This window comes from Sebastes fasciatus, chromosome 19 (assembly GCF_043250625.1).
Source record: "Sebastes fasciatus isolate fSebFas1 chromosome 19, fSebFas1.pri, whole genome shotgun sequence".
Classification (NCBI taxonomy): Eukaryota; Metazoa; Chordata; class Actinopteri; order Perciformes; family Sebastidae; genus Sebastes; species Sebastes fasciatus.
In genome coordinates, this window is record NC_133813.1 from 4,321,872 (window position 1) to 4,443,767 (window position 121,896).

General features: G+C 40.3%; 2 protein-coding genes and 3 long non-coding RNA genes across 9 annotated transcripts; 2 read left to right on the forward strand and 3 right to left on the reverse strand.

The window, feature by feature from the left end:
* The first annotated feature begins 3,674 nt into the window (after window positions 1–3,674).
* LOC141757512 (uncharacterized) lies at window positions 3,675–4,918 on the forward strand. Its single transcript, XR_012591660.1, has 2 exons — window positions 3,675–3,910; window positions 4,197–4,918. It is a non-coding gene; the product is annotated as an uncharacterized LOC141757512 (long non-coding RNA).
* A 4,429-nt stretch (window positions 4,919–9,347) lies between these two features.
* LOC141757108 (uncharacterized) lies at window positions 9,348–10,523 on the forward strand. Its single transcript, XR_012591585.1, has 2 exons — window positions 9,348–10,132; window positions 10,419–10,523. It is a non-coding gene; the product is annotated as an uncharacterized LOC141757108 (long non-coding RNA).
* A 6,587-nt stretch (window positions 10,524–17,110) lies between these two features.
* Window positions 17,111–94,876, reverse strand: lhx5 (LIM homeobox 5). 2 transcript variants are annotated; one of them, XM_074617171.1, is made up of 8 exons: window positions 94,668–94,876; window positions 76,876–77,078; window positions 40,109–40,177; window positions 35,951–36,592; window positions 32,364–32,587; window positions 31,114–31,391; window positions 27,715–27,880; window positions 17,111–18,951 (listed from the first exon to the last, which is right to left on the reverse strand). In XM_074617171.1, exons 4-8 carry the CDS (start codon window positions 36,121–36,123, stop codon window positions 18,602–18,604), a joined length of 1,191 nt encoding a protein of 396 aa, XP_074473272.1. In that variant the 5' UTR covers window positions 36,124–36,592; window positions 40,109–40,177; window positions 76,876–77,078; window positions 94,668–94,876; the 3' UTR covers window positions 17,111–18,601. The 2 variants fall into 2 exon arrangements, with proteins under 2 accessions (XP_074473272.1, XP_074473273.1); XM_074617172.1 differs by lacking the exons at window positions 40,109–40,177; window positions 76,876–77,078; window positions 94,668–94,876 and adding an exon at window positions 38,443–38,678 and having other exon boundaries at window positions 35,951–36,781.
* A 7,941-nt stretch (window positions 94,877–102,817) lies between these two features.
* LOC141757394 (uncharacterized) lies at window positions 102,818–103,513 on the reverse strand. Its single transcript, XR_012591635.1, has 2 exons — window positions 103,407–103,513; window positions 102,818–103,264 (listed from the first exon to the last, which is right to left on the reverse strand). It is a non-coding gene; the product is annotated as an uncharacterized LOC141757394 (long non-coding RNA).
* Window positions 103,514–114,447: 10,934 nt separating this feature from the next.
* On the reverse strand, window positions 114,448–121,473 carry mzt2b (mitotic spindle organizing protein 2B). Of its 4 annotated transcripts, none has more exons than XM_074617182.1 (5): window positions 121,316–121,473; window positions 120,932–121,122; window positions 119,937–120,103; window positions 117,208–117,345; window positions 114,448–116,025 (listed from the first exon to the last, which is right to left on the reverse strand). In XM_074617182.1, the coding sequence occupies exons 2-5, from the start codon at window positions 121,105–121,107 to the stop codon at window positions 115,880–115,882; spliced, it is 627 nt and encodes a 208-aa protein (XP_074473283.1). In that variant the 5' UTR covers window positions 121,108–121,122; window positions 121,316–121,473; the 3' UTR covers window positions 114,448–115,879. The 4 variants fall into 4 exon arrangements, with proteins under 4 accessions (XP_074473283.1, XP_074473282.1, XP_074473281.1 ...); XM_074617181.1 differs by having other exon boundaries at window positions 114,448–116,028; XM_074617180.1 differs by having other exon boundaries at window positions 114,448–116,028; window positions 117,142–117,345.
* Between the last annotated feature and the right edge of the window lie 423 nt (window positions 121,474–121,896).

Genomic DNA, 121,896 nt, shown 5'->3' on the forward strand with positions numbered 1-121,896 from the left:
TATTAACATTATATTCAGCTACAGACAGGTAAATGTCATTATTAACATTATATTCAGCTACAGACAGGTAAATGTCATTATTAACATTATATTCAGCTACAGACAGGTAAATGTCATTATTAACATTACGTAACAGTGATATTGGGTTCTCTTAGACAATACGGATTAAACGTGTTTTAGCTTTCTGGCGTTTTTTAATGTGGGCTGATTAAGAGTCGCTGTGAAATCAATGAATAGGTTTGTAATGTTACTCTGTCTAAGCTAGCCTGGCTTTAATTATGTTAGCTAGACTTGGTGAATAAGTTACCAATCACTTTATCATCTGTTCAGAGCTCTGATCATTATGCTGAGGCTACGTTACAGTTACAGTTACATAGAGGTAACGTTACTCCTTCTGTATGAGCTCCTCAGCGTTGTTAAACTACCACAGTCCCTTCTTTTAGCTCAGACAGGTAACTGTAAGATAACTGTGGTGTTATATTAATGATTATATGATCATAAACGTTATGTTAATACTAAAGCTATATATACATATACAGTATGACTGCTGCTGTATTAGCTTCTTAACGTTGTGAAACAAAGTTTACTATCACAGTCACTGTTTTTAGCTCAGACAGGTAACTGTCAGATAACTGCTGTGTTATATTAATGTTCATGATTAATGATTATATGATCATAAACGTTATATTAAACGTTCATACTTAAGTTATATAAACATGACTGTAGTTTGCAAGGTTTTTCAAGGTAAAAGAAACATAATTATCATATGTGTGAAATTGTTTCTACATATAAGTTTTATTTCAATGTCTGTTTAGACTTCTCCAGGCTGTCAGTCATCCTGTATCCTCTGCCCCAGAAGCTCAGCCTGCAGTCCAGTCTGAATCCTCACCTGGTGAGGTCTCAGGTGGCAGAAATACAGTTGGTAAGTAATGTTTACATAAACCTCACAATAAAGCAATAGTAACAGTTGGGTCGAATCTATTTAACATACAACAGACAGCATACGGACATTAAGACACTATATGTTACATGTAGTGTAATTTCACAGCAGTTTATCCTGTTTATTTGCTTACTGATGACAAATTGTATGTTTAGGGGACGGGCATGGTGTGCCAGGTATGGATCGGGTTGACAGCCTTGCAGAGCACCTGGTAGAACTGAGGACACAGACCTCCATGACTCTCAGCAACCAGCAGGTTAGTAATATCTGTAATTTGGAATACCATGCTTAGTCCAAAAAGAATAAGACAATGTTGTTGTTTTCATTTCATTAATTACTCACATAAGCCTGTTGTGTGAATAAATATTCAGTCTCTGTTGTTCTTTTCATGTTTCTTTATAAGGGAAGCACAATTGTGGCCCTGTAGCAAAACCTGCTGGACGTTGACAGAGGGCCCAGCAATCTACAGTGGGCTGGTCACTGCCGGAGGCCCCGCTGGAGTCTGAGCTGAAGGAGTTTCTGGTGAATCTGTGTGCTGTAAATCATTCTGTCTGATGTTGCAGGGAATCAGACCCAATGACAAACATTAAGAATAGTATTATCTTCTTCAAATTATTTGTTCTTGTTGTTTCACGTGTTCCAGGCCCAAAGACAATAAAGTTAAAGCTTTAATATCATTACTGTCTCAATTCATGTGTATTCCTATGGTTATTTTTTTAATTAATTACACACAGCAAGTCCATCCCAATATTGCTCAACTATTCTCCAGTACATTATGATTTATTCTACTAACATTTTGACCTATCTTGCCTAACAGTTCATTAATCAGTCATAAGGAGGATGTATGCAATAATATTAAGCGTCTTTGAGATTACTAAAAAGCGCTATATAAATCTAATATATTATTATTATTATTATTATTATAATAATGCAAAACATCATCATGGATGATAATGTTTTGTATATTTGTTATCTGTAGTAATCTACCAGTTATATGACTGTATAAGGAAACCTCAACGATTTTCAATATTAACGTATTAGTTGCAGTGCACAAGTCTTGCATTAAAATTATATCTTGAGTCAATTCAAGTTTACACGAGCAACACAAACTATTTTTTACTGCATATTATAAACTTCGACCCTGCCGGAGACGAGATTCGAACTGCCTCTCAAGTGGACATGTATTGTTCCCCCCGAAAAGCACAAAAAATAATGTTTTTATTCTTTAACAAAAATACTATGGTGTATAAAGACTTCAAAACACCATGTGGGTGAAAATAAGAGCTACAGAATTGTGTTTTCTTCTCTCTTTCTCTCTTTTCCTCTCTTTTCCTCCTCTTTTCCACCTTCTTCCCCCGCCCACCCACACTATTGTTCCCCAGCTTTTGCGGAGTTGGTAGAGCGGGCGTCCATGTACCAAGGCTTGGTCCTGACCGCGGCGGCCTGGGTTCGAATCCGGCCTGTGGCCCTTTCCGCATCCACTCTCTCTCTCCCCCCTTTCAAGACTCTATCCACTGTCCTCAATAAAAAAATGGAAAAATGCCCCCAAAAACATAACTTTAAAAAAAAATAAAAAATTTGACCCCCTCTCCCTTTGCCTCCTCTGCGCTGTGCAGAGGATTGTGGGTCAGAATAGCCAGAAAAGCATGCTGGCTTGCATACTGCAAAATGCGACCAGATGTGCAGTAGTAGGACATCCTGGTACTTTTGGTATACTGCATTTGTCATACTATGTATTGGGACATCTTTTTTTCTGGCGTACTAAATAGTACGGTAGTATATGACTGCTGGAACGCACAGCTTGTGAGAACGGCCCCCGTTTCGACCGCAGGAACTTTCTCACGAAATAGGAACCTTTTGAGGAACTCATTGTGTTTCGACCGCGAGTCTAAATTAAGTTCCGGGACCTTTTTCACCACGGGCGGGTAGTACTTTCTGAAAATACAGGAACTTTTGGGGTGGAGATTGCACGGATGATTGTGGCTGATTGGTCACACATTAATAATACTTTATTTGTTTTATTGTATTTCATGTTTTCTTTTATTACAGGTTAAGTTTATTATCAATAGTATGTTATATATATCATTATCACTATTTTACTTCAATACATATTTAAGTTGATGTATCATTATTATTATAGTTAGAACAATTTAAGAACATTTAATTAGAGTATATGTATGGCTCAATAAGGAAGCTGGTTATATGGAGAAGGGGTGGGATTAAATAAGTTTGTACTCCTTCTCACTCCTTTTCGAAAATATGTAAATCAAGGCATCAAGTGTTTGACAATTTATTTTTCTTATGCTTTTCATTGTATGTAAATACTACTTCTTTCTGACTGTCTACTTGTTGGTATGATCATTCTTTATTTTATTTTGTATTCTACATGCTCGAATGTGTATCTGTACACTCATGTATTTTTCCTTTTCCTTTCTTTTAAATGTATCTTTTCATGTTGGAAATATTTATGTATCTAACATATCACAACTGCACGGTAAATTGAGCATCATTGTATTTTTCAATGAAACAAATCTTAACAAAAACCTCCGTTATCTGCCGACAGGCTGACATGGAACAAGAGGTGAAATCTCTTCAGCAGAATTTTAAACAATGCAGTTGTATTTTTCTCCTAAATTATGGCTAATGAGTATATTATTAAAGATATTAAAAGATCAAACTTTGTGTTCTCTGATGGAGACAAAAAGCTGAAACCTATTTAACAACAAAGAAAAGATCCCTGTAAATGACTTCTAAATGTGTATTAAGGTCTGTTTATAAGGTAATTACTTTCTGCAAGCTTTTATTTTGAAAGTCGCCTTTTTACATTACTTGACTTTTATTTTGACGCCACCTCCTGGCGGAAGAAGGATAGTGCTACGGAGATTTTACTAAAGGAGGGAAAGCACGCAATTGCGCTGCTTTATGTCATCATAAACTGATAATTAAGCGCCTAGCCAGTACGGGAACAAGGTATTGTGTGTTGAATATGTTTTATGATTATATGCAGTAACATTGTGATTTAGATGAACGCATTTACAGTGTGTGTGCTTAATTGTGTTGTCATTCTGACGGTCTTGCTAACATTAGCTTTTCATGGAGATTGCTGTAATGCTAGCTTTCTAGCTTTTCATGTGCACATGTTGGGCTTAAGGTTTGATTGGTGTTAATGTGTATGGCAAATACAGTATATGTATAAGGTTTGTAATGTTTACATTTTTAGTAAGAGCTCATTGTATTTTATTTGTCTGTCCTTTAGCTCTTACGGTGTTTAAGGAAGAAACGGTGAATTTGTGTTCAAAATATGGCTAACGGCTGAACATAAATAAAAGGCTTCTGAAACATCAGTACGCTTCACCATTGTCTGGCTGGGGTTCGCTACAGTAAGAGCTTGACCCTCATCGATCCTGACGACATCTTGCATCAACGACGGGCCGCCACGGAGGGTTTTCACAGCGTGCCTGCTGCTGCTACACGGCCACTAGCTAGCTGTCCACGTGGATTCATGGAGCAGCAACATGGTACCATGCTAGCAGCCTGATCTACTCTGCAATTCAGTTTCGATGCAATGGTCAAGTACAGTCATATTCACTGACATTGATGCAGAACTGTGAGTATTACCCTATTATACAGTCTTTGAGATTGCCAACAAGGTGAATCACGGACGAACAGTTTTTTGGACTGAACCAGTGAACGTTTAATACTCACCTCATCTGCAGCAACATTAAAGGACAATCGTTGCACGGAACAAATTCTCACAAGATCAATGGACTATTAATAATTAAGGACATTTGACACTTTTTGGACTCTATATTTCAAGTACTTTGATAATTGTGTTTATTGTGTATTTACACTGTTATATACAGTTATTTGAGTGTTTCTACATCAATACATCTGTGCTAGTTGTTTTGTACTAATGCTCTGCTATCCTATGGTTATGCTGTTTATTGCAAAGGTTTATTATATCTGAGTTTAACAGTTCTCTTCTATCTTAAGAATCTCATTATTTAAGTTAATAATGGCAGAGCCAATTAGTGAGGGGGAGTTGGAGGAGCAGACGGCTAGTTTGCAGTGTGAACCTCAAGAATTGCAGAATGAGCTCCACACAGTAGAAGACACATCTGATGAGCCGCTTGAAGGTCCCCGACGCTCTGAACGTACACGGCACACTACGGAAAAGATGCAAGCACTTCAATGTGAAGAGGCCAAGAAAAGGGAGAAGAAGCTGCTCTCCATGTATGAGAAATGGAAGGTTCTTGTACGCAAAGCACGAGATCAACTGAAGGCGTACATGCCAGAGAGTCAGCTCTGGCCTCTCATCGATGAACTCAAGCAAAGTAAGCAAAACATAATGAGCATGTATTGTGGAATTCGAGATCTCGCAATACCTTCCAATGACATAAGAAGACGGATTGACTCATGTGAATCAGTAACCACAGAAATCGTCACCATCGCCTACAACAGAACAATAGACCAGGAGGATGAGTTTAATGAGGAACAGGAAAGACACCGCCTTCATGATCTGCTCCACCATGACTTTGCAAGGTCTGTCTATGGATCTTCTGCTTCCTTAACAACTCACAGTAAGTCCGACCATCACTCAGTGATTTCATCTATGGCAGCCAAACGTGTAGAGGCAGCAGCTGAACTGGCTGCGAAGGAAGTGGAGTATGAGATGATGCTAGAGGAGGGAAAACAACGGAAAGCGATGGAGGCACAAAAACGTGAATTGGAGGCACAAAAATGTGAATTGGAGCGACTACAGGCAGAGAAGGAAGTGAGGGCAGCTCAAGCTAAGCTGAATGTCTACGACAAGGAGACAAGACGCGAAGTTCCTGCCCACATTAACAACGAAAGGAACAAGGAAGCAAAAAATATGCCTAAATCTGCAGTACTTCCATCCCATGTTGCAACACACTCCAATGCTGACATTTCCGCTCTCGCTCAGGTCTTTCAAGACGGCATAGCCTTAAATAGGCTCCCTGTTCCAGAGCCATTTGTCTTCAATGGTGATCCAATACAGTTCATTGAATGGAAAGCAGTGTTCACCTCACTTGTTGACCAAAGGTCAATTGCTCCAGCTGGAAAACTCTACTATCTGAAGAAATATATTGGTGGCCCAGCACGCAAAGTTTTAGATGGCACCTTCTACCGAAACGACGATGATGCCTACCAAGATGCCTGGAATAGGCTGAATAGTCGCTATGGCCAGCCATTCACCATTCAGAGAGCATTCAGAGAGAAACTCACAAATTGGCCAAAGATTCAACCTAAGGACGCAGAAGGACTCAGAAATCTCTCAGATTTTCTGAACATCTGCCAAGATGCCATTCCCCATGTCAAGGGTCTCGACATATTAAATGACTGCGAAGAGAATCAGAAGCTCATTCATAAGTTACCAGACTGGGCAGCTTCTCGCTGGAACCGACAAGTCACGCAAAGGCTGAACGAGAAGCAAGAATTTCCAAGTTTCAAGGACTTTGCCAGATTCATGTCGACTGAAGCTGAGATTGCCTGCAATCCTATTACGTCATTTCATGCTCTTCATTCATCAGACTCTGGCATAGACAAAAGACATTTCAGAGACACAAAGAGAAACAAGGTCAGTGTTCTCACCACTCAAACAGTTACAGACAATGAAGGTGAAAGGTCAAGCTACCATGTATTTTGTGCCAAGACAATAGACACCAGCTTAATACATGTTTCAAGTTCACCGAGATGCTGTTGAACGAACGACGGAACTATGTAAAGGAGAAAAAACTCTGCTATGGATGCCTAAAACCTGGCCACAATGCAAAAGACTGTCGTCATCGTCACTTCTGTGACACCTGCAAGGGAAAGCATCCTACAGCTCTCCATGACGACAACTATAGAAAGGAAAGGCCTACAGTGACAAATCAAAGTGCCGCTGCCACGTCACTCAGTGTAGCAGGCGAAGGCTCATCCAGTACATCAATGGTGGTACCAGTGTGGGTGTCATCTAAATACAATCCAACCGCTGAGAAACTTGTCTATGCTCTACTCGACACACAAAGTGATACGACTTTCATCGACCAAGAAGTGAGCGACGTTCTTACTGCTGACAAGCATCCAGTGAAGCTGAAGCTGACCACCTTGAGTGGAAAGGACACGCTTGTCACAAGTGAGAGAGTTTCTGGTCTTTGTGTAAGGGGATACAGTTCTGCCATTCAAATCAATCTGCCAGCTGTTTATACAAAGGACTACATACCGGTGAACCGGGCTCACATTCCAACTTGTGAGACGGCTAAACAATGGAGTCATCTCAGAGAAATCGAAGGTGAAATCCAACCACTGAAGGACTGTGAAGTAGGCCTTTTGATAGGTTACAACTGCTCCAGAGCAATGGCACCTAGGCAAGTCATTCTAGGAGGAAACGAGGAACCCTATGCTGTACGGACGGATTTAGGATGGAGTATTGTAGGCCGCTCATCACATGGCGATGATTCGCTGAGCACAAGAGGTCTGTGTCACAGAGTCTCTGTTAAGGAAATGCCTCCATTAACTCCTGCCGATGCTATTCGAATCCTGGAATCTGACTTCAAGGAAGGCAACAGTGACAGCAAAACAGTGTCACAAGATGACATCACATTCCTAAACAAGCTAGATAAAGGCATACGGAAGAATACACATGGCCATTATGAAATGCCTCTTCCATTCAAAAACAGACCCAGCTTGCCTGACAACAAAGATTCAGCCATGGTACGCCTCAATCACCTAAAAAGGAAATTGCAAAGGGACGAAAGGTATAAGGAGCAATATGTCAAGTTCATGGAGGAAGTCATTGAAAAGGAAGAGGCAGAGCAAATTGAAGATGGAGGGAGTGAAGGTGAGAGATGGTGGAACAAAGAAACTGCAGTTGTTTCTGTGAAGATGAGCAACATGCTAAAGGAGGAATTTGGACCTACTGACGCTGAAGAGTTCTTCTGGACCGACTCCAAAGTGGTCTTAGGTTACATCAAAAATGAAGCACGCCGCTTCCACACCTTTGTGGCTAACCGTGTTCAGAAGATTCAGCTCAGCTCAGCCACTCAACAATGGAGATATGTCCCAACCAATGAGAATCCTGCTGACCACGCTTCTAGGGGCTTGACTCCCAGTGAGCTTCTGTCATCCACCTGGCTCACTGGACCCAAGTTCTTATGGAACAAGGAAATGAAGCTGCCAGCAGATGAGATTCCAGAGTTAACAATCGGTGATCCTGAAGTCAGAAGTGCTCTAGCACTTACCACAAGAACCACAGAACGAGTAAGCCTCGTTGATCGCTTGTCTAAGATCTCATCTTGGTCACTGGCTACTCGATCTATTGCACGCATTCTAAGGTGCATCAAGAAAAACAGGTCAAACAGTCTCAGTACTGTAACAGAACGAGAAGATGCAGAACGTTGCATAATCAAAGACTTACAGGAAAACGTTTATCAAGAAGAGTTGAAACTGCTGAGCAGAGGGATTCCCCTGCCATCTCGCAATCAGTTATACTCTCTCGATGCTTTCCTTGACAAAGATGGTATCCTCAAGGTGGGAGGAAGACTGTGCAACGCCTCTCTTTCCAAATCCATCAAGCACCCTGCAATCATTCCCAAAGATCATCACATCACGAGGATGATTATCGCTCATCACCACGACAGGATGAAGCACCAAGGTAAAGGTCTTACCATTAATGATATCAGGTTCAACGGCTACTGGATTCCAGGAATCAACCGAGCAGTAGCATCCTACATTCGTCAATGCGTCACATGTAGACGGCATCGGAAACCAACGGAGGAGCAAAGGATGGCTGACTTACCTCCTGAGCGTGTGGAACCATCACCCCCATTCACTTTCTGCGGAATGGACTGCTTCGGCCCGTTCCTCACGAAGCAAGGAAGAAAGGAGAACAAGAGGTACGGACTTCTCTTCACTTGCCTAAGCTCCCGTGCCATTCATATTGAGATGCTTGTCGACATGTCAACTGACGCGTTCATTAATGGCCTTCGATGTTTCATTGCCATACGTGGCGCTGTACGTCAGATCAAGTCTGATCAGGGAAGCAACTTCGTTGGAGCCAAAAATGAACTCAAAGAAGCTTTAAAGGAAGTTAATGCAGACCGGCTGGCTGCATTTCTCGCAGAGAAACAATGCGACTTCAAGATGAACGCACCCTATTCAAGCCATGTCGGAGGGGTGTGGGAAAGACAGATTCGGACAGTGAGAAGCATCCTGAGGCACACACTTAACCTTTCCTGTGGTAGGCTGGACGATGCCTCGCTACGAGCCTTCTTTTATGAAGCAATGGCAATCGTCAACAGTCGTCCACTGACCGTTAACAATCTCAGTGATCCCCATAGTCTCGAGCCACTCACTCCTAATCATCTTCTGACTATGAAGTCTGTCAAGGCATTGCCTCCTCCAGGTGAATTCGTCCGAGAAGACATGTATGGCCGGAAAAGGTGGCGACACGTTCAATACCTGGCGGAACAGTTTTGGAGTCGATGGCGAAAGGAATACCTTGCCAACATTGCTCTCAGACAGCGTTGGCATACCCCAAAAAGAAATCTGCAAGTTGGAGATATTGTCATGATGAAGGAAGATGATGTACACAGGAATGAGTGGAGACTGGGTAGAGTCTCAGAAACCACTACTGACAAGGACGGACTAGTAAGGAGAGTTAAAGTCTGCCTCGGTGACAGGAAGCTTGGCAAGAAAGGTGAGCGTCTCCACAAGATGTCAGAAGTCGAGCGCCCAATCCAGAAGCTTGTCCTGCTGCTGGAGACTTGCTAAGTCTGCCTCCCCCTCCATATAGTTTATAATACCTCCTTCTTAATCTTCTATAGCTAACAAAGGTTTTCTAGTTTTAGCACAAGTTACCTGTGCTTCTTTAAGGGTGAAGGTCATTTTCAGTTATAAATCATTCGTGATTAAAACAAACTGTATAATGTTTTATTATGCACTCATGATTGGTGGGAGTGTAAATGACTTCTAAATGTGTATTAAGGTCTGTTTATAAGGTAATTACTTTCTGCAAGCTTTTATTTTGAAAGTCGCCTTTTTACATTACGTGACTTTTATTTTGACGCCACCTCCTGGCGGAAGAAGGATAGTGCTACGGAGATTTACTAAAGGAGGGAAAGCACGCAATTGCGCTGCTTTATGTCATCATAAACTGATAATTAAGCGCCTAGCCAGTACGGGAACAAGGTATTGTGTGTTGAATATGTTTTATGATTATATGCAGTAACATTGTGATTTAGATGAACGCATTTACAGTGTGTGTGCTTAATTGTGTTGTCATTCTGACGGTCTTGCTAACATTAGCTTTTCATGGAGATTGCTGTAATGCTAGCTTTCTAGCTTTTCATGTGCACATGTTGGGCTTAAGGTTTGATTGGTGTTAATGTGTATGGCAAATACAGTATATGTATAAGGTTTGTAATGTTTACATTTTTAGTAAGAGCTCATTGTATTTTATTTGTCTGTCCTTTAGCTCTTACGGTGTTTTCTGAAGAAAGGTGTTTAAGGAAGAAACGGTGAATTTGTGTTCAAAATATGGCTAACGGCTGAACATAAATAAAAGGCTTCTGAAACATCAGTACGCTTCACCATTGTCTGGCTGGGGTTCGCTACAATCCCAGACTCCCCTCCCCAAAAAATTCAATTCTTTAGTTTGAGGCGCTCTTTCAAATGAGCCATTCATAATGTATTCATCATTTCATTTCTGGCCTTGATACCAAAATGTGTGAGTTCTTAATAAAGTATTTGGCTTCGCTGGATTTAAAAAAAAAAAAGGCACTTCACGTTTACTTGGATCTCTTCACTGCTGCTAAATAAAGATCTTGGCTCTCAGTAATGTTGTTGTCCTTGTTGTTTTTGTTACTGTACAGACTCAGATGGTGTGTGTGTGTGTGTGTGAGGTCAGCTCTGGTGTCAGAGTCTGTTCAGCGGTGGCGGTCTGAATCCACTTGGTGGCACTGTGGCTGTGCGTCAGTGAAACTCTGCTTTCTCTTTTGTCTCATTTCAGACAAAAAAACTGACACATTTCCTGGTTTCAGGTGAACAACCTCGACTGTGTTGAGTCTGAGAAGGAAGGAAAGTGGTGAAAGATGAAAAGAAAGTCATGTTATAGCTGAATAGTTTGATTTAATAAAAGATTTTTTTTAAATAAATTGGGATAGATTCTACCGTTGACATGGATGTAGTCCTCAAAGGGACCAGATTCATCTTTTTTTTTACATCATTTAATATTGTTTTATTGTGTATCCTGAAATATTATAGACATATTGTCTATTATCTGCATTTTCTATGAAACAATCATGCAGATTAATTAATATTTATGTAAAAAATTATATAAAAAAACAACTCTCTGTACATGACAAATAATTTTTTATCCTGTTGATATGTTTTAATATGTACACATGTGTGTACGTGCATGCACATACTCATCTGTAGCCTGTAAATACTGTATATGAACAGATGCATGTGTGTTAATATTCTAACTGCTTTCCATTTATTTACTGGACAGTGTAGCTTGTACGCATGTTTAGGTGTAGTGAGGTCATTCCTCTAATCTGTTTATTTTGTGGCTGTTTATTTATTTTTTGCAATTTAAAGGTCCAGTGTTCAGCATTTAGGGGGCAGAAATGGAATATAATATTAATAAGTATGTTTTCTTTAGTGTATAATCACCTGAAAATAAGAATCGTTGTGTTTTCATTACCTTATGTTACGTGTCCACATGGGCGTTTTTTATCGTGAGGGATCGCCTCGCTTCCCAGCATTGGACACTTGATGGGCTGCACTAGATACTCGGCATCTGATTGGATGAACGCTTTCCCTCGTGGACTCCCAGCTTTCAAACCGGAACCAACATGTCGGCTCGTTTGGAAACTTTCTTCTCTTATAACCCCGAAATAGTTCACCAAAATGTGTTTCTGAAATATTTTATGCGAGAAATAAGCTGCTGAATCTGTTTTTATTTCAGTTTGACAACGGTTAGTTTAAAAGTTTCTCGGAAGTTTCCAGAGGCGATGAGTCGCGCCGGACGCCCCTGATTTGCATAAGGTAGCCTAAACCGCAACTTTATGCAAATGAGGAGCGGCAGACATGACGCTCCATCTCTCGAGTCGCATCGCCACGCTACCAGAACAGCTGCTTACGTAGACGATGAATGGGAAGCGTGGAAAGGACGGAGGCTGTGGACTCGCACCATTACAATGAGCCGTTTTTATCTACATAGGGAGCATGTCCTCTTTCCGGAGTCCACCATGTTGCATCGTCATGTTGCATGTTGCATCGCCATGTTTCTATAGTAGCCCAGAGCGGACAAACCAAACTCTGGCTCTAGAGAGGGACATTTGCGTTTTCATGTTTTCACGTCGGCCACCGTAGTTCTCCTCCACGCTCGGCACAAAGTTTCAGTTGGCAATCTGCAACCTCACCGCTAGATGCCGCCAAATCCTACACACTGCACCTTTAAGAAAGCCAATTCAAATTTCCATATGCAATAAATGATGCATCTCTTTGCTCAGCATCATTAAAACCTGAACATTTGTGTCCCCTCGCTGAAGTGAAACCCTATTTTTTGCTGGAACAGCCATGACTTAATGTGTCCTAAAGGTGCCCACCTGGGTGCATAAACACTCCCCCCTGACAGCCCGGCTATGCATGGCTTACTCCTCCTCTGTTCATTTTATAGTGTGCATGTATCACTTTATGGCATCCATCTATCTAGTAAACCTTGAAAAGGCTGTTGAGGCTGCGGATAAATCTGAGGGTGACACTCTGACAGCCCCTGATCTGCCTGTCCATGTTGCCTGAAATCTCTCTCGGCGATCGTAACTTTGCTCTCTCACGCGTTCTGACATATTCCTCGCCGAGGCAGAGCTCTGTGTTTGTGTGTGTGTGTATATATATATATATATGTGTGTGTGTGCTATCAGATAAACCAGCTCAGCTCTAATGTCACCTGTCAGGGTGCAGCCGACAGAGAAATACACCAAAATATTGCAGCTCAGAATGAGAGTTTTAATGCTGTGATCTGTAAGTGAGTGCATGTGTTGCGGCTGAGCCTGGCATATAGATATGTTTGAGTGTGTAAAGGAGTATGTGAGTGTAATTAATGATGTGTTCCTCCTCTTCATAGGGTAATAGGATTTCCCCACCCCAGGCGGTAAAGAGAGTGGGAGGGGGAGAAAACGACTCTGCACGTATGTATGATGTGTGAGAGAGTGTGTGTTTGCAGAGTTAGTGAATGGGAGCCCCATGTAGTGATGCCAATAGAGGGCCTATATATGTGTGTGTGTGTGTGTGTGTGTGTGTGTGTGTGTGTGTGTGTTGGGGGGGGGAGGGGGAACAAGCGAGTGATTTATAACAGCTACTCCAGGTCTCTCCTCTCTCCCACAGCAGCACCGCAAACACATCCATTACAAAAAGTACTGATGTTAATGGGATTGTTGTGTGTGTGTTGTGTGTGGTGTGTGTGCGTACGTGCATGCTCACGTGTGTGTGTGTGTGTACGCGCATGATACAGAGGCTGCACAAGTGTGAGTTGTGCACATTTATATGTGTGTGTGTGTGTGAGAGAGAGTGATAACCAGATGCTACTGGGTGAAAGGAAGGTGAAGGTTACTGAGGGTGTTTCGTGGAGGTTTACTGGTGTTCAAGTCCCAGCACAAGTTTCCGTGTGTGTGTGTGTTTGTGTGTGTGTTTGTGTGTGTGTGTGTGTGTGTGTGTGTGTGTGTGTGTGTGTGTGTGTGTGTGTGTGTGCGTGCGTGCGTGCGTGCGTGCGTGCGTGCGTGCGTGCGTGCGTGCGTGCGTGCGTGCGTGCGTGCGTGCGTGTGTGTCGCTCGCTCGGCTGGAGAAACGCAGCTGAGGAGATGGAGAAATAAAAACCGGAATTGGAGGAAAATACTCTAGAGGGTAAACAGAGGGAGAAATAAATAAAGAGGATGTAGAGCTTCTTGGTAATGGACTGCTGGATGCTGAGGACCACACCCGCCTCAGTGTGTGTGTGTGAATATATATATATATATACACACACACACACACATATATATAGTGTCTGCCTGTCTCCTCTCACATTACCCTTTACATTAAAACCAGTCAGGGGGAAAATTACTGCAGACCTGGGCCACCGTCTGCCCACCTGGCCCCACAGCGAGAGGAGGGGACATGGAGCCAGAGGAGGGGATAAAGAGGAGGATAAGGGGGATGAGGAGGTGGGGGGGTCAGAGGGACCCGGTGAGGGACGGGGCTGCCCAAAGGCACTGGTCTCAAGTCAGTTTCATGCAGCCTGCGGGCGTCAGAAAAAGCCCTGATTCCTCTTCTGTTAGCAGCGTTAACGGGGAAGAACAGAGGGGGGTTATTTGTGCTGATGCTAGATGGATTAAAGCTGCTCTAATCAATATTTTATATTAACAGTGGATCACATGACTGTGTGTAATGTGAAAGTGGTGACTCCTAAGTGACGAACACACAGAGAATTATCTTTCCCTCGTTTCTACAGTGAGTGTTTCAGCACTTTTAAGCTGCGTTTTACACCAAGCAGTCCAGTTCAGTTCGTTATTTTTTGTGTTTACATTATAGCAAAAGTTGTGGATGGTACCAATAGAACCTCTTCATTCTTGGTACCACCACGGTCGAGGTTCCTAAGCGAGCTGAGCCGATCCTAGAAGGTGGAGTTGCAGACCCCACAGGCCGCTCACGGGACATCCTGCACAAACCCACCAAGCTACCATCAATAGTCTGACATGCAGATCGTCTGTTTGGTTACCGTTGGAATTATTCAGCGAGGGTTCCATCGAAGTTGATGTCATATCAGTGAAATTCATCTTTAATTTTGTTTATTGTGCATTTTGGCAAATTAATTAAACTCTAAATATGAGTGTAGGGAAGTGTACAGAGAGTCTGTAACCAGAACTGAACAAATTACACTAATGGATGCTGAAAAAGGCAACCAGATGAAAGTGAGAACGGAAAGAAACTGAAATGATTTAAGAGGTGCTAGATTATTTACACAATATTATCATATGTATATTATTAGATATCAATAGTTTAATTTTTTAAATCTCACGGTTATTATCAATACCGGTATATCGTGACACACCTGGTCCCAGCATCTAAATGTTGAGATGGAGCTGATCAAAATAACTTACTATTATTTTATATTTTATGAGCTTATTATATGTTTTGTTTTTAAAACCCTAATCTGCAAAATAAGATATAAATAAATAACTATAGCTGTCAAACATCAAATCAGACAACTCTCTCTAATAACCAATCATGTGACCAATTAACCAAAAAGTCCTCAATATTAAGTATTTTATCTAATTTCTTGTAAGATGCAATGTTTTTAAATGGAAAGTGTTTTTAGTTTTGTATGATGTAATGTTTATTCTCTGTGCACCTGTCTGAATTTTAACACTTGAGGCCAAAATAACTCGTCTATGGATTTTCCTGCCCAGGAGCTGCTGATGAAATCTAACTATCCAGCTAACTCAGGGACAGTCGATGTCTGTCCACTGTCCCTGTTATGATAAACAAATAAATAAATGATTAGATTAGGGACAGCAAATGTCTGTCCACTGTCCCTGTTAAATAAACAAATAAACAAATAAAATAAATAAACAAATAAATCAGGGACAGTCGATGTCTGTCCACTGTCTCCATTATATAAACAAATAAATAAATAAGATAAATAAATAAACAAATCAGAGACGGTCAATGTCTCTCCACTGTCCCTGTTAAATAAACAAATAAATGTAATAATATAAATAAACAAATAAATCAAGGACAGTCAATGCCTGTCAACTGTCCCTGTTAAATAAACAAATAAATAAATAAATATAATAATAATATAAATTAACAAATAAATCAAGGACAGTCAATGTCCGTCTACTTTCCCTATTAAATAAATAAATAAATAAATATAATAACATAAATAAACAAATAAATCAGGGAAAGTAAATGTCTGTCCACTATCCCTGTTAAATAAATAAATATAATTATATAAATAAACAAATAAATCAAGGACAGTCAATGCCTGTCCATTGTCCCTGTTAAATAAACAAATAAATAAATATAATAATAATATAAATTAACAAATAAATCAAGGACAGTCAATGTCCGTCTACTTTCCCTATTAAATAAATAAATCAATAAATATAATAACATAAATAAACAAATAAATCAAGGACAGTCAATGTCCGTCTACTTTCCCTATTAAATAAATAAATAAATAAAATAAATAAATAAACAAATTAGAGACAGTCAATGTCTGTCCACTATCCCTGTTAAATAAACAAATAAATAAATAAATATAATAATATAAATAGACAAATAGACAAATAAACAAATAAATCAGGGACAGTCAATGTCCGTCCACTGTCCCTATTAAATAAATAAATAAATATAATAACATAAATAAACAAATAAATCAGGGAAAGTCAATATCTGTCCACTGTCCCTGTTAAATAAACAAAAAAAATAAAAAATAAATATAACAATATAAACAAAGAGATAAATCAGAGACAATCAATGCCTGTCCGCTGTCATGTAAATAAATAAATATGTATAATAATAATATAAATAATGAAATATATCAGGGACAGTCAATGTCTGTCCACTGTCCCTGTTAAATAAACAAATAAATAAAATAAATTAACAAATAAATCAGGAACAGTCAATGTCTGTCAACTGTCCCAACAAACAAATAAATGAATTAAATAAATAAACAAATAAACCTAGAGGTGTAGAAAGTGCCGTATATTTCCTCTAAAATGTAATGAAGTGAAAGTATAAAGTAGCATAGAATGGAAATTTGAGGTAAATATTCTACTTTATATTTATTATACTATAAAAATGTAATTTAAGTAACTTCCCGCCACTACAAACTGAAGAAAGTGAAAGGTCGACTGCGTGATGATGCTTAAGAAGAAAGTCAGTTCTTCAAGTTGTAAGAGAAGGTTTTATTACCAGTGCTATTTACATAGAAATAATACAGCCTTCACCCCTTCCCTCCCCCCCACCTTAAATGCACACACACGCACACACATGAGCTCGCATACGCACACACTCAAGCATTCACACACTCACACACACACACTCACTTTTGTATCCAAGAATATCTCAATACATCAGAAATCAGACACATTCTCTCCAGATCGTACACAATGTCCAAAGGAAATTATGTCAAAACGAATATTTCAAGTAACTCATCGCGGCGGACAAAACAGCAGAACAAGTGTTGGATGTGTTTTTTTGTTTAAGACGTATTGTGTGTGATGATTCATTTTTAAAATGAGGAGTTATGGGAGGTTTTTGTATTGAATAATATCAACTTGGTTTGTAAAGTCTCCTTTCAGAAAGCTGTATTATAAGGAGAGGTGAACATATTGTTTCTTTTAATGTAGCTCCACAAAGGCTGACTTTTCAAACCGGAGCCCCCGATGACACTTGGCCCTGAAACTGCAGAATTATCTATTGTCGTTATTTTGAGGAAAAAAAACACAACAAGAATTTGTCCTCTGCAGCACACAAAGATGTTCACATACACACAGCCGGACGCTGCTGCTGCTTTCAGCTGATTATTATTTCTTTTTAAGGCCACTAGATGGCAATGAGTGCTTCAGAGCCGACAGAGGTAATGTCACAGATGTTGTCTGCCCCCTCTTTTGTTTTCTCTCTTTAGAGGAAGGAGACCTCAGCTGTTGAAGTAGATTCTCCATTATGGGTTCAATGTTCTTTTGAAAATCATTTCCATTAAAACATGTTTTTTAAAAGGGACAGTAACAAAGGGAAGGTCAGGTGAAGCAGTCTGCAGAGCAGAACTATCAGGGCCGGCTGGATGGGTGTGAGACGTACGTGTGTGTGTGTGTGTGTGTGTGTGTGTGTGTGTGTGTGTGTGTGTGTGTGTGTGTGTGTGTGTGCTTGAGTGAGTACAAGTGCCTGTATAATTGTGTCCGTGTTTTGAATAATGGTATAGACATCCTTCTTTTGAGCTATGATCAAGAACGCTTTTTGTGCATTAAGGGACTTAAAGCTGGGATGTGTGCTGGAGAAAGTCAATGTCAGTGTGTGTAGAGTTTCTATCAAGAAGCAGCCTTTGATTCGACATATTGTCTTACTTAGAGGAGGATGTTTAAAGCATCGTATCGTGTCTCGATTGCCACATACGTGTCCGTATATGAACATTAAAGCGTGTGTTAAAACCGGGTCCTTTTGTCTCTTTAATATTGAGGAATGAACAGTGAAAAAAAATAATAATAATATTGCTTTGAAGCAAAAAATGTGGTGAGAAATTAAGAGAACTGAAGATGTCCCCTTTGGCATTTCTCTCTAGTTATTAGAAGATATACCTTCGTTAACATCAAGGGGAAGGCGAGAAGCATTTTTGCTGGGTGGAATCGCAAATCTTTTTTTTTTATTTTTAAATAATTCCAGTAATCCAGGAAGGGATATGCTTTGGAGTCTACTGGGCAGCAAATATTACGTTTTCCAGCAGGCTGTCCCATTCTTGATTCTGTGAAAATCAGTCCGTGATTTTTAAAAAGTCCTCCATAAAAATTTGTATTTTTCACTCCACAATGTGTGTTTTTTTTTTTATTATTCATCTCCTGAATTAAACGAGGGCTGACATTCAGCCCAGGAATGGTCCCCTGTGCTCGGTCCTTTTTACCAGGCTGTGGTTTCTCCCATCTCCGGGCCTTGGTGGGACATGGGAGCGCTGTAGCTGGAGTTACTAGCCAAGGAGAACGGAGGACTGGGTCTGCCCCCGTAAGCCTCCCCCGGGACCGGCTGCAGGGAGCTCGGTAAGCCCGGCTCCGGACTGGGGGTTTCCGCGTGGGAGATCATGTCCGTGAACCTTTGGTCGTCTGACGGGTGGTGGCCTGATCCCTCCATGGCTCCGGGTCCGGAGCCCAGGATGTAGGGGGACTCGGCCGGAGACTGAGCCTGCGAGGATGGAGGGCCGTGGGGGAAGAAGTCGTAGTTAGTTCCTGGTCCGTAATAGTCACCTTGGTACTCTGTGGAGGGACAGGAGAACACACGGAGGTTAGACTTTCTATCACTTTGAATATACAAAAATACATCATTCCCGGGACTCTCGTTTTTCATTGCCCTCTCCCGGTTTCCTTCCGGGGTCACTTCTCCCGTATTTCTCCCGATTTATGGCAAATTTTCCCGCCTTTTTATCCTTTTCGTTATCTCAACCTGTCTCTGGCTCTGTACAGCGTGTTATGTATAAACCCTACTGTTTCCACCCGGACGGCTACTTGCGATAAAGCGCTTTGGGCAGTCGGGCTTTGCTCGACGCAGCGAAAAGCCGTCGTGGCGCGGCGCAAGCCATTATGGTCCACAGCCTCCGTCCTTTCCACGCTTCCCATTCACTGTCTATGTAAGCAGCCGTGCAATGCATTCTGGTAGCGGGGCGGTGCGATTCGAGAGACGGGACGTCATGTCGCCCCTTCCTCATTTGCATAAAGTTGAGGTTGAGGCTACTTTATGTAAATCAGGGGCGTCCGACGCAACTCGCCGCCTCTGGAAACTCTTAAAGTAACCGTTGTTGATCCAAAATAAAGATTCAGCAACTGCACGGCTTATTTTTCCGCATAAAATGTTTTCAGAAACACATTTCGGTGAACTATTTTCACATTATAAGAGAAGAAAGTTTCCCAAACGAGCCGCCATGTTGGTTTCGGTTTGAAAGCTGGGAGCAGCAGTCCACGAGGGAAAGCGTTCGTCCAATCAGGTGCCTTGTGTCTAGTGGCAGCACATAAAGTGTCCAATGCTCGGAAGTGAGGCGATGCCTCGCAATAAAATACACCTCTGAGGACACGTACCATTAGAAATAACGGGTTTCAGAGCGCAGTGGTGCCGTTGTCGCGGGCCTTCGTTTAAAGGGCCTTCAGTGAGTGAGAAATGGAGAGTACTAAGAGTAATGAATAAAAACTGATACCAGTGATTCACACAAATTCACATCAGAGAGGCAAATTTTCTAGTTTTCTTTCCTGAGATTAAGAGTAAAATTAAAAGTATGCTTATTTAACATAAAAATGCTGTTGCAGTGTACTTATTATTTTGCTATTTTTATTCTTTAAAAGTCACCAGAATGCAGGAAACACAATCTCTGAAACTATGGAGGAGGACCCCAAGACCCCCATACTTGGCAAGTATGCAAAACCTTCACACACACCTCCACCCCTTTACCTAAATGGTGAAATTGATCATGTCCAATTTCCAACCAACCGGTCTCCAGCAGCCTCATTTGAGTGTATAAACAACTCCACGCTGCTCCACCTCAGTTCTCTCGCCTCCTCCACACTGCATTCATCTCCCTCACTCATTCAGCTCGCAGCCATGCGTGCACCTCGATGGATTCCCCGCTGAAACTTCTGGATTTGGATGAGGAACTCCAGAATGAGATCCCTGCCTTCCCCTGCAGCCCTGCCAGGTCCTGTCGGCCACATCTCCCCTCCGTCATGTCTGACGCAGCTTCCAGCAAACATCCCTCTCCTCTACCTCACTGGGCTGTGGCTATTTCCTGAGCTACACGGATCATGCTCTATTATTCCCAGCATGCAATCCAACTAAGGCTGCAACTAACAATCATTTTTATTGTTGATTAATCTGCTGATTATTTTCTCGATTAGTTGTTTGGTCTATAAAATGTCATAAAAATGGTGAAAAATGTGTTTCCTAAAGTCCAAGATGACGTCCTCAAATGTCTCGTTTTGTCCACAACTCAAAGATATTCAGTTTACTGTCATAGAGGAGTAAATAAACCAGAAAATATTCACATTTAAGGAGCTGGAATCAGAGAATTTGTACTTTTTTTTTCATAAAAAATGACTCAAAAGGATTTATCAACTATCAAAATAGTAGCCAATTAATTTAATAGTTGACAACTAATTGATTAACGATCATTTTCATTATCAGTTAACGGGAGACACTACAGGTGAATAGGGTAAAAACATCTGTAACTAATAGATATCACCATGAAACTTCCCCAGTCGATTACTGACATTAAGACAATTATTTTTTTGTATTACAAATTTTCTGAAATTTTGTGTTTAAATATGCAAATGAGGCGTTATCTAATGGTAACTTTGGGTGAATTTAGGAGAAATCTACAGACGCAAATAGACAAACTAGCAAAATAAACACCTAAATGTGTATTTTGGATGTTTTCTTTCCACTATAGTCTGAAAGAAGACGTGTTATGGAAGCAAAATCTCAAAACAGTGCATGAAAAACAATGTTTTAATTGCTTGGTCTATAAAACATTATAAAATAGTGCAAGATGCCTTCACAATTTCTTTCCATTACTTGTTTTGTCCACCTAATAGTCCAAAATCCAAAGATATTCAATTAACAGTAATATAAACTATAAAAAAAGCGGCAAATCCTCTGTTTGAGAAGCTGGAACGATACGGAGAAAATCAAATATCACAATATCTTTCACCAAATACCTCGATATTGATATTTACGACGATATTGTAGGGTCGACTATTAGTGCCTTCACAAAATATTAACATAAAAAGGGAAGTAAAGGGAAATAATAGAACTGGAACAGTCTGGTAAAATCAGAAAATATAAATCACTTTACTGAAATTCAGCCTTTAAAACCAGGAAAAGACAACATTAATGCTGTATAATAACGATATCCAAAATATAAGACGATATCTAGTCTCATACCACAATATTGATATGATATCGATATATTGCCCTGCTGGAACCAGACGATGCATAGCAGCATCTCTGCATGAAAAATGACTAAAACCATGAATCGATTATCAAAACATTTTCCAATTAATTGTTGGCCGATTGCCCACTCAATTAATTCAGCAATCGTTTCAGCTCTAAATACAGAATTATTGCTGTTCAAACCTCCATCTCTCCATTCAAACCGCACCTTGCTGCTGTGTTTTTATCCACAATCAGTGTTGCATCATCAATAGCTTCCCACATGGAGTCAGTCGTGGTAGTGACACATTTACCCCGCTCTATTTACATCCATACAGCATCACATGACAAGATTGTTCTCTATCAAAACACATTATGCCTGGTTATGTGTCAGCAAATCATTCAGAAGATCTCTGTTCAGTCAATGATTTCATGCAAATATCCACACGTACATACAGTATGCATCAAGCAGGAGCAACGGCTTCTTTACATCTATTTGGCACTTTCATTAAAAACCATGACAATGACAACCTCGTGGTGGTGCTACAGGAAAACTCAGCAGGATTCATCCTCTGAGGAACATGAACGTCTGCACAGAATGTAATTAATCTAATAAGAAGAAGAATAAAACAATATATATATAATCTTGTAGGTAAAAGCGTATATATCGAAACTCCCTTTCTCTTTGAGCGAAGCATCATTCACGACTTGTTGATGTTTTTCTTGTCTAAAACATTTCGACATTTGACTTCAAAGCGTCGCAGCAGAAACACGTTAATGACAGAAAACAGCCCAAACACCGTGCTTCCACAGGAAATCTCCTGCACACACTCGGATTTACTAAATATGCTCTCCCTCACCTCTAACACTGACTGACATGTTTACGCCTCCGAGAGGTCTCGGCACAGTCTGGGCCCCCCCACCCCGACTATAATGTTTGATGTCTGCAGGTGTTTTCACATTTATACCTCAAACATCGTGACATTTTCATTCATTATTTATGAGTCTCAGAATATATCGTGAATGCTGTCCATTAACAAAGGGTTAAAGGGTTGCAAATTATTTTTTAAAAACTGATTTTGTCACTTACCTACAGTAATATTTGTCTCTATGATTTCTACTTCCAGCCCAGTACAACGGAGGTTAACGGGACATTGGAAAATTAGATTTAAAAAATCAACACTAGCAACACAAACAATGTCCCTAATCTTTGGATAATTAATAAACCTCACTGTGAACAGTTTTCATAGAGACTATTGCTTTGATAGTTCCAACAAAGAACGTATATCGCCAAGAAGTGAAAGTCAATTGTTCGCTCCATTGCAACATCAGCGCCCAGCAGCAGAGCTACGCTTCCGCCATTTTGGACTGAAAGCGACTACCGGACGCCAGTAAAACGTCCGCCTAAAAAGTGTCGTAAAAAAAGTTAAACAAACGTATTTTTATTCTATTGTCATATTTAATGTCTCTACTGAAATGGCCTGTGTTGAACAATAAAAATATTATAAATATAATGAAGCATTTTCAGTCCAAAATGGTGACAGCGGCTGTTGTCAAAAAAACACTGGAGTTTCTTCTCTTTGCTTCTTTACTCTACAGCTGCGTACCAGGTGTTGGGTGACAGAGAAGCTGTGAATGCTGTGAGCTCCGAAAATAAAATACAAAATATCTCTGTATCTCTGTAACTTGTATGAATAAACCCACGGCTGCAGTCGAACAATAACAAAAAATATATTTTCCTTGACCTCGATGCAAAATGTCATCAATTCATAAGGACTTAGGAAAAGACAACCACGGTGCTAAGACAATCTGACTGCACTTAAACAACAGCAGACGGATGTTGTTGACACAAACAAACGACAAACACAAGGCTTTCATACAGGACACTTTACAAGTGTAGTAATCTTAAACCCAACCATGATCTTTTTTCCTAAACCTAACTAAGTGGATTTGTTGCCTAAACCTAAGAGTTTTTGTTTGAATTCACAACATTAACCACGTGTTTAATGCGACCATAGAGTGAACCGACCAGCAGCTGAGCTCCTCTTGCACTCTCTCAGAGTAGCACCGTAGTATGTACTAGATGTACAGTGTGTACTAGATGTACAGTATGTACTAGATGTACAGTATGTACTAGATTACAGTGTGTACTAGATGTACAGTGTGTACTAGATTACAGTATGTACTAGATGTACAGTATGTACTAGATGTACAGTGTGTACTAGATGTACCAGTGTGTACTAGATGTACAGTATGTACTAGATGTACAGTATGTACTAGATTACAGTGTGTACTAGATGTACAGTATGTACTAGATGTACAGTGTGTACTAGATGTACAGTGTGTACTAGATTACAGTATGTACTAGATGTACAGTATGTACTAGATGTACAGTGTGTACTAGATGTACCAGTGTGTACTAGATGTACAGTGTGTTCTAAATGTACCAGTGTGTACTAGATGTACAGTATGTAATAGATGTACTAGATGTACAGTATGTACTAGATGCACAGTGTGTACTAGATGTACAGTGTGTACTAGATGTACAGTATGTACTAGATGTACAGTGTTTACTAGATGTACAGTGTGTACTAGATTACAGTATGTACTAGATGTACAGTATGTACTAGATTACAGTGTGTACTAGATGTACAGTATGTACTAGATGTACAGTGTGTACCAGATGTACCAGTGTGTACTAGATGTACAGTGTGTTCTAGATGTACCAGTGTGTACTAGATGTACAGTATGTAATAGATGTACTAGATGTACAGTATGTACTAGATGCACAGTGTGTACTAGATGTACAGTGTGTACTAGATGTACAGTGTGTACTAGATGTACAGTATGTACTAGATGTACAGTGTTTACTAGATGTACAGTGTGTACTAGATTACAGTATGTACTAGATGTACAGTATGTACTAGATTACAGTGTGTACTAGATGTACAGTATGTACTAGATGTACAGTGTGTACCAGATGTACCAGTGTGTACTAGATGTACAGTGTGTTCTAGATGTACCAGTGTGTACTAGATGTACAGTATGTAATAGATGTACTAGATGTACAGTATGTACTAGATGCACAGTGTGTACTAGATGTACAGTGTGTACTAGATGTACAGTAGTTGCACACAGCTGACTCACCCGAGCCTGTTACAGTTGCATTGCTCAACTTTAACGGAATTTTTTTGGGGAAATACACTTATTCACCTTCTTACCGAGAGTTAGATGAGGAGATTCTCGTCTAACTCTCGGCAAGAAAGTAAATGAGCGTATATACTACATCTGTCCTCGACCAACGAAATTCATAGTCGACTTACACTCATACGATTTAAACGATTTTGTCGATTAATCAATTAGTCGATTTAATCGACAGATTCTTCACAAAGAATCAAAAGCACCACTTTAAAATCTTGTGTTTACCAGAGATGTGCACACAAGTTTCTTAGAAATAAGTCATTCAAAAGCATAAAAAATGACTAATCAACTAAAGAAATCTTAGTCAACTGAGACCAAAATGTCAAAATATTCCTTTAACCTTAAACCAGACACTGATACCTCCAAACAAGTCACAAAGTCTGACTGCACAACACTTAGTCTCAAAGGGACAATGACTTGTGTTGTGATGTAGTGCTGACATGGCAAAAGTTATGGAGGACTAATTTTTGCATATTTGACGTGCTATTCCCTTAAAAGTACATTTCTTGAGTTGCTTATCAGACAAAATACCATCAGAACAGTTTCTAAAAGGGCTCATCCGCTCCACATGTAGTCAATAACTTCACACACCGTTTGCATCCATTAACAATTACAAAACCTCCACCTGCCTTCTGCTTTTCTCACCGCTTCCATATTCTCCTCCCAAATTTACATCCTCCCCTCTGCTCCAAATTACCTCAGTTACATTAAATCCATTCTGTTTCAACACCACCTTGAAACTGAGATCGATGGCAGACTTCATCCCCGCTGCCGCAGATGTTGCACTGGAGTTTGCTCCTCCACTCCCAACCATATGCTCCTCTCACTTCAGTCTAAACAGGCAGAATCCAGGAACTAACAGGTTAGATATCAAGAAATATGTTGGCTAATTATAACTACTGCATTTATTCGCCGTTGCACGTGGCCTTTTTTTTTTTAGAAACAATAAGAGCTGACATGACTTTCACAAACAAGCTAATTATTTGATCTCCCCTGCTAGTTTGGCCCGACCTTGAGAATAAACAACAAGCGTGTGTTGTGGCCTGCGTGGTGTGTGTGATGGGGGATGGAGATGGAGGGAGGCGTTGGCTCTGCAAACTATAATTACTCTCACGCATGCAGACGCACCGTACCACACACACAGGCGGCGGCAGCAGCAGCAGCAGCGGAGCATAAGGAAGCAGCGAGCTCAGATAAAGGCGAGCAGACTGGCCTGTGCTGCTGCGGCACAAAAGGGTGTGAAAAGCAGCGTGCGAAGAAAGCAAGAGAGAGATGAGAGTGAGGGATGGAGGTTTTGTCTTGTGTTTTTTCCCCTCCCACTCCCTGCGTCGCAGCCTTGACGGCTCCAGTTTATTGTATCCTCAATGCCCGGGCCCTTCAGGTAGATGTGCACGAGCTGTATAGAAACCGCGGCTCTCACCACCGTCCATGAAAAAACAAACTGCTGATATACATGACAGGTGCATCTGATTTATTCCTGCAGCTCAATGTGGAGCTGTTGTTGTGCTGCTGTTACACGCTGCCCACCTGCTATTGTGTCAAAATGATTTTTTTTTTTAATAACCTACAATCCAGATTTTTCTTAGAGTGGTCTTGAGAAGCGTTTTTTTTTTTTTTTTTGAGGGAATATTGATTTTAGAAGGAGTCTTTACACCAACTGGAGATCACATTGTGTTCCAGCTTTAGAAAAGAAAACTATAAAGAAAAAATAGCTTTTCATTTTATCATTTTCACATGTGGGAAACAACAAACCAGGTGCGCCTCATCTCCTGCTTTTAATAGAAACTTTCATATGTTAATAGCTAATTATTTGCCAAAATCAAACATGATTGTTTCCTGTGAAATTAACATGTTGTCAGTGAATGGATGCAACACCACATTCACCTCTACATGTTTCAGCCCGTCTCAGCTGCTAAAGAGGATGCAGCTGTTTAAGAAATATATTTTAATATGTCAGCCTTTTGTTGATTTGAGTTAAAATCTTCTTGAGAACACTTCAAACGTAAGATATCTGCTCTTCATTAAAGCTTTTCTTTAACACTTCAAAAAAATATTCTACTTTGGATGAATCTGCTCTAATGTTTTACTATTCCTTGAAAAACATCTTTTACCTTAATTTGTTGAAGATGCAGATTTATTGGTTCATTAAAACTTGAGTGGAGAGATCCGTTTCTATTGCAGATAGGAGAAGAATCAAATGTCACAAATAGTGATATTGTGCTTTATTTTTTCCAGACTTTACACCTACTATTTTTGAGATTCTCCCGTCTGGATGAATCAATATAAACTGCGTGTTTTGAGCTTAAATGCATGACTGCAGTATATGCAACACTTTCTCTACAAATGTCTGTATTGGAGCACATCTGTAACCCCTCCCGGCTGTATAACAAGTGGCAAGTTAAGCAGGTTCAATACTTATTTTGAGCTTAACTCTCCAACTAGAAGTCAAATGCATACAGTACGCACTGGCTGAATAGTCCCCAAGGTTAGAGTCAAATTAAGGAGTGATCATATGTTGTATCTTGGAACAGAAAGATGAATAGAAAATCATGCGACCCTCGATGTCCATATAAACTGAGGGGACGTCTGCAGTAGATAAAGAACAATCTTTAAGTAACTATCAGCCTCGTTGCTGCTGCTGCTGAAGGCTGCAATTAAGTTACACAATATCACCTGAAGAGTGATATACATTAAAGATACAGGACCGTGCACTAAATGTGTATTAGGTCAATTCAATTTATTTTTATGTAGCGTCAAATCATAACAGAAGTTATCTCGAGACGCTTTTCATATAGAGCAGGTCTAGACTGTTCTCAGGAGATCCCCCATGAGCATGCATTGTGATGCGGCAATGTTCTGTTGACCCTGCATGTGTTGTCATCAGCGAACACTCTGTCTCTTACCTCCGTAGTAGCCGTAGGCCCCAGGTCCTAAAATGTCCGGATCCTCCAGCCGGCCTCCCAGGGGCCTCATCCTCCTCGGGCCCCTGAAGAAGGCGTGCCGCCGGGCCCCGAGAGCACTCAGCTGCTTCATTCGTCGCTCTTTGGATCTTCTGTTCTGGAACCAAACCTGCATCGGAAACCAGATTAAGACGAGGACCTCAGTTAAAAAGAGGTTGTTTTTGTTTCCACTCAAGCTTTTACTGCGTCATGCCGAGTTAAAACCAAGAGGTACGAGTCATGTTGTCGTTGTACGATTCAGACTCTAATCGCTACAGGATTCAGTCTGTTGCATCGTGCACAAACACTAAATACACGAAGCACAACTGACAGGATTGAAAACAAATTAATATGCATCAACTTCATTTGGATCCTGATCATTTTTAGGTGATTTCACTCATCTATTCAATTTCATGCTCACTGTTACAGAGCTATTAACTTGAAATGCTGTTTTTCTTTATATAGATTTAGGCCTTTAAAGAGCTCTCATTCAAAAACGACAAATTATTTATCTCTGTGACCATTTTGAACTGTACTTACAGTATTTACATTTGCATTAATTGAGGTTTAAACTCTTGAATCTCAGCATTGAAATGTGTTAAAGTTAAACTAAAAGCAGTTACATTTCACAGAAAAAAAGTCATTTCTAACCTAAATATAAGATGAAAACCTTCCAGTGCAATATTAGAATTACGTAAGTTTACATCAATGAGGCATTTTGTTCCTGTAATTCACTCTTTTATACATATAATATTACAATATATCTCTGGAAAGCACAAAGTATTAAAGACCAACTCAGAATGAATGAGAAAAGCTGCTCCGTTTTTGAAATTAAGTGTCTTATCTATAATAAGACACTTATAAAGAAACACACTTTTCAGTCATGAAGCTCCTGTTGTAAAATAAAGATGAACAGCAACGCAATATAAACCAACACACAACCTCGGTGCAAGTTAAAATAAACAGTGGAAGCTACAAATCAGAGTATAAAAAGGCCTTATCACTGACGTCTTTGAAGAGGAACAAAGGAGGATTTCACTACACGCCATATGGAAGAATGTCGGCATTATAAGCACATAACACGTCTTGTTTCGCCTTTGCATCACTGCTGCATAATGATGTGTGCTCACCCCAGCCAGGCTACACCAGAGGCAAAATCCCACTGTGCTGCAGATTAACAAAAACACACACACACACACACTCACACAGACGCACGCACACAAACACCTAAAACCACTTAGGCTCTGTTCTATGTGCTCCAGCGGCAAAGGCGACACCTGCTTATTGAGAACAATCGTCTAACTGTAGGGTACATTTTCATGGAAATGCTCTCGCTCCCCTCGAGAGAGCGTTGCTTAGGGATTACATACACATGCTGGAGAAGCAGCGTGGCTCACAGGGCTCCCCGTGTTGAGAGCAATGGTATTTAACACGCAGCGAACGAGGAGGAGGAAGATGACGAAACAGAGCCTCCATTTTGGCTCCAAGCAACACACACACACACACACACACACACACACACTCAGAAGGGGATGGGAGGGAGGGTAGGGATGGACTCCCCTGATTGATTGATTGATTTATTGACTGTTTGATTGAGCTCTGTTGATGCAGCTCACACACACACAGCAGCAGCCTGCAGTGTATGATATAGACGAGGCAGTGGTCCGCTCTAATAAGCAGTGGGAACACAGGCTGGAAGTGAGTAAGAGCAGAGAGGTGGGAAAGGGGAGGGTGGTATGTAAATCTGTGAAATCAGCGATAATTACAGCGAGTGCACAAAAAGCCACATCACAGTTGGCAGAGATGGTGCTAATCATCCTGACACAGTCTGCACCCAGACACTCAGTGTGTGTGTATGTGTGTGTGTGTGTGTGTGTGTGTGCATGTGTGTGTGTGTGTGTGTGTGTGTGTGAGGGTGAAAAGACTAGACAGGGAAAGGGTCCAAAACAGTGTACGCTCATGTTTGTATATGTGGGCTTCCTCTCGCCTTTGGCAAAAACAAGACTAACCTTGTTTTTCTTTTTTTGTTGACTAATTTCATGGCTGTGCAACACGTTTGATTACTGAAATAAAGCGCTGTCTGCACAAAATAAATGATATTCTTTTAGAAAAAACAACAACATTATTATATCCATGCATCAGTAAATTGGATTACTAGATCTTAATTTCAGAGCTACAAATGAATGAACGCCTGCAGATATGGACACAGGAGCGTGGAAATTGGATGCAAATAGGAATACAACTTTTATAGGAATTAAAAAAAATAAATAGTGGAGTTAGCAGCATTAAATTTGAAAACAATCTTAAAGCAACAAACTCTTAATAAAATAATAATAATACAAATATAAAACTGTCATTTAAAGTGGAAGATTTAGTCTTTCTATTCGAGTAAAAACATTAAAATTGTGCTCTGAGTTCAGCAGACTGGAGTCTTTTTGTTGATAAATGAGCATAGAAATAGAATAGAAATATTATATTTATATATATGAGCTTGAAGTTTGCACAATTGTGTGCATAGTTTAATTTTGTGTGTGTTTACAACAGCATTTTTTCCAGGAATGTCACCAGACGCCCATTTCATAATACTGCAAATATATAAATATTGACTTTCATCAATCAGCATTGTGTTACCTCCTTTTGCCTATACATATATACATTTATTTAAATGAAAATCTTCCAGATTGCCACTTTAAGGCAACACACTGCTACCACATGAATGTGTTTTACTATTAAACTATGCAAACTGGATTTTTTTAATTGATTATATGTATAGGTGTTTTGTATGTGTATATACTGTGTGTGCGTATATGTGTATGTATGTTTATATGTATACAGTATATATATGTATATATAAATAGATTTTATTTTATTGTTTTAAATTGTATTTCTTTTACTTGTGTATATTATTTTTACTTATATTTGTATATATGTTTTTCCTGTATCTATACTGGCTTATTTTATATTAATATACGGTTTATTAAGTTTCTTTGTACTGAGAATGTTATTATTGGGGACTGTTGTTTTAAAATGAACAAAAAAAAACAATAAATATAATATTGAAAAAAAACCTATGCAAACTGTCTGTCTTTGTCACGTGTAAAGGCATCATTTAAAAGGTCTTTTTCTATCATTATTTGAGAAAATCACATCAAATATAACACAAAAAAGAACATAAACATGCACATATAGAATGAGATCAATGTGGATCTGCATGCTGCTAATAGAGCACATTATATCTAGACATTTCCCAAACAGATGATGAGGCCTTCCATTAGAAATCACTGATTTATAACCCATCATCTGTGTCTGCAGAGCCTCCCCTGATGGTTCCCTGCACAAAGCACCTTAACCAGCTGATCTTACCTGGATGACCCGCATGTTTAGTCCTGTTTCCTGGGCCAGCTGTTCTCGGATGTGCCTGGTGGGTTTCGGTGTGGCGACAAACGCGGCCTTTAACGTTTCCAGCTGCTTGGCCTTGATGGTGGTCCTGGGTCCCCTCCTCTTGGTGCCAGAGTTCTGCTCCTCGTTCTCTATATTGTTCGTTTCCTTATCAGAGGACGTGGAATTGTCCGTCTCCTTTATGTCGTCCTGTATTGGGTCCTGCAGATCCGGCGATAAACTCCTATCTGTACACGACGACACTGAGGGGGGAAACAAACAAGAGGAAGGTCACGATCCCAAATGTCACGGAGGAAGAGGAGGGATGGGGGGTTTAATTAGGTCTGGAGATGCACAGCGGTAATATGCATCCAAAATATGCGAATATTTCTGCAGAAATCTGTCAAAAAAACAGCATTTGCATGAGATTTTTTGCATTTATTTTACACCTGGAGATGCACAGCGGCAATATGCATCCAAAATATTAGTTATATCTTACTGAAATTTGTCAAAAAAAACAGCACTTGCATGATATTTTTTGCATTTATTTTAGATCTGGAGATGCACAGCGGCGATACTGCACACTATGCATCCAACATTTGCGAATATTTCACTGAAATATCTAAAAAAAAACAGCAATTGCATGGGATTTTTGCATTTAATTGTAAACCTGGAGATGCACAGCGGCAATACTGGAAATATGCATCCAAAATATGCAAATATTTCACCGAAACTTGTAAAAAAAATCTAATTTAAAAAAGGCACTTGTGTGACATTTTTGTACTTGCACTATGCATTTTTTCTTAATTAAAATAAACAAAGAAAAAATCAAAATGTGTTATTTGCAGATTTGATGCCTGAAAAGCTAAAAAAAAATTCAAAATATTTTCCATTAAAGTAATTGCACACATGCATGTAAATGAACACGTGCATATATATATATAGAAGAAGGGCTGCTGTCCTCGTGAGCTTTCTATAAGGATGAATAGCGCACGCGGCCACACTATAACGTGCTCATCCCCAGCGGATCCTGACGTACAATATTAGAAAGCTATTGTCCTGTGGAGGTAAATATTGGAGTCATTCATCTGACAAGGTTGTTGTGAAATACTCTCCACGGACTGCTGCAAATATTGCACAAAAAAAGGATCTTATACTGGACATTTAAAGCCTCCTCCAACAGGCAGATTGTTATTTTATTTATCAGATATTAATTACATTAATGCATTGATTACCTGAGTTCAAGTTGACTTCCTTGATGGCTCCGGAGCTCGGATAATCTTCTTTGCACACAAACTTGTTCTCGTCTATCACGTAGAGCTCCTCTCCAGTGGACAGCTGCTTGTTACACACCATGCAGGTGAAGCAGTTCAGATGGAAAACCTTGCTGCGAGCTTTACGCACCAAGTCGTTGGGCGAGATTCCCTGCAGACAGCCCGCGCATTTAGTGCCAAACCGCCTGCGTAAAACCAGAAATGCATGTCACATTTATGTTGTTTTATTAAAACAGTTTAAAAGGCCAAAACACAGTAATAACAGCATTGCACAAAAGCCTTTTTTTTTGCAACATCATATAATTATCATTTTTTATAATAGACATTTTCTGTCCATAAATGTGCATATCAGATATAATAAAATGTGTTATAAATATAATAATAGTTTGGTAGGAATAAATAATTCGAGCACTAATATTTAACACAATATTATCATGTCAAATTCTAATCATAAAAAAATAATAATATACCAACAAATACCAGCACATAATAATAATAATAATAATAATAATAATAATAATAATAATAATAATAATAATACAATGCTTCTTATTTCTCACCATTCCAGTAAATAAAATACATAAAAATAAATAAATATAAGCAGTCCTATTCGGTATATAAGTATTAAGTAATTATAAATAATCATTCACAATAAATAAACAAAATAAAATAACAAAGGCATGTCTACCTGTCTCTATATAACTGACTAAAATGGAAATAAAATAATAATTAAAATAAATCAGATTTTTTTTTTTTTTTAAGGCTTTGGAAATCCCCGCATGTTCATTATTATTTTGATGGAGGTGCATGTGACAATAACCCCACGCAAAACGTATTAGTGACAATCAACACATTGTAGCCGCGGATATATTACAGGATTAAGCAGAGTAGGAGCATTTCAGCGTGAAAATCTGCTCTTAATCCATATTCACCCTCTTAAATACCGAAGAGACTTCATCACCAATTTAATGCACAAAAAATAAAACCCCCAAAAAATAAATTCTGCAGAATTTGGAAAAAAAAAGGTTGTGCGTAATTGCATAATGGAAAGAGGTGAGTGCCATGCATTTATGGTTTTTATATACATATGAGGAGTTAAAGCAAATGTTTAAGTCTCTCTTTGAGGCCTTGCTCTACCTGGATTTGCAGGATTTGTTTGTTTATTTAGATCCCCATTAGCTTTTGCATAGCAGCAGCTATTCTTCCTGCAGGGTCAACATAGTTTACATGGTGACAATACAAAAAATACACATTCACACTACTCATCATACACTCTAACATAACACGTTGCAATGCAACTGTAAATAAAACAATAACACAGTTTAAATGACAAAAAACACAAAGAAAATAGACTGAATCTATCATGATCTAACAGATAAATATCATCATTTAACATGATAATACCCTTACACACCAAAAAATAATTATTAATTACTAAAGTATCTTCTTAAGTAATGCTCTTATAGTGTTTTGAAAAAAAAACATATATAGTATTTTGTTGTGTAATATGATTTGGGAGTGAATTCCATTCTTGCATTGCTCTGTATATTGCTCTGTATATTGCTTTGTATATTGCTCTGTATATTGCTCTGTATATTGCTCTGTATATTGCTTTGTATATTGCTCTGTATATTGCTCTGTATATTGCTCTGTATATTTTTTTTAATTATTTTATTTTACCTTTTTTTAACCAGGTAAAATCAATTGAGAACCAATTCTCATTTACATTGTTGCTCTGTATATTGCTCTGTATATTGCTCTGTATGTTGCTCTGTATATTTTTCTGTATATTGCTCTGTATATTTTTATTTTTTATTTTATTTTACCTTTTTTTAACCAGGTAAAATCAATTGAGAACCAATTTTCATTTACATTGTTGCTCTGTATATTGCTCTGTATGTTGCTCTGTATCTTGCTCTGCATGATGCTCTGTATGTTGCTCTGTATGTTGCTCTGCATGTTGCTCTGCATGTTGCTCTGTATGTTGCTCTGTACGTTGCTGTACTTTGACCTGATTTGGTTTTGGATCTTGCTAAAGTCAAACAACCTGCAGGGGGGTGGGGGTTTTGCATTAAGCCTCTGGGTGAAAGCAAGCTCTCCTTTTGTGCACCATTGTTTTAACACTAATGTCGGCTTGTCTCTCCATTTGCAACAGTATCGCTCCACAGTCCTCTTCCTTTCACATGCATGGCCAAACCTCCACCCCCAACCACCACACAGCCAGCAAAAGGGCACAACTCTACTTACACAACAAATGGACATATTAGGGTGATTACTGTTTCGCCCTGCTAATGGCTGCACATTTAAATCCAGTGCTTGATGGAGACCTGCACTAATATGATGGCCAGGGCCAATAATAGCCAGTCCGGACAAAAGGCTAATGTGTCTTACATGTCATTAGACAATTTGGGAGAAAATAACTGACACATAGAAATGAAAATGATGCTAAGAGGAGTGCGACGCCACACAAACAAGAGCTTCACTTATCACTCAATTACCTGAGACACTTTTTAGGGATTGTGAACCGGTTAATAGTCAAAGTGTTGTCTGGATGTGGGAAATAGATTAAAATGCTCAGCACATACATGGCTGCACAATTACATATTGTTTTATTATTGTAGAGGCCTTGCATGTATTAAAAGGCCAACGTGATATTTCATTTTAGATTTTCTGTTTGCTGCTGCTTTTTATTAAACCAGATAATGATCTTATAATACTGCACTATAGCATTTACTCTTGTGTGTTATAGCTTTTATTTTTAACTTGTTTTTATTTTCTAATCTTTAATGTTTTTATAACTGTTTTAATTATGTCTTAATGTTCTTTTGCACTTTGAATTGCCCTGTTGTTGAAATGTGCTCTACAAAAAAAGCTGCCTTGCCTTTAGAGATGAATTAATCCTGCATTTTAAAATAAATAAATTCAGCTTTTACATTTATTCTAGGCCTATAGACACTTCTTCTATTTTATCCACACAGCCTGCAAGATAAATAGTTTTAATCTTTATTTGCACTTTTAATTTAAGTTCAGGTTTGATTTTGTGGGCCACATTATTTTTCTTTCTATATTTATATCCATAGAAATATTGCCCTGATCTTGGCGCATATATTGTGATTTTAAAGATATATTTATCCTGTTTCTTTCTGTGTGTTTTACCTGAAAAGTCCATTTTGCAATAGAGCAACAATTTCATTTTAGAGATGAATTAATCCTGCATTTTAAAAATGAATAAATTCAGCTTTTACATTTATTCTAGGCCTATAGACACTTCTTCCATTTTATCCACACATCCTGCAAGATAATAAATAGTTTTAACCTTTATTTGCACTTTTAATTTAAAATCAGGTTTAATTTTGTGGGCCACATTATTTTGTATTTATTTCTATATTTATATCCATAGAAATATTGCTTAAAGTTCAGGTTTGATTTTGTGAGCCAAATTATTTTTATTTATTCCTATATTTATATGCATATAAATATTGCCCTGATTTTGGTGCATATTGTGATTTTTTAAAAAAAAATCCAGATTCTCTCTGTGTGTGTTTTACCTGAAAAAGTCCGTTTTGCAATAGAGCTTTCCATCCCTGGAGAAGCACTTCTCGGTGAGGGTGCAGTTGCACTCGCAGCACTGGACGCACTTGGCGTGCCAGGCTCGGTCCAGCACGTTGAGGAGGAACCGGTCCAGGATGGGCCGTTCGCAGCCTGCACAGTGGACCATCATGATGTCTCCTCTGTCTCCGTCTCCGGCCTGCAGGACGCCGAGAGCAGACCTCCCTGCACGGACTGAGCTGCTGCTCGGACTGAGGCAGAACAACGTCTTGGCTGCTTTTGGTGCGCTTTGTGCAGGCGAAAAAAGTAGAGGAAGAAGCTCCTCGGTGCACGGTAGTAGTCCTGATCCTGATCCTGCACGGTCCTGCAGCACTTGTCACAAATCCACAATCCAGAGAGGAAGAGGAGGAGAGCTTTCAGCCGCTCCAGCAGCTCATGTGCATGTTTTCTCTGTTAAAACCTCATTATTCAAAAAGGTTTTTTTTTTATTTCTAATAATGCATCCCCTCAGCTTCTTGTTTTGGGTCCAGTCATGTCATTTCTTCCTCCAGGCTTCTTCACCTGCACCTCAACGCCGCCACTTTACGCATCGCTGTGCCTGGCTGGGTTATCATCATGAGGGTTTGTGCGTCCTGCTCGTCCTGCGCTCACATTGGATGACGCGCCTGTTAATTCCCGTTGCCAGGAGAGCCAATCAGAACGCAGTTGTTATGGTTACACGTCCACAGCCTCCTGAGCGAACCTGAATCCCACAACCAGGACCGAGGATGGATGCATGCATGCAAGAAGCTTATACAGAGGAGACCAGCTTGGGAAGGTTTCATGAGTGACTTTATAAAAAGGGAGAGAAGCTGCAGATGAGGCTGCTGCAATTGCTGTTAATTGACAGCAGGATTTCAACAGTATTAACCTGTTATTGCTAAAAAAAACAGTGGTTTCCTGTTAATACAAAAGAAAACCTGCAAAAAAAATTTAACTGACCTATAATGCATTCTTAAAAAACATCACTTTACTGCTGATCAGCTGTCTAAAGTATCATCAGTAACAGTTTCATGCAGTATTTTTTTTAATTATGGGACCTGATCTGCACATGTGAAGCTTGCATATTGTACATGATTGTAAAATCAGTGAATTAGCTTTATTGTTCTTCACTCACATGTTGTTCTGGTTTACATTCTGTGCTCAGCTATAGACAGACATTTTTGGGAAAAGTGTCAACAAGTCTATTATAGCCTTATAGTGCCTTTAATTGTATTTAGTGTGCTTATTCCTATGTCTGTAACCTGCTAAGTCTATTCATCTAGGTAACAAATGATGAACAGTATACACAGACAGTATAACCTTGTTAATTTTACAGTAACTGCTGCCAGTTCTTTACTGGTATTTTACAGGGAAATTCTTAACAGTGTTGTAAAGAAAGAAAGAAAGAAAGACAGAGATGCATGAAGCTCAGGTGTTGGCCATTATTTGCAAAGTTGGTGGTTTGATACCAGTTTCTCCTGTCTGTGTGCCCTTTGAGCAACACAAGGACACTTTTTGAGCAAGCAAATTGCTCCCATGTGGCAAAAATATCTGCAAAAATTAATGTAATGTAAAACAAAATGTGATGCATTTTTATTTTGATAGCTTTTAATTATCTATCTGATAAAAGGTAACAGATGTGTTGTTTATCTGCTCCTCTCTAAATGTCTCAGACGACCTATAATTGTGTAAAATTAGTCAAATTTCACACCTTGTATCATTGAAATTAATCATGCATGAAGCTCATGTGTTTGTAAAGTTGGTGGTTTGATACCAGCTTCTCTTGTCTATGCCTTTGAGCAAGACAAGGACACTTTTTCAGCAAGAACTTGCTCCTCTATGTGTGGCAGAAAAATGAGAAAATATCTGCTAAAATGAATGCAATGTACTTTTATTTTGATCCCTTTTATCTGGCAAACTGATTAATTCGACTCGTCATTAATAACGATAGATACATGGATGGTAGTAGATAATGATTGTCTCTTAAAGCCAACAGTCGTGTTGTTTATCTGCTCCTCTCTAAATGTTGTCTCTGTTGACCTATAATCGTGTAAAATGAGTCAAATTTCACACCTAATGTCATTGAAATGAATCCTCATTAACATGTGGAAGAGACATGCTGCTCCACTAACGGGAATCTTCGTGTTTGCTTTAAACTGCAAACTAACAAAACGAGTCTGTTGGTAAATATTGAGATGCGATTCGATCGTGAGCTGACCAGCAGGCTCTCTCTCTCTCTCTCTCTCTCTATTGATGAGCTGCAGATAATCCATCCAACGCATTTCCCTGTAAATAGTAAAGAGCTCCGTGCATAAGAAAAGGCCCTCCTCTGCAGCCTCACTGGGATGCAGCAGTGCTTTTGTCACCAGGCCATTCTCAGGTTGTGTATTATTAGTCCTTGTTCTGCTACTCCCACTCCCTTTATTCACATGCATCTCCTCCCTCACCTGTTCTACAGGTATTTCCTCACCTTCAGCTTGGTGGACTTTCTAGTTTAAGGTCCGATCAGAGGAGCTTCTTCTCTGGGTGGAACCATCTGCAGCTTCTCTCCTTTTATAAAGTCACCCTTGACCCAACATGAAACCTTCCCAAGCTGGCCTCCTCTGTAACAGCTCCATGCATGCATCCATCCTCGGTCCTGGTTGGGATGCAGGTTCGCTCAGGAGGCTGTGGACGTGTAACCATAACAACTGCGTTCTGATTGGCTCTCCTGGCAACGGGAATTAACAGGCGCGTCATCTATCTATCTATCTATCTATCTATCTATCTATCTATCTATCTATCTATCCATCTCTCAGATCAAAGGTATCAAAATAAAAATGCATTACATTTTGTTTTACATTACATTCATTTGGCAGATATTTTTGCCACATGGGAGCAATTTGCTTGCTCAAAAAGTGTCCTTGTCTTGCTCAAGGGCACATAGACAGGAGCAACTGGTATCAAACCACCAAGTTTACAAATAATGGCCAACACCTGAGCTTCATGCACGCCTCTTTTCTTTCTTTCTTTCTTTCTCAACAGCCTTGTTTTGTTATTGCAATTACGCAATACCCTATCTATCTATCTATCTATCTATTGTTATTAATGACAAGTCAAATTAATGATACGTTTTCCAGATAAAAGGGATCAACAAAGAAATGCATTACATTTTGTTTTACATTACTTTCATTTGGCAGATATTATTGCATTTTTTGCCACACATAGCAGAGCAAGTTCTTGCTGAAAAAGTGTCTTTGTCTTGCTCAAAGGTATAGACAGGAGAAGCTGGTATCAAACCACCAACTTTACAAACACATGAGCTTCATGCATGATTCATTTCAATGATATGAGGTTTAGGAAGCGGTCTGCCACATATGACACAATTACAGGTCGTCTGAGTCATTTAGAGAGGAGCAGATAAACAACACAACTGTTGGCTTTTAATTAATTATCTATCTATCTATCTATCCTTCAAATTAATGATCAGTTTTTCAGATAAAAGGTACAAAAATGAAAATGCATTACATTTTTTTTTACATTACATTCATTTGGCAGATATTTTTGCAGTTTTTTATCACACATGGGAGCAATTTCCTGTCTCAAAAAGTGTCCTTGTCTTGCTCAAGGGCACCTAGACAGGAGAAACTGGTATCAAACCACCAACTTTACAAATAATGGCCAACACCTGAGCCTCATGCACGCCTCTTTCTTTCTTTCTTTCTTTCTTTACCAGCAGCCTCGTTTTTGCTATCTATCTATCTATCTTTATTAATGACAAGTCAATTTAATGATCTGTTTTCCATGTAAAAGGGATCAAAAAGACATTTACATTACATTAATTTGGCATATATCTTTGCATTTATGTCACATACATAGGGCCAATTTGCTTTCTCAGAAGGTGTCCTTGTCTTGCTCAAGGACACATAGCAGGTATCAAACCACCAACATGAGCTTCATGCATGTCTTTCTTTCTTTCTTTGTAATGTCTCCTATTTTTTTGGCATCCTAAAATATTATGTTGATAGAACCATTAGAAGAAGTCTCCACCTCTCAGTTATCATATATACTTAGTGTTTTCCTATCTAAACTACGCCCATGATACCAGGTGTGATTCATCCTCCAGGTAGCCGTGGGTTAACCTGGGTATTGCAGACCTTTTGTAGGGAAAAGGCTGAATGAGTTTCCCCCAATTATCCGAGCTCCCTAACACAGCCGCCTTTAGCCTGTAAAACAAGGGAGAGACAAAAAAAGGGGGGGAGGGTGTGGATATAGAGGGAGGAACGGTGGGAAAAAGAGCATGTGAGGCAAATGCGTCTCTTGTTTGAATGTAGCCACACTGTATTGTGCAAAAGAATGAAAAAAGGCCTGTTTGCTCGGCTGTGCACACCGAACAGAGACACGCTCACCTGTGGAGGAAGAGGAGGGAGCTGTCCGTGGTACCGACAGACACGAAGCACCAAGGACAGCAACAGGCTTTTTCTCTTTTCCTACAGGAAATCTAACGTTACATGATCACATATTGCTTCTACTCTATTCTGTAGTCTGACACGCTGTTGGCTAAACTATGACCTTGACCCTGACACGGCACGTCATCCTCCTATAGGGACAAAATCACTTCTTCACATTCCTCAAAAAAAATTTTTTGATGCCGTTTCCTTTAAGGACTTCTTTACATCTTTATTTCTCCTTTAGGTTTCTTCTATAGATTAACGTCAGTCTGCAGAGGTTTGTTAGACACTCTTTGATAATTAAAGATGAGTTTTTTCAGGTGGAGCCAAACATGACTATGATTATATGTTATATGAACACACTGATTGAACGTTAAAATAGCTTGATTAAATAACAGTGTTTTACTCATAAAATGGTTGTATTCATTTGATTCACGGCACGTCAAGTCACTTCATTAATGCCCAAATAGACACGTTTTTTGATGCAACCTAAAAGTCTTTTCATAGACTACTAGTGTTAGAACGATATGAGATTTTCACACTATGATATTCAGAAAATATCACAGTATAAAGTATTACACTATTATTATGTTTTTATTATTATTATTATCAGGTACAATGAATAAATGGTACTCGGCCGCTTTGCTTTAAAAAAAACAAAACATACGACACCTTGCCTTATGTGGAATGAATATGATGATTGTTGCACTCATAAACTGCCTGAACTATTTGCCTCAAGTGTTCATTTCTATGTGTAATATATATTGCGGTTAACACAGCCAGCAGTGAACTAGTTTCCTGCTAACAGAAAGATGAACACACTGGTTATGGAGAGATGTATATCTGATAGTCTTTGTGTAATTCAATGAAATGAAATTGACCCTTAAAGGAATGAGAACAGAATTATAAACCTGATAAAAAAAATAATGTAAATATAACATGCTATATAACTGAAGCATGTTAAGGCTGGCAAATCGTAACAGAGTCTAGATAGATAGATAGATAGATAGTAACTTTTCTATAGTGCAAAACATGTTAGTAAAAAGGCAGTAAGTCTGACTCTCAAAACTGGAAATCTCGCAAAATTTCTCGCAATCAAACGTGACTTTAGTGTAAACAAACATGGCGGACGAAGAGCAGGAAGAATTAGCGATGATAAATCAAACAATTCACAAAGAAAAAATAAAAAAATAATGGATGAAGTCATGGAGACATGTTGAATAAACACTCGTGTTGTATCCACAAACCAACAAGTTGGTCCTCGACTTTATGCTTCACGTTTTGCATTAGCTCATGCATTAGCCACGGCCGCCATGACGACGGTGGTTGTCCTTCCTTCTTCAGTCAGCTCGGTTCTCAATCGGCTATCGTTCTTTCCCAATTTGAAATCGGTGCGGCCAGAACTACTCTTAACATACGTCACGCCACAGTAGAATCTGTAGAAGCATCTAAGAATCTGAGCTTTGCTGACGATCATCAGGAGGCGGGAATCGGGCCCGATATAAGCCTCGATTCTTGTGTAGTGTGTGCCTGGTATTAGTTTCCATCTTAGCAGCACTACAGCATGTTAAATGAACTACTAAATGAAATAATAGCATCAGCTGTGAGCTTTTAAAATAACACCCCAAGATTATTAATAATTAATATATACTGTAGGTGCACAGCCAGGCTGCTCTCGTCTGCACCTTTAACTCAAACACACACTCTCTTATGTCAGTTTTGTTCAGCAGATGTACACGGTATGATAAATGTCACACTTCATACTGTAGTATACCTCGATGTACTGTTACAACCCTTGACACTTAAGTCAAACATTTCTCGATAAAAATATGAATCCTTTAAATTCTATACGATCTCAAAGTAAAGCTCAAACATTTAAAGCCTGGAATTCATTTGGAGTTTCAACAATTTCAGAGCTCGCTGGTGAATTCCTGCCTCTCTTCTGCCTCCTCACAAACTATTTGAGAGAAGCCTTCACAGCGCTCGGAGGATGGATTGCTGTTATTCAGCACGTTAAATAAAGATCCGAAAGCCTTTGAGCCGAGTTACAGAAGAAGTTTCATAAAGGTTTCCAAATCATTGAAGAATAATTTTGATGAATTTTATAAATGGCTTGATATTTATGAATCTACTCTGGAGGATAGAAGCGATGTTAGTACAACCACAACAGTTTACCGGGTGCATCACAATACATGTTTCTCAAGGACCAACATCTGAGCATCGGTCCCCCTTTTCTTTGCTAAGAGGCCTTCATGAAATACCTCCGCAACTGCACATCTCCGTCTGTCTCTCAGTAATTTTAACACTGTGAGCAATGTCCACAGACCCTGAACTCTCGGTGTCCCTTCGGTACGAGCTCCTACAGAATCTGCGCACTAAGGACGACAGAAATAAAGGTTAATGTTTGCAGTAATTGAATTTTGAGAAGATATTTTTAAAAACAAGCAAATAAGACCTTCTTTCTGGTGGAGTAGCTCTCTTTTTTGTGGGCGCTGCTGTGCACTGTGAGCTGAAATGAAGGGAAAAGAAGAAATATATAAATGTGAGACTCGGAGAAAAGAAATCCACCCCCACCTCCCACCTCCACCTCCACCGCCACCGCCACCGCTCCCCTCCACCCTGACAGCCTGGACACCTGAGCAGACCGCTTCCTAAACCTCTCCTTCCTGCAGCCGCCATTCCATGCATGCGGTGTCACCCCAACCCCGAAGACGCACACGCACGCATGCACGCTCGCACACATGTACGCTCAAGACCACCTCCAGGGCCCCTCTTTGGCAGGGCCGGTCCCAAGGGAGAGGTTAGTATGATGGATGTCTGACTGGTAGCCCTCCCTTAGGGCCTCCCTCTCCGTCACCTCTCTGCGCTCTGAATTAAAAGGCCGTTTGTCTCCTCGGAGTCCTCAGCTGTAGAGCGCCGGCCTGCAATTTCACAGCACTCAGAGAGAGAGGGAGACCATTACAGAGGAGGTTGTCAGGGGAGCCATCAGAGCCCGGACACGCCTGAGGGACTCTCTCTTTCCCCTCCATCTTTCCCCGCTGCCGTCTCCCTCTGCTCAGCCCACCAACACCTCTGTCCCTCTGGAGGCAGCCAACCAGCGCTCACAAATATATAAATATTCAAGGCCTCGGTTACATTCGAGCATATAAGCGCGCACACATATCACACACACACGTCATTTGTCATTTATAAATCTCTCTGTTGGTGCTCAAATAAATTAGCACATCTATTTATATAAAGGTAGATCAAGACTATGGAGCTTTTCAAAGAAGAAAAAACACTTTCTCACTCTTGGAGATGAAAACTTGAATTCATAAGAAATAAAACAAACACCTAAATAATTCAATACACAGCATTACATCGTGTGAGCAAACATTAGGTATTGCTGTATATCTGACATTACTGAGTAAGTTTGTCCAACGCGTTCTCATTCCAACTCGTCACATACTGACGCTTTGTCCGACCCCTCTGCGTCACTTTTCGGTCTCCGTAAACACATGCTTAATGTGAATTACACAAAAACACTTGCTTAAGTGTAGGCAACAAAACCACTTAGTCAGATTTAGGAAAAGACAAAATGGTTGGGCTTAAAACTACTATGTTTGTAGTGAAAATGACACTGAACGTTGTCAACACGGGACACAAACTAACAGCTAATTGAAACGTGACACAGACAGCGGTCTCCTGGATGAAAGCCCTGTGTTTGTTGGATCCATCCACCTCCCCTCTCGCCCACCCGGTGTGTCTCTTTTGCTCTTTACACTACGTCACCACGGCACTTTCTCTGAGCGTTTACTGTTGCTGCAGATGGGTTTACATTGTAGTTAATGGAAAGCCTTGTGCGTTTCAAACCGACAACATACCTTGAAGCTGAAGTAGGCGAGATTGATTAAAAAAAATTATTTTTATAAAACGGTCGCTATATCGTGACAGTAGTACATGAAAAAGGTAACCTGAAAATACTCATGTGCCTCTGTGTCCTCCGGTGCTCCTAACGGCATCTGCAAGATTTCACAGACATGAGGAAAACAAGCAGTAAGAGCTGATCTGAGGTCTGCTGTCTTGGCACAGCCAATAGGAACGCTCTCTCAGTGAAATGACCTGTGATTGGTCAAAGTCTCCCGTCACGGGCTAGATTTTCTAAAGCCTGAAAACAGAGCCATGAGGAGGAGCAGAAGTCTAGTTTTCTCTCAGAACACTTGAATTACAATATGCTGAAAGGTTATGGATTTTTTGCCCAGTGATGCCAAATATATACTGCCTACTGCCACTTTAAGGGTGCCTTGTGCGGCGGTATCAAACGCCGACAGCCGTGAAAGAGCATCAGTATTTGACGCCCTGGGAATGAGAATGGGCTGGTATGTCCTACTGTACTGTTACACTACGTTTTAACGTTCATCGTTATCCTACAGTTGTCCACTGTTCAGGAAAGATTACATTGGCCCACTTTAAATGATATAACTGGAGTTATTTGTACATTTTTATCATTGTTAACAAATTCCAAGACCAAAACCAACAATGCATTCAGGGTTGAGTATGCTTGAAAGAATTAGTTCATATAATGTGTCGTCCTCCTCCTCCTGGCTGTATCCCGCGGCCTCCTTGATTTCTCTCCAAGAGCTCTGTGCCTTTTGTGGGTTTTTGTAGTCTCTAGGTAATGAATCGTTTTGGACAGTCTCTCACGTGTAACTCCACTGATTTCTTTAACGCATTAATCAATCTTTCTGCAGTTTTAAAGCGACAGTGAGGATATCTGCTATCATATGAAACTAGAAAACCTAAGGAATCCATCGGTATCAACCATATCATACTATCTTATCGCAGAGGAGGGTAAATAACGCTCTAAACTTGCGCTAAATTTTGGTGAGAAAAAACTGTCATGGTTTAGATACATAGGTTCTATGGGTACCCACGAGTCTCCCCTTTACAGACATGCCCATTTTATGATAATCACATGCAGTTTGGGGCAAGTCATAGTCAAGTCAGCACACTGACACACTGACAGCTGTTGTTGCCTGTTGGGCTGCAGTTTGCCATGTTATGATTTGAGTATATTGTTTTATGCTAAATGCAGTACCTGTGAGGGTTTCTGGATCAATATCTGTCATTGTTTTGTGTTGTTAATTGATTTACAATAATAAATATATACATTAATTGGCATAAAGCAGCATATTTGTCCACTCCCATGTTGATAAGAGTATTAAATACTTGATAAATCTCCCTTTAAGGTACATTTTGAACAGATAAAAAATGTGAGATTAATACTGTAGTTTTTAACAAACAAAAATGAGGAACTAGTGCATTTATTGGGGACTACTTTCAGCGGCGGATTAATCCCCATTTGGTGAGTATTAGTGCAGCAGGACGGTGTGTGTGGGATTGAGTCAGTGTGTGTGTTCATGGTGATGAAGGAACATGTCACCGAGTGACACAGTGAGGCGCGTTGATGTGTTTTAAAGGAGTTTGGATTTAGATCAGGGTTTGGATGTTGTTTAGAATTCATACACCTTTATATAAAGAAACCTTCCCTCTGTATGTGTGAAGATTTTTTCTCAGTTTTTTTTTTAATATTTTGCAGCAACAGTTTTACTCTTTCAAATGTGTCTTGAATTAAAAACAACATTTACTTTTATGTGAAGCACTTTTGCTCACCAGGAATCTGCAGTGAAATGAATAAAAGTGTTGTGAATAGAAGGACAGGCAGAACGGGGGGGGAAAGCTATCATCAAGGAAAACAAACATGGCAGGAGTCTCAAATATAACCCTCTCAAACACGCAGAATAAAGGAGTAATTCAAACAAGCAGATTCACCTTCCACCCTTCGAGCACTAAATCCCACATTATACTTCGCACAAACAAGCGCGTGCAGACAAATAAACACACACTTGATGCTGTATCCTACTGTACACAGCACCTGTGAATAGATAATTGGAGCATTGTTCCTGGGGGGAGCCGGAGTCACAAGTTGCCGTTCATCAGGTTGGATTTCCTTCCTGCAGTCAACCGCTGGGTAAAGTGGTGTGACTTTATTTGGCGCAGTGTAAAAAGACAGGTGGATGGAGAGTAAAAAGCATGACTGCATGGCTCACACTGTGTTGAGTTCAGCCCCTGTCATTGAGATATAATGAGGGAGATCACCTTTCACTGTGGGCCATCCTAATGAGGTAATGAATGGGGGTGGGCGTTGCACCTTTGCCCTCACCTACTCTATTAATCAGAGTAGGGTCACACACTGCCGCCAGGACCCAGCCTCCCCCATCTGGCAGCACTAATGGACCAAGCGATGGATGGAAGGTGCTTTTAGTTAAAGAGCTCTGGTTAGTAACCAGGAGGAGAGAGGGATGGCATCATTTCCTGGGAAGAAAAACCAGAGGAAATACAAGGGGTGGAGGCAGCTGACTGAGAGAGTGTTTTACACCTCCGAGGGAGTGGGAGTGAGAAGTGCGTGAGGCGTCGACCTCTGCCCTCATCTCGGCCACCTTGAGGAAGGATCAGGAGGGTCAGCCGGATATCTGGACCGCCCATGGTAGCGGGACCAGCCGACTGACAGACATGTAGACTTCTGTATGAACCACAACGAAGGACAGCATCACTGTGTTACGTCTCATAGCAAGAAACTGGATACATTCGTCAAAGGAAAAATCATAATCTTCATCATTGTTTAAAGTCTGTGAGGCTGAACTTACGCACAGCTGTGATTTTTGGCGAACTGCTAACGTCAGCATGCTATAGGGTTGCCAGCCGTCCCCTTAAAATAAGAAATCATCCCGTAATTGGAAACTAAAAAGACATGTTGAACTGATAAGGGACACACTTTGTTCTGTATTTTTGAGAATTCAGTGCAAATCTATCGGAGAGAAATATCCCAGGTTAGACTATTATTAAAACAGGGTGATAGAATGTATGAGATAGAAGGAAACCGTCCTGATCTGCCATCCCTCAGCCTGTCTGTCATGTTATGCCGCTCATCTCACAGGTCGTGACTCGATTTAAAACCTACGAGTGTAGTCCGCCGGCAAAAAAAAGGGGAATGGGAAAATGCAATTCTATTTTATTCTAAGGAATGAGAAATAAGATATATGCTAAAATGTTGTTTTGCACAGCCCAAAGGAACACACGTTTCCTGTCGCTCAAAAATACAAAACTCAGGTTTGTGTGTTTGCTTGTCTTCATACATTGGCTTTGGTAAATGTGATGGGTAATAATTCAGACCCGTCGTTTTGGACAAAATGAGCATTTTACAGAGCAAATGTTTGGGTTCCTTTTTTCCATTAGAGGACGTTGGCAACCATAGCATGCTAATATTCTCACAGGGACAATGCTAACATGTTGATGTTTAGCAGGTACAATGAGTGTGTTCCAATCCACGTACTTCCAGAAGTACACTTCAATGTAGTGCACTTTGTGCACTCTGTACTCGCTTGAGTAGTGCGTAAATTTCAGCGGGGTAGGGTCGTCTCGAATCGAATACTCTGCGGCGCACTGACCGGAAATGACGATCGCAACATTTGACCGCGGCTCGCTACCCGCCAAAATATCTTCTGAAAAAAAATGAAAGCAGAGTGGAAATTACGTTTCAAACGTCGTCGCCTGCGCCTACGATGTGTCCTCCTGTTGGCTGAAAATGCACCGGTATGTTTACGTATTGTATTGTTTTATTCTGTTATCTACGTCTGTTTGAATAGTGGTCGTGGCTCCGCCGCTTCAGCTACGTAGCCAAGATGGCGACAGTTGAGTGTGGAAAGTGTCCAGCGTTCCACACTCAACGATCTGACCGCTTTGAGTACAACATCCGGGTACTTTGAGTGCACTGCATTTTGCCGTACTTCCCAGTGTGAACGCACTTATGCACTCAAAGTAGTAAGTGTAAGTACAGAAGTACGCGGATTGGAACACACTGAATATTTATGATGCTCACCATCTTAGTTTAGCGTGTCAGCATGCTAACACTCGCTAATTAGCACTAAATACAAAGCAAAGCGTAGGCTGATGTGGATGTCATTAGTTTTGCAGATATCTGGTCTCTATCTAAAGTATTGAACAATGAAAATGTTTGACCTGATGGGGACGTTAGATTAAAAGTCAGGGGATCACCAAAGTCAGTAGGATTCATCCCGTAGGGGGACATTAATGTCTGAACAACATGGCGTGCAGAGGGAAAGAGAAAAACATGAAAAATCTTAGAGAAAGTAAGTAACAAAATATTAAAGGTCCCATATTATAAAAAAGTGAGATTTTCATGTTTTTTTATTATAAAGCAGGCTTAAGTCCTATATAAATACTGTGAAAGTATCGAAACACTCAATCCACAGGGTCATACACACAGCCCGTATTCAGAAACTCTGCACATGAAACAAGCCGTCAGGATTTCTGCCCATTCGTGATGTCACAAATATACAATATTTAGACCCTTGACATCATTTTAAATGTAAACATTCTAAATGTGTCCCAGTTTATTTCCTGGTTGCAGTGTATGTGAATGTCATCAGCTGACAGGAAGTACACATGGACCCAAGCTGTTGCCTAGCAACGCAAATCTGTTGCAATTCCGTCAAAATGCGCTAAAACGGAGCGTTTCAGACAGAGAGGGTGAATACAGGTATATTCAGGCAGACGGTATGAGGAAAATAAAGTGTTTTTTGTACATTACATGCATGTAAACATGTTCTAGTAGAAACACAAAATACAAGTATGAACCTGAGAATGAGCATGATATGGGACCTTTAAGGAATGCAGAGTAGTTACAAGAATGGAAAAATAATTTATGAATGAAACAGCAGCATATTATTAAGGCTAGAACTTTAAATTAAATGTTTGAACTCATTTTATGATCTTTTGTTTTTACTCAAACAATATTTCTGCTTTTAATTCATTGAATTTTTATTTCACTTTTTATTAAGTTCCTCCAACTATGTTTGACGACTGATTCCTTGTCTTCAGTAGAGTTAACTAAATGGATGTATGATTGTTGTTTGGCTTAAACAGAAATATTTGAATACATATTTTGCATTGTTGACTTTCAAATTTGATAAACAAATAAATGCTGTTGTTACGTCATCTTTTTACAATCAAGGTCAAACACATTTTCTCTTTTAGAGATTTCGAGGACAATAATTCATGCTGTTAGTTCTTCTTGCCTGGATAATTGCATAACGCACTTTATATCTCGGTGTCAGTCAGACGACTTCAGCTGGTGAGGATGCACGTCTACTAACAAAATAAATAAAAATCATGCCTTATTACTCCAATTTTAACGTCACCCACCCTTTTTTCTCTGGCTCTCGAAACATCAATATGTGTTTGTGTCATTTGTCAACGTCTGCCTTTTTCCTTTTTACTGTGTAAAGCAGTAGTTTTTAAACTGTGCTATATTAATAACCTGACTTGACTTACTCACAGGCATGATTAGTTTTAATGCTAAAGCAGTGTGCCGACAAAGTGTCACATCAACCAGAGTTACAGCAAAAGAGGGTGTCAAGTGAAGTTTATAACAATATAACTTGTTTCTAATTCAATTCTGCAGTATAATTTCACTGTAGGCATGTTGGTGAAGACTTTCTTAAATGAAAAAAAACACCACAAACTATTATATACATAACTATTAAAGTGTAAAGAAGAGTTTTTCTAAAAAACGGTCCAAAAGTTAAGCATATTTTCAAACGGATTTATCACATCTGTCAACAAAGACAAATCTATTCCGAGGTTGTTCCCTTCAGCTGAATGCCAGAAATGTTAAATGCTGCTGGCTTTTCACGAAAAAAAAAAATATAACTGGGAAAGAATTCAATTACTTTTCCATCACTGCAGATATTTAAATTATTTAGACGTGTGTTTGCTATATGCTTTGCTTTTTAAGGCTCACTGGGCTGCAAGCCAGCTGGATTACCGTCGGTTACACGGACGAAATGGTGATTACATAACTCCTGCTACAAGATGTAAACAAACACCATAGAAATTATTTTATGATGCTAATCAAATGATCAGATGCATTTGTATTGTCCCAGCCATTCTCTCTCTCTCTCTCTCTCTATATATATATATATATATATATATGTACTGTATATATATATACACCACTCTTGCATTGGTCAGCTGTGTGCAGACGCAGAGGGTGAATTGGACTCGACTCAGCAGCACGACAAAGTGGGCAAAAAAGGGGGGGATGGAGGGAGGCGCAGGAGGAGGAGGAGGAGGAGGAGGAGGAGGTAATCTCGGCTATGTATGTGCTCTCAGCATCCCGTCCTCCCCTGGCTAACCGCACCGGCGGCCACTTGAATTAGCAGCAGAGGATTATGGGCAGAGAGCCTCATTAATCTGGGCAACAAACAGTGGCCAGTGTGAATATTTGCACCCAGAAATTGAAAAGATTAAGTCCTATTTGACAATGACTGGCAGGCTCTGCGCTGCAAGAGGCTACTGTTAAATATTCATATCCTGGACTCCTCCTCTGTCTCTGTCTGCTGTGTGTTTGGGTGCTAAATGGAAGTGCAAAGACAATAAGTGAAGTTCTGGGATTTTTGTCATTTATTATGAGGAATCAAGCCTATATAAATTGACTATTTTTTAATAGCAAATTTGCAAAATAAGCAAATAAAATTGAATCTATTCATCATAAGAAATTAGGTGCAGTGTGTAGGATTTGGCAGCAACTAGCGGTGAGGTTGCAGATTGCAACCAACTGAAACTTCTTCCGTGTGCCGAGCGTGTAGGAGATCTACGGTGGCCGATGTGAAAACATGAAAACGCAAAATGGTCCTATCTAGAGCCAGAGTTTGGTTTGTCCATTCTGGGCTACTGTAGAAACATGGCGGGCGACTCCGTGAAGAGGATCCGCTCCATGTAAGGGACAATGTACAGGGTTTATTTCACAACAATGACCCTCTAGCTATACATTATCCCGCTTATTACATGGCCACTTACTTAAGAAATTAATCATTTGACACAAAAACGGTTCGCCAGAGTCCGAGAACAGAACTACGCCCATAGCAACGGTCTGTTATACATAGCAACGGTCTGCTATAAAGAAATAACAGACCGTAGAACGGCGTGATTGACCAATCAGAATCGAGTCTTCAACAAAGCCGTGTAATAAATAGATAGAAACGGCTCATTCTAAGGTAAAGAAAACACAACGATTCTTATTTTCAGGTGATTATACTGTAATGAAAACATTTATTTCTGCCAATAGATCTCCTTAAATGCTACACACTGGACCTTTAAATCAATAATTTCCTATTTCTGACCAGCAAAAGGAGGATCTAGGATTGTTAGGGATATACAGACAAAGCCTCCTCTCTTAAAAACACCCATTAGTGACTAGAAAAGGAGTCAGGGTCTGCTGTGACATCCCATCGCTGCGCCTGCCTCGTCAGCCTGGCAGGAGATTCCCTCCTGCAAACGCTCAGCAAATACACCTGCTATTCATTTCCTACAAGGCAGAGGAGGCTCGCCAGACCTGACAAAGCTATTTACCCACCTCCAGCCCAGCCTGTGCAGACGCTATCGCTAATGTTTTCCCTTCTGCAGGAGATCAATATGTTTGGAAGCAGACAAACAACCCTCGCTCTGCCAGGCAGGCTCTTCCCGTTTAGCGGGCCACCACTGGGGGCCCTGACAGCAGATGTACACAAGCGAATCAACAAGCGGCGCTTCTCCTGAGTCAACACTGGACACAATCAACAGCGCAGGATATACAGTGCTAAGAATTAACACCACGGCCCATATGTGCCATACCAAGGATCAACACTCGCGTGCCAAGTTATGGCTGCTTCCAGAAAACAAACCACAGAAGGAATATTGATTTAGGCACGAGCAGGCAGAATTATCAGTGAAACGTAGAGCTGCTGGAGTGAAGCTTTGTTGTGACGGCGAGGCGTCATGGAGAGTCTGGAGACGCATTCAGCTTTCCTTCAGATAAAACAGTGATATGAGCTTCAGTCAACAACAGCAACCAGACCAGACTATACAGAGAGAGGAGACTAAACCAACATCAAGGTCCTCAATCGTCTCCTCTGGATGCACCCTCATGCTCTCTATGACCTCCTCTCCTCTCCTCTTGACTCCCTTCCTCATTTCCTCTGCTCTTGTTTCCTCTCCTTGTTTCATCTCTTCTCATTTCCTTTTGTTTCCACTCCACTTGGTTTTTCTCCTTTTGCCTCCTTTCCTCTCCTTGTGTCCTCTCTACTCCTTTCATCTCCTCGTTTCCTCTACTCTCTTTTCGTTTCCCCTCTACTCTATTCCTCTCCCTTTGTTTCCCCTTCCTCCCTCTCCTCTCTTTGTTTCCTCTCCTCTCCTTTCGTTTCCACTTGTCTTGTCTCCTCTCCTCTTGGTTCCTTTCCTCTCCTTTCTTATCCTCTCGTTTCCTCTCCTCCCGCCTCTCTTCTCCTCGCATTTCCTTTCCTTGTTTCCTCTCCTCTACATTTCCTACTCTTGTTTCTTAATCTCCTCTACTATCTTGTTTCCTCTCCACTCCTCTGGGTCTTCTCGTTTCTCTTCCTCTCATTTCCTCATCTCTCGTTTCCTCTCCTATCCTCTCATTTCCTCTCCTACCGCCTTTTTTCTCCTCTCTTTTCCTTTCCTCCTCTCATTTCCACTCTTGTTTCCTCTCCTGCTCCCTTATTTCCTTTCTACTTCTTTCCTATGCTCTTCTCTTGTTTCCTCTCTACTTTTTTCCTCTCCTCTCATTTTGTTTACTCTCCTTTTCACTTGTTTCCTCTCTACTTGTTTCCTCTCCATTCATTTTGTTTCCTCGTTTCCTAATCTCCTCTACTATCGTCGCTTGTTTCCTCTCCTCTTATTTCCCCTGGCCCTTCTCGTTTCTCCTCCTCTAGTTTCCTCTCCTCTATTCTCCTTTCCTCTCCTCGTCACCTCTCCTCTATTGTCCTTTCCTCTCCTCGTTCCCTCTCCTCTTGCTTCCTCTCTTTTTCCACATTGAACAAACTATAGAAATACATCATCACCAGAATATAGAGGAAAGCCATGCTTTCATTTGATTGTCATTTGTGGTACTTTACAGCGGGGAATCTGAGGTAAGAGGGTACATGAGGAGGAAGCTACTAATGTGTGTGCATGTGTCTGTGTGTGTGTGTGTGTGTGTGTGTGCTGTAGCTCCACAGAGAGGTAGAGAAAGAAACGTGAACGGGGAGAGTCAATGTGCATTTGAATGTTCCTTTTGACGTGAAGCAGCTGTGTGCAAATGTGTGTGCGCACATGCAGAAGGTGGTCATGGGGCTGGTTTCTCTGTGTGTGTGTGTGTGTGTGTGTGTGTGTGTGTATGTGTGCGTGTGTGTGTGTGTGTGTGGCAGGGTGAGTGTGTTAAATTGTTCTGTGTTGTGGAGATAACACCGGATCCCTATCAGCTGCATCAGGGGGCTTAAGACCCCGATGGGCGTGAGGGGAGAATGAATTTTCCTCACTACTCTGCATATTACAGGATTACACTGCACCTTTAGATATGCTTGGGCTGAGCCTATCTCTGCCTTATGGCTATACGCATGTAGATTATTGAAATAGACTGTCACACAGTGAATGAATTGAAGCAACACCACAGGGACTGCACCGGGTCCTGAAATGAAATACGCACGAAGTGAGATAACCGTGATAGGATTTGGGTTTTTGACATTGTTCGGACAGAATAGTTGCTTATAATCCCGGCATGTGGCCACAAATATGTGTCAGCGCTTTCTCTATTTATGAAAAGACACATTTCTGCAATAAAATGTTTTTATGAGAAGCTGAACTGCAGCAGAGCAGCTGCAAAGAAATCAGTGGCTCTTCATTTTCGGGGCCCCCTCGAGGCCCAGACACACCAAGCCGACGCCAAACAACTAGCGCCGATGAAGGCCGACTGTTGCGTCGCCCCAAGTAGAGGATGCGTAGGTAGAGGATGTGTAGGTAGAGGATGTGTAGGTAGAGGATGTGTAGGTAGAGGATGTGTAGGTAGAGGATGTGTAGGTAAAGGATAGGTAGGTAGAGAATGTGTTCGTAGAAGATGTGTAGGATGTGCAGGTAGAGGATGTGTAGTAGAGGATGTGTAGGTAGAGGATGTGTAGTAGAGGATGTGTAGGTAGAGGATGTGTAGGTAGAGGATGTGTTCGTAGAAGATGTGTAGGATGTGCAGGTAGAGGATGTGTAGTAGAGGATATGTAGGTAGAGGATGCGTTCGTAGAAGATGTGTAGGATGTGCAGGTAGAGGATGTGTAGTAGAGGATGTGTAGTAGAGGATGTGTAGGTAGAGGATGTGTTCGTAGAAGATGTGTAGGATGTGCAGGTAGAGGATGTGTAGTAGAGGATGTGTAGTAGAGGATGTGTAGGTAGAGAATGTATAGGATGTGCAGGTAGAGGATGTGTTCGTAGAAGATGTGTAGGATGTGCAGGTAGAGGATGTGTAGTAGAGGATGTGTAGTAGAGGATGTGTAGGTAGAGAATGTATAGGATGTGCAGGTAGAGGATGTGTTCGTAGAAGATGTGTAGGATGTGCAGGTAGAGGATACGTAGGTAGAGGATGTGTTAGTAGAGGATGTGTAGGTAGAGGATGTGTAGGATGTGCAGGTAGAGGATACGTAGGTAGAGGATGTGTTAGTAGAGGATGTGTAGTAGAGGATGTGTAGTAGAGGATGTGTAGGTAGAGGATGTGTAGGATGTGCAGGTCGAGGATTTGTAGTAGAGGATGTGTAGGATGTGCAGGTAGAGGATACGTAGGTAGAGGATGTGTTAGTAGAGGATGTGTAGGATGTGCAGGTCGAGGATTTGTAGTAGAGGATGTGTTAGTAGAGGATGTGTAGGTAGATGATGTGTAGGATGTGCAGGTAGAGGATGTGTAGTAGAGGATGTGTTAGTAGAGGATGTGTAGGATGTGCAGGTCGAGGATTTGTAGTAGAGGATGTGTTAGTAGAGGATGTGTAGGTAGATGATGTGTAGGATGTGCAGGTAGAGGATACGTAGGTAGAGGATGTGTTAGTAGAGGATGTGTAGGATGTGCAGGTCGAGGATTTGTAGTAGAGGATGTGTAGGATGTGCAGGTAGAGGATGTGTAGTAGAGGATGTGTTAGTAGAGGATGTGTAGGTAGATGATGTGTTAGTAGAGGATGTGTAGGATGTGTAGGTAGAGGATGTGTAGTAGAGGATGTGTTAGTAGAGGATGTGTAGGTAGATGATGTGTTAGTAGAGGATGTGTAGGTAGAGGATGTGTAGTAGAGGATGTGTAGAACAGACTGGCCTCTGGGCTTGATGGCGGACAAGGTGGGGGAACACAGAGAGCAAGGAGGGGCCATCTTCTTCTTCTTCCTCTCTTTCTCCCTTCAACGCCTCCTTCGCTCAGCCCCGTCTCCCCCTCCCCGCAGCCTCTGGCTAATTACTCCTTTTTTCAAATGCAAAGCAGCGGCAGAAAGTGAGATGATTTCTCGGCGGCCGCTTTAGGGAAGAAGCGAGGAGAGCGGAGAGAAAGAAAGCCACGGCGAGAAAAAGAGGAGCGAGAAGAGACGAGAGACGCTGAATGGAAGAAAGAGGTGACTTTCTTTCCTCGGCTGGCGGGGACCTTTGAAGTTGGGCAAGATGGAGAGGGGAGGGGGGGTCTCTCTGAGAGGGGACGGAGGTAAGAAAAAAGCGAGGGAAGATCGTGTTAACGAGATGGCCTCTAAAGACGAATTAAATGGTGGGAGAAAAGAAACACGATCAGGCCTGGCCCTACTTATAGACTCCTCACAGACTCACTCTTTTCAGCGCCGCAGAGGTGTTCCAAAGCCTGAATTCCTTAGCTCAGCTCTTTAAAAGGCTTGGAGTGTGGGGTGTGTGAGTGAGGGGCTGCGTTGGGGGCAATAGGATGTGTGTATGAGTGCAAATGTGTGTGCGCGAGGGTCACCCGTCCTTTAGTCACACATCCCGGCCCCTCAATGGGGAGGTCAGGGACTTACACACCGATGGAGGGTCAGAAGTAGCAGGGATTACACGTCTGCTCTAAGCCCCCCAGATCCTAGTGTTTTCACTCCCTCTCGCTGTTTGTTGTTTTGTGGCGGAGCAGACGAAGGAAAGAAAAGGAGACGGTCGGGGGAATTAGTGTAAAGCTCGGGAGATGAATGGGCATCTTATTCGCACCTCTTGTTGGCTGTTTTTCAAACAGCCCTCCCATTCCTTGTCGCAGTGAAAGCACGTTAGGGTTGCCTTTGTGCGGACAAAAGGAGACTCCCCTCCTGGCTTTCATGCTCCTGGTGGAGCAACAAGAGGATTTGGCCCGCCGTGCAGCGCCCAGAGCTGCTCCAGCTTTGATTGGACATCGGCAGGAGAGAGCTCTGCCTCTCTTTCTTGATTAATCAAGTGATTCCAGTGCTCTCAATAACACCTTCTTTTTTTTTTACACACTCTTTCTGTGTCTCAATAATCCTCCTCCTCCCCCCCAAACACTCCGCCCCTACAAACCACGTCTGTCTTTTTCCTCCCGACACTATTTTATCAGATTTTTTTTTTTATGTGACTTTGTGCTAATCTGATGTGTGGGTGTTTTTATTTCTCTCTGCTTATCACCGCTGACACATGAAAACATTAGCGGGACTAATTTAGAGCTGACCAAGAGTTGACCCAACGTATCATTCAAATAACAAGTGCCTTCAACTGTCTGATTTTAGATTTTATTATAAATAGCCTGTGTTTTTTTCTCTGTAAACCAGATGAGATTTTCATTTGAGCGTTTTTTAAATACTCTTCAGCTCATGCATTATTCCGCTCTTGTATATATATGATTTATACGCGTCGAAATGTAGTCACACTCCAAAGATTATTCTTTTATTATTTCTGACGCTGCATCAGACTATCGAGCACATCGAGTTCAATTCAATTAAATTCATTTAAGTTCAGTTCCAATTCAATTCGAAGGCCAACGCGCACCGTCAGCTATCATCTGCTGGTGTGAATAGTGTACAGAATAAAACAGGAAGGGCTGAGCACTTGAAGATCCAAATTATTTTTTATCATTATTAAGTGGGTGAGTGGTCATTGTGCTTGATCCACTTGAGCTGCAGCTCTGGCAGAGCAGAGAATATATGTGAATGTATAGAAAAGGATATGTTAAATGTACCGTCTGCTGCTTAGCGTGATTATGATTATTCTTTGAAGCAGACACGCTGCATTTGAGAGTATTTACAAACTGATAAAGGTTTTCAGTGTTTTCAACACTTTAAATGTTTATTTAATGTTGCAGTATTTCTTATTATCAACAAATAAAGGAAATACACTTGGACCCAAGCTGTTTCCTAGCAACGCAATTTCAATGACACAGTATATTTTACCACTCTGAAGCTGCTGGAGGTTGAGTGCCTTGCTTAAGGGAAATTAAATTGTATTAAAGGGTCCGTTCACCCGACTTCAAACTACGTTTAACCGACGAAATAGTCCCAATAAATACTGCTGACATCATGTTTGCTGAGTAATGGGGACCCTGATACCAACTGACATCCAGACACAAACGTACGACCCCGCTCTGCTCAAGAGTTCAAGAAAAATATTGTAATATTTTACAGGAAGAGTGATTCTTATACAAAAATTAGGACTGTCAATCGATTTTTTTCTGGTCAAAATGCACCTTAAAGGGAGATTTGTCAAGTATTTAATACTCTTATCAACATGGGAGTGGACAAATATGCTGCTTTATGCAAATGTATGTATATATTTATTATTGTAAATCAATTAACAACACAAAACAATGACACATATTGTCCAGAAACCCTCACAGGTACTGCATTTAGCATAAAACAATATGCTCAAATCATAACATGGCAAACTGCAGCCCAACAGGCAACAACAGCTGTCAGTGTGTCAGTGTGCTGACTTGACTATGACTTGCCACAAACTGCATGTGATTATCATAAAGTGGGCATGTCTGTAAAGGGGAGACTCGTGGGTACTCATAGAACCCATTTTCATTCACACATATGGAGGTCAGAGGTTAAGGGACCCCTTTGAAAATGGACATGACGGTGTTTCCTCGCCAAAAAGTGTAAGTTTAGAGCGTTATTTAGCCTCTTTCACGACAAACTAGTATGACATGGCTGATACCGATGGATTCCTTAGGTTTTGTAGTTTCATATGATGCCAGTATCTTCACTCCAGCTTTAAAACTGAGCCCGCGACGAGGTAAAAAATCACAAGTTAATCACAAATAATTTGCTTTTATTGCGTTATTATTGCGTTAACTTTGACAGCCCACGTTTTAAGACCTTCATTATTACAGTTTTGTGCTGACATTTCTATCTCAATGTATGGCCAGGTAGCATCCCAACATAGAAAAGATGCACATAATGCACAGACAGTGGGAGGATGAGGGGGTTAAAGAGGCCCAGCAGCTCATCTTCGCCCTGGGGCCTCGTTGTCTGTTAATTCCAGTCCTGCCAATTTATCTGAAACAAGCTCTCTGTGCTGAATTAAAGAAACATTTTTATTTTTCTATACAAACATATAAATGTCTATGAAGAGACAAACCTGGCAGGCAGATATATCCGTGATCTATTTTGGATTTATTTTTTTCATAAAAAGAATCTTTCTTTCTTTAGAGGAGCGAAAACAAAGCCGATAAGATGAGATCAGATATAGCAACACATTGTTTCTCCCATTTGAAAGATAAATACTCGTGATAGTGATCTGCAAATTCAACAAAATGTAACTCACGCAGTTATTCAGCTGCCTTGTTAACAGTTTCTCCATCTTACCTGAGCTTCTGTATCCCTCATCGTGTAGAAACTGAACCTGTTCTGCTAGATATCACTTTCCACTTCTACATCCAAATTTATTTACCTTATCAGCTCCGCAGCTTTGTATCTAGTGGGGGGGCGGGGGGGGATTCAGTGAGTAGATGGGTGGCTGTTATAGATGCTACAAAGACAAGAGAAAAACAGAGAGAGAGAAGGGGGGGGTGAGAGGTGGTGATAAACAGAGTTGGGTGGGGGGTGCCTTGCAACGATAAATCAAGTTCCAGACTAATCTATTTAGCATGCTCTCACCATTATCCTGTCAGTGAAACAGCTAATTAATTAACTGATTCCACAATGAAGAGGTTTTGAATGAGCCCATTTAGATAATTACTACAAGGAGCCGATCGGGCCAGTCATTTACAACTGTCACACCGGTTCCAGCATTGGCAGCTGCCCCTCACTCTGGCCCCGGCCTTCGCCGCCACAAATACTCGCCGTATAGGGCACGACAACAACAACGCCACCGAGGTTGACAGGTCTGAGCAGAGCGACAGAAAACATGAGCCAATTCTTTTGTTCTTTTGGTGTTTCTATTCCAGTAGACGGCATCTTCTTAACACATAAATACATGTTTATTAAACATTCCTACATACCTATGCTCTTTAGTGACCTGGCACTTATATATATAAAGCAGATTAAAGGCTTTTACACACCGGGGGGCTTGACAATTAAATGACATGAAAATGCTAAATACTCGCCTGTAATTAATTATTTGTCTTTTATTGTGAAAGGAAAGAAGTGAAGGAGTGGATCTGGTCTGCGCTGCCTTTGTCAAGGTTGAAAGGAGTGATACAGTTTGTCGTCTTGGTTTGGACTACGGAGCTTCCGTGTTGTTTTGAATATGTCCGTTCTGCACAATGCGATTGGCAGTATTTGTTTTAAAGCACTGACCAGAAGTGGCAACTGTGAATCTCGTTGTATTTGCGAAAGCTCAGAAAAATCGACCTTGTTCCAGAAAAAAACGACGCTGCTTTTTCGCCGTGTAATATTATGTGCGAAAGTATTCATGACAAAAACAACAGTTCGAAATAATATATTGACGTGCGAATTAAAGTTGAAGTTGGCGAGATTGGAGCAAATATGATATGATATGAAAGTTATTTTTATAAAAGTCGCTATATCGTGACAGTAGTACATGAAACAGGTAACCTGAAAAAAATCATGTCCCTCTGTTTCCTCCGGTGCTCCTAACAGCATCTGCAAGATTTCACAGACCGAAGGAAAACAAGCAGTCAGAGCTGACCTGAGGTCTGCGGTCCAGCTGCCGTCTATGAGAGCCGGCTGTCAATCACTCGCGCACTCCGACCAAACGGTCAAACTAGGCAGTGCTGATCAAATCCCGGAAAAAAAACACAACTTTATGGAGCATATCTTTAACAATAGCAAACACACACAAAAAATATTTTTGCCATTTATGAAATTTTTTATAATAGATTTAATTTTTTTATGGTTTATTTGATAGGGTTAGATGCAATATACAGACAGACTGAAAACAGCTTACTGATGCTTTTATAGATGATGTGATTCATTCATATTATTCAGCATAGCCTGCTATATTTGGTAAATTGACTGCATTTATATAGCACCTTTCTACATTACTGGACAAAACACTTTACAATTTGCCTCTCATTCACCCCAAGCGGAAACCTCCGCTGCTGAAAAATGAAACCAACGCAAAGTGCTAAAAACTGCAGTTCCTCAAACGGCCACTTGAGGCTCCAAAAGTGAGTCAATCCTCATAGACCTTCATGTTAAAATGCCCAACTTTACAGCAGAAACAAACACGTTTACAGCCTGGTACAAAAAACTGTTTTGGTCTCTATATTTAATTTCCCCGTTCATGCAAACTGTACGGTGGTGAATTTTGATATAACTCACCCGTTAACATTATATTGAGGTTTAAAGTTCAGCATAATGACAGCATGGCCGCTTTGAGTGACAGGTGGGTGACGTACCAGGTCGCTAGCTGCTAGCTGTCTGCACAAAAACACAACAAACACAACATTACCGCTATGTAAAAGACGTGTGTTACATACCTCAAGCCTCTACCACCCTCTAAACTTTAATGACTGAATGAAATGAATGAGTACGACAGGGTGTAATAAAGACCTGAGGTATGCATCTAAGGGTTAAAAGAGTCCAGTTCATGCCGTCTCTAGGGGACAAGATATCAGTATAAAAACAGGTAAAGATAAATCATACCTTTTACGTCGTGTCTTTGAAGTTATTTTGACAGAAATGTTGCCGTTTAATAAATTGACAATTGTACATTTTGTCTGCAGATAACGGGGGAATGCACAGTGCACACACCAACACGTTTGGGATTAGTGATGAGCAAAGATAATGAGCAAAAACACAAAAGACGCATAATGACATTTCCTCCTGCAAACGATGGCTGTGGTAATTATCGGCATCATTGGCTGCAAAGTTAATAAAAAGCTGTTGGAATCTTGTGCTTTAGGTAAATTTCATTTCTGAAACGTGCTGGTTGGAGCCTCGTGTGGATTGTCTGATTTGAAAATAGTATAAATAAAAATAAATTCCTTGTTCAACTTAAGTGACGCTGATAATATCTGATTGGTATTTTCAAAATAAAAGCTGCTGCCAGCCACTCGGGACTGGACCTGCCCTGTATGCTGGAGCTTTAAACCAGTTTGAGAGACACAAGCACTGCACAGCGGTTTATAAGGACATGAGGGAGGATTTTACAACTCTGGAAAGTTTGCACGATGACAATCATTTTATCCTCTATCAATAAACTGTATATAAGAAGTAGACGTAGTCAACGTGACGTCACCCATTGGTTTGTGGACTGTCGTTTTGAAGCCTCGAGTTCAGCATTCTGGTTGTCGCTATCTTGGTCTTTTGCAACCAGATATTTGATAGGAAGTTCAACAGCTCATAATTCCCACTCTATTATTTTATATTTCTTCTTGACAAAAATACATTTTACAAAATAACATTTAGCAGCTCAATAGTGAGTTTACTGAGTCCCAAACACATTCTCTATCATCCCCGAGACGACAGGACGACATTAGTCTTCAATCAACGGTACCTACGGTACTGTAGAAAAATTAGTATCGTCACATTTTAAGAATTTTGGCATCTACCTGGTATCGAAATATCAGTTCCCCGCTCCTCTGCCTGCTTGCCTTCACTCAGACAGCGCGCGCGTTCTCGCGTACTCGCTCCACATCTAGACGTGAACGCGTGCTCACTCCACACTGCAGAAGAGTTAGTTTAGCTCTGAGAATATCTAGTGAATGTTCAGTGGACGTTTGTGCAGAAATAAATGCTGCAGCTTCACCAGACCAACAGAGGTTTTCCGTGTCTTGTGAAGTGACGGGACTCTGAAGAGACAAACCTTGTCGTCTCGTTACCGACCGGGTGCCGGTGTCTTCCTGCTCTCTCCGGCTGCGGGCGGAGGGAGACGAGTTTCTCGCTGCGGAGCCCCGCTGCTGAAACCTGCGCTGAGGCAGGAGAAGCAAACACAGTATCAGCATTGATTCATGGAGAGACCTTCGTCTGGTCAGCTAACATTATTGCCAAGCAGCTGAAATATAGAGTGATATTGTGCTTTTAGCTGACGTGTGTCGCCTCACTGTTTTGAGCGATGCTCGTTCATGTCTATGTAGAGCGAGCAATCGACCTTCGTTGATTTCACGGCCACAGGTGTCGCTGTTAACAAGCATTTCTGAAAGTTACAAATAGTCCCTTTAAATGTTTGCTACATAAAAATGTATTCGGCAAAGGCGTTTCGTTTCAATACAGCTTTCCTAATGCAATACTTCAAAATGTGCATAAAAATAAGTGACTGGAAACAAAACTCTGCTAAGTGTTGATGACTCTCAGAAGGAGTAAACATGCCTCTAACTGGATTGTTGTATTTACAGAGCTGCACCACGATACCTCAGGTAAGTTTTCCTTCGTTTCCTTTTAACCTATAAATAAATCTGTGAGTTTAACGCTCCGTGCCCTCTCACCTCAGAGTCACGCAGAAGAGGTGTAACACTTTGTGTAGCAGTGTTTGACCTAAGACTTTCCACATGCTGATATTTTGTACAGTCCAAACCTCTTCTCGTGTAAAAAATAAAAAACACAGAGCAAGAGAACAGCACTTGATGTAAGAGGCTCCACGCTAAAAAAGAAAGCCATGACACCTCTAATCCAAGAGGGTCGGATCTGAAGTACTTAGGAATTAAATAAATAAAAATAAACAGCCGTCGTGGGAGGAGGTTAATTAGCTTTGCGACAAAGGATACTAATACTTAAAGCTACCATCTTTCCAAATAAACAATTACTTGATCAGTTTGCTTTTCATAGTTGTGAGCGCACAGCGGCTCATTACTACTGCGGCTTATATTTAGAAGCTTTTCAGCTCATCTTCAAACAGAGTTGGTGTAGTTGTATTTGACCTCTTTGTATCCTGTTCCTCATAAAGAACATGTATGTGTTTTCTCATTAAGGCTGAGAGAATCAGAATAAGTGTAAAGAATTACTTTGTATACCGAAAACTTGGACGGAAAACAACTTTTAAAAGCTTAACAAGTCCTTAACACATTTTTTATCTGTTCAAAATGTACCTTAAAGGGAGATTTCTCAAGTATTTAATACTCTTATCAACATGGGAGTGGGCAAATATGCTGCTTTATGCAAATGTATGTATATATTTATTACTGAAAATCAATTAACAATACAAAACATATTCAGTCAGAGGTCAAGGGACGCCTTTGAAAATGGCCATGACAATTTTTCCTTGCCAAAATTCAGTGTGAGTTTGGAGCGTTATTTAGCCTCCTTCACGGCAAGCTAGTATGACATGGTTGGTACCAATGGATTCATTAGGTTGTCTAGTTTCATATGATACCAGTATACTTCTCTAACTTTAAAACTGAGCCCGCTACAACCTGAAAATCGCTAGTTGTGTTAATACGTTAAAGAAATTAGTGGCGTTAAAATGAATTTGTGTTAACGCGATATTATCGCTTAAACTTTGACAGCCCTAGTTTAAATGAATAATCATAAAAACCCTCTGATTCCAGCTTCTTAAATGTGAATATTTTCTGGTTTCTTTACTCCTCTATGACAGTAAACTGAATATCTTTGAGTTGTGGACAAAACAAGACATTTGAGGACGTCATCTTGGGCTTTGGGAAACACTGATTGATCAACATTTTTCACCATTTTCTGACTTTTTATTGACCAAACAACTAATCGATTAATTGAAAAAATAATCTACAGATGAATCGACAATGAAATAATTAGTTAGTTGCAGCCCTAAACTATATGTCAGCTGTGTAATTGCTTCATTGAACCCGCTGCGTGTGACTGAATGAACCGTCAGCCTGCTGTGATCATGTGAGATGATGAGGGGCACCACAGCTCTACACCCACGGGTCACTGTGGTCGCGTCACCCCTTCACACACACTCACACACTCACACTGTCCGGTCCCGTTCATAGTGTGGGAAAGCCCACGCTAAATCCAGACCAGCACTCTGAGCACAATGCCCCAAAAGGTGGTTATCTCATTGCCTGAGTCACTGATCAGGGTTTTGTCTTGTCACCTTTTTTTCACTCCAGCAGCAGCAGACGGCTCAATCCACTCCATCAGATCAGAGCTCTTCTCTCCACATCTCCCCTTTTTCTTTTGCTTTCTCTCAATAAAAGGTCAATCCCACATCAATACGCAAGGCTCCTTTCACCGTGTCTATTCCCAGAGGTGGCCTCATTACCCCGGGGTGTTTTGTTTGTTTGTTCCTCGGTTAAAGAAGCTGAATTGAGCAGCCGGCAGGGGTGGACCGCAGGGAGAGGACGAGGAGGAGGAGGAGGGGGCGGTGAAGACGTGGTTTTAGAGAGGGGACAAGGAGCAGAGGACACGGGGGGGGTCTGAAGGGGACAGATCCTCCATCACAGGGTGGGAGGTCATGGGAGGTCGGTGCTGATGACTGCATCAGTGATGATGATGATGACAACTGTGATCATTTACATGATGATGATGATATATGTTGTGTGTTACGACACATTATGGCAGCAGAGTTATTCATATCAGCATTTTGACACCCAGCTGAGCGATCCCTTTTCCACATGCAGGTAAACTATCTGACCAATCACAGGTGTTCGGTTGTTGCGATTACCCAGGCCCGTTCGCACGGAAAGGCGTATGAGTGCCACGATAATACGCAAGGCATTTAGCGTTTATGCTTTCGGCGTGTTATTTGTACGCTATGTAGTCTGTACTGACTGTACCACACAGTCTCACAGCAGTTTGTGAAATAATCACGAAATTGAATCTGTTTGATTCGTGTACATAGACAAGAATTTCCCTTTTTAGTGACATTCAGCACGACTTTCAACAACGTCTTTCTTGTGCTTTTTCCTACGAATGTCCGGCAACACGTGAAGCACGTGTCAATTTCCGCTCCAGTCTTCTTTTTTTTTTTTAAAAACGACTTAGTTAGGTTTAGGAATAGATCGCGGTTTGGTTTAAAATAACTCCGGAAGTGCCGCAACTTAAGTACGGAAGTTACGTGACAAATAAATCAACTCTGACTTCTGGTTTCACACGGGACATGAACGGCAGTCTCCTGGGAAAAAGTGCAGAGTTTTTTGACCCAACCCAACCTCTCTCTCTCTCTGTACTTCCCCGTTCACGACTACATGGATTACATGATTTCGTGCTGACCATGATGAAATAAATGTGAATTTCATGTCGATGTACACAAATCAATACATTCAATTTTGTGACTATTTCACAAACTGCTGTGCGTCTGTGCTGGACTGCAATATAAACACGAATATGCCACGCTCAGAGCTTATGACAGGCGAGTGAGGAGGTGGATGGGTCCAACAAACACATGACTTTTAACCTGGAGACCAGTGTTCAAGACTGGTGTTTTGTTTTGGAAGTTGTTGTGACGTGTTTTCCATAGTTATGTTATGATGTTTCCATACGTACTTTAAGCCCCACCATGATGTTTTTCCTAAACCTAACTAAGTGGTTTTGTTGCCTAAACCTAACTGCGGACGTTACGTTTTGTTTTGACACGCGTAAAAGCCTAAAATGCGTCCTCATGACATGTGGAATGTCTGTGTGATGTCGTGCTATATATACGCCTTCCCGTGAGACCGGATTGGATTACCCCTCTCTGCAGGAGAGAGCATTTTCTCTCCACAGGCAACCATGTAACTGCATGTTCTATGCAGCGATAATAATATTTCTGTTTGACTGCATGCTGCAATGATGATATTACTATTAATGTATATTCAGTTTTAAAGGAATAGTGTGACATTTTGGAAAATAAACTTTTATATTTGATTTTCCATATTGAAAAAACTACCCAAAATGATGCCAGCCAATTCTGAAGTATTGTTTTCAAGATTCACGTTGAAATTTTGATGCACAACTACATTTTGCTGATAAATAATCAATTAGTTGTCAACTATTAAATTAATCGCCAACTATTTTGATAATTGATTAATCGGTTTGAATAGTTTTTTAAGAAAAAAAAAGTCAAACTTCTCCGATTCCAGCTTCTCAAATGTGAATATTTTCTTGTTTTTTTACTCCTCTATGACAGTAAACTGAATATCTTTGAGTTGTGGACAAAACAAGACATTTGAGGACGTCATCTTGGGCTTTTGGAAACACTGATTGACATTTTTCACCATTTTATAGACCAAAGAACTAATCGAGAAAATAATAATCGACAATGCAAATAATCGTTAGTTGCAGCCCTAAATATTTACGTACTTTTACTCAACAAAAAATAGTTGTAATTGAGTATTCGTACAGTGTTGCATTGCTACTTTTATTTTGGTAACAGGATGTGAATACTTCCTCCACCACTGGGGAAAACGATACGTTAACCTTTACGTTGTGAAATGTTTTAACACTCAGCATCATGTGGTGAAAGAATTCCCTCCGACCACACCAATAATGTGTTCCTCTAATTTTTCGGGGGCTATTTCTTCACATGATTTCTGAATAAAAAACTGACACATTCACACACACACCTACACGCACACACTTTGCACCTTGTGAAGGACACGCAGGCCGATTAATTACTAGGAGCACGTCGTTTTAAATCTGGTGGAAGGACAGCCTGTTGTTCCTGCAGAATGGGTTGTAATTAAAGGAAGCCGAGCTGCAGCGGTGGAAAAGGCCACACATCAGCCCCGCGTGGGCCTGGACGCCACTGATGGGAATTTATGGTCCCCCCTTCGCCGGCGTACGTGCTCGCTGTGCAGCTTTGAGGCCAGACATATTAAACTCCAACGTCACCCGCAGCAACTCGCACAATGGAGTCAACCGTTCACTGTAGCGATGCAAGGAAATTCAAGGGTTCAATGAGCGCTCCTTGTGAAAAAACTGAAAATGCTCTTATGTATAGAAAACGTCAGCTACACATGTCATTCTAATATTATATTTATTCACTAAGGAGAGGTTATAGAGAGACAGTCAATGGGATGCAGTCAACGGAGAAGAGAAAGGCACAAATCAAAGTATACAAGAAGTACAATTTAGTATAGACAAATGTGAGCATGCTCTCTTCCCAAACAAAAGTGAATTGATTTTATATGACTCCTCTTCAGCAGAGGGATTTATTTGAACAAGCCAAAAGTGTCTACTTCACTAGGCAATGAAAATTGGATACCCCCCCCCCACCCATATTAAACTCCCCTTCCCTCTCACTCTCTTTCCATATTTCCATTTCATCTCTGTCTTTCTCATTTTCCACTTTTCTTTCATGCTCTTCGTCATCACGTTCCGTCTCTTTTCATCCCCCCTCCTCCCTTTTCCTCCCATATCTCACGGCCTGTGTATACGTCTGCCTGTTTTTTACCTCTCTGTGCATTTTTACACCTCTATCCCTCTCTTTTTGCCATTCGGTTCTTTCCCAATCGCTCCATAAAACACTCCTTCTACCCGCTGCTTTCTGACGTCTCTCCTTCCACCTCCATCCATCTCCTCCTCACTCTCTCTCCCTCCCTTTCCTTCTCAATCCCCTCCCGACAGCCCACCACCCCCCTCACCACCACCATCACCACCACCACCACCTCACTCGCTCTCACAGCCGTTCACTCCATTTTTCTGCACATGAGATTTGCCTAACAATAAGTGGCTCTGCCCAAGGTCAGATAAGAGAAGCACAGCCCAGGAAGCCACAGCCACTGTTTCTTTCATCCCTTTTTTTCTCCTCTCTCTCCTCACAGCTTTCGAATTATCTCTGCAGCACATAATAATAATTACTGAGGACGGCAACATAGAGATAAGAATGCAGGAGCTGAAATGGCGAGAGAGAGAGGGAGAGGGAGAGAAAGAGAGAGAGAGAGAGAGAGAGAGAGAGAGAGAGAGGGAGGACAGGTTAGAAAAACTATAGAAGCCAGAAGGAGCGTAGTAAAGGTATATCAAAGAGAAACTGTGAGGAATGAGAGAATAAGGATGGAAGGGAGAACGGTACAATGTAAAGAGAAAGAAAGGGACAAAATAACGGAGAAAACAAGGAAAGAGCAGCGGAGGAAATGGAAATTATTAAAAGGATAAGGCTGGTGTTGTTATATATTTTTCTTTTTGTCAACAAACTCCAGTAAATTTTACTAAAAGACCAAAACCAACAATGTGTTCGTCTGTCTCTCTGACTTCTCGGTGCCATCCCAAACACATCGGTTACTCCTGAAGATTTAAAAACATCTCACAAATACACAGTCTAAAGTATTCTCAGTCATTTCCTAAAACAGCTGGTCTCTGTAGTTTTTAGTAAATGTGAGTCAAACAGAAGAAAATAGTGCATTTACAGTATTGGAGACTATTTTCAGCAGCGGATTAATACATATTCGCTACTCTAGTGAGTATTTACCAGTCCAGTATTCCTAGTATTTACATTGCTATTGCATTATTCTGCACTTCATGATTTATGTACAGTATATACACAAATCCTGGGAGGTACCGGAAGAAATTTCGTTTTTTTACCTTTACTCTCTATGCATTGTTACTTTTGACAACGATGTCTAGGAGTTTTCGGGAGAACCTGAGCAGTTCTCAGCTGCCTGACGTTATCCTAACAATAACGTCAGCTAAGTTAACACTGCTTAGCTGGCGTAGCGAACGTTACTTGTTTCAGCGTTAGGGGGTCTGAGGCACTGTCTTGGGGCGGTGGTGGTCCCACAGAATAAATAAACTCATTGTGGCGTTATTGTGAAATATAACGTTAGCTGCTCTAAGTAGGGCAACCTAATAAGTAAACATCATTCAGTCGGCATCACAAACACACGTACAAAGTGTCTGCTAACTGTGTTAACTGACTCTCAGGCGAATGCGACGTTCGTAGTGACGGCAACTATGTCCTCGTGGAAGCCTTCAATTTGACTTTAATCAATACGAAATACATACTAATCTATGTTTATTATCTACGCAAACCATTTATACAAGTTACTACAAGAAACAACGGATACTCTCGGCTGAAAGACACCAGTAAATACTGTTAGCAAGACAGTAGAGTCACTACAACTTGTAATTGCGGGGGCGCTAGATGGCAGAACACACAAAGCATTCGCCACGTTCCTCTATAGGGTGGTGCATGGGCGTGTAGGCAGTCCGACTTTCTCGCAGGACACCGGAGTTCGCCTCCCATTCATCTTTTTATTAACTCAAATGTTAACCAAGTGTTTCAGTTGCCTAACCCTAACCAGACCTTAACCAGAGTTTACAATAACCACAATCGTTCCCTCACTTTAACCATACTGCAGTTTCACAGGTATTGTTGTAGTTCCTCTTTTCACAGGATTTGTAGGCAATACAAAATATATATAACAGAGCCAGTCTTACCCTTTTAAAGTGCCATCGTTCCCCAACCTTTACAAAGTCATTTCTTATGTCTAAATCGAACCAAACCGTGGCCACCGCAGTGATATTTCTGCAACTGTAATTTGTAATGGTTTTGGAAGGCGCTAACAAATAATAGCATCCTGCCAACGAGGCCTCGTCAGAAAACGCTTCTGATGAAAAGTGTTGCTCCGGAGGGCAGATCCAATTACAAAATGTGTTTTGTTGTTTAATTTGGAGGACTTGTTGTTTAAAAGTGAAACAGCCAGCGAAGTTATGACAACAAATCAGCATTAGGAAGTAATCTTCTGTCTCAGAGCCGGTTTTACCCAGAAAAAGAATCACGAAACAAAAATCTTCATTAATTTTTGCCAAACTTGAGCCCGGTGTCGTCAAACCCCGGCGAGAGGAAAGAAGCTAGAGGACGGCACACAAAGGAAATTGCTTTCTTTCTTTTTAATGCTGGCATGTGGTTCGGTAGCATTTCTGCACCTGTGACAATACACCACTCACTGTCACATCAGACCCGCTCTCTGCAGGGGTCAAATTGCCATTTTGCTACGAGATGAAGTGTCCGCTGAATTGATTATATTTCCACAATCACTCTGGGAAAAAGAAGAAAAGAGGACAATTTCTCTTTATGAGTTGTTACACCTGCGCGCACGCCCGTCTGCCGAGCTAACGCTGCAACGACCCGCAGAGCGTCGATCAGAACGTGAATATGAAGATTTTTAGTTATGATTATCTTTTTAAACAAAGAGTCAGAAATATATCCGCAGACACACAAACACGCCGGTGGTGTTTGTGTGTGCAGCACACCGGCCGTCCGGCCCCGCCTAACCCCTGACCTCCATATCTGAGGGAGCAGGGTAAGCCTCCTAGTCCCTGAGCTGCTGCTCCCGAACCCACGCACACACACACACACAGTCGCCGCCACCTCCACCCACCCATGTCTCACCCCTCAGCACTCCACCCCCAACCCCCAGAGGACCTGCTATCAGCTGGGCTGAGCCCTTCTGCACCAGCCTGATATCCACACTGGATTGGAGGGAGGGGCAGCGGCTGGGTGGAAGTACAGAGAGCTGTGATTTACAGTGAGAGAGAGAGAGGAAGAACCAGCTGTATTTCTGTTTGTTGGTCCTGCCTCTGTCTTTGTGTGCAGCACCCATATGTGTATGTGTGTGTCCTTCTTCTCTCTCTCTGCATGTAGCGATGATTATCACTAATGTATTATTACTTCAAACGATGGCAGATTAGCCCCCACCTTCCCGCTCAATCCCCCCTCCGTCCCATCTCTCCATCCAGCTGTCGCCCCGGCGTCACCCCTCAGAGTGTCGGGGTGTAGTAATGCCATTCTGGCCTCTTCTTATCTCCCGACTCAGGCCCTGTCACCCGGGTGACCCATGAACTAACCATCAAGAGGAAGAGAGGGGGGTTTCTGGGAGGCTGAATGGGTGACTGGAGAGCGGACGAGGGAGGAAGGAGGAGATGTTAAAAAGTAGAGAAGGGTTGGAGGAGTGAAAGGCAGAGTGGGTGGTTTGGAGGGAAAGCTGTCTGGTCTGGGATCAGTTCAAATCCACCTGAATGTGGTCCAGGAACTAGTTCAAGTCTGACTGGAATTCGAATTCTCCTCACTTCTTGTGCAAGGAAATATAAACTGTATTGTGCATATTATATTATGAAAAGGGCGTTTAGCTATGGATTAAAAATTCAGTAATAACTGACGTTGTTTGCAGCTGAAGGAGTCCAGTCAACAGTTTTACAGACGTCTCTTTTATGATGGTGGTCTATGGGGAAAGTGTTTTTTTTAGGGCTGCACGATTTAGAAAAAATATCTAATCCTGATTATTTCGACTGATATTGCAATTGCGATATGATTTGCAATATTGGAGGGAATGATGAACTTATTAATATGAATATGGTGTGATTTTTTGCAGAGATCTGTACCAAACAAAGATGTTTTCTTAAGTCTGTAGAATATGATGTGTAGGCCAGGACCACAACATTTCATTTAAAATGCTGTTTTGACATACATTTCAGCTTTTACAAATATTGCACCTCCTATGATTTGAAAATCGCAGTAGGCCGATTTCGAAGCGCGAGCAACAGGACGCTGACTTTCGTTGACTTAACGGCCACAGGTGTCGCTGTTAACAAGCATTTCTGAATCTTACAAACAGTCCATTTAACTTTCATGAACTGAAAACACACTGTGAAAGGATTAAAGTTCTAAGAAGAAAACACGGACAACTGCCAGACCGGACAGCAACCTGTCAATCACTAGGTAGCCCCGCCCTAAAGCATCCCCTGCTTTATGGTCTATTTGACTCTAAATGGGACCATAATTTACTAAATGAACATCATGCTGTATTGAAGAAGACTTGAAACTAGTGATTGAGACCATAAACTCATGTTTACAATGTTTACTAAGGTAATAAATCAAGTGAGAAGTAGACTCATTTTCTCATAGACTTCTATACAATCAAACTTCTTCTTAGAAACCAGAGGCGTCGCGCCCTGCTGGCTGTTAGAGAGATGTTGCAACCTGGCAGAAAGGCCGAGTGGTGGCGTTGTGTCCATTTACATCCATAGTTTGAACTGAAGTAGTATAACAAACTATTTTTAGTGCCCGCTCTCGCAAATGAAAGAGCCAAAGTGAAACTGAAACCTGTTCGAGAAGTAGGAAAACATCCCATTGACATTTGTAGCTAAATGGAACAATCTTTCTCAACAGTACGTTGTGTGGCTAAAAGGAAATGTTGTTTAACCGTGTTGAAATCACAAAGGTTATGTTAGCTTGGTTTGTTTTTCTCCTGATGTTGAGGGGAGATGTGTTGCATAAGTCTGCGTTTTTTTACCTCTCCTGTCACATTTTTATTGTTTTCATTATCTGGATTTTATTAAGTTTTTTTATGTGTGTGCAAATAAAAGAAAAGGTCTCAGCTTCTAATGGCAAGTGGGAAAAAAATCATTTTAATTTCAGTTTGACTTCCTGACGTCCTCTAATCGTCTCACGATCGTGTGATTATATCTGTATTTGATAAGGCAGCTCAATGATCCAGTCAAATACTGTGAGGTGCTTAAAATGCCTCATTCTACCAAATTCCCATTTTAAAAAATAGCATATTTTTAAACATGTTTTTAAAGTAAAGAAAATATCTTTTGCAGTTTGACAAATTTCCTTGAGTAATAATAATAAAACTAATAAAGCTGTAGCTGAACAGATGTGTCAAGAGATCTGTGATTTTAATCTCGGACCGGAGGAATGAATACGTTGTCTCAAAACGGAGATTAAACGGAGAACACATTCAGATCTGACAACAACATCGCAAACAGCTACTTCATGAGAGATTTAAGGCGAAGCGGCTAATAGAAAAATGTCAGTGGATGTGTTCGGAAAACGCTGAGACAGAGACAATGCTCCTGAGGTCTGCTAGGAATCTTGACAGCGACTGTACGTACATCTGATTTGCATATTTGTCTGTGCAAAAATCCAACGCTGTGCCGTCTGATTCGGAGGCAGACCTTATCTCTGTGTTTTTAGCTCAAAACCTGCCAATGACTGACTGTTAACCCTTCAGAAATTCATCATTTGGCCGCATTGATTAAAAGATGAGTGAACTTATTATGCATTAAAGCGTCATGTCAAAGCCCTGGCACGGCGAGATAGCGGCCTTATCTCTCCTCTACCTGATAAGAGACAACATGGGAGAGAGACGGGGCAGCGGTGGTGGCGGTGGCGGAGGAGGAGGAGGAGGAGGAGGAGGAGGAGGAGGAGGGGTGATGGAGAGGTAGAGGAAGAAGCAGAGCGGGAGGAGAGATACAAGACGGGAGGAAGGGGTGTAAAGGGTTGGTGGGAGGTGGAGAGGGCGGCTGTGGAGTTGTAATAAGAAGGGAGGGAGAGGAGAGGCAGCTACAGTACATTTAGAGCGGAGGGGAGGGGAGGAAGAAATTGAGAGGGATGGCAGAAGAGATGGGAGACAGTTCTGGGGCATCTAATGTTCCCTCTGTCATGGCATCAGCCTCTCTCCATTCACTCCTCTTCCTTACATCGCCTTTTTTTTTGTGCCTCCATTTGCATTTTTCGTTATTTTTTTTCTCCACCGTCCAATGGTCTGTCTCACTTTTTCCTTTTTTTTATTCTCTCCCTCCCTCTACTCCCCTCTCTCTCTCTCTCTCTCTCTCTCTCTCTTCGGAAGGTCTTTGAAGGGAGGTCATGAGGGAGACAATGCAAACACAGGCCCTCTGAATAGAGAATGGGAAGAGGACAGCTGTTGGAGATGACAGCGATGGCTGTTAAAACGCAATCTGTCTCTCTTCCCACCAGCCTGTTGCAGAACACACACACACATACACACACACACACTCACAGGCACGCATGTACACATACATTGCGGCTCACATCTTTTTCACGGAGGCCACGATGTCACGGCGACACTCCCAACTGTCAAACACAAGTGCGAGAGCACACACACACACTTAAGGGCATGTGTCATCACACACACACACACACACACACACGCACACATACATATGTAAATGCACACTCTCTGCATAATGCGCAGTGGCTGGTACATGAACAATGAGCACACGGTGAGACGTGTGACACTTGTGTACAGAATAACTATAACGATGGAATAACATCTTATTAAGTGCAGAGAGAGCCGTCCATGTCGTGCATCGTATCTAGCAGCACACTGTGAAAATACTCCACTATCAACATTACATAACACATTGGAGTATAGTACTGAGTACGCCACAATGATGATGATGATCCCACCATTCGCTTTGCTTTCTGGACTTAATGGAGCATATACTGCATATACATAACTAACTACATAATAACTATAACTGCATCTGGCTGCAGAGAAACAGCAGACGTTTATATGAGGCAGTGCATTCAGACTACATTATATTGAGTATGTTGCAACTTTTATAAATCAACTGTATAAAATCCATCATATTTCGAGTTGCTATGGCAGCGAGGATATTTCATACGCTTGTACTTTTAAAAAAGTTGTGCTAAAGTAGTAAGAAATCTCACCTATATAAGTGCATTTCTGCTTTAGTGGCGTGGCACATATAAAAATAAAATGAATCTGTATGATATTAAGAGGATCAGTTCATTCTCCTCTGCAGAACGAGCAGCATTCAGTATCATATCTGAATGCATCATTCTCAAAAGATGATCAGTCAATCTGCATTGGACTAGAATAATGTATTGCATTAAGAAAAATGTGTTTTGGGGACACTAAATGTCGTGAATATGTTAGAGTATCTGTCTACTGACTAATACAAGGTAAAACATCTCATCTCCATCTTTATAGACATATTTTTTTTAACACACAACAGTGTGTGTAGCAACAACATGACCTTTGTTAGAATCATAGCAACTGAATCCTGAACACCTGCGACAACCAGCATGTTTTCATCCAGTTTTCAGATCACAGGCTTATAAAATTTCACAAAAAGCAAAGCTGTATTGTTTTCCGACACGAGTATACGACGCATTTTAGAGCAGAAAAATATGATAATTTTGCTTGTTGTTATCAACTGTAATAATATAAAGAACACATCAGAAATACACCATTTTCGAATAGGCAAAAACCACAAATGTATACTGCTTTTTGCCCCAAACTGCATGTGATTATCATAAAGTGGCATGTGTGTAAAGAGGAGACTCGTGGGTACCCAGAGAACCCATTTTCATTCACATATCTGGAGGTCAGAAGTCAAGGGACACCTGTGAAAATCGGCATGTCAATTTTTTCTTGCCAAAATTTAGTGTAAGTTTGGAGCTTTATTTATGCTCCTATGTCACAAGCTAGTATGACATGGTTGGTACCAATGGATTCCTTAGGTTTTCTATTTGTATGTGATGCTGGTAACTTTACTCTAGCTTTAAAGCTGAGCCCGCTAGACGACGGAGGTAAATTTAAGAGGGAAGATATTTTTTTACCCCTATAAACGATATGGAAAAATATATACGATTGACATTTTTATATAATTTGGACGCTATATATCGCCCTATTACAAATGTTCTTAACTAGAGAAAAAAAGGGGAGAAAGGGGGAGAGACTAAAGTCTATTAGTCAACCAGTAATCAGCACAAACAGCTGACTGATGGATTCGGGGGGGTCGGACAAAGCAAAACAGGGAAGAGGAGGCTGGCTCTATCTCTGACCTCCACATCCACCCTGATGGAGGAGGAGGAGGAGGAGGAGGAGGACGGAGGGAAGAGGAAAAGCAAGAAATCTCAGGTACCAACGCTTCTCTGTCGTCCTTGTTGATGTGTGTGTGTGTGTGTGTGTGTGTGTTTGAATGTGTGAGCGGTATCTCAGGCCCCATACTCCACTGACAGCGGGAGATAAACATAGGCCTGTGCTACTGACCACATGATTTATCAACATGAATTTCACCCCCATCCTCTATCTCTCTCTCTCCACCGCTCTCTCTCTCCGTCTCCCTCCTTCACTTTCTCTCTCTTGTGCTGTAGTCTCACACAAAAACACACACACACACAGTAGTCCCACTCATTAACTGTCAAAACGCACTAATGAGAAATAAAGAGATTGTCTGAGTATATTGGATGGAGGTGAAAGAGCAGAATACCAGCAGACACAAAAGAGGGAAATGAAACAAAGACAAAGAAAGAAAGGGGGGAGGCAGACAAAGAGAAACTTATTTTAGCTGAAGATGAGATGAAAAAAAACAACACTTAGCAGGACTATTTATTATAGTTGTTAAATATTTGAGAGTAAACAACGAGCGAGCTGCGTTATAGTAAAAAGCTATCAAATACATTTAAGAAACGCTTGCATTAAATCTGCTTTGCCTTGCAGCGAAAGAAATAATCACAGCTAGAGAGCCTCACACACACACATACACACATATGAGCACACACACACACACCTTACAATTAGACGGTTCCCTCTGCTCGGTTTGTGTGAGGGGGCTCTGGTGTTGAAAAGGGTGTTAACACCTTGTCTTCCTGCCTCCTTGCTCCTTCCTTCCTTTATTTCTCCTGCGTTACCCTCTCGGCTCAGCCCCCCACTCGGAGCCAGATTTGGGCAAAAGGTGCCAGACACTCGGAGCCAGACTAGGGACTCGCTCTGCTGGAGATGGAGAAGGAGAAGAAGAAAGAAATAATGATGTAAGGAGGGCTGGAGGTATGTGTGTGTGTGTGTGTGTGTGTAGGAGTGGTCCTCGCTGTGTCTTGCTCGTACAAGTGTTAGCTTGTTTACTCACTGTTTGGACTGTGTTGATTGTCCCCCAACAACCTCGCTTTGCTTGATGAGTTTGACTTCTCGGAGGTGCTAACTAGGACGCAGATGCTTCAGTATATATATAGCGTTTCCCTCGCCACTCTCTACTTTATGTTTCTTGCTTGTAATGAACCAATCAGAGGGACCCTGAACACTATTGCCAAAACATGTGATGATGATAAAAATACACTGAGTTGCACCATCGAAACAACTGCTGCCTTTCCTCTTACATTTTTATTTCTATAATCCTGGTTTCATATTTATGATTTCCCTTATTTGCTCCCATATTTCAGTCATCCTGATTTCCTAGTTGCTCTATCAGCTTCACATGCACAATGCATCCACATCACAGTAAGAGAAAATCAAGCTACCTATAATAAACCTCACCAGATGACGACTGCCAGGACAGACGTAGGGCCGGCGCTCACAGGTGTGTGATGAAGTTCATTGGAAAGTTAATTTACTCAAGTACTTGTACTTTACTTGAGTATTTCCATTTAATGCCACTTCATACTTCTACTCCACTACATCTCAGAGGTAAATATTGTACTTTTTACTCCACTACATTTGTCTGACAGCTTTAGTTACTTTACAGATTACAATGTTTCATCCCCTTCCTGTCCAATGAAAATCACGTATTTAAATGTATGTAGAAAATTAAAACAAGCTAAAATAAAATTTAGAACAACACAGGTATAAAATACAATAATAAAAGTTATAGTGCAGTGTAATAAATATTTGATTTAATAAAAAGTAGCAGCAAACAGAAAAGTCTTTAGCCTTGATTTCAAAGAGCTGGGAGTTGCAGTTTTCTGGGAATTTGTTTCAGATAAATGGTGATGCATAAAAAAAGGAAAGTACATTTTTTGTTGATACATGCTTTTACTTAAAGGAGCAGTGTGTTGGATTTAGTGGCATCTAGTGGTGTGGTTGCAGATTGCAACCAACTTCAGCTCACTCTTCCCTTTCCAAGCGTGTCGGAGAACTACGGTGGCCTTCAGGTAACGTAAAAACATGAAAGTGTGTCTCTAGAGGCGGTGTTTGGTTTGTCCGTTCTGGGCTACTGTAGAAACATGGCGGAGCAACAAGAAGAGGACTCCGTGAAGAGGACCCGCTCCCTATGCAGATATGAAAGGTTCATTCTAAGCTAACGAAAACATGCAGTGTGTTCCAATCGGCGTACTTCTGTACTTACACTTACTATTTTGAGTGCATAAGTGCGTTCACACTGGGAAGTACGGCAAAATGCAGTGCACTCAAAGTACCCGGATGTTGTACTCAAAGCGGTCAGATCGTTGAGTGTGGAACGCTGGACACTTTCCACACTCAACTGTCGCCATCTTGGCTACGTAGCTGAAGCGGCGGAGCCACGACCACTATTCAAACATACGTAGATAACAGAATAAAACAATACAATACGTAAACATACCGGTGCATTTTCAGCCAACAGGAGGACACATCGTAGGCGCAGGCGACGACGTTTGAAACGTAGTTTCCACTCTGCTTTCATTTTTTTTCAGAAGATATTTTGGCGGGTAGCGAGCCGCGGTCAAATGTTGCAATCGTCATTTCCGGTCAGTACGCCGCAGAGTATTCAATTTGAGACGACCCTACCCCGCTGAAATTTATGCACTACTCAAGTGAGTACAGAGTGCACAAAGAGCACTACATTGAAGTGTACTTCTGGAAGTACGCGGATTGGAACACACTCACAATGAGTCTTCGTTTCAGGTGATTATACATTAATGAAAACATAGTTATTTATGTTATCTTCCATTTCTGCCAATAGATCCCCCGAAATGTTACACACTGGACCTTTAAGTAATGTTTTGAATGCATGACGTTGACTAGTAGTGGAGTATTTTCACAGTGTGGTATTAGTGCTTTTACTTAAGTAAAGGATCTGAATATTTCTTCCATTACTGATGCAGTTGCACTTAAGTATATGCTTAAGTAAATTTAATTCTTAGCATTTCATGTGTCTTTATTGTCATAATGATGTTTAAGAAATGACGGTGAAGTGCAGAATCCGGCCTGAATAGATGGTGGACGGTCTCAGTCTTCACCTCCTGTAATTATTTCTACCCAGCAGTCACTAAAACTTACACCTCATCACTGTTAAAAAAAAAAAAATACATAAAAAAAAAGTCCAGTCATTCTATTTTTGGACCTTATCCACTTTGTGCACACAGTGTGTATTGATTAGGACTGTTTTTAACAGACTGCTGTGAGGTCCATTAACCTGTGGTGATGACAAAGCATTAAGAGACTAATGTGTCCCCGGGGGACTGGAGGGCCAGAGAAGGATGAGTAGGACAGCTCAGCAGACAACGCCGCTCGGCTTCTTTTATCAGAGCACAAGGACTTTAAAGTGGTTAAAGGCTGTGAAGATGATGCCTTTCTGGGACTCACATTTACGTCCATGTTTATGTGTATTCTGTGGCATTGCACATGCTCTGACCAACATGTACAATCTAATGCTAAATCTATTAACTGCACAAACACACCGACGCTGCACTGGACAGAAGTAGAAAATCTCATCCAGCTATTTTACTCCAATCAGAGCACAATATGTTCTTTTAAATTAATCTCAAGAAGTCACAAATATTTGGTTTCATTCTTTAAAAAGGCTCATTAGTTACAGCTGGAATCTTTAGCTTTAAGCAAACGTTAAAAGGATAACTGTGTTTTATTGGATGTTGTGTTTCATGTTAAAAGTTTTGACAATAAATTCATTCTTATCTGCTATGATAAAAATGCACTCATGGTACGTGTCCACAGGGGTGTTTTTTATCGCGAGGGGACGCGACGCTTCCCAGCATTGGACGCTTGGTGTGCTGTCCCTAGAAACAAGGCACTCGGCTTCTGATTGGACGAACACTTTCCCGCCGTTGGCTGCTGCTCCCAGCTTTCAAACCGGAACCAGTATGGAGGCTCGTTTACAACAGACAGTTTTTGGTAATAACTTTAAAGTTCACTTTGGTCGTTCTCTTCCCAAAAGGTTGATTTTAACCTGTCTGATCATCTGACTTCTTGCGTTTCCTTCATTATCTTAGTGATATTAACGATACGAACGATGGTCAAAATGAGGAAAATAAGAACCAAGTTGTAATAAAGCGTAATAATCCTTCATGAGCTGGTGGAAAAGACAGAAAGATGAAGGTTTATGAAGACAGTTATCTAGAAAGTATTCAATGAGCGGACTGTGCAGGGTGAAGAATAAGGATTCATTTATGGTTAAATTGTTTGTTGTCCTTTCAGATATTAATTCTGCGCCTGTGGCGAGCATCACGCAAATACAACCATGTATGTGTCCTTCTGTCATCCACCCACTTTCTTTATTTCATGCTCAGCTGGGAAGCCATGTCGTCTCTGTGACTGTATTAATATTCAATCACAACATCTGCGGGATGAAACTGTGCTTCTTCAAATTACTTCTCTCCATGTTGTGTTGATTATTTTCTATATTTAAAAGACACATGAAAAGCGGCGCGGTGATGCCTCAGAGAAACTCTTTCACACTTTTATCTTTTCATTTTTTAGCAGTGGACTCCTTTTTCCAGCCTCCCTTATTTCCTCATCAGATTCCCTCCCTCCATAATTACCACTTATTAATCTTAAATGAGAGCCCTAACACGTTGCATGGTTTTAATACAGCCTGTTAATATGAGAGTTAATTTATGGGGTGTGGGTGGGACGGAGGGGATGATGGAATGAGTGTCGTCCATCACAGAAATCATTAGAGACTGGAAGCTCTCTTTCACTCTCACTCTATCAAAGAGAGAGACGCTCAGTGACTCCTTTAGCGCGCCAGTGAAGCATAACAATTGTGCATTTTGCGATAAAAGCAACAAATTCGGCACAGGCGTAGGTTTTTATGTTATGAGAAGATATAGATATCGGGGAGCTGCAATTTTGGCACCTGAGGGCCAAATAGGCGCTAAATAGGGATGCACCGATACCATTTTTTTCGGACCGAGTACAAGTACATTTGGGTACTCGCCGATACCGAGTACCGATACGATTACCGATACGGGTACTTTTCTGTGCCAAAAGACCCTCGTTAGCGACACACGGCAGATTAGATCATCTTTTAAATCTTTTTAAAAAATTGTAAGGGTGCTTTTTAAAGCTTTTAATCTGAGAAAAAGCATGAAAACCAAATAAAAGGAGCATGGCCACTTCAGGGTCAAACTTCACCGCCTTGCCTTCATTCATGATAGAATGAGAACCTCTAGAACAGCAAGATCTTCAGCTTTCCATCGGTGCATTTCACTTTTCATTAGCAGTAAAATTTTTGCTTTTAATACAAAATGCACAGTTGTTATGAATATTTTGAGCTTAGCTGCCCCACTACTTCTCCACTAAAAGCTGATGACACACAGGTGAGTGTCGGCTAAACCTTAAAACTAACGGCGAGCCTGGACCACAAGACGGAAAAAGAATATTTTAAAAACTTCTGTAAGTACAGTAGGAGCACGTTTCAAGTGTAAATAGGAAATCTGGAGAAAATATATTCCTCCTTCTCCACTTACACTCTTTCTTTCCTTCTCTTCCCCAATTTCCTTTCTTCTCCTCTCCAATCCTGTCTTTGTGTTGTGTGCCCCATTTCAGAGGCTTTTCAGCAGCTGAAGTGGCGCTTGGCTATGCTGAAGTGTCTGCACTGCTGTGCCTGAGCCTGCAATTCAACGACTGTATGTGTGTGCGTGTGTGTGTGTGTGTGTGTGTGTGCCCGAGCCTGCAATTCACCAATTTCACCGCTAATTAGCCCACAAAGGCTACCGGCAGGGAGGAGAAGAGGAGGAGGAGGAGGGAGAAGAGGGTGGAGAGGGGTGGCATACGCGGGAGGTCCAGGCCTGAGGGGGGGCGGCGACGCTGGCACAGCTGAGACACATATCACGGGACCAGACAGACGCCTTTGTGTGTGTGTGTGTGTGTGATGGCGGAGGCGAGCGTATGTCTGTCAGTGTATCTGTAGCGGTGTGTCGGAGCATGTATCCCATGGCCACTCTCTCTTGCTCTGGCGACGGCTGGGTTGGTTGCAGCTGTAGTTCAGCGAGTCTTAACTCCTGAGGCTGGTCCCAGCATGCCCAGCAGTCCCACTACGCCTACTGGCATAGGCTGCTGGTCCTCTGCCATCACTACCTCTCCATGTGTGTGTGAGTGTGTGTTTAGGGGAGAGCGGAAGAGAAAGAGAGAGAGAGAGAGAGAGAGAGAGAGAGGGATTCACATCCCTCTTGCCAATTGTTTTACTCGGCATCAGACAGGGGCCTTCCAGGGAGGCAGGCTGCCTGGCAGTCGGCCACCAGAGCGGTGGAGTTGCTCCAATGTTTTGGTTTTTATTTGTTTGTTTCAGTGTGGTCTGTTTGTTCTGCCTATTCACACACATGTACATGTCTATTTACATATATACACATGAATATACTGTACATGTACTTGCATATATTTTACATGTAGACCATTTTATAAGCAGAAACATAAATTAATACTCAAGTCACATGATCTTATTGCGATTTTAAACATTTTGGCGATAAGGCATAAGACATTTATTACCTATTTTCAACTACTAACTTATGCTGTTTCTCAACATCTTTTTTTATCTAATAAGGTACAGTTTTCACTCTGTTCATCTCAGAGTTTTCATTCCCATATCTTGAGGTCAGAGGTCAAGAGACCCCTTTGAAAATGGACATGCTAGTTTTTCCTCGCCAAAATTGAAGGTAAGTTTGGAGCGTTATTTAACCTCCTTCACGACTAGCTAGTATGACATGGTTGGTACCAATGGATTCATTAGTTTTTGTAGTTTCATATGATGTCAGTATCTTCTTCTAGCTTTAAAACTGAGCCCAGAAGCAACCTGGAAATACATGTACAGTATATGTATACGCAAAGAATGATATTGTCTATACATGTATGTGAATACATGTGTGTTTGGGTATATACATTATGTACATATCCTGTGTGTAAATGTACAGTATTTGTATGTGCATATATCTACATACATGTATATATACTGCATATGCATGTACATGGGAGTATATTTTCAGCAAAGGTGACGTGTGTACACGTGAAAGCTTATGTGCATATTCATGTTGCTGACAGATGTACAGCAGTACTATTGGAAATAATCTGACAGCAGGATAAATATGATCAATATGATCAATATGATGAAGGATATTTAAACCTGCAACAAGCTAAGCTACTGCTGACTCATCAAAACTGAAAACATTCCCATACGGACTCCACACCTCCGGGCTGATTACCACTTCATATGTGTTGTTTTATTAAACATGTTATTAACGCTGCATCATGTTTCAGATGTCCATCCTGTCTGTGAAAAAAGTGGTATCGGTGCATCCCTAGTTAAAAATGCAGAGCTCTAGGCCACACTTTGGCGAGACTCGTAAAATAAAAATAAAAAAACGTTAATGCGCGCAGCCGTTAACCCGGTTTGGATGGACAAGAATCTGGCAATACGATACGTATCATGATACTGGGGTAACGATTCGATATATTGCGATACTGTAAGCAAGACAATATATTGTGATTTTTCTAAATTACATTTTTTGGAAAACTTTCAAATAGAAATTATGGGAACGCTTCATAACCCACCAAACAGAATCAAAGTATAGAGACACATTTGACTGGAAAAAAAAAGGAACTTTACTGATTGACAATTTTCTCCAGATGGCCATTTAGCCGGCTGGAGCAGAAAGGGGCTCGGCTCTGTGTGTGTGAGTGATGGCTTCCTTGCCCTGTCTCTTCTCCCGGCTCACCACTGATGGATTAAAGCTCTGGACAGGTTTCAGCCCTATTGATCTCACCTGCCACGGCTGCTCACATCAGCTGGTGTGAGGGGGATCAGATGGGATAGAGAGCATGAGGAGGGGGGGGGAGGTTTAAGGATGGTTTCACACTTGGCCGGTTTCAACTTTTTAGGTGAACTCGGGGTGATTAATCAGCATGTTTTGTCAGCATTAACTGTCCGACTCTGAAACCCTGGAAACAAGGAAAATCTGAGAATTAATAGAAAAAGGGAGAAGTTGATGCTAATTACCACGAGGTCTGTAGAGGGAGTGGGAGGAAGCTATTTACTAATTAAATGAGCCGACCTATTTCTACACTAAATGAGACACATCTTGTTTGCTGGTGTTTTAACCCTCATCCTACCAACATATTTAACATACAAGGACTATTAGCTGAATAAACTAACAACCATCTTCCCAAAATATTATTAGTTATGTAATTAATGTCATCTGAAGAAAACAAAACAGGTTATTATTTTAAGAAAGTGACAGCTAATTTGTGTAAAACAAATACAGACAGAGCACATGAATAAGTGTGTCTGCTGTATCGGTGTCTGTCTCCTTCAAAATGACTGCATAGACACCAATATATTGGTATTTAATAAAACACTAATTACAACAGAAACAGAAAACAATTATGTGAAGTCATTAGGAAGAAATTGATTGACAAAGTCATGAAAAATTGGAAAGATAGAATAAAGCACCTGTGAGATATAACATAAAATATACCTCTGGAGTCATAAAACGAGGCTGTCTATGCAGTACAAAGGTGCAAATATTTTAGAAATTGGTGCTACATGTCCAGAGAAAACAGAGAAAAAAGGGCTGTGTGATATTGTCTTTCGCTCAAAAGGTAGAAAACTACAACACCCAGAATGCACTGGGCTTATTGCCCCCAACATCACTCCCAGGCCGCTCCCCTAGGCCTTCACTTGAGCTTCCGGCGTGTCTAAATATCATTATTTCGGCTTGCTGGAGTATGAAAAACTTCGTAGACAACGTCTGTTTGTTTACAAAACCGTGTTATTCACATTGGTGTCGACTTGCCTTGTTCTCGGGTGCAAGGAGTGGAAGAGGAAACAGCGTACGCCTAGGAGGACTACATCTAAACTTGATCAGCATCGTTAGATATTGTGCTTTAATTCTAATTTAAAAAAAAGTTAACCTCTAAATAAAGATAAGAAAAGAAATAAGACTGACTATGCTAGTGGCTCTCTGAGACCGTACTTAGTCCCTAACGTTCACCATCTAAGTTCAGAATATTAGCATGCTGACATCTGCTAATTAACAGTAAACACAGAGGCTGATGGGAATGTCATTCGTTTTGCAGGTATTTGTTGATAAATCAAAGTACGGCTGGGCGATATGGCCAAAATCTTCTATCCCGATATCAGTCATTTCATATCTTGATAACCATATATGTCGCGTAATGTAATTTAATAAATAAATAGTCCATATTAAATATAACCACATGGTAAAGCCTATTTCTGTATACTCCTGCATGAATTAAATACTTGACAAATAAGTATTTTCTCATTTTTAAATTGTGAAATTATAGAGAAAAAACAAATAAATATAGACTTAGCTTGTATCGCGATAGAAACTATAGAAAAATACATATATGATGGAGATTTTTATGTTGTTTTGATGATATATTTTATTATACTGCCCAACCCTAAAGCAAAAAAATTGACAAATTAAACTGACTATGCCGCTATAAAAAGTTACGGGATCACCAAAGTGATATAATATTAATATCTGATCCATCCAGTAGTTGTTAACATATTACAGTCGACCACACTGCTAGAAATATTAAAGACAAGTAGAGACGTCATTAAAGTTGAGAAAATTATTTCTAGTCCTCCTCAAAGACAACTCATTTTGTCCTCGCATCACTTTTTTGGCGCTCTCCAAGATAACTGCGAGCACGTGTGAAAACACCCCGGGGCCGTGTTTGTCACCGCAGATTCACTATCGAGACTCATTCTCCGTGCGGTGGACTATCACCATCCTCCATGCTGGCTTATCTAACTAACTGATAAATAACACAGTCTGTCACAACGATAACAAGGTCAATTCAATAGGCTGACCAACAGCAATGTTTTCCCTAAAGCGTTAAGCAGTCACATCTGATGCCTGCGCTGACCTCCATGCTAATGAACAAAACACAGAGACGGAGAGAGAGGGAGGGAGAGAAAGAGAGGGAGAGCAAATGAATATGAATGAAAGGCAAATCTATCAGAAACACGCCTCCTTTAAATAACCCCCTCCCTCATTCCCCTCCTCCACTCCTTCCCTCACGCTGCCACCCCCTCCACCCTGTTATATTTTATTCTCCAACGCGTGGTGAATTTAATAAATATATGCAAATGTGTGCTGTGGAACATGACGAGTGTAAATCAGGCGAGGATGTTCTTTGAGCGCTGCCGAGATTGAGGCTGAGAGCTGACCCCGGGTTAATCATTTTTCACTTCCCTATCGCATTCAATTCTGCTGCCTCTGTGCGTGTCCATGTGTGTGCGTGTGTGTGTGCATGTAATGTGGCATGTGTGTGTGTGCATCCGTGCCGTGCTGGTGGAGCCAATACACAATTCATTACAAACTTTGTACACATGATTAGGAAAATATTTGCTTTCAAATTTATGCAAAATGTGGATTTTGGTATTTCAAAAGTTTGCTTTAAATTTATTTCTTTAGCGGTTTTTTATTTGCACATTTTAATTGAAGTGACAGCAGGTCTCCTCTAACTGCACTTTGATTGTGATTTTAAAGGGTTTCATTGCAGCGATCACGAGGTGAGGAGATCTAATGTTATGTGTGGCGTCTTGCAAAGCTAAAAAAGAAGACTCATCCTAAACCAGTCAGATTTAGTGACGTGTTGCACAGACTTAAATCATCCTAATGTTTATTTAAAGCTCGTGTTTTGTCCCCCTGTTGTTAGATTGTTGATTGTGGAGTAAACAACACGATGCTAACACGCTATCGGCGCTGTAAATGCACCAGGTGCGTAATGACGGCGGCCTCCTGGACTGCCGCGTATAATTACTTGTCTTACAGTGCAGGCCTGCAAAAAATGTTCACACATGGCTGGCCAGTTTGACAGAGCAGCCAGAGCGCGCCTATTTCATGTTGAGATGTATATCACACACTACTGTGCTTGCTCCAACTGTATATAGATTAGTATTTTAAAGTACACGAGTAGCTGGCTGATCATTTGTCTTTCTAAATGTAGCAACGCACAGCTGGAATTACATGACCTCTCAGGAGACATATTTAACTGTGACTGTAGCTGTGGAGGTCAGGTATGGTACGGTATAGCATGCTTTAACTGCAGTGAGTCACAGTGTACCATGCTGAGCAGAGTTTATTAAGAGAGGGCTAAAAGTCTCAACCGGGAAACCAAGAAGCTATTTAACCTCTTCCACCCCATGCTTTCTCTTAAACCTACATTAACTGGTTCTTTCAGTTACGTAGCAACATTAGAATTTGTTTGGAGTCATGTCGGCAACCTGATAAATGTACGTCCAATACTTTCTCTCCTTTTAGCTCCGTTTTGTTCTCCACCAACTGCAAGGGAAATATCGCAGAATCAGAATCCCGTTTATTGCCAATTAGGTTTCACATACAGGGAATTTGCTTTGGTGTATTGGCGCATAACACAAACATGGTACGAGGAAATATAATAAAAAAAAATAAAAAGTACAAAAATCAAGAAAGTGAAAATTACAATAAAAATATTTTTAAAAAATAATAATATATATATACAATATATCTGAATTCAAAAGGAAAGCTGTATGGAAAATTACAATGAAAATGTGAATAAAATACTACAAACATATGTACAATATATCTGAAATAAAATGAAAGAACTGCAGTTTTTAGAAGTAGTAGTTTTGTGCAGAAATGTGTATGTATACATTATTATGGGCCTTAATGTCTGCCACCTATCCTGTAAAATGCATTTATCAGCTGTTTTTTATTCATATTACATTTGCTGTCCACTCACCTAGGTCTATCTATTATTTTTTTTTCTCTATAATTTCAACTGTTATGTTCATTTTGCACTAAAATTCTTAATAAAATGAGAAAATACTTAATATTGTCAAGTATTTAATTCATACAGGAGTTTACAAAAATACCATGTGGTTATTTCATATTTATTTATTCAATTACCAGAACAAAATGCTATATCGTGATATATATATATCGTTATCGAGATATGAAATCGGGATAGACGATTTTGGCTATATTGCCCAAAACAGTAAAGTTGTGTGCCAGAAAACCAAAACAATGAGCTGAAAGATACTAAAATGTTCCATATAGCTGAAGGGAACTGCAGAGTCGGGTGATAATCCTCTGTGGGTACATCCAACGCCTTTCACATATGCAAAGCTATTTGATCCCATGTCAATATAAAAATATTAGTTATAGCATCTTTCATGTAGATATAAAGTAGGAGACACTATCAATGCTAAGTCATGAATTGAGTATTGATGCTGGTGTCATTGAACCTTCTCCTGCTATTGTCTGCAATCACCTTCAATCACCGTGTTTACGCCAGAGAAGAAGTCATTAAATGAAAGTAGTAAAAAAGAACGTGCACCATCATTTCACATTTTGAATCAACTGCAATAGAAATAAATATTCTAGATGTCTTTTGAATCATTTTATACAGATTGTTCAAGTAATTCAGCTTAAAAAAAAAAACTTTAAGGTCGTTATTGAACCATGCAAACATGGCCCCTTATGTGTTTGTAATAATAAACTCAGTGCAGGTTGTGTTTAGGTGTCAGTCGTCTCAGTTTCTGCTGAGCTCAGAGGTCACTGCCACTTGGAGTTTTGCTGCTAATAAATTCCTTTTCTAACTTTTCAGCTCGGATGAATACATCAGCTAATATCTAACAGATAAGACGCCTCTCTGTTGTCTGATCTCTGCCCCTTGGCCATGTTTACTGTCCTTTCAAAGACTGACTACTGATATGCTCCCATCACCTGTGCAGAGTCAAAACCCAAAGTCTACAGCTTTTCTTTAGCAACGAGTTAGTAATCTCCAAGTGATGGCGGAGCTACGTTTGCAGTTTGCATTCCTGCAATCATCCATCTGCTGCTATATGGCTTCTTATGATGTCTTCGATAAACATTTTACAAAATAGCATACAGCAGTCCAGACAAATGTTCAACTGTAAATCCTTATTCTGCATCGAAGGCGGCCGACGTGGCAGGACAGTAAAGAACACTGAGCTGTTTCTATTCGTCTTTTATGAAAGATTAGAGAACTAAATCGACTGGCTGCTCGTTTTCGTTGACTTGTGTCGCATAAAGCTGAGAAACGATGACAACAGCATCATTGTGGCGCTTCACAAGTAGCACGTACTGTCTAAATTAAAAAATGTCCGCTGCTCACACCACACATCATATGTGCAGCATTGTGTGGCTGTTTAAAATGAACATATTTAACATTGTGTAATAGCATTACTGCTTGCTGACATGCAGAAATGAGTCTGTGGCTCAGCTCATTCAGTAGCATTGCACTTTTTGCAACTAAACTAAAACTTCCCTCAACACTTCATCACAGCTGTGTGACACAACTGGAACTATTGAAGGTTAAATTAAAAATCCAAAACCAACAATGAATTGATCTAACAAGTATCCAAAGCCTGAAAACCTATTAAAAACACATCAATGAGCCACACTGTTGCACTGGGTGACATGTTCCTTCATCACCATGAACACACACACCGACTCAATCCCACACACACCGTCCTGCTGCCACAAATACTCACTAATGCACCAAATCCATGGCTGAAAATAATCCCCCCAAAAAGCACCAATTACTCCTGTTTGAATCCTTAAATGCATTTTGGGTAACACTTTTCCTTAACCCCCTTATTGTCATTTGTAAGCAGTAAACATTTCTATAAAAAAAAGGTATTTGCAAGCAGATATGTATTAATGTATTTGTCAAAAACCATAATTCCTCCTGTGGATCCACCCACAAGTGGAGGCTGGTGTATAAACATTGTGTAACATTGTGTAATAATATTCTACAATTTAATTTAGCAGACGCTTTTGTCCAAAGCAACGTACATCTGAGAGTTCGTACAACACAAGCAAGGATCTAGATAGGAGGGAACAACGTGAGTAAGTGCCAACAACAGCTTCAAGTCCGATCGGACCGAGGTGCCGACAGGCAACGCACAGAGACGATGCACAGGGTGGATAGAAGCAGATTCTTTGTCATCATCATCATTAACATCAACAACGTCATCGATATCATCATGAATATCCTAAACAACATCCTCAATATCATTGTCATCAATATAATATACACTCACCGGCCACTTTATTAGGTACACCTTGCTAGTACTGGGTGATCTTCTGCTGCTGTAGCCCATCTGCTTCAAGGTTGGACGTGTTGTGCGTTCAGAGATGGTATTCTGCATACCTTGGTTGTAACGAGTGGTTATTTGAGTTACTGTTTCCTTTCTATCATCTCCAACCACTCTGCCCATTCTCCTCTGACCTCTGACATCAACAAGGCATTTCCGTCCACACAACTGCCGCTCACTGGATCTGTTCTCTTGTTCGGACCATTCTCTGTAAACCCTAGAGATGGTTGTGCGTGAAAATCCCAGTAGATCAGCAGTTTTTGAAATACTCAGACCAGCCCGTCTGGCACCAACAACCATGCCACGTTCAAAGTCACTTAAATCCCCTTTCTTCCCCATTCTGATGCTCGGTTTGAACTTCAGCAAGTCGTCTTCACCACGTCTAGATGCCTAAATGCATTGAGCTGCTGCCATGTGATTGGCTGATTAGCTGTTTGTGTTAACAAGCAATTGAACAGGTGTGCCTAATAAAGTGGCCGGTGAGTGTATGTCTTCATAGGAGAAGTTATAATTGTTGACAAATTTTGAACATTAATAAACACTTTAAAAGTCTATGTTATGTGTTGTTTCACAACGTGTCATGTGTTGTAGCGATTGGAACTTGTCTATCTTGTGTAAATTTAAGTGTAAATAAAATAAAACAATAACAGTATAGTGTGCTAGAAATAGGGCTGTCCTCAACCAAAGAAATTATTAGTCCACTAACACTAATATGATTTTGTAGACTAATCAATTAGTTGATTTAATCAACAGATCTGTAAAACTCAGTTTCTCCACAAAGCATCACACAAAAGCACCGCTTTAAATCTGGTGTTTACCAGAAATGTGCTCAGAAGTTTCTTAGAAATAAGTCATTCAGCAAGAAAACAGTATAAAAAAGAACTAATCGACTTAAGAAATCTTAGTTGACGAAGACCAAAACAGCCGATTACTCGACTAAGAGGGGGCGGCCCAAGTTGTTAGTTTATAGATAGTTCTGGAAATAACTGCAGTTGAAAATTTTAGCATGCTTTTTTTCATGCCCAAATTTATGGACTGGACTCCCCATCATTGGTTGGATTAAAAAAATGTGTTTTAGATTTGGCACTTGGTGCATTTGCCCAGCTTTGCCCCCTTAATTTCCTACACTGCTGGGTGCTATCTTACATTTAGAAAAGCATGAATACATACTTCAAACATACATTTTCTGCATCCCGTATAAACAATGTTTGCCATCTGAGCTAATATACGATGACTAAAGTAAATACCGAGCAGCAGCACAGTAATGCCGTACTGCCGACACAGAGCACAGACTATTTGTTAGCTCTAGTGCTCCTTCAGGTAAACATCAGCAGTGAGAAGAAAAAAAAACACTTGAGAAGCACGCGTGTCCATTTGGAGTTCGCTTCCTATAGATGGAGCATTCCTGCCATCTCCACATACAGCACATTCCTGTCCTCTCACCGCCACCACCACCACGCTCTCTTCTCTGCTCTTTTCAAATGATTGAGCTTCTAATCAAACGTAATTTAACTCACTATCTCGGCCCTCTCTGCAGCCCTTCTCACCCGCGCTCACCCATCCTCACCCCTTCCCCGGTAGCCCCTAGCCCAGGGCCTGTTGCCAAGGCAACCGGCATCTCATTTCTAAAGTGTCAGTTTGCATTATTGTCTTCACGCTTTCCAGCAATAACCTCTCTCTCTCCCTCTCCCTCTCTCTCTTTCCCTCTCTCTGTCTGTCTGTATGTCTGTCTGTCCCTCGCTCACAAATACACACAAATACTTATACATACACTGTAAACAATGCAGTTAATTTACAGCAGGATTTCAACAGTATTAACCTGTTATTGCTAAAAACAGTGCTTTACTGTTAATACAAAAGAAAACCTGCTAAATTAAATTTAACTGAACTATAATGCATTCTTAAAAACATCACTTTACTGCTGATCAGCTGTCTAAAGTATCATCAGTAACAGTTTCATGCAGTATTGTTTTAATTCTGGGACCTGATCTGCACATGTGAGGCTTGTACATTGTACATGATTGTAAAATCAGTGAATTAGCTTTATTGTTCTTCACTCACATGTTGTTCTGGTTTCCATTCTGTGCTCAGCTATAGACACACATTTTGGGAAAAGTGTCAACAAGTCTATTATAGCCTTTTTCCTAACATGTGCATTTAATTGTATTTAGTGTGACTATTCCTATGTCTGTAACCTGCTAAGTCTATTCATCTAGGCAATATAATAATGTTTATTAAAATGTATATGTAACCTAAATAGTGACTTAAAACAAAATCAGTAAAATAATGTAAAAGAAAGGTGAAAAACAGTTATATAATGTATCTTTAAACAGTAAATTAACTGTAAAAATACTGTGAAATTAATAAAAAAAACAGTTCATATTGTATTTTTCAATAACAGTACAAAAAAGCTGTAAATTTCAGCGACAGTATACTAATGTTAATTTTACAGTAACATAAAGGCAACCCTGTTCTTTACTGTTATTTTACTGGGAAATTCAGTGTGCATACATACACCCCTCTATACTCTCTCATCCTCTTGCACTTCATCCTTTATATACATTTTCACTGCTATCCACTTGAATTTCCCCTCTCTTCCTCTCTCTCTCTCACATACATAATGCAAAGCAAACACAAATAATAACATGCATTGAGTATGTAACTGTGTGAAATACATTAAACATCTCCGGCAGAAGACAGAACATACATTGTGTTTTCAAAACAACTGCTTCTTTGTGCCATAAATCATATTCAACCGGTTAAAAAAAACAATAACATCGTGGAAAATCGAAGCAATTTTGTTTGCAGAGGTGGCCACATTTTTAAATAGTTATATATTAGTAGACAAGTAAAAAAATAAATCATATATACTAGAAAAATACAGAAGGATAAAAAGCCCATTCTAATTAATCTAATGTGATCTTTCTTGTGAGTTTATGCCCCTTAAATATGAGATGGTACATCACAAGAGATTTAAAAATATCCATGAATGTATATGCTAAACTGTTCCATAGCTTCAAGTGGCCAGATTTCTTTTGATTTGACTACCTGGAGGGAGAAGAGGCCTTGGAGAATAGAACAGGATCCTTGAAATAGCAGGTTGAAGAGTTCAACATACTGTATATTTGAGTTATACAATAAATGGCCTTTAAATTAATGTTTAAATCCATTCTGAAATGCATTGGGAACCAAAACAGTAATAATATAAGTAGACTATCTACTGGGCGATTTGAGAAAATCAAATATCACAACATATAATGACTAAGTGGGTAAAGGCAAATGATAGAGCAGCTAGAACAGCCTGTTGAGTTCAGACAATTACAGCTACATTTGTACTGTAATGCAGCCTTTAAAACCAGAAAAAGACAACACTTATGCCATATTACCATATCCAAAATCTAAGATGATATCTTGTCTTATATCACCATATCTGCAGGACAGATAATAATGCACTTTACTCACTTTTAACAGTCTCGTCTGCACTATACTCACTTTTGTAATAGTCGTGTATTACAGCTGTTACCCTGCACTATATTCACTTTTAACAGTTTTCTTCATCTCCTTGTATTTTTATATCTGGTATATTTTTTGTACTTTGCACTACTAACTTTTTTACTGCCTTTTTACTAATATGTTTTTGCACTATGGAACTGTGGTGCTGGAAACTTGAATTTCCCTCGGGATCAATAAAGTTACTATCTATCTATCTATCTACTCTTAAATTATGATTGCATTAATTATTGCATTGATATTTTATGATGAAGATAATTGACTTACATATGCAAGATGTACAGAAAGAGTACTACAATATTAAAATCAAGTAAAAGTGATGTTATCTGTGTCAAAATGTACTTAGATGAAAGTAAGAAGGTCAGTTAAAATGTACTCTGAGTAAACATTAGGCTAATACCAAAGAACCTGGATGTACAAATCAACAATAGCCTGTAGGCTACATACAACTGATTATCAATTATAAATATACACCAGCCTTCCTCTGTGTGACAAGAATTAACCAGAAATAAGACAAAGCAATTAAACAAAAATGACCAACAATGAATAACAGCCTGAAACTTCATAGCATCACCAGCAGAATAAAACATCACAAAGCAACAACACAGAGATGTTTAAACAATATAAACTCCACAGCTGCTGCAGCTACAAACACATGACAGCAGAAAGAGAGTTTCTGCACATCACCACAGCAATAAATGAGTGTTGTTGTTTCTGTACTCACCTGCACTCACCTGTCTGACGTCATTCTGTGAGTCTCCTGCACCACACAGGTAAGTAATCTCCACCAGGTTCAACTTCTCTGCTCCTTTATTCCCAATAAAAACACTATAACCAGTCCTCTTAGTCTCTACGTCCCAGTATAACCAGTCCACAAGCAGCTGAGATACCTAACTGAAGGTAAAAGGACCCACCACATGTTGGCATTCAGCATGTTAGCCAGTCCCATGGTGCACCTGTTAATGACGCAACGACGTAGATGTTTGATTTGCGTCAATTAGCGTGCCAGCTGGTGGTGCATTAGGTAGATGCATGTCTCAGATTGTGCATTTTTACTATAGAAATTGTATATTTGGTTGATATGATTACACTGATAAAGACAGTAATGTATTTTTCCTTATTAATCTAATTTTAATGTAAATTTACCCCCAAAAAATAATAAAAAATAAATTTAAATTAAATTTAAAAAAAATAATAATAATTTATTTGTATTTATAAAGGAAATGGAACAATAATGTGTCAACGATTTTTTTCCTCACAAAACAACAAAAGCTATGAAAACAATGAATGTATGCAATATCTTCAGTTTTTGCTTGTCATACTCGTGCATGTTTTTTTGTATTATTTATTTTATGTTGGATTGGTTTCATTTCTGTTGTCCTTTTTATGTTTGGCACTGCTCTTTGTTTCTGTTTTCGCTGTTCTTCATCTGTATGTGAGTGTTTCTAATGTTTCCTTCTGTTACTCTGCATACTGACAGTTTGAAATAAAACTAAATTAGGTAGATACTTTGAATTATTATTATTATTATTATTATTATTATTATTATTATTGGTATTATTATAAATAATAATAATAATTATTATTATTATTATTAATAATAATAATAATTATTATTATTATTAATAATAATAATTATTATTATTATTATTATTATTATAATAGTACTAGTAGTAATTTGTATTAGCCTACCTTTTCTTTATAGGCTATATACTTTGTATATGCACCCCTGGTATTAGCAATTTTTGTATGTACATACTGTTAATGTGTTTTCTTAAATAAAGAAATGGAAATGAAAAATTAGATAGATCCAAGTGCAACCTTTACCTGTGCTGAGGTACAGTAACTCTAACCCATAATGAAGTAATCCTTAAATTCACTTCATTGTTGTGCATTTTTTTGCACCTGTTCACTAACTACAAGCCAAAACATATTAAAGTGTGATAATAATAATATCTCAAAGTTTTCCGCAAGTGACTGAAAAATCATTTACTGCAGGTTTAAGTCATAGTATCTCCTCAATGGAACATTTTTTTTTTTTTTTTAAATTTTGCCACCAACACAAATGTAAGAAGTGAAAAAAAGCAACAGTGACCCTGATTTGTAAGAAAATGTTTATTGATTTTGAATTTCAGGATGAAAATTCAAGGTGTTCCCACAATGCTTTTGGAGGCAGCAGCTAGTGAGGAACCCTGGGAAGGTCAACACTATTGATGCTTTAGAAAGAGAGAGAACTATGAATATACTCAAGTTTCAAGTTGGTCACAGACAGAACATTTCTTTCACTTATTTGAGATGCCGTTGTAAAGTTGTGAATGTTATTTTCTCACAGAGGCCAGTTTATTCTTCCCATTAAAATCTTGCGTGAGTAAATTGTGATTTTATCTCCCATATGATGGCGATCTTAATCCTGCATAATTCATGGGGGTAATTATTTGCTGTAGGCTTATTACAGTAAGATTGTTCCTTCAGCTGCATTTTCACAAACGCTTAAATGTAAACTACACACAATATCACACACAAACATTTGCTTTATTTAAAGAGGGAAACTAGTTTACTTCATTTAACGTACAGAGTCTTAATGACTGCAGGTCACTCCTTGCTGGCCTTCTGTAAAACAACTTTTTATTTCTTGTGATGTAGCTGTACAGATTGTAAAGTCACTTGAGGCAAATTTGTGATTCGTGATATTGAGCTATATAAAGTGACTAACTCCTCCTGAATGCTGCAGATCATCAGTGTCCCGAAATTCTCCCATGCAGTCTCTGAACTCCCAGTGGCCGCCCACGTCCAACTCAAAACACTCCGGACACACAGCTCCCCCACAGCTCCAGCAGCTCCAGTCAGCTCCAGTCAGCTGCAGCCGTGCGTTGTTGGTCCACTGTGCTGTGAGAGCATCACTCCCCACCGGTGATCCTCACCGGATTATGAGACGGTGGGCAAAAGGCCCCACCACCTCTCCTACCTATGAGCAAGACACAAAGACTTTATAGTTGTTTAGCCTCTTTTTGTTGTTGTTTTGGTCTCTTTGTAGCTATTTTCTGTCTGTGGTTGTTTTGCCCCTTTTTGTAGTCATTTTACGTCTCTTTGCATTTGCGTCATTTTGCATCTTTGCAGTCACTTTGTTTCTCTTTGTAATAGTTTTGCATCTCCTTGTATAGTCGCTTTGCATCTCTTTGTACTTGTTTTGCCTCTCTTTGTAGTCATTTTGTGTCTCTTTGTTGTCAATTTGTGTCTCTTTGTAGTTGTTTTGCGTCTCCATGTAGTCATTTAGCGTCTCTTTGTAGTTGCTTACTGTCTCTCTTTGTAGTCACTTTGTGTCTCTTTGTAGCAGTTTAGGATCTCTTTGTAGTCGCTTTGTATCTCTTTGTGGTCGCTTTGTGTCTCCTTGTATTTGCTTTGTGTCTCCTTGTAGTCCGATTGCCTCTTTATAGTCACTTTGTGTCTCTTTGAAGTCGTTTTCCGTCTCTTTGTAGTCGCATTGCGTCTTTGTAGTCATTTTTGCATCTGTTTGTAGTCATTTTATGTCTCCATGTGGTCATTTTGAGTCTCTTCCTGGTTAGTACGTGTCTCTTTGAATTACATTTTGTACGTCAAAGCCAACAGGGCCCCTGAGACTACTCTGTTCCCGGTAGGCCTGTTCAGTAATCCATCCACCTGTCCATCTCACCTCCACCTCCATCTCCACTTGTCACTTGTACGTACACACAAACAAGAAGTCATCTGTTTAGAAATATAAATATTGATTATAAAAAGATTTAACTTCCTCAGCACTTTAATATGTTATCATTGTTTGAGGCTTTCACATACATACTGTTAATACTAGAACATAAGGGGAAAAAACACTTCATTCAATGCTTTATCTTACTGTGATTCCTCTCTGGCGGTAAAATGTAGACAATTTCAAACTGCAGAATGCAGTAAACAGGCTCATGGCAGAAAAATGCCAAAAATGTAATGTAATGCGTTGAGTGTAAGCATCGCCCAACGTAATGAACAAGCACTCCCACGGGTGGGTGCTTGAACGTAGTGAGGTGCTTCCACAAAGTGAGCACCGGTTCATAAAACAGTTATGTAAAGTGGAGTGTTTTTGAAGGTCTTAAGTGAACATTACCTGTGATCTCATTCTCATTAGAACACTGAGAACACTGTGAAGTGTTGATAGTCGCCGCAGTCTGAAGATGTGTGTGAATATGTGAGAACGCGTCTGATGCCGAAGAGGAAGAAGAAGAAGAAGAAGAAGAAAGCGCTTGATGTCAGCTCCAAACATCAGCTGACAGGAGATGAAGGATGCAGGAACAGAGGATCACTAATTTACGCTGGATGTGTGAACCGAGGAGCCACGACGTGAGAACTCAGAGGTTGGTTGAATAGCACATTGTGATATGTCACATGTTTATGAAGGCCAGGGGAAATTAGGCATATTTACACCTTTGAGTGATCTTTATATTGTTGAGTATTCACCAGCTGACTCTTGGGGCAGCTAAGTGTCTGAATAGATTAGTTGAAGGCATATATTGTAATTGCTGTAGTGGAAGAAAAATACAACAACAAAAAGAGACATTACTTTGGAGGAAAGTAACTGAGTACTTAAGTACTTCCATTTTATGCTGCTTTGTACATCTAGGAGTCAATTTACTCCACTATATTTATCTGATAGATGCAGTTACTAGTGCTGAATTTCAATAAGTGGTTCACAATTTAAAGGGGCGCTCCACCAATTTCACATATAAAAGTCAGTTTACTGTACAACTGTACATAAAGTAATTCAAATTAGCTCCACTTCTGTTTGCTTTGTTACTTATTTTTCATTGATCTACTGTAGCAACTGGTTTTATGTGCCTTTATGTTTGTATATATTGAAAAAGTTAATAAAATAAAATCTACTCACAAGTGAATGAACGCTAAATTTTGGCGAGGAAAAACTGTCATGGCCATTTTCAAAGGGGTCCCTTGACCTCTGACCTCCAGATCAGTGAATGTAAATGGGTTCTATGGGTACCTATGAGTCTCCCCTTTACAGACATGCCCACTTTATGATAATCACATGCAGTTTGGGGCAAGTCATAGTCAAGTCAGCACACTGACACACTGACAGCTGTTGTTGCCTGTTGGGCTGCAGTTTGCCATGTTATGATTTGAGCATATTGTTTTATGCTAAATGCAGTACCTGTGAGGGTTTCTGCACAATATCTGTCATTGTTTTGTGTTGTTAATTGATTTCCAATAATAAATATATACATACATTTGCATAAAGCAGCATATTTGTCCACTCCCATGTTGATAAGAGGATTAAATACTTGATAAATCTCCCTTTAAGGTACATTTAGAACAGAAGAAAAATGTGCAATTAATTTGCGATTCCATATTTGAATTGATTGACAGCCCTCCAATAACTGATGCACATGTTAAGGTAAAGAAGGTAAGGAAATGTGAGACTGTGAGACTGATGTCTTGATGTGAACGCCGTACTGTATTTCCTCTCCGAGCTCAGCTGTGTCGGGCCATCCAGCCTACAGAGCGGGGCTGAGTCGTCCGAGGCCTCCCAGGACCTGGAAGGTTAATATTTGAAGGAAGGATGGCCCATAAATATGAGCAAAGGGACTTTTAATTAAATAAGCACTTCTTAAATATTCTCCTGGGCCTGCTGCTTTTGTTTAAAGATGATTGATTGACTACTATCTCTCCAGGCAGGACCATTAGTTTCGCCACTCCCCGCCATACTCCATCCCTCCCTCTATTTTTCCAGCTCTGCCAACATCTCTCCTCCCTTTCTCTCTCAATTACCCTCCTTCTCTTACCTCTTTTTTCCTCCCTCCTTCTTTTCTCATTCATCCCACCTCCTGCCTCCCTTTTTTTCTAGCGTGCGTCTGCTATCACCTCCCCTTCCTTTTCTCTTTTCATCAGTCCACGTCCCTGAGCTTCTCTCAGGAGGCCCATATTTCTCCAAACTCATGACAAGGTAATGAGGCCATGCTAAATCCTACCACGCCCTGGAGCAACATCAGAAGGTGGAGGGGCAGGTCGGCCCCTGCCTGGCCTGGCCTGGCCTGGCTTTGCCTGGCCTTGCACGTCTGTCTCAGCCACGCTGTGAGGCATCTGTCATCACCTGGACTCTAAATAAAACTTTCTGATCTGCAGAACTTTGCAAAACCAAAAGACAAAAACATCTCCAACCATCCTGCTCCTCTCTTTCTAACAGTCTTTCCTCTCTTTCTGTCCCTCCCTTCCTCTGGAGCGCTGCTGTAGCAGCAGTCTGCCATGCTCTGCTGATTTCTAGCTGGAAGATGGGGATCGGCGGGGGAGCTCAGTCTGGCTGTGGGCAGCTGAGCCATGGACGACACACACACACAGCAACACACACACACACACACACAAAGAAACAGGTAGAAAACACTCAATGTGAGGCCCGTTGTGGGTGTTGTGTGTCCGAGGAGATTTGCACTTCGTCATGCTGCAATCATTACAACTTACAGTGGAGGTTCTCCTTGTGTTTGCCGTGTGTGTGTGTGTGTGTGTGTGTGTGTGTGTGTGTGTGTGTGTGTGTGTGTTTGCATGAAAACCTTGATCTGTGCCTATTGGTGAAAATGCATGCGTGTGGGAGGAAATAAAGTAAGTCAGAGAAGCGTATATAAGTCTTTGCATTCTTCATTTCTTTCACAACTTTATGCAGTTTTCTGAACAAAGAGTCCTTCGAGACGTCTTGTTGACTTGTTTGTCACCTTGAAGTGAAATAATGTCTTTATTTAGCATTCTGTGCATTTTTTTATACAACAGAATTTCACATCTATTATATGTTTTTTATGAAAAGAAAATATCAGCATTGCAAACAGAAATCAATTGTGCCCAAACAGAAACTGTACATTGTGCTGAAACCAATGAAATGCAATACTGTCTGACATAGAAAGCTTACAGAACAGTAGAGAAACAACATTGTTTTGAGATGTTTTGCATTGCAAATGTAAATAATGAACTACAGTTCACTAAATAAGATATACAGGCAACTCAATGTGATGAGAAAAATATGAGAATTATGAAAACATGTGAGACAGGAAGGTAAAAAATCTTCCATCCTGTTACAGCTTCTGTGCATTCATTAGCGCGTATTGATCAGGTGAGCTGAACAACATGTTTACCAAACACTTTTAATGATGCTACTGGAAACTGAAATGCAAACAGAGAGATTGACATGGATTGGTCCGTGTGTGGGATGGAGTGACACTCCACAGAGAGGAGGAGAGCGGAGTGAGGAGGCAGGAGAGGTGATGGTGTGATAATGGAGGCGGTGGAGAGAAAACACTCGGAGGGCGCACGGTAGGATATAGAGACGATGGTCGCACTCCAAGTATTGGACAGAGAAGCAGGTAAAGTAGGCTGCAGGTGAATGGAAGAGGGGGTTGTGTGTGTGTGTGTGGGTGTGTGTGTGAGAGAGAGAGAGAGAGAGAGAGAGAAGGGGGGGTAGGCAGGGATATTAAAAATGCAGCAGTGGGGAGCAGGCCGGGGATTCACAGTAATTAGATGACAAAACGGCGGCGGGCTGGAGATGAGAGAGAGGGGTCACACACAATGCCACTGCCGCCGGGTAATTTGTAAGTGTCAATCACTAGCCTGCCAGGGGAAAAGCGAGAGGGAGAGAGGGAGTGGGAGGGTGAGGAGAGGAGAGGAGAGGAGGAGGGGTAGTGTATAGAGAGAGGAGGAGGAGGAGGAGGGAGGCAGAGATAGAGGGAGTGAGACAGAATACGAGGGTGCTAGCGGGCTGCAAGAGACAGGAGGGAAGGAGGTTTTTTAAAATAAAGTCAGAGGAGACAGGAAAGCGAAAATTTATAGATAGAGAGAACAGCGTGAGAGCCGAGGAGACAAAGAGGAAGAATAAGTGACATGCAGTTTATTTTAATGTCTGAGATTCGGCTGAGAAAAATAATAAAGTCTTTGAAACGTGGTCTGTTATTTCTGTCTAAATCAAATATACACTTTAGCAACAACAGTGTTACACCGCGTCATTATATCAACACATTATTCTGCAGACTGATACTTCCTCATACACACGTAAACACAATCAAACCAAGTATATATCATTTAAAGGGTCAGTTCACCCAAATTACAAAATAAGATTTTCTATAGTTTTGGTTTTATTATCTCCGCCAGGCGATCATGCGTTCACTGATATCCCCCCATACACACTTAAATACAATCAAACCAAGTATATATATATGCTTTAAAGGGTCAGTTCACCCAAATTACAAGAAAAAAAATAAGATGTTCTATAGTTTGGATTTTATTATCTCCGCCGGGCCTGAAGGGAGATCATGCATTCGGTCGTGTGTCTGTCTGTCTGTCCACGGCTAATCTCGCATTCTAACACCTTGTTTCCACATTGCTTTGTGTACGTACGTATCCAAATCAACCATTTCTGTAGGAACCTCCGTGATCTCTGATGAGTTTGCGAAACCTTCTGGGGTTTTTTTGGTCCGTAATTTGCCTCGAGTACGTTTGGAAAAATGTAGCTTTTGTGGCAGATGATGGACAAACCATATGCAATGTGTGTTTTAGCGAATTAGCAAATTAATAAACTGATTGATGAATGTAGTACAGCTCTATTTGTAAAAACAAATTCTAAGTGAAAAGTTCAATGTCATATTTAGCAATTTTGTGAACTATTTTGTTAAAAGACGTATGAACTATACATGCACAGTCTTTGTTACACAGCTGGCATGCTACCAATGTTAGATAAATATACCGTCAAACTTTTTCACTTAGAAAAAATGTATCATTAAAATGTGACTCGTCTAGACGACAGTAACTCATAGATACAAAAACACTGTTTTATATCCATGTAGCAGGTAACTTCTCTGCCATATCTGCGGTGGTGTTTCTATCCATTCTATTATTGTCACAAAACAAAACCCTGTGGAACGAGGTGCAATATTTTCTGTGTGCATTTATGACTGTCTGCTCAAGGACGTCTCATGGTTGCAATATTCACAATTTTTTAAAAACATAATTTATTGACTGTTTTAAACCGTCATTGACTGCTGACTCCTCTTAACGGAGTGGTAGGGGCCGCAAGTGATCAACGACTGCTTCAGTAGCAAGAGGCATTTCAATTAGCTTGTCTAAAAACAAGCCTCTCCTAGTCTGTTGGAGGCCACAGTTTGATCTTTGTCGTGGTTCAAAAACTGACATCCGTAGATGTTTGGTCTCATTTTGAACCGAAGCATCTACAGATTAATTCCATATCTGATATGTTATGATCCACTAAAGTTAGACACAATACAAGATGACTAAACCCCGGTTTTTCGTCCTTTGTTTAAGAGGGGAGAGGGAGACACACCTGGAGATCTGTCCTCTACTGAGTGCTCTTTTCTAGGTGTGTAAATTGCTTCATAAACACAGATTTTTCTGAATCTGCTGTACAAGTATTCATTATTAGTTTATTTTTCTGAGAGAAAAACACCGGGGAGACGGAGAAACACCTGGAGGAGATCTGCACTCTACTGAAGGCATTTTTCTAGTTAATTCAGTCTTGGAGAATTTAATTGCATTTGTGGTGCTCACAGCATTAACAAATCAAAATTTTCAAATTTTTGTGGATCATCCAGACCTGGAAGGATGCATGGCTCTTTTTTTTGTTTTGTTTTATGATTTTTAATTAAAATTTTCACCCCTTTGACCAGCAAAAACAAAATCCCTTTCACCTCCACTGTACTGGAGCAGAAGCAGAAATCTCAAAGACAGATATCTGGAAACATGGACAGATTAAATTGTCTGTTTAACGTTTTAATGAAGAGCCGGTAGAAGGAAGAGCCAGGAGAGATGAGAGGATGATTGCATCAAGGGTCCCAGGCCCGATTCAAAACCACAACACTGCGGTTACATTGTTCATCCAACAGCCTACTGAGACACCAGGAAGCCCCCACCTTCATTAATAAACTGTCAAGTCTCAAATTAATTGCAAACTTCTAAATTCAGGTGCAACGGCATGGCCACGTTCAAATCACTGAGGCACAAAAGGAGCTGAATGAAAACGGCATTAACCTCAACAGGATCAGCAGTGTATGTAAATATTCATCATGTTATAGGGTAATTGTATGGCTTTTGCCATGCGGTTTGACAGACAGGTGAATGTGTGCGTGTGTGTGTGTCGGAGAGAGAGCTCTTTCAGTCCTTTCAGAGTGGGTACAATGGGGGTAGTTGTTGGCATTATTCCAGCGAACCAGTGTGAGGAGCCAACACAATGGGCAAGCAGCACAGCAGTCTGTCGGGGTGCACGGCCAACACATGCACCGGGACGCTATACGGTACAACACCGGTGTTGTGCACACACACACATGCATGCACGCGTAGATAAACCGGGGTAAAAGCATGTGGCAAAAAATGTACATAATCTGCCTTTACACATGCAAAATACTGGTATTGTGTCAGCAAGTCAAGGCAGTGACATGACATGACATAACACCGCTGACATATGACGGATTCCTCAGGGGGGATGCTGTCCTGCATGACCACCGCAGCCACGCACACACACCTGGAGAAGTATATACTGTTTACGCATACCAGCAGTTTGTGAAATAGTCACAAAATTGTATGTATTGGTTCGTGTACATAAACACAAATTACATTTTGTTTCCTGTGATGGTTCAGCATGAAATCAATTCTTATGTAATCCACGTGATTGTGAACCGGGAAGTATAACAAGCGGTGAACGCCGTGTAGGGAAGAGGTCGGGAAGGATGGGTGGGTCAAAAAACACTGGACTTTCACCCAGGAAAACCACGTCCCGTGTGAAACCACAAGTCAAACGCAACCTCCGTACTTCAGTAACGCCACTTCCGGTGTTATTTAAACCCAAACCACGATATTTTCCTAAAGCAATCTAAGCACAGGCGCAGTTTGCGTTGGTTTCTGGGGGCTCGCTGAACCCCCTAGAAATGCATCTATATTTTTTTTATAATAACGCAGAACTAATAATTTATTGTAATGATGAATAATATCGACCTTGTCGTGTCTTCATATGGGCAGAATAAGAAACCAACAAGATAAGAAGATAGATTTGTGGTATTTTTATTTAATTCTAGCCTCAGAACATCAGACACTCTCTGTCCACACACCGTTAAATATACACTTCTGTTACGTCATGTAAACAAACCATGTAGCTATCAGCTGTGTGCTCCAGATCAGACTGGAGACGTAACCACTTAAAAGATGGGTGAGTAGTACTTGCTATCTTCTGACGTTTGTGTTTATTAAACAGAAAATATGGGTTTTATACTGCGATATTTGCTGACAATGACACAATACAGCCAACAGTAGCCTCAGTAAACTGTCAGGTGATCTCCCTCCAGCCTGCTGCCTCCTTATTTAGGTGTTTGTAGTGAAATGAGGAGGTATCGTATCGATAACTCCTTATTTCAACTTCATCAATCAGCCGCTCCTTGTCCGTTGTAATCAGAAATAAATAGAAACAGGGCGTCTGAAAGTTCAGCTCAAAAACGCACACTGCACAATGCTTCGTCGCTCGCAGCAAGTTAGTTCATTCCAGTAGAAAACAATGCAATCAAACTGATTTTGTCGCCGACACTCGCGTCACATTCTGTTTGGAGGGTGTAATATGTAAGCTACATGCATACATTAGACCTCTCTGTGTTGTATACATTGCATTCACTCTAGATTTGTTTTTGTGAACCACCAAACTTAAAGTTCAAACTGCACCTATGTATCTAAGTAGTTTTGTTGCCGAAACCTAACCAAGTCGCTAAGTAGTTTTATTTTGAAAAGACTAGCGGAAATTGACATGTGCATAATGTGTTGCTGTATTTTTGTAGGAAAATGCACAAAAAATACGCTATTAAAAAGTTGTGCTGAGCATCCCGAAAAAAAAGTGAAATTAGTGTCGATGTACACAAATTAGATAGATTAAATTAGTGACATATTTCACAAACTGCCGTGACTGTAGACACACACCAGAGCAAGCTCACAAACACACAAAAAGTTGAAATATAGTAGCAGAAAAACAAAGAACAGCAATTAAAATTAACTAAAAAAGAAAACTTATACATAGCTCCTAATTGCTGTTTGTTCTTCTGCTCCAGCTGCTCTGCATGCCGCAAAAACAAAAAAAAGAAAGAAAGCAAACGATTCCAACTCAACAGGTTTAAAAGTTCCTAAACTCTAAACTGAAGGTGTATTAATTAAATATGCATAATTAAAGGCAATTAAAATCTTCACAGTTTAAATACACAGAATAGAAAATCCATGAAATACAACTGAGACAAAGATAGACAAGTAACCTCTGTCTCTGCCTTAATTAAAAGGAATTTGAAGCCCTGTAACACACACATGCACACAAAACACCTTTGTAAATGTCTTAATTGGGAAATGATTAAATTCCTCTTTTCTTCCCTGTTTATTCTTTAGTCGACAATTAGCAGCTCATAATCCACAACACAGTTATTGTTACCTCTCCTTCTTTTAACAGCTCTCACGCGGATTCTTCACGGAGTAACAACACACTTCAAATGGACTTCATCAAGGCGGAAGCAAATAAACAGCTCGTCTTGGCCGGGATGTTGGAAACACTGAGATCAGCCCTCAACACTCACAACATTTTGACATGAAATATAAAAATAAGGTGTTTAATTTTAAATGTCCTCGGTGCCCTCACTGGTAGCTACGCCTCCATGTTATGTGACAATTGTTAATTGATTAATTGTATAGTCTAGAAAATGATGTTTCGAGAGCAGAGGGTGACGTCCGGTGGAGGAGGAAGTATTTATATCCTTTATTTGAGTAAAAGTAGCAAAAGTCTAGCCTTATTAAATCGTGGAACCCTGTATCTCCGATTCGATGGTAACAATTGATATTAACTGTTCAAAACATGGTTGGGGTCAGAGACGATGGTGTTAGCCAGCCTTAAGATGTTATTATGATAGGCTGATTCATAGAGTTTCTCAAGGGGTTGACCAACAATCTTTGAGCAGATTTTCATTTGGTGGAGCAGTTTTGACTTTAAAGTAGTGGACAAATTCTTGTACCATGTAGTATAGCAATACTGTAGAACACTCATAATCACAGAAGTAAAAAACAAAAGGATTTGTTTACTCGCCCCAAAAAACCTGAGGCGGCGGAGAAAGTAAATTCTTTGTTTTGTCTTTTTACAGACAAATTCAATGTGGTCTTTCCACATTTTATGCTACTTTATACTTTATTTTGCACTTTGTACTCCACTACATTTATGTAACAGCTATAGTTAGTATTTATAGATTCAGATTAATACAAAATTTAACTAATATTCAACAGTGCTCAACTAATGAATTATGATTTATTATAGAGCGTCAATAATTATAATCCAATAATATAAATGGGACAATCTGCATAATGAGTACTTCTACTTTTGGTAGTTTAAGTATATTTTGATGATAATACTTTTACTTAAGTAAACTTTTGAATGCATGACTTTTACTTGCACACTAGTAGAAAGTAGTTCCAGTGAAAACTGTTGCTAGAAATGATGCTACTGAATTCATTAAAGGGGACATATCATGAAAAAGTTGTTTTTTCAATGCTTGTGTTCATGCATTTGGGTTATCTGGAGAGCCGACCATCCCACAAGCTGTGAAATAAGACAACCCAGTCAGTTCTTTGTGGGCTGTGATCAGAAAACATGTGATTCAACAAGCCGTTCAGAGTTGGCTCCCCTTCCTATGTCACATGCAGACTCATTAGAATATACCACCCAGAAGTCTATGAGAAAATGAGCCTACTTCCCATTTGATTTATTACCTCAGTAAACATTGTAAACATGAGTTTATGGTCTCAATCGCTAGTTTCAAGTCTTCTTCAATACAGCATGATGTTCATTTAGTAAATTATGGTCCCATTTAGAGTCAAATAGACCATAAAGCAGGGGATGCTTAAGGGCGGGGCTACCTTGTGATTGACAGGTCGCTACCACGGCGTTGTCCGGTCTGGGAGTTGTCCCTTTAACAGTTCTCAGTTTTCAGTTCATGAAAGTGAATTATAAAAACATCATATTCAGAGTTCGGTTGTACTTAGCTCCACCCTCTCGTGTCACTTCTGGTTGCAAAAAAACGAGGTGGCGACGGCCAAAATGCAGAACTCGAGGCTTCAAAACGACAGTCTATAAACCAATGGGTGACGTCACGGTGACTACGTCCACTTCTTATATACAGTCTATGGAATGAACCTGGAGATGAGCATAATATGTCTCCTTTAAATGACATTTTTCACCACGTTGACCTGCACAAACACCTGTAGCATTGTGACAGAAACCTCAGAGACAGACATCTCAAAATGTGGGCAAAAATGTTACCTAATTTCGGTGAATCAACCCTTTAATGTTTTAATGATTTTCTTAAGAAGTCGCAGGAAGAGCCAGCAGAGATCACATGACTATGAAGATATGGGGAACATGAATGAATGAAACATCCTCTGATAGATGATGCAGAGAGTCACCCAGTTAAACAGCCGTGTCACACATTCTATATTCACAATAGCAGGAGCAGACTGTTGACACAGCTTAGAGGCACCTTTCTACAGTAATACTGAACTACAGTGATTCCAGAAAACAATTAATCTAAGACACACCTCGCAGGCAGCTGTGCAGAGTGTCTCGCCTTTTGTGCACGAGTGTTTACGTGTGTTCGGCTGCGTGTGTGTGTGTGAGTGTGTGTGTAACCTGACAGCCTGCCACACAATAGGGGTCCAAGTGAGTGTGAACTCTATTCGTTCCCACAGCTGCCATTAACAGACGGAATGAACAGCCTCTTGCTAATAAAGTGAATAAATAAATAACGCTTAAGAGGCCGTGTTTACCTCCTCAGTCTCTGTCGTTTAGTAGTACTTTTTAAAAAAAAAAAAAAAAAAAAAAAGCAGGAAGAGCTTTGAGTTTCTGATTCTCGATGTGTGGGTGGATCAACTCTTGTAAGTACAGTTTATACATTACCACTGGTAATTACAGTCACTTTGGTGGATTGCTAATCAGGTTATTGAGGTGAACTCAACTCAATGTTAAAGGTCAAGGCTGGTGATGAAAAGACCAAAATGTCTCTCAATACTTTCTGACTTCCTGTCTGTGGCACTCATCCCCATTCATATCAACTGAGTATGTAAATCATTAAAAAGAGGTCATAAAAATTTTGTTTCATTTTTAAAATTTTAAATAATCTTATAAAACAGGATATAAAGTTATTTTTTATTTTATTTATTTTTTTCATAAATATTTGATGCAGTCTTTTTAGTTTTTAAGTTTTATTGTATGTCCTTTTATCAATTTGTTTTGTGTTTATTTCCTTCTTTCCTGTCTACATAGGTTATATGTCAGGATGTTGGCTCACATCTTGGAAAATAAAGTTTAACGGCAGGGTGGGTGCTACACATCCACGACACGAATATGCACTAAAAGCATCCGGCAGCCGGCCCGGCTATGTCAACAAAGCACAGAGAAGCTCTGATTACAACACACACACAGAGGGAGAGCGACTTCATTCTCTGCTCAGGTAAACATTACTCCTCTATATCTTTACATAGACAATAATTGATGCTGCTAATATTAATGCTCTGGATATCGAATGTAGCTTTTTGCCTAACCCTAACCAATCGTTTCACAACGTTAACCACGTATCATTGTGTGTGTTTCTGCAAGCGTGATACGAGGCTGATATGAAACATATTTTTGGTTCAGATTCATCGACATTCAACGTATCCGTCCCGTGGTTTGCAGAAATGTACAATGCAAAAAAAAATTCTCCAGACTGGGTTGAGGAAATAGTGCATTTATTGGGGACTACTTTCAGCTGCGGATTAATCCACATCTGGTGTTCTAGTGAGTATTTGTGTCAGCAGGACGATGTGTGTGAGATTGAGTCTAAATACACTACAGTGTGTGTGTTCATAGTAATGAAGGAACTTGTCACCCAGTGACACAGTGAGGCTCATTGATGTGTTTTAATGGAGCTCTGCGGCTCAGAGGAAGAAGAGATATCAGGCTTTGATACATTCTTTGTTGGTTTTCATGCGATTTATGACAATTTCCCTGACTTTACACAAACTTTTTCAAGCTGTAGTTAGAAGTGTAGTTCGGCTTATTAAGTGTCTGTCAGTCAACGTAGGCGATTTCTAAGACGACTGTTTGGAGACCATTTATGTATTCATTATATAAAAAGTAATGTCATGATTTAAAAGGCTTTTTTAAGAACATACATCGTCTTCAACCTCTTTTGTTAACAGTTAAAAAGAAAATTTTTATGCAGCCTCTTTTGAAGGCAGCTGTGCAAGAGAGTACTTATGCTACTTATTATAGACACTTTTGTATTTGTTATATTCATCATTCTTATAATTGAAGACACGTCTTCCTGGATAGTTTATATTATACAGTTAAAAACATTCACATTTTTAGGCAGATTCCAGTATTTTTAGACTGAATAATATTAAAATATGACAACTGTAGGCCAACAGAATAAATAAAGTATACAGTATTTTAATACATTCAGACATTTGAAACAGCTTTATATGTCGGGAAATGAAAGGGGAACACTTTATGTGTGATAATCTCAACTCAAGGTCCACATGCTACCTTTATTAGAGCTCTGAACTGCATTTCACATCCTATTCTATCTTTTCTCTGCATCTCACACTTCATTTGCATGTATGTGAATTCCTATTTATTTCTTAGGAAGTTTATAATAAGATTGAAGTCTATAATCTACTAATTACAGTAATTACAGGGCAAAGAGAGAGACAAAGCTATTTGTTATTTTATCTTTTTAGTTAGGTTAGATGTGTTGAGTTTATCTGCCGTTGCTGATTTCCAGAGGAATTTCCGTGAAAGAAATGCTCCATTTAAATAAAACCTGCAGAAAATATAACTGAACACCTCACTGAATAAATGAAATGTGAAAAATTCAATTAATTACAACATTTTTGTGACTTTCTTTGTGGGGATTTTGACGCATGACCTTAGTATTTTCCAAAAAGCTGGCTGTGGCCCTGCTTGTAATGTTGAAAATTGAACAGCAATATTTTTCTGTTACTCTGCATAATCCACTGTTTTAATACGGAATAACTATTTTCTTCAGTAGTAAGTTGCTCCAGTTTATTCTGTGAGGTCTGTGGAGTAACTGAGATATTGTTGCTGGTGAATTTGTCAATGCTTATAGACGAACAAAAAATGCAGTTCACCTATATTGTATTGAATTTTGCAGCAGAAAACGCAGAGATGCTTATTTCAATACCTCCAAAAATATCTGCAAGGTTTGATACCACGAACAGTAAAGTGTGTGTGTAAAATCTGTCTCTTTTATAATTTGGGTGAATTCACCCTCGAGGGACGCTTTTGGAAGAAATAACAAACAAGAAATAAAGTGACGTTTATGGCGTTCAAGGTGCTGATCCAGCGCCAAGAGGAAGAATGATGGAGGAGGAGGACCAGCGTGAAAGTGTTTAGCTGCTGGTTGAAAGACTATAGTGCGTATAGCAGAGAGAGAGAGAGTGAATGGAGATAGAGACAGAGGATGGAGGGAGGTGGAGGAGGAGGGTGCAACAAGATGGAGAGAGACTGCCTGCACATACTGTCAAGGCAGTTAATATAAGGTGTGGAGATAAGGCCCCACAGACAAACATTGACCAAATCAGGCATTTCAGCAGCGCAGCCCGAACTGTCAGTCAGCCTGAGAGACAGACCAACAATCAGCACTTTACCTCTGATAAGGGCTCTACTGGGCGCGTGCAGGAAATAGCCAATCTGCAGCCAGCCTGGCAAGGAGGGTGATGGCGGGGGGAGCGTAGGGGAGGGGAGGTGGGCGGCGTGATGATGGAGAGTGAAGGGGTTACAGAGGGGAGGGAGTGAATGTAGAGAGACAACAAGTGAGGGGAAAGTGGCCTATAAATTTAGAGAGAAATGTGGACCAAGAGTTCACAGGAAAGGATAATACCCGAGAGAAAGAAGGGAAAGAAAACAGGATGATATTCCTCCACACCCCACCCGAGTGCTCTCACAGAGAAAGAGATTCAGCAGGGAATATAAGTGATGGGGGTAAAAAAAAAAGAAGATAGGTGTGATATCGGCTCCTAAAATAGTGTCTCTCCCCAGTTTTTTGTCACCTGGGAACAGCTTGCACAGAAAAAGTGTGAGAACTTGGTTTAGACCAACACCTTACATTAATGATTTGCCAACAGCTTTGACTAGCTCATTATTCAACGTGCCGTTCGCCTTGCATCGCACACAATAGCATCATTTCATCGTCTCTATTGATTAATGGTGCATATAGTGTGTACATGCGCGCGCACCGCGCCGCCTGAGTGAAGGATAACACTCCCTATTTAATGGAGGAGTCTGCACTAGCCATGAAATTCCCTCATAACAAAATAAACACATCCAAAATGCTGGAGTGGATGCCTATGGAAATCCAAGGTAGTGGAGGGCCACACTGGCAGCTTGGACCCACACTGGCCCCTGTAGGTCACAGCAGGAACTACAGGCCAAGTTTGTGGAAATAAATTCCCAGCCGTTTACCTTTGTCAAACACATTTAGGTTCCTCCAAGCAAAACGGGGGAGAGCACCAACAGCTGGCGAGTATTTATTTTCGGGGAAGTGGAGTCAGAGGGGTGTCTGGGCTTCCTTGATCATGAACCAGACTGCCATTACCATGACCACTGATAACAGTAGGAATCGTAAACAAGCTAATCACCGAGGGCCCTATTTGTATTCTCATTTGTGTTTTGCATGCACTGATGTGCAGGGGGAGGGTGCAGGAGAACAGCGGTGGAGAGGCGGACGGAGGGTGGCGGTGTGAGCGAAAGGGTTAAGTTCCCTCCCTGGTTGCATGCTGCTTTCTCTTGCTCTGTCAAGCCCCATTAAACCTGCTACACCACAGCAATAAGGTGCCATCAATTACAGGCACGCTGCCATCAATGCAGAGCGCAGAGGAGAGGCAGGAGCACATAAACAGGACAAACGGCCACATAAAAGACCCGCAGCCACATAAAGCCCCTGCAGCCTGCCTCGTAGACAGCTAAACACACAGCATCTCCACCGCTCGCTCCTTCTCTCTCTCTCTCTCTCTGCATCACCTGCAAAACTATCACACTGCTTGTGAATGAGAGGATGCTTTGTTTCAAATACACACTAAATGCATTCATTTCACATTCACTTTCATTCATGATGGGAAGCAGAAAAGGTGGAAAAAAAAAATAAGATTTGGGCTCAACTGGGTGACGATGCTAATTGCAGTGTGCTTCTACTGCCCCCATGTGATCGCAGTAAAACCATTCAGAGCGATGGGCATCAAATTCTACAGTTAAATATAAAAAATATTACGGCTATCAATCGATTAAAATATGTAATCACGATTAATCGCAGTTTTTATCTGCTCAAAATGAACCTTAAAGGGAGATTTGTCAAGTATTTAATACTCTTATCAACATGGGAGTGGACAAATATGCTGCTTTATGCAAATGTATGTATATATTTATTATTAGAAATCAATTAACAACACAAAACAATGACACATATTGTCCAGAAACCCTCACAGGTACCCATAGAATCCATTTACATTCACATATCTGGAGGTCAGAGGTCAAGGAACCCCTTTGGAAATGGCCATAACAGTTTTTCCTCGCCAAAATTTTGTGTAAGTTTGGAGCGTTATTTAACCTCCTTCACAACAATCTAGTACGACATGGTTGGTACCGATGGATTCCTTACGTTTTCTAGTTTCATATATTTAATTAAAGCGTTATTATCACGTTTACTTTGACAGCCCTATTAATAATGTATACCTACCCCTTATATTTATACCCACCCTCCTCCTCCTCCTCACAACCACGGGACATGAATGGAATAAAAAATCAATTAGACCATCACAGGTAAGATCAATAGCAGCGAGTATTCTTGAAAGTGATGCTTACAAATGCGTTTCACTGCATTCCTCAAGGCTCTGACTGTATTATCAACCCTTCAACTAGAGAAAGACACCACAGCTGCACTCACTCAGCGGCAAGACGAAGAAGAAAGACAGACCACCGCTACGCTGAGATCTGTGAGTGTCGTCAATCAGCACAGAGAGAAAGAAACCGTCTAGTGTCTTTAAAGATGACTGAGTGTTACGTTGAGTGTTAACAGCTTGACCAAGATTCTCTGTGCAAGTCATACAACAACAGAATGGTAATTTAAAAAAAAAGAAATTATGAAAATGCACATATTAGGAATGCAATGGAAGCATGCAATATCTTGCGTCCAGCATTGAAATCAAAATATTTGCATGTTCTTAGATTCTGGATTTTTCAGTGAGGAGTTGATGTTTAAGATTTTCTAACGAGGTAATTGACCTTTTATTGAAGTTATTACTTAAAGAAAAGTATTTTATATGTCTGTATATAATGTTTTATATGTGTGGAGGGGATCTTTAAATTTTGAAAAAGAGAGTACAGGTATCGGATCAGGAATCTGAAGAGTGGTGCATAAAATGATGCAATAAAAAAGGATGAAATCTGGTAGGTTTATTGTTATTGGATTTATTAAAGATTAACCATTGTATAAAAAGTTGCACATTGAATACAGACGTTTCCAGTTTTCAGTAGAAAATCTAAATATTTCTTTTGTTTTTCCTTTTCTGTCATTCTCATTAAAATTACACGGCAACAAAAGGCAACATCTCTCCAGAACGAGACGGAGGCTGAGACACTCTGGACACTCTTACATTATGTTAGAACTTTTAAGGACAGGTTGGTTTACCCAAATTACAAACATTTCAGTGGTATCTATCTAGTCATGCAGGTAGCTTTTATTTCATTTTCCAAGGTGTTAAGATATCTGGCTCTCATCACAGACTTCACCGTCAACAGTTTTCATTGGAACTCGATGTTGAACTAAAGAAATCGTCTCTACTAAAACTGTTCAGTGATGTGTGTGGATTATTATCCATTAAGCATGAGGTGAAAGGTAATAAAGGTACTTTAAAAGCCTTAGTGCCTCATTTACTGTAAACAAAAAAAGAGAAAAATCATACTTGTTTTTGAAGTGATATCTCAGTCAAATCTTAACTTGCAGAGCGGATACACATATCTTTAGATCCAGTTACTCTTTCTGAGCATATCATTATCTCTGATGTTTCTCTCTGATAAGTATCCATAAATACACTTATCATAGAAAAAGATGTTCCTTATCAACTTATACTTTTTTGTTTTGTTCATAATAATAATAATAATAATAATTAATTTAATTAATTAATTAATTATTTATTTTATATTTATTTATTTGCTTCTGATTTGTGACATTGTGTTTATTTATTACATTTTATTTTTGTTTTGTTTCACTGTTATTTTGGGTCCACTTTAGGTAATGTATCATTAAGAGTAGTTCATTATTTTCCAGTCACAAATATTTGATTTGAGTTTGATTTTTTTTTATATAATGATTTAGTACTACTTAACCACTTTCATAACTTTATGGTTGAATTGTGAATAAATGACTGGGAAAAAGTTTTCATCAGTATCAAAGTACCCCAGTGATAGTTGTCTGTACATCTATGGGTACACTGCATACAGGAGGTGCTAATAGCTAATTCGGCATACTTTTAACGGTGACAATTTGCCAAAATGTAAACAAGTAACGGCTACAGAAACAGCAACAGTGTTAGACTTTGAACACTCCTGATCCAGGTTTATCTGGACATTGCATCTGGAGAGTTGACTTTTTAAAATGTCCATTTTTCAGTGCTGTAAGCAGCACTAACAAAATTCCATTCACCTCCATTGAATTGAGGTAAAGGCAGTTATCTCAAAACCAAGGCAAATAAAATCTTTTGTTTGTATGTGTGATTTAGGTGAACCAACCCTTTCAAACACATTCCACAGTAAAACATACAGATAAGTTAAATGTAAAGAGAACTACATATTTACAGATGGAGTCATATTGACCTGATCTCGGTCTCATGTGGAGTTGATCTGTGAGGAGGAGCTGCTGCTGCCGGAGCTCTTGGTCTTCGTCCCTCTGGTGGCGCTGGGCTGCCGCTGCACCCGCTGGCTGGACGCCTCCCTGCTCTTCTCACTGTGACTCGCTGCTGCTTTACTGCGTACTGCTGACACACAAAGCAAGAAAACACTGCAAGTTAAAGACGCAGACGGACGTTAAAGTTATTGGGATTGTTGCTTCACACGTTCCAGACAACATGGACAATGGAAATGGTGATGACATGGAAGAGACATAAATGTATTTATACAGTAAAGGAAATGGATCCGATGTTTTACCTTCTTTTAAATACACTTTATAGCACTGCACACTTGACTATAGCAGGAATCATAAAGCGACTAGAAAGGGCTTTTATATATTATTTATAACTATGAACTGTGATAACTGAAAGAAGAAATAAAAAATCTTCCTCTTACAAATGTTGCTATTATTAGTCTGGTATGACCTGTAGCTTATTATATATTAAGTTCAGCAATTGTTGCACTCTGGCGTACTTGAAACATATTTCACTATCTTGATGAACCACATATAATACGTAAAGTCAAGGTCTGGTATATTATTATCACCATTGAAAAAATATTTTTCTATGAGAATAAAAGCTGCATGTAAATATTACACTGTCAAGTGGTAAAAAAAAAATGTTTTTGGACCATTGAGTAGTTCGGTTAGTTCGTTTTTAGGGTCTTTGGTTAGTCTTAGATGTTTTGTAGGTTGTATATGTTACTGTATAATACATAAATACAAATCTAGACAACATGTTAGTGTTTAAAATATATGTTTACTATCTGCTAAGTGTCTGGGCCCCTATTCTCAACATCCAGACAGCTAATCAGGATGTCCCATTTCACATTATGTCTCATGATTGTATTTGTATCTTAACTTTTTTTATGAATAAACTTAACTGAAAATAAATTAGAATTCTTTATGTTAATTAACACCTATTAATGAAGCATACTGCTCTTTATAAATCAGACATCATGCCAAAACTTTAGGATGATTTATAACTTTCTAGCCACTTTAACCCCCCAACAAAAAAAAATATTGCGGTGAATATGTCCTCTTGACGACAGGTTACATCTTTCTAGTCCACACACACACACACACACACACACACACACATGCATGTACACATAGTTTCTCAGCATCATCATGAAATGAGGACAACACAGTATGTAGTGGCGCGACCCTGGTCAATACAATGAAGTAAACACACACAACACACTTATGATAGAGGAGAGGCGAGCAGGCGGACAGATGGAGGTGTGGCACAGAGTGCAGCAGAGGGGACCTTGAGTGTGAGGAGAGCTAGCGTCTTGGGGGCCGTAGACCACAATCTTAGTGTTGACCCTTGTGGCTCTGGGGCCCGACGCTGAGGGGGCGGCAGCGGAAGGCTTAGGGCTCTTCCCAGAGACCAAAGACTCCTCTTCTTCAGTAAACAAGAAACAGAATTCAAGGGGGATAGAAAAGAAATTAGAAAGCAGCGTGACATGCACACACACAGTGAAGATCAGCCTCTGTATCTACTGTACATCCTTGGTCTTCAGTTCACCTCCAGGTAAGTGGGAAACCTCGCTATGGGGCGGAGTGAAGAGGGAATTTAGTCAGTGAGGGGGGATTAGGTGGTGCAGAGAGCACGACAAGAGCCTCTACTACAGTGTGTGCAGTACTTAAATGAAGGAATGTGAATATTTCAAATGCTTGAAAAGGGAAGTGAGAAGCAAAGAGCTCGGGGAGAATAAAGAGAGCAAACTGAAAGGTAAAGTCAGTCAGAGAAAAAAAAAAACATTTAAAAAACTTGTGGTATTTTCTTCTCTTTGTTCTGAAAAGCCGCGAGCCTGTACTTCACCGACCTTGAGCTCTTTCACTCCGCAGAAAAGGATCCACACACGCACTGAATCTAGTGGTGTCAATGAGCAGAGTGTTTCCATTTGCTATAGTTTGTGTTTTTTCTTCTCACGGCTTCTAGCCAACGACACGAGACAACCAACGGGGATTATTTGACGGGTGATTTGCAGGAAGGTTATTTTGCCAAATGAATGCAAATGTTACAGGTCACATTTTTACATTTCTAATATAAAGAGTACCAGCAACGCTTTTCACAGCAGACATTTTCCCTTATCACTGCAGAAAGAGCACAGGCCGCCTTACTGATAACATGAATGATGGCTCCGTTCCATTTAGGTGTACAAGTGAGCAAGCAGGAGCTGGAACGCCTTAATGTAATGCAGCCATTGTTATTAATTAAACCTGTATAATTAAGTCAGAATGAGAAAGGTCGACATTTATGAATCCTTATGAATCGTCATCATTTTGTGCCTTCACTGATACATGTAGAATCACACAACTGTCATTTTCACATCTATAAAAAGGAACACATTGCATGGTGGGATTGTTAGCAGAACGTAGTGTGCATGTGTAGCACCATGGACACTACAGTGTCTCAGTTCCATATTAACTCTATACAGTTTGTACAGTAGGCTCGTTCGAGATGAGCCAGGCCTGCGCAGATTCGATCACCGCCGATCGCCGCACAATGCATACTGGTTACATTTGTGTCCGACTTGCTCCGACTTCCCGCACATGTAGGCTGTAGAATATGATGTGTAGGCCGGGACATCTCCGCAACACCACAATATTTAATTTGAACTGCTATTTTATGCATAGATCTCACCTTTAACAAATATTGCGCCTCCTCCGATTTGGAAATTGCAGTAGGCCATATTGCGATGTCGATAACATTTTGATTAATGGTGCAGCCCTGGTCCAATGTGCTCTAGGCACCGTGGATTTTTGATGGGTACCGTGTTTCTCCCCCCCGACCCACCGGAAATCCCCCGTCAGAAACTCACGTGCACGCACACTTTGACTCCCAAAACATAATAAATAAAATCTATTCTAAGGTAAATTATATCACTGGTACAGATGATGTAATGTAAAAACCATTACCCAGTCTAAAATATGTGATTTTTTTTTTAATCATATCTTTTATTTTTTTCTCCACAACCATCTGGCGACCCCGGGAAATTATCTCGCGACCCCCAGGTTGAGAACCACTGACATGGGCAACGATAACGTCACGAGATCGAGGCGGAGTTTTGAGAGCCAGGCGCCACCGCTGCTCTCCATCAACTGAGTGTCCCTTTCTGCTAACAATTAGTGTTCATGCCTCAGATTTTGGACATTCAAATAAACAGTAACCTACTTTAGGTGTTTTATAGAAGATAGAGTAAATTACTGAGTGTCTAATAAGTAAGGAGTAGTGAATGAGTGAACAAGGGAACACAATCGAGGACAAATCAATGGAACAGAGCCAGCGTCACGTTCAGTGCCTTTCCTGCTATCACCTGCCAACCGGAGTTACCCTGCACTATTTTCATTTTTAACAGTTTCTTCTGCACTATATTCATTTTCTTTAATAGTAGCGTATCACAGCTGTTACCCTGCACTATATTGAGTTTAACAGTTTTCTTCATCTCCTTGTATTTTTATATCTGGTATATTTTTTTGTACTTTGCACTACTAACTTTTTTAATGCCTTTTTACTAACATGTTTTGCACTATGGAACTGTGATGCTGGAACCTTGAATTTCCCTCGGGATCAATAAAGTTACTATCTATCTATCTATCTATCTATCTATCAAGCTGTTATGAAAAAGAACAATTGTACACAGGTATAAAAAGTCTAATGACACTTAACCCTCCTGACCTTTAAAATCATCCAGTGATGACACATTGTGCTTCTAGGTACCGCTCTTTAGATGGGATATTTGCAGGGTAATGTATACGATATTTCGACATGTCAGTAAGACAAATCACAGGTTGTGTTTCAGGGTCCTGGTGTTGTGCTTACTGGCTCACTATCACGCTGTCATGGCTTACTGGGACACCTGAAAAGAACGTAACTTATTTCAATGTTCTTGCACCTGTTAGGTTGGGGGTTACTTACACCTGCACCATGGACTATGATGACTCTCAAAACTAGTCTTTCTAGTCATCGTTGACTCTGCAGACACTCACCTCTGGCCTCTGTTGGTGCTGTGGTGGTGATGCTGGTGCTGGTGGCATGGGAGACAGTTGAAGCCTCCCCGCAGCTTTCAGCGACCCTCTGGCCTGCACACATGGCCTTCAAGGTCTGGAAGACTGCTTGAGGAGCCACGTTCATCTTCAACAGGTCCACTATGATCCTGTGGAGGGGCAAATGAAGAGAAGGGCAGATGTGAAATTGGGGGTTTCTACCTGAAGACAATGTAGTAGAAGTGCTGCTGGGTCTCTGTGCTAACCACATACAGGTGCTCTTTGGATCATTCAGGATTCAGGTGTATTGGGCTCATTCTTGTGAAGGGCTCATTGCGTGGGTGGAAAAAAGTACAAAATGCAAGTCTCCCTCAAAAATAATCCAAGGCACACTGTAGTGTTTGAGCAAAATTAAAATGCCTCTATTTTACATGGCAATAATTGTTTAAAATGACCAACGCGTTGCGACCAACATAGGTCTTCATCAGGGTCACTGTGAGCAGTAGTTTGCACACCTATATTGTGTTATACTAATCAGTAGAGTGGAAGGGTGGTTCTCCATCAATTAACAAGCCTATTGGTGGAAAAAGAAAAAAGGAAAAAGGGGAGGGAGAAAAAGAAGAGGAGGGAGGGGGAACTAAAAGGAAGTGAAGGATAGAGGAGATCAGAGGTAAACATAAATGACTAAAATAAAGACAAATATGATACAATGTGACTACTAAGTCAAGGTGGACCCTATACTTTCTTATATAGATCTACACATGAGTTCCTCAATATATAACTATAATCTCATCCACGTTTCTGCCTACAAACACACATTGACTCCAAAATGACCTTACCCTTCAATAGTTCAATATATAAAAATACAATTGTCTATTATTCCTGAAGTGATAATTCACAGAAAAGGAGAAAAGTCCATCTCATCAGAGGTTTCTACCTATTTCATTACTCCACATGCACTACAGTCACGTTTTTGCAGATGATATGTGTACACTTACTTGAAGACCTCTTGGTCCGCAGTGATGCCAGCAGCCTGGGTGAGCTCAAACAGCTCAGCTTCTTCAGCACTGAGGACTTTCTTCTTCTTGATGGCATATTTCTGGACGTTACTGGTGACCACCAGAGCTGGAGAGTCTGGAGCTGAGGGCAGCGACTGTTGGGGTTGTTGAGACATCAGTGATGGATTCACCTGATGAGGATCAATAAGGTAGATTAAATGAACCAGACTGGAGGAATGAGGCTGTGATGCTCCAACTGTTACCCGCCCACCATGAAAACATGAAGGAACTTGTTTTGACCTCCTTTACAAACATTACAAACACATAACGAACTAACTGATTAACATACAGAACAACTATTTCATTAAAACCACAAACACCTACCGTTAAATGAGCCTTGAAGAGTTAACGGTAGTTAATTAACCACAACAACAGCCTCTTCTTCTTGCTAGATAGAGCCAGGCGAGGCGCGCAGGAAACACGTCATGAACACAAGACAAACCGTGTTGCACCATGGGACTTGTAGTCGGCACAAATTTATTTTTCTGGCACTGTGAATAAGCATACATAACAGAATATTGACTGGAAGAAAGTTTGGTCCTTACCGCAAAAGTTCCTTCTAACAAATTGTTTTTTGTTTATTTATTTTGCACAATTTAAGACTATACAACATAACAAAAAAGTAAATAAATGAATAATATACAGTGCAGGAAGAGGCAAAAAAAACACTGGGCTTATCTGAAGCCTCCACCTAGAGACAAGATTAATATGATTATATAATAGTGATAACAAACAATTAAGGTAAAAGAGGTGTCATTTAAGTTGATCCACAGATTCTATCCAGTGAAACATTTCTTACAAAAGTTAAAGAGTGACATAGATTAAATTGTTCCTTCTGCGAATCACATCTTGAAACTTGCTCTCATTTATTCTGGTCCTGTAAATTTACATGTGAATTGTGGAAA

What these genes read in the sequence shown, in the direction of transcription:
- lhx5 (XM_074617171.1), bottom strand. Translation starts at nt 36,123, where the DNA reads ATGATGGTCCACTGTGCAGGCTGCGAACGGCCCATCCTGGACCGGTTC. An exon ending in TGCAAAACGGACTTTTTCAG is followed by an intron (nt 32,588 to 35,950) that starts GTAAAACACACA and finishes GGTTTTACGCAG; the next exon opens with GCGGTTTGGCACTAAATGCG. An exon ending in GGCCTACGGCTACTACGGAG is followed by an intron (nt 18,952 to 27,714) that starts GTAAGAGACAGA and finishes GTCCCTCCACAG; the next exon opens with AGTACCAAGGTGACTATTAC.
- mzt2b (XM_074617180.1), bottom strand. Translation starts at nt 121,107, where the DNA reads ATGTCTCAACAACCCCAACAGTCGCTGCCCTCAGCTCCAGACTCTCCA. An exon ending in GCGGACCAAGAGGTCTTCAA is followed by an intron (nt 120,104 to 120,931) that starts GTAAGTGTACAC and finishes GCCCCTCCACAG; the next exon opens with GATCATAGTGGACCTGTTGA. An exon ending in TCGCCTCTCCTCTATCATAA is followed by an intron (nt 116,029 to 117,141) that starts GTGTGTTGTGTG and finishes TTTGTGTGTCAG; the next exon opens with CAGTACGCAGTAAAGCAGCA.